General features: G+C 34.7%; 2 protein-coding genes and 2 pseudogenes across 3 annotated transcripts; 3 read left to right on the forward strand and 1 right to left on the reverse strand.

The window, feature by feature from the left end:
* Positions 1 to 23,020: 23,020 nt before the first annotated feature.
* LOC124989195 (heterogeneous nuclear ribonucleoprotein Q-like) lies at positions 23,021 to 25,357 on the forward strand (annotated as a pseudogene).
* Positions 25,358 to 34,615: 9,258 nt separating this feature from the next.
* Positions 34,616 to 36,785, forward strand: LOC124989196 (poly(A) polymerase alpha-like; annotated as a pseudogene).
* Positions 36,786 to 41,296: 4,511 nt separating this feature from the next.
* Positions 41,297 to 64,540, forward strand: Serinc1 (serine incorporator 1). Its single transcript, XM_047557718.1, has 10 exons — positions 41,297 to 41,444; positions 49,486 to 49,647; positions 51,900 to 52,069; positions 55,327 to 55,406; positions 55,636 to 55,773; positions 59,635 to 59,804; positions 59,915 to 60,005; positions 61,313 to 61,457; positions 61,543 to 61,773; positions 62,933 to 64,540. Exons 1-10 carry the CDS (start codon positions 41,406 to 41,408, stop codon positions 63,066 to 63,068), a joined length of 1,362 nt encoding a protein of 453 aa, XP_047413674.1. The 5' UTR covers positions 41,297 to 41,405; the 3' UTR covers positions 63,069 to 64,540.
* Positions 64,541 to 66,832: 2,292 nt separating this feature from the next.
* On the reverse strand, positions 66,833 to 96,497 carry Hsf2 (heat shock transcription factor 2). Of its 2 annotated transcripts, XM_047557716.1 has the most exons (13): positions 96,291 to 96,497; positions 86,289 to 86,397; positions 85,999 to 86,126; positions 85,025 to 85,149; positions 83,048 to 83,123; positions 80,142 to 80,203; positions 78,931 to 79,018; positions 77,214 to 77,362; positions 76,349 to 76,588; positions 75,637 to 75,742; positions 71,099 to 71,152; positions 68,163 to 68,247; positions 66,833 to 67,865 (listed from the first exon to the last, which is right to left on the reverse strand). In XM_047557716.1, the coding sequence occupies exons 1-13, from the start codon at positions 96,381 to 96,383 to the stop codon at positions 67,570 to 67,572; spliced, it is 1,611 nt and encodes a 536-aa protein (XP_047413672.1). In that variant the 5' UTR covers positions 96,384 to 96,497; the 3' UTR covers positions 66,833 to 67,569. The 2 variants fall into 2 exon arrangements, with proteins under 2 accessions (XP_047413672.1, XP_047413673.1); XM_047557717.1 differs by lacking the exon at positions 71,099 to 71,152.
* Between the last annotated feature and the right edge of the window lie 47,682 nt (positions 96,498 to 144,179).

Raw genomic sequence — 144,179 nt, forward strand, 5'->3', positions numbered from 1 at the left:
GCAGGTTACAAGATCAATGCTCATAAATCCAATGCATTTTTATACATAAGTGATGAACCTTCAGAAGAGATAGTTAGGAAATCTACCCCATTCACAATAGCATCGAAAAAAATAAAATACTTGGGAATCAATCTTACAAAAGAGGTGAAAAACCTCTACATTGAGAACTACAGAACCCTAAAGAAAAAAATTAAAAAAAAACCTTAGAAGATGGAAGATCTCCCATGTTCTTGGATAGGCAGAAATTAATATTGTCAAAATGACCATACTACCTAAAGTGCTATACAGATTCAATGCAATTCCAATTAAAATTCAATGATTACCTTACAGAAATAGAGCAAGAAATTATGAAATTCATCTGGAAGAATAAAAAACCCAGAATAGCTAAAGCAATCCTCAACAGAAAGCGCGAATCAGGGGGTATCGCAATACCAGATCTTCAACACTACTACAAAGCAATAGTAACAAAAACAGCATGGTATTGGTACCAAAATAGAAAGGTGGATCAATGGTACAGAATAGAGGACACAGACACAAACCCAAATAAATACAATTTTCTCATACTTGACAAAGGGTCCAAAAATATGCAATGGAGAAAAGATAGCCTCTTCAACAATTGGTGCTGGGAGAATTGGAAATCTGTATGCAACAGAATGAAACTAACCCATATCTCTCACCATGCACGAAACTCAACTCAAAATGGATTAAGGACCTCGGAATCAGACCAGAGACCTTGCATCTTATAGAAGAAAAAGTAGGTCCGAACCTTCAACTTGTTGGCTTAGGATCAGACTTCCTTAACAGGACTCCCCATAGCACAAGAAATAAAAGCAAGAATCAACAACTGGGATAGATTCAAACTAAAAAGCTTTCTCTCAGCAAAGGAACTATCAGTAATATGAAGAGAGAGCCTACAGAGTGGGAGAATATCTTTGCCACTCATACTTCAGATAGAGCACTAATTTCCAGAATCTATAAAGACTCAAAAAACTCTACACCAAGAAGCAAATAATCCAATCAACAAATGGCTAAGGAAATGAACAGACACTTCACCAGAAGAAGATGTACAAGCAATTAACAGATATATGAAAAAATGTTCAACTCTCTAGTAAAAAGAGAAATGCAAATCAAAACTACCCTAAGATTCCATCTCACCCCAATCAGAATGGTGATTATCAAGAACACAAGCAACAATAGGTGTTGGCGAGGATGTGGGGAAAAAGGTTACACTCATACATTGCTTGTGGGGGTTGCAAATTAGTGCAGCCACTCTGGAAAGCAGTATGGGAGATTCCTCAGAAAACTTGGAATGGAACCACCATTTGACCCAGCTATCCCACTCCTTGGCCTATACCCAAAGGACTTAAAATCAGCATACTACAGAGATACAGCCACATCAATGTTCATTGCTGCTCAATTCACCATAGCCAGATTGTGGAACCAACCTAGATGCCCTTCAGTGATGAATGGATAAAGAAACTGTGGCATATATATACAATGGAATATTACTCCGCCATGAAGAATGATAAAATTATGGCATTTGCAGGCAAATGGATGAAATTGGAGAATATCATGCTAAGTGAGATAAGCCTATCTCAAAAACTAAAGGATGAATGATCTCACTGATAAGCAGATGAGGACATGTAATGGGGCGTGGGGAGGGGTTAGCATTAGGGGTTAGGGTTAGGTTTAGTGTTAGGGATAAGGAGGGTGGTAAGAATGGAGGAAGGAAGTACTGTATAGAGGGAAAAGAGGGGTGGGAAGGGTGGGAGGGGTGGGGGGAAGGGAAAAAAATAACAGAATGAATCAAACAACATTACCCTATGTAAATTTATGATTACACAAATGGTATGCCTTGACTCCATGTACAAATAGAGAAATAACATGTATCCCATTTGTTCATAATAAAAAAAAGAAACAGGTAATTGAGGAATTTTCTTCCATTATTCCTAATACCTCATGGCTTAGTCAACTACTAAGGAGTTCATGAGGAAAATAACATTCTCTTGTGGAACAATCTGGGCACTTTCTCAATAAACACACAACAAAACTGACTCATTTGTAGGAGCATAGTTGAAAGGACTAGCTTTGTGTGGTTTTGTTCCTTTGATATAAGGCTTAGTTCCATTATCTTGGTTGTCTCTTATTTCATCCCACTCACCCACTTTCACCACCATCACTGACAAAAGCATTTTAAAAAACTGAAAACTGAGTACAGTGTATACATGAATTCTCTGTATTATCTTTTAAGTTTTTTTTTACATCTAAAACTTCCAAAATTTGTAAAGATTATTTCAAAGAAAACTGAGTGCATGGAAAATGAGCCTTTGAGGCAGACATTTGCAAAACATTTTACCAGCAATTATCGATCAACAGTCCAAGAAACTTAAGACACTGAAAAGGACACAAATGCTAATATAATTATCTTTCTATTATTGAGCACTTTCTTCAGATAAAAACAGATTTTCTTAGAGGCAATTTTCCCATTCTTTTTTAACACATATTCTGAACTATAAAAAACCAAAATATTTTAAGAAAGCTTAATTAAGATTAGTCATTATTTGCCATGTTTCTCAAGGGGCATCACTGGCATTTTGGTTGAGACAATTCTCTTGGAGTATAGCACTAGCCCATATATTGAAGGGTTACTAATATTTGGCCCTTTCAGTTATGTGACAACACAAATATTCTCATATGTTTTCAAACACCTGTTGGGAGGATGTGCCATCTGGTACCACTGGCCCCATCCCCACTTGTAGAAAGAGATGAACAGAAGTCCAAAGAAATCAAATGGCTTAAGTAACATCACAAAACTAACAAAATTCAAACTCAAAGGCAGACTCTGATTATAAATAAATAACTTTAATGCTATACAATTTAAATTTTCAAAATGTCTGGTGTTTGGATTAAATGTGAATTAATAAACCAATTTTTGAAACAAGAAAACTCAAAGACTGTATGGAATTGGCCAAATATAAAGTTGAATTCAATTGGTGATTTTAAGTTACTAAAAGTTCTTTTTTAGTTTTTTTTAATTTTATTCTGTACTAATTTGAGTATATGCATTATTACTTTTAAGGACAACTTAAGAAAAAAATTAAAGATTTTAGAGCAAGTAATAAAACAAGCAGTAGTGATGGGAAAAGATCCCATTTCTTCCAGCAGAGTCACAGTAGATAAATGTCTAGCAAAAACAAGGTGGATGGGAACCACCTGCTCTTGTTATAGATTCAATGGAGAATTTTATACACCTAGAGTGAAGGTACTGAGAAGGCGGCCAAGATAAAGTTGGCAAATGTTGAATTGACCAGACCACCTCTCAGGTAAGGAGGGTTAAGAAAAATAATCTAGGTTAAGGCTAGAAAGAGATATTGAAGGACAAAGGAACGGAAACATAAACCTGGAGACAGAGAAAGGGCAAGTTTCTGACTTGCACACTACTGAAGCAGAAAAACATTTTAGAAAAGTCCTTGGAGTTCTCGGTAAGAGAATACAAAGTAGAATCTCAGACAAAGTTACTACTTAAGAGGCAATGTGAGATTTATGGAACAATGAACATTTAGATGCTGAAAAGCACAGTATCTACATATGTATAACAAAATCTAGTAGGTAATTGCCATTCTAATAGAAGAACATATGTAAGAATAAATGCTGATGAGGACATGGGGGAAAGGAACATTCCATGTATTATTGGTGGACTGCAAATTAGTATGACCACTCTGGAAGGCAGTATGGGGATTCTTCAAAAGACTAGGAATGAAAACACCCTAAGAATCCCCCACTCCTTGGTATTTATCCTAAAGAATTAAAACCAGCATAGAATAGTGATACAGCACATCATATTTATAGGAGCACAATTCACAATAGCCAAGTCATGGAACCAGTCTCGGTGCCCATCGACAGAAGAATGGATAAAGAAAATGTGGTGCACATATATAAATGAGTTTTATTCAACTATAAATAAGAATAAAATTATGACATTTGCTGGTAAATGAATGGAAATGAAAAAAATCATGCTATGTGAAAAAACCAGTCTCAGAAAATCAAGAGTGGAATGTTTTCCTCTCCTATGTAGAAGCAACACCAAAATAGGTGGGGGAAGGAGGGGGCAGTGTTTGTGGGTGCATCCCATGAAAACAGAAGGGAGATCCATTGAGTGGAGGAAGGGGATAGAGGGTGAAGAAAGAAGGATAGGAAAAGGGAGAAGTAGTGGAATTAAATTGACTGAATTACACTATATATATCACAAATATGCCACAATGAATTTTACATTTATGTGTATCTATAAACCATCAATTTAAAAAAGAATTATAAATGAATAGAAGGAAGACCAGTAGAATAGAGGAAGGGAAATAGGTGAAGGGAGGAAGAGAAGTAAAGAGGAAGTACTGGGGAGTGAAGTGGAGTAAATTATCCATGCATGTACAATATGTCAAAATGAACCCCAATATTATGTATAACTTTAATACACTAATAGAAACATTTTAAAAATTCTAATAGAAATGTGAAGTAATTAAGGGGAAAAGCACCCAAATTTTCCACAGAAGACTTTAACACTCTTATGTGCCTTAGTCTGTTCAGGCTGCTGTAGCAAAACACCATCAAATTGGTACCTTATAAATAATAGAAATTTCTTTCTCATACTTCTGGGGACTAAGAATTTCAAGATCCAGGCGACAGCAGATTTAATATCTGAAACTCTGTTTCTGAGGTGATGCCTTCTGTGTCCTCATGTGGTAGAAGGAATGAAGGAGCTTCTTTGGGCCTCTTTATAAGGGCACTGATGCCAGTCATGCAGGTTCTGCTCTTATGACCTAATTACCTCCCCCAAATTCCTACCTCCTAACACCATTTTATTGGGTATTAGGTTTCAACATATTGTATTAAGTTTCTCTAGAGGAACAGAATCAACAGGAAGTATGATTATAAAAAGGGGATTTATTAGATTGGCTTACCACAACCAGAAGTTGGATAGTTCACAATAGCCATCTGCAGCTGGAGAGCTGGAAGAACCAGCAACTGTGCAGTTCAAGACCCACAGTCTACCCTAGTCTGAGACCATGGCTTCTGGAAACTACCTGGAGAATCACTGGAAGAGCGAAGAAGTGAGAATCTGATATCCTCAGATGATCAAAGCAGCAATCAAGAACCCGTTCAAGAAGAGCCAGAAGAGCAGAACTTGAACCTGCATCTGTTTGCTTGTTCTTCCAACTTTTATTCCATCCAAACCACCATCCTATTGGGTGCTGCCCACACTTAAGGAGGGTCTCCATTTCAGTTCACTGTCCCACATTCTGAGATTTCCTAGACAAGCCCTCACTGACACATCCAGAAGTCTCTTAATCTTTGGCATATCTTAATCCAATCAAGTTGACAATTCAGATTAACCATTACACATATGAATTTGGGGCCAGGCATGGAGGCACACATGTATAATCCCAGCTATTTGGAAGTAAGACAGAGTAATAGCAAGTTTGAGGTCAACCTGGAAAACATAGCTAGAGCCTGTCTCAAAATAAAATTAAAAAGGCTGAAAATGTATCTTAGAGGTAGATTCCTTGCCTATCATGTGTGAGGTCCTGGGTTCATTACACACACACACAAATTGCGGGGAGACAATTTGTACAGCTTGCACAACTCTAAAGGATTTGTTAAAATAAAATTAGGAAATTTTGGAAATCCTAAAATAAACCTATTAATCAGATTAGGTTCAGGTTAGATAGACAACAGACACTTATATAAAAAAAATCCTTTTGAAGAATTCATGAAATAAAAACTAATCTATGACATAAATTTCCAAATATAAATGAAATGATAAAACTCATTCTCTGGTTAAAATATAATAAATTATAATTTAATAGTAATGATTTAAACAAAAAGGATCACCTTTGTACAAAATGGAAAGCCTGTCCTAAATATTGGGTTGAGAATAAATAAGTGAGCTAAGAAGAAACTAAAGTTGTCAGTACAGAATATTTAGAAAAAATCTAAAAAATAAAAACTCTTCCTTATAAAATGTAAGTAAGATGCTACAATGCCATATTCAGGCAAGCTCACTCTATCTTATATTTCATTTACCTGACAGAGAAAAAGGGAAAGAACAGACTCAACAAAATCAAACATTAGATGTTTGATAAACAAAAATAATACAAGTCAAACTAAAATCTGAAAGTTCAATTAATAAAAGCAAAAACTGGTTCTTTCAGGGGAAATTTTCTTTGGAAGGATATTGTCTTTTAAGTCCCTTATTCTGGTCTAGGATTAGTGGAAAAGAAATATAAAAAATATTTTTGGAAAAGTTTCTTAATTTATCTTTGGCCCCATATCTTTCCATTAGTATTCAAAGTTAATGCTGACTTGGCGTCTGGAAAGAAGTAACCAGGCATAGATTCTAAGGGCTCACACTCTATGGCAAGCTCATGGTGTCTTTTTAACTTAGATTCCACTTGCTTTCTCTCTATTCAGTTTTTGTGTCATAAGCACTACCCAGGAAAAACTGGTGATTCTCTACAATGTGCTTATAAATGATTCTCCTTAAATTCAAGTTTCCACCTCTGTTTAGTATAAGTAGATAAATGTATTTATCTTGAATCTCCAAGTTTAGAATCAGTATCCTGCATGGCTCTGGTAGCTCTCTGCTGCCCCTTCTTGGTTCTAGGAAGCAATCTCTCAGGCACTAGGACATAACAACTTAAGCCTCACACACAGCTAAAGGAAATTTGTCAAATGTAAAAAGAGCATATTTCCTTTTACCAAGAAGCTTCAGAAATTAACTTCAGTTTAGTGCCTTCTATATTAACTTTGATTTTCTAAACAAACTTAATTAACCCATTAAGTCCCAAGTTTTCAATTCTGTGAATATTTCAACAAATTGACACAGGTGTATTAAATAGGTTGGAGATCATAGTCTAGCACTTATATATCATTTAAATATCATATATATATGAAAAAATATTTTTCAAACATTCTAATCATCTCCTACTTTTTTTCAAAAGAATACTCATAAAAACACTATTATTTCAAAGTTACAATAAGTAGTATATTTGTTGCTTAATTTTTTATAGGTGTTTCACATACAGGATGATAGAACCAAAGGTATAAACTTTCCCAATAATTCAGTGATTCATGACATTTTTGATTCATAAACAGTTCTGAAATCAGATAAGAACTGTAGCTCAGAAGAGCCAATTTTCAGAGGGTATCTACCAGGACACTGATGGCTTCTGTGATTCATTTTTCAAGGAAGGATTTAGTGCTCAGATGAAGGGAGCATTATCTGCAGACAGCCTTCAGCTGTCCACCCTTCAGGAAGCTTTGGCTTGTCTGAAGTCACCATGCCCTTCTGGAGGTCTACATCAATGATGAATCAATGCATGGGTGTGGGGACCTGGCCATCTTAATCCCACTCTGGCAACTTTTAAGGGTCTTTTGAGCTTTCTATGACACTGGCTGAAGCTATAGCTGAGTCCTGCCCCATAGCATAACCTCTCCCTCTGTACTCTCCTGTTTTCTTCCCCTCCCTGCTTCAGGTATTGATCTCAAGAGCACTCCTTTATAAACATCCTTGTGCTAAATTTCATCTTAGAGCCTTCTTCCCTGGGAATTCAACACGAGACAGTTATGAACATGACTACTTTACAAAAGGTTCACACAACATGTCTTTATAGGGACAGTGGAGGAAAAAATAGTGCTGTTATTTTTTCCATTTGTTGCATTTATCAACTACATTTTTATGTATTGTGTATTATGTGTTATATATGTAAGGAAATAAACTGACACCAGAAGTTGCTTGTGGGAAAGGAATTTACTGGGAATTTGAGAGACAAAAGGAGAAGAGAGACTCAATGTTGGTGACCAACAATTACTATCATACAAAAAGACAAAGCAAGATGGAGGGCAAGAGTCCAGAAGTTATAGTGAATCAAACCATGCTGCTCAAGCACACTCATTACTTTATAATAAAGAAGACATCAACAGGTGCAACACTGAATCCTCAGCACTCTTAAACTGTTACCATCCTTCAGGTTATAAACCTGAACTTCATCTTTACTCCAATAGTGACTTTGTTAAACTAGCAACACTTATCAGACTCTATTCTCTTATAACTTTGACTTGGAAGTGTATTGACCACTTTCCTTTGCTATTTAATTTGTTTCTTGTTTGCTGTGTGGGTTTCCTTTGATTCTAATTTCTACATTCCAATAACATACTACTGATTTTTTTTTCCTGATACCTAGTTATTCCAAATAATTCAATGTGTTTATTGCTGATACATCTTTTACCTAGAAAATAAATGCTACTTTGACACATGAGTTTGTTGTCATATTTTAACACAAGTACTCCAAACAAATACTCTATGGGTATATCTGTCCTATTTTTAAAGTGAGATTCTAATTTTCTTCAGGAAATAATTTCAGTATATTTCTGACTTAGCTTTTGTTTTAGTCAACTTTTTCAATGCTATGACCAAAAGACCTGACAAGAACAATTTTAGAGAAAAGATTTATTTGGTACTTAGGGTTTTGGAGATCTTAGCCCAAAGATAGCTGACTAATTCTCAGTGCTCAAGGTGAGGCAGAACATCATGGCAGAAGGGTATGATTGAGGAAAGCAGGTTAGGACATGATACCAGGAAGCAGAGAGAGAGAGAGAGACAGCTCCATTCTCTGGGGACTAAAGATATACCCTGAAGGCACGCCTCCAATGACCCACTTTTTCCAGCCACATCCTCCTGCCTACACTTAGCATGCAGTTAATCCCTATCAGGGGATGAATGCACTGATTATGTTAAGATTCTCATAACCCACTTTCTTGCATTATCTCACACATTAGCTTTGGGGGACACTTAATATCTAAATCATAGAAACCCTCTTATTTATAATCCATGTAACTGATTTCCTATTTGTCTCATTTGTTCTCAATAGAAATATAAACCACCTAGATATAATATTCCAAAAAACCAGAATTTTTAACAGTTTTCCCAAACCATGACCCCACCCATGGGATGTGATATATGTTAGTTGTTTTGATTTGTTTCAAGGGACAGAAAGTCCTGAAGACATACAAATTTTGAGAAACACTGGATTAAACAATGTTAAATAGGTTTATTTGTGGCAAGATTTCTCAAAATCTGTAAACTAGTGTTCCTTATGCATTTCTAATAGGAAAGTATGAATTCTACTTGAAAAAGATCACTTTGGACTGTTTTCCATTAGCCTTTTGTTCTGTTGATTAAATTTTTATTCATTAAATTAAATTATATTTAATTTTAATCAACAATAAAATTTATTGATTAAAAGCCTAAGTGATATTTTGATACATGTTTACCTTGTATAATGTTACATTCCTCATTGACTAGTTCTTGATGGCAAAACATATAAAATTCTTTCTCCTGGTATTTTTTGAAATATACAGAACATTATCATTATTTATAGTTGCCCTTCTGTGCAATAGAAATACCAGAACTTATTTCTCCTATAACTTTCTTAGCCTATTGATCACCTTCCCTGTCACTTCTGTTCCCCAGTTCTCCTCAGCCTCTGGTAACAACTATTCAATTTAATTTCTATGAGATCAACTTTTTAAAATTCCACATGAGTGAGATCACATGGTATCTGCCTTGCTTACTTCACATAACATAATGTTCTCCAACTCCATCTTTACTAAGAATGCTCTGTAAGTCCAAGGGTTTCAACTTTTTTATGGGAACTATCTCTTTTTTGTTTCAGGATTCTCTTTCTTTTAACATGAATACATAATCCTGTTTCCTATAACAGAATATATCTTCCAAAATTAAATCATATTTATTCCTAGTTATTATACTATAAGGGTTAATGGGAATGTAATGTGGGCTCTGCTTTCTAAAAAAAATCCTGCTCTTTAACAAATATACAATTAAATGCAAATTACTTCTTATGGCTTAGTTTGTGTTTATATAGTTTTCTTCATATTAGCTTTTAGATATTTGATACAGGAACTTTTGACTTCAAAAACTATTTTAAAGTGTACAAGGGCTTCCTGCAGGAGCATCATGTGAGAAATATACAAGGCCCCCAAATGCATTAAATCTGTCAATAATTGCTCACTGAGCCCTTCTTGTTGTCAAGAACAAGACTAGGTGATGGGAATAGTAAAACTGTACATATTAATCTGGCCACTGCCCTTATAGACCTCCTGTACAGAAGTGTTCCATTCTAACTGCTGTAGGTGGCAGAAATGACATCCCAAAATGTGCCACTTGACACCAGGATTATTATGAGCTATAGGCAATTGAAAAGAAGCAGGTATAAGAAAAGCTCTCTATCCTCCTCATGTTGTCTACAAGGAGAAAATAAATTTAAAGGTGTTCTCCCTCTTATCTCTACCAGCAAGGAGAAAAATTAACCAACAGAGACAGCTTTAGACCTTTATCATCCCAGAAACAGGACCAAAGGGATCCACATAACAAACTTTCCTAACTAGTCTTCATCTGCTATTAATTTCCCATATATTTGCCTTTCTACCATTTATCATTTCTATACATTCAATCTGTTTCCTTTATCTTCGCATTTTTCTAAAATATTATGGTGCCTTTACTAAGATGCTATGTAAGCCCAAGTTCTATGCAAACCTTTGAATTATTCATTCCATTTCCTTGTGTCACGTGTGCAGTGCATGTTGTTAATAAACTTGTTTTTCTCTTGTTATCTGTCTCTTGTCAGTCCAGTTTACAGAGCCCCAGTCAGAGAACCTAGAAGAGCAAAGCATTTTTTCTGCCCCTAAACCACATACCCAAAATTTATCTGAAGCATTAGCAATTTTGGCAGATAATTACAAAAATGATTTTTCTGTTTTCAGTCACATTAATTCTAACATGTTCAGGGGATGTTTCAACTTATAATTACTTTCCCACAGTTAAAATATTAATATAAAGTAATACATTTACAGTTGTTTAATTACTTTCATTCAATTTTTACCAAGTTTTCTTTAAAATTATTTACGATTGAGATCTGAACATAATCACAATAATTTATAATTAGATAATCACAAATACTATATATTTGAATTTTTCTGTCTGGTTTAATTTCAAAAAGGAGGAAACTACACACTAAAATTAGAATTTACTAGAAACTTAATACTTTAATGAGCACTTTTAAAAGTAATATTTAAGTTCTGATTCATTAAGAAGATTTTTAAAAATTAATTCACCACATTTTCGACACTAGTTAACTCATTAGAATAAGAAGTCAAAGCAATATTGTTAAAATTTTTCTTTTGAATTAATTTTAGACTTTGGGAAATGTCATACAAAGATTTCTGTATACCCTTCATCTTCATTTACCAAATATTAACATCTTATGTGTATTTATGTATATATATACACATGTATATATACATGTTTTATAAACCATTTGAGAACAAATTCCAAACATGATGCCTCTTATTCCTATACACTTCATTGTGTGTTTCTAAAAATACGATACTTTAACATTACATGCTGAAAAACAATCAAAAACAGAAAATCAGCATTGTTGCACTATTTTATAATTCATAGGTTGCATTCAAATTTTGCTGGTTGTGTCAATAATGTCCTTTACAAAAACAGTAATTATTATTATTATTATTCCCACTGCATGATCATGTATTACATTTGTCATGTCTCTTAATTTCCTTTAAACTGGATAATTTTTTGGCCTTTTCTTTCATGTGCTAGATATTTTGAAGAGTGAAGGTCATTTATGCTCCATAATGTCCCTTAATTTGAGTTTGTCTGATGTTTCTTCATAATTCAATTCAGATTAAATATTTTTGGCAGGAATACCACAAAAGTGATAGAATGCCTTCAGTATATTATATCAGGAGGTACATAATATCAACTTGTCTCATTACTGGTGATGTTAAAACTTTATTCTTTTGACTAAGGTGGTGTCTGTTAAGTTTTTTACTATTAAAAAAAAAATTGAGCAATGGTGGCATTTGCCTGTAATCCTAGCAACTCAGGAGGCTGAAGCAGGAGGACAGCAAGTTCAAGTTCAACCTCATGGCAATTTAGCAAGGCCTAAGCAACTTAGTGAGACCCTATCTCAAAATATAAAGTTAAGGGCTGGGATGTAGCTCAATGGTAAAATCCCTGGATTCTTTCCCTAGTACCAAAGCTGGGCGTGGGTGGGGGGACGGGTGGAGGAGAGAAAAAGAAAAGGAAAAAGAAAAAAATACTTCAGTCAAAAAATGTCTTCCTAATTTTGGGGGGGGACTCCTGTGCATTAATATATTTGTTGGCTTGACTAAGGCAAGATTGACTAAGTTCAGATTTGATATTTACTCTATTTGATACTTACTCCATATTATGTTTCTATATTGTTTAAAGTTTTTAAAATGCTAAAACTAATTTCATATGTATGATTTGGTGGTATGTGTAATATCACTTTATAATTAATGTTATTTATATCTATATATAATAAGCACTGAGGTATATTTTAGTATACAAAAATGTAAAGCACATCTATTAACCTTTGCACAGATAATAATTTTTCAAGATTATTCTCTTTGGGTTTTAAATGATAATCTGGATATTAAAAATTCTGCAAATATTACTTAAATATTTTAATCTATAGTTGTTCCTTGTCATAAATGACACTAAAATAATTACATACATTTGTATTTATTATTGAAATATGCATAAATCGGAATTGGGAAACAAAATCTTGCATGCATTGTTAAAATATACTAAGTGTAGGTGAGCATTTTTATTCAAAATTTTGATCATGGTTATAGATACAATCCTAAATATGACTAAGTACATTTATTTTTATAAATGAGGTTTCCTTTTCACTTTTTATTCATGATACAGATAAGCTTCATAACAGTCAAGCATGGAACTGCAGCACAGTATGTAGTCAAAAGAAAGGACCAGTTTTGATAAGCATATCCTCTAAGAAAATGTGTTAAGTCTGCCTGAATATGAAAGAGCTTAAAATTTTTGAATTGCTAGAATATTCAGTCCAGGTTTGAGTATCTCTCATGTTTGTTTGGTTTAGGGACTGCTTGATAAATAACTGTCTACCCAGAAGGATATTTTTAAATAAAGCAAAGGACAAAGAGAAATTGCAGTCTAGTCAATATGTGTGCTTGATTTTAGCATTATATAAAAACGTAGGATAGAGGGAAAAGAAAAGAAGGAGAAATTTGTGATGTCTAAGCACACATGAACAAAATTCATTGTTATTCCTACCTCTGTCTATGATCATGTATTGAAGCTATAGAGATAATATGACTAGAAAGAAAATTCTTGGTCGTAATTTATAGAACTAAAGCATAATCTACATCTTATTTCCTAGGCAACTAAATTAAGGATGAGAAAAACTTGCCCTCCATTATGGATCCTATGTGCCTCAAAACTGTAAGGAGCACAGTACCTTCCTTGGGGCAGGGGAGAGAGGAAGGGCCTTTAAGGTGAAAGCTATCATTAGTGAAAAGGATTCAAGAATTAATAAATAGTAGAATTCTTTTATCCTAAGATATTTATAAAATAAAATCTGGTTAAGTTAAAGACCAAGGTTATCCATTAAGGAGAAAAGAAACACAAAGATAAAGCTGAAAATTGTGCAAAAACAATTCCTAGGAATGACTGGATTTGCATGATCTTCAGTTCTTTTTTTAGTACCCACTGAAGCATGTCCCTTTTGTCTCCATTCCTTTCTCCACAGTTTCCCTAATTTTGTTCCTGATAACATCATTTTGAGTCCCCTATATAAGTCATGGTTGTATAAAACAGAAAGCACTGTAGCTATTTTAAAGAAGCAGGATTTAACACAAGTAATGTAACACTTTCAAAATCACTAAGAAGTCTGGGATGACAGTCCATGAATAGCTCCCAGAGCAGCACCTGAGAACCAGACAGGACAACTGCTATACCTAGAGCAGGCTGAGGAAAGGGGAGAAAGGAAGCCCTTTTCTGCTGTTGTCTTCAGGATGATGCCACCTTATTCCTGACCTGGGATCAGAGAGTTACTGTAGCAAATCTTAGCTGTTATGGGGGATCAAGGAAGTTGCTGCTAGAACTTAGTTCCTGGAACACACAGCCTTAGCTACAAGTGGGGAATGGGAAAGCACCATCAGAACTATTGGTTGCAGGGTTGAACTATTGTTGGATGTGCACCAATAAAGTGGATGCTGGTCAGGTGCAATGATGCATGCCTGTAATCCCCACTGCTCAGGAGGCCAAGGCAGGAGGATCCTGAGTTCAAAGCCAGCCTCAGTAAATTAGGGAGACCCTAAGTAACTCAGAAAGACACTGCCTCTAAAGAAAATACAATGCAGGGATGGGGATGTGATTGAGAGGTTGAGTGTTCCTGTGTTCAATTCACAGTACCAAAAAAAAAAATTAAATTAAATTAAAAATAAAACAAAACAAGAGACCAAAGAAATTAAAGGGATACGAATAGGAAAAGAAGAACTCAAACTATCCCTGTTTGCTGATGATATGATTATATACTTAGAGGAACCAGGAAATTCCACCAGAAAACTTTTAGATCTCATAAGTGAATTCAGTAAAGTAGCGGGATATAAGATCAATGCACATAAATCTAAGGCATTTTTATACATAAGTGATGAATCTTCAGAAACAGAAATTAGGAAAACTACCCCTTTCACAATAGCCTCGAAAAAAATAAAATACTTGGGAATCAATCTCACAAAAGAGGTGAAAAACCTCTACAGTGAGAACTACAGAACACTAAAGAAAGAAATTAAAGAAACCTCAGAAGATGGAAAGATCTCCCATGTTCTTGGATAGGAAGAATTAATATTGTCAAAATGGCCATACTACCAAAAGTGCTATACAGATTCAATGCAATTCCAATTAAAATTCCAATGATGTACCTTACAGAAATAGAGCAAGAAATTATGAAATTCATCTGGAAGAATAAAAACCCAGAATAGCTAAAGCAATCCTTGGCAGAAAGAGTGAAGCAGGGGGTATCGCAATACCAGATCTTCAACTCTACTACAAAGCAATAGTAACAAAAACAGCATGGTATTGGTACCAAAATAGAAAGGTGGATCAATGGTACAGAATAGAGGACACAGACACAAACCCAAATAAATACAATTTTCTCATACTTGACAAAGGGTCCAAAAATATGCAATGGAGAAAAGATAGCCTCTTCAACAAATGGTGCTGGGAGAATTGGAAATCCGTATGCAACAGAATGAAACTAACCCATATCTCTCACCATGCACGAAACTCAACTCAAAATGGATTAAGGACCTCGGAATCAGACCAGAGACCTTGCATCTTATAGAAGAAAAAGTAGGTCCAGAGCTTCAACATGTCGGCTTAGGACCAGACTTCCTCAACAGGACTCCCATAGCACAAGAAATAAAAGCAAGAATCAATAACTGGGATAGATTCAAACTAAAAAGCTTTCTCTCAGCAAAGGAAACTATCAGCAATGCAAAGAAAGAGCCTACAGAGTGGGAGAAAATCTTTGCCAATCATACTTCAGATACAGCACTAATCTCCAGAATCTATAAAGAACTCAAAAAACTCTACACCAAGAATGCAAATAATCCAATCGACAAATGGGCTAAGGAAATGAATAGACACTTCACAGAAGAAGATCTACAAGCAATCAACAAACATATGGAAAAATGTTCAACATCTCTAGTAAAAAGAGAAATGCAAATCAAAACCACCCTAAGATTCCATCTCACCCCAATTAGAATGGCGATTATCAAGAATACAAGCAACAACAGGTGTTGGCGAGGATGTGGGGAGAAAGATACACTCATACATTGCTGGTGGGGCTGCAAATTAGTGCAGCCACTCTGGAAAGCAATGTGGCTTTCCAGATAGTTTCTTAGAAAACTTGGAATGGAACCACCATTTGACCCAGCTATCCCACTCCTTGGCCTATACCCAAAGGACTTAAAATCAGCATATTACAGAGATACAGCCACATCAATGTTCATAGCTGCTGAGTTCACAATAGCCAGATTGTGGAACCAACCTAGATGTCCTTCAATTGATGAATGGATAAAGAAACTGTGGTATATATATACAAGTGAATATTACTCAGCCATAAAGAATGATAAAATTATGGCATTTGCAGGCAAATGGATGAAATTGGAGAATATCATGCTAAGTGAGATAAGCCAATCTCAAAAAACAAAGGACAAATGATATCGCTAATAAGTGGATGATGACACATAATGGGGGGTGGGAGGGGTTAGTGTTAGGGTTAGAGTTAGGGTTAGGGAGGGGGGCAAGAATGGAGGAAGGAAGGACTGTATAGAGGGAAAAGAGGGGTGGGAGGGGTTGGGGGGAAGGGAAAAAATAACGGAATGAATCAAACAGCATTACCCTATGTAAATTTATGATTACACAAATGGTATGCTTTTACGCCATGTACAAACAGAGAAACAACATGTATCCCATTTGTTTACAATAACATAAAAAATAAAAAAAAGAAAATAACAGACCTGCTGTGTTACCAAAAAAAAAAAAAAAAAAAAAAAAAAAAAAAACAAAGTGGATATTTTCTATGTTCTACGTTTCTCCTGAATTCAAGGCTGATGAGTGCATCAGAGTTCAGGTGTGGTTACATATACCTGTAATCCCAGCAGTTCAGGAGGCTAAAGTAGGACGATCCCAATTTCAAAGTCAGCCTCAGCAACTTAGAGATGCCCTAAGCAACTTAGCAGGATTCTATGTCAAAATGAAAACAAAGGCAGGCAGCGGGTATGGGGGCTGAGTATGTGGTTCAATGGTTAAGTGTCCTGGGTTCAATCCCTGGTACAAAAAGAATAAAAAAAAGAAAAAAAAATAAAAAGAATAATAAAGTGTAGAGTGCTACAGAAAGGTAAAACCTAAATCCCTCTTAGAACAGTAGCTTTGAAATCACCTGGGAAACAATTTTTAGTTACCAACCCCTGTAGTAAAGGAAGCCATAATAGAAAGAAATTGGGATATGCATTGTTAGTAATCAATTACCATTATAGTGTATAATAACCTAAAATACTTTTAAAGACTTGGACAATGATATATAATAATTGAAATCATGCTCATCTTTCTTTTTTTCTCTGACCCACATAATTTTTGCTTATAGTTTAGTTTGAACATTTAATTTGACATTTTTTTTCAAATATTCAGTAGTATGGTTACTGTAACCTTCAGCAATATCAGCTATATTAGGAAATAGGTAAGTGATTGACCAAGGTATGCCATGACAGCCTAACTTAAAGAGTTTAAGACAGTGGAATTTTTTAGTAGCAGTTCTCTATTGGTATATTACTTTTTTTTTACAAACTCAAATATCTACAGAGAAAAAAAAAATCACAGAGATATAAAACTATGTGATTTGGTTAAGGTTTACAAAAAATCAACTGTTAAAAATAAAATCAAAATGTGTCTCTTTATAGTATAACAATACAATATATATGTACTACAAATTTATATTTTAACTTTGAAAAGTACAAGTTAAATGATATTAATAATGTACCACATCATGTTTAAAAATTGTTATTCCATGATGTGGAGTACTCATCTCCTACACTCTCTATATAAACATACCAGTGACAGAGTTTCAATTTTTTGCTATAAAATGCAATACAGAATTTAAATATGAATCCTGTTAATTTAAACATGGAAAGATGTTTAGCTTTATAAAAGATAATATGGTTTGCAGATGTAAGTACTTCCATGCATGGATAGAAATCTTACATAGTCATTTTCATATGTGGAATGTTTTGAGACAAAGATTTTTGATAAATTCTGGTATTCCAATGCATCCATACTTAGTTTGTGCTCGTGTACTACATAGAAACTACAAACAAACTTTTGTGTTAGTTTTTCCTAGTATTATCATTAACTGAGAAAGAAAAAATGAACAATGTTCACTTATGTTTAAAAGTTTAACATCTCTGGAATTCAGTCTTCGATTTTACAGTTCTGGAAATTGTTTTAAGAGAAAGTGGACTCGATTATTCATTACAACATAAGTTTTAATAAATAGATATGGAACTACTTGTGAATGCCTTTCCAGGAAAATATTTAAGATATTTTGTTGGGAAGCTAAGAGTAGGTCAAAGAATCAGAATCAGTTGCCAGATTTAGGAAAAAAAAAAAAAAACTTTCAAAACCTTCCTTCATTCTCCATCTGTTTAGTCCTAATATTCTAAGTCAAGATTGATACCTTATGGAATAGAGAATAATTTTAATGCTGTGAACCTTAAAATTAGCTTTTGAGCTATTTCCTTTGGGGGAGGTATTGGGAATTGAACACAGATGCACCTACCACTGAGCTACATTCCCAGTCCATTTTATGTTTTTTTTTTTAAGACAGGGCCTCACTAAGTTGTTGAGGCTAGTCTAGAACTTGCGATCCTTCTGCCTCAGCCTCTTGAGCTGCTGGGATTACAGGTGTGTGCCACTGTGCCCAGCAGTAAGTTACTTCTAAAGGCTAAGAGGAAATGTTAATTACAATTTGTAGCAATCCATATTCTGCTTTTAAAATTAAATTCTGAAGATAAGCCATAGATTCAACTTTTGTTTCCAGAACAATCACTTGTTCTATGCACTTGTTTATAAAACAGGGCAAATATTTTCAGGTATGATTCATTCGACAAAGTGAGGCTTTGTTGAGATACTGCATTATAATATTTAACACATTACTCCTGCTATTGTTTAGAAAAAAATTCAAAATAAAATTTTCTGTGTAAAATACAGGGATGCCGTAGGAGATAGAAAGAAAGCCTTAAGCATCTTCTCAATAGATGTCATGCTTTTTTTAAGAGTTGCTAATGCTACAAAGTTTAGTAATAGATATTCACTTAGGACTATCACATACTTGCATGAGATTTTTTTTTCGTAGAAAATAATAAATAATCTAAGAAAAAATAAACATTATTTCCAGATTTTTATATGTTATTTCTAAGAAAACAACTTTGAAAGATATAAGTTTTGAGATTCCTAAAGAAATATTTTTGTTGCAGAACAAGAAAAGGCAAAAAGGTACCCCAAGTAATAACTCAGTGTCATTCCTCCTGCATTTATTTTCTCCCCACCATCAAGTTCATTCATTCATTCATTCATTCATAAATTTACTGAATGTATGTTAATATGCAAAGGTATGCCCAAACATATATGCTTCTCTGAAAAAGACCTTCAGAAAATAAATCAGAAGCAAATTTGCAAATGACTTAGTTTTTAATAACACCAACATATTTTCTTTAAAAAAATCAAGTTATTCTGCATAGCCAAAATTACAAAAAGATAAAGAAGAACCAAAAATTCATTAAGCTGGGAGTGGTGGCGCATGCCTGTAATACCCATGGTTCAGGAGGCTGAGGCAGAAGGATTGCCAGTTCAAAGCCGGCCTCAGCAATTTAGCAAGACCCTGTCTCTAAATAAAATAAAAATAGGACTGAGGATGTGGCTAGGATGTGGTTAGGTGCCCCCGGGTTCAATCCCTGGTACCAAATAATAATGATGATGATGATGATGATAATTCATTAGCCAAACAATGACAAACTTTGCAATTATTACCAAAAATCATAGCACTTATGGTAGCTTAAATAATGGCTCCTCCAAGGAGTTTACAATCTAATATTCAGAATTTATTAATATGTTACCTTATGAAACAAAAATGACTTTGCAGATGTGATTAAGTGAAGCATCTGGAGATGGGAAAGTAGCATGGATTATCCTGGTGGATTGATGTAATCACAAGATAAAGAGGCAGGCAAGGAGGGTTAGAAAGAGATATGAGAACTGAAGTAGAAGCAAAGGAATCCAGGCAGATAGAAAAAGCAAGAGAATGAGTTCTCTCCAAAATTTCCAGAAAGAATGAATTCCAATCAATGCTTTGATTTTCACCCATGAGACCTATTTTGGACTTCTGGATTTCAGGTAATAAATTTGTATTGGCTTAAGTCACTAGTTTGTGGTAATGTGTTTTATCAATAATGGGAAAATGATATGACGTATTTCTGAATACTTAAATGTGTACCATTATGTACACATTATCTCATTTCATCATCAAAAAGTCCTATGAAGTAGATACTATTACTCTCATTGTTTCATAAATGGAAGAGTGAAGGCAAGCTGTTTTAAAAATTTGCTCAAGAGACTGAACTCTCAACCATCACTAGATGTTTCCATAATCAAGCATATTAATATGAAACAATATCAACCTAGTAGCAATTTTATTATTGAAGAATTCTGCCAAAAATGCTCCTAATTTACCTTGGATTTTATATTGTACATTGATACAAATTTTATAATTTTACATGATTATAGACTTGAAAAATTTCTTGAAACTGCCAACAAATGCAATTACTTTTTTTTTATTTCTGAAGGCTGCATCTCATTTCTGACATTTTCCATTTGTTTTACTTCTGAGAATTTGGTGAGATTTCTGCCATTGTCTTGCCCTTTCTCTGAATTGTACCAAAACCGCCAGCCATTGCTATACACAAATGATTTTAAACAACTTAAGGTTAAATGGTTTATTTAACTAAAACTACTTGGGGAATGGCAAACCTGGTACTGTTTAAAAGTAACAAAGAATTGTTGGAACAGAATATACATATCAATTTTATGTTATAGCAAAACACTTCACTGAGTTCTTTTTTAAAAATTACAACTTTTTCTCAGCATCAAGTATAGAAAAATATTTTTAGCATATAATATTGGCAAGCTCCTGTTTAGACACCAGGTGTACTTAGTCAAACATGAAAAACACTCTACATGTTTACATTGTATTGTCACACAAATGAAGAAAGCACCTGTATGCATATTAGAACATCTTACAATTTTAAGTATCATGCAACAAAATCTACATAATCTTTTATTATTCCTTTCAGTATCTATGTAATTAAATAGTATTGTTATATGTTTTAGTTGATTAAACAAAGATGAGCTCTTCTATATTTACTATGTATAGCATGCCGTCTATTTAGTACTGCCTTTTGCTCAAAACAAAGTAAAAAAAATTACGGTGCCCTTTTTCATGTGCCTTTATTTCTAAAAGGTTTATAGACCATTGAGACACCCAAGTTCAGTGCACTTTTTTGCATGCACAACTAAAAGATATATCTTACATTATATTGTTCTATGGAGTATATTTCTCTGGAGCTTAAAAGTGAAGCACTGCAGTCTTAAACTTGACAGTAAGATATCTGATTCTAGACAATATGAAAGCAACACTTCCTTCTTTATTTTACTAAAAGCTAAATTTTCCAGTTGTTTATTGCCAAAAGAATAATAGCATGATTCTCTAACACTGCAGAATGAGAAATGCCAGCTAAGATCCAATTGTAATGATTGTTACTGGTGAGAATGCAAAAGACAAAAATAGCACTACTTGTTGACAGATTACAGATGGAGCGTGGGTTCCCAGAAGCAACAAAAATCACATTTCAATTTCAACAGCAAACAAACTTGCTATGGAAATCTCTGAGGAATAAAACCATATTAATCTTTATAATCTTATTCATACAAATCTATACTTTCTGAGCTAAACTGCTATTTTTATAGTTATACCTGTATGATTATTTATCAAACTTCCTAAAAAACCTTAAATTCTAAATGAAAATTTTCTTGTTAAGAAATCAGATGTTACAGATTTTTAATTAGTATGCCAATATTTTGATTTTTGTTTTTTAAAAGAAAAAAGACATTTATTTATTCATTCAAGTAATTTTATTGATAGACCATCATAAGCCTTGTATCTTGAGGAATTCAGAAATGCATAAGGTGCACTTCACTGTCCTCAAGAAACTTAGTCTGGTTTGCCAGAAGGAATCACAACAAAGTAACAATACAGTGATGTATGTTCAATAATGTAAAACTGCATAGGTCACAGAGAGTGGGTAAGTGATAAGACTTAGTATTAAAGATGAGCCAAGTAAAAAAGAAGGCAGGTTGTCAGGAAATATTTTTAAAGGAGAAACTGTGCTGAGTTTTATTGGGTGAATAGGTGTCAGATGAAGGGCACAGGGGGAGGGGAAGGAGTGCTGTGAATGTATCAGGTAGAAATACATGAGTAGATATCTCTCCAAGATACTGCACAGTCTCTTTTTCAACAAAATTAGGAGTCAGTCAGCTAGAACCTTGGCAGAATTGGAGAAAAGGCTGACAAAAATTACTGGAGATGAAATAAGGATATATATTCACAAGGAAGGAATAAGAGGGTGCCTTGGCTATAGATCCCAGAAGTAAACAAAAAATCCACTTCTCAAGGGGAAAAGACACACTTTGAGGTAAAACTTAATTCCTTATTCACAGTGGTATAAACCAATACTAACCAATGGTTACAAGGGCTTCTCTGGACTGATCTGGACACGAAAAGTAGAGATATGACTAAGGGAAAGATCATGGAAATAAGTTATAGATGAAGGAAGAAAGCAATGATAGAAGAAAGGAGAAATAAAAGAGAAACTTTGATAGAAGGGTTAAGGGATGTTCTGGGAAAATTTCTACCTGATAAAGAGAAATAAAATAAAAAAGACACCCGAGCTCCTCACTACCCCCAAAAAATCCTAGGTCAGAAGGAAAGTTTCAGATAGGTGGAACATGGTCCTGGCATTCATTTCTCCACATGAATTGTCTTCAATTTTCAAGTTCCGTAGGTGGGTGGAAAATCACTACTTAAAGTATTAAGGAGTACAGAATCTATATGAAAAAATAATGACATAGAACTGATAAAAATAGTTAACCACAGTCTTAATTAAACAAATTAGCTTCCATGAAACAATAGTACAGAACAAAGATAGGTATAAAATCTTAGTGATGAGATGAGGAAATAATAGGAAAAAAGGAAATATGCAATACCAGGAGTCAGGTGCTAAATGGAAGAAAACTCAGCAAAACGAAATGCTTAAAAGAATTAGATAGACAATAACATGTACAAAAGATAGGCAGAAGAGAGTCGACATAAATAATTGAATGTTTGTAAAAAATAATGACTAAAAAGAAAATAAAAATATAATGTAAGATGACAAAAAATAAAACTTGAATCTACCCACATAAGTGTTCACCATGTTCCAGGGTGACTCAGAATCTTCAATACCAAGATACATACTAGTAAGCTTACTGATTTGGAATTAATTAAATTAATTAACTCTTGGGCAGGTTAAAAAAAGTAGATTAATTATAAGGTGAAGAAAATCAGACTAATCTCAACTCTTCTGCAAAAGCATACTACATTTTTTAAAAGATTGGGAAACATATTAAAAACCCAGAAGAAAAGAGAACGTGATCTAATAATGCTATTTCCATTAAAAATAGTGTTCAAAATGTAAAAATTTGAAAAAAAAATTTTTTTAAATAAGCAAGAAGTTAAGGACACTGGCTGGGCATGGTGGCGCATACCTGTGACTTGTGAGACTGAGGTAGGAGGATCACAAGTTCAAAACCAGCCTCAACCTCAGCAACTTAGTGAGGTATTTAGTGACATAGCAAGACCCTGTCTCAACATAAAAAATAAAAAGGACTAGGGATGTGGCTCAGTGGTCAGGCACCCCTGGGTTTAATCCCCAGCACAAAAAAAAAAAAAAAAAAAAAAAAGTAAGAAAGAAAAAAGAAAAGTTAAGGAAACTTATTCTCAAGAGTCATGAATCATTTCTTGAGGATTCTTACAGAAAAAATCTCATCTAACCAAAACATGGCTGAAAAAACTAAAGCGATTTTACAACAGCTCCACTCCGGTTGGACATCGGAGCAGCGAGCACGCGTTCCCACAACCCGATTCCTACGGACAGGATTCCTCCGCCGCAGCCCAGCAGGGAGATCTCTGAAACATGGCTACAGAACATGTTAATGGAAATGGTACTGAAGAGCCCATGGATACTACTTCTGCAGTTATCCATTCAGAAAATTTTCAGACATTGCTTGGTGCTGGTTTACCACAGAAAGTTGCTGAAAAACTAGATGAAATTTACGTTGCAGGGCTAGTTGCACATAGTGATTTAGATGAAAGAGCTATCGAAGCTTTAAAAGAGTTCAATGAAGATGGCGCATTGGCAGTTCTTCAACAGTTTAAAGACAGAGATCTCTCTCATGTTCAGAACAAAAGTGCCTTTTTATGTGGAGTCATGAAGACTTACAGGCAGAGAGAAAAACAGGGGACCAAAGTAGCAGATTCTAGTAAAGGACCAGATGAGGCAAAAATTAAGGCCCTCTTGGAAAGAACAGGCTACACACTTGATGTGACCACTGGACAGAGGAAGTATGGGGGACCGCCTCCAGAATTCGTTTATTCAGGTCAGCAGCCTTCTTTTTTTCTTTCTTTCTTTATTATTATTTTATTGTAAACAAATGGGATACATGTTGTTTCTCTGTTTGTACATGGCGTAAAGGCATACCATTTGTATAATCATAAATTTACATAGAGTAATGCTGTTTGATTCATTTTGTTATTTTTTTCCCTTCCCCCCCACCCCTCCCACCCCTCTTTTCCCTCTATACAGTCCTTCCTTCCTCCATTCTTGCCCCCTCCCTAACCCTAACTCTAACCCTAACACTAACCCCTCCCATCCCCCATTATGTGTCATCATCCACTTATTAGCGATATCATTCGTCCTTTGTTTTTTTTGAGATTGGCTTATCTCACTTAGCATGATATTCTCCAATTTCATCCATTTGCCTGCAAATGCCATAATTTTATCATTCTTTATGGCTGAGTAATATTCACTTGTATATATATATATACCACAGTTTCTTTATCCATTCATCAATTGAAGGGCATCTCCAGACTTTTAAAGAAGAACTAATAACAATACTAATTAAGCTATTCCATAAAATAGAAAAAGTAAGAGCCCTTCCAAACTCATTCAACAAAGTCAGAATAACCCTGCTACCAAAACCTACAAGGACACAACTCAAAAAAGACAACTATAAGCCAATATCCCTGATAAACATAAATGCCAAATTCCTCAAAAAATACTTGAAAAAATTTAACAGCACTTTAGAAAGATCATATATTATAATCAAGTTGGTTTTATTTCAGGATAGGTCAATATACACAAAATGATAAATGTAATACAGCACATAAAAAGATAAAAATCACATGAGCATTTCAACAGATGTACAAAAAGTCTAATAAAATTCAATACCTCTTTGTGATAAAAGTTCTGAATAAATTAAGCAAAGGATTATACTTTAACATAATAAACCCTCTATACAACAAACCCATAGCCAATATCATACTGAATGGGAAAAAGTGAAAGCATTTTCTCCAAAATCAAAATTGGGAAAGAGATAAGGATGCTACTCTCACCTCTCTTATTCAACACAGTACTAGGAATTCTGGCCAGAGTAATCAGGCAAGAGAAAGAACTAAAAGACATACAAATACGACAGGAGGAGGTCAAATGATCCCTCTTGGCAGAGGATATGATTCTATAAATAGAAAATCTGAAAGGCTCACCCAACTCCCAAAAAAAGATTTTTAGAACTGATAAATTCAGGAAAGTAGAAAGATACAAAATCAACATACAAAAATCATGAGTTTTTCTAAATACCAATAATGAGCTCAATGAGAAAGAAATTGTGTAAGCAATCCCACTCACTATAGCCACAAAAATAAAACACCTAGGAATAATTCTACAGTGAAAATTACAAAACATTGAAGAAAGAAATTGAAGAAAACACTAGAAGGTGATAAGACCTCACATGTTCATGGACTGGGAGAATTATTAATATTAAAATGGCCATACTGGGTTGGGGTTATGGCTCAGGGGTAGAGCTCTTGCACCTCACATGTGAGGCACTGGGTTTGATCCTCAGCACCTCATAACAACAACAACAACAAATGAATAAATAAAGATATTGTGTCCATCTACAACTAGAAAAATAAAATAAAAAAAAAATGGTCATACACCCAAATCATGGCAATCCCCATCAAAACACCAATGACTTTCTTCATAGAAGTAAAAAAAAAAAAAAGTCCTAAAATTCATATGGAACTATGGAACCACAAAAAATCCTGACGAGCCAATGCAATCCTGAGCAAAAAGACCAATGCTGAAAGCATCACAATACCTGACTTCAAAACGCACTACAGAGCCATAGTAACAAAAACAGCATGATATTGGGGGAAAAGAGTACAGACATATAGACCAATGGAAGAGAAAAGAAAACCCAGAAATAAAGTCGTTCATCTTCAGTCAACTGATTATCTATAAATGTGCCAAAAACAAACATTGGTAGATAGCCTCTTCAACAAATAATGCTGGGAAAACTAGATAATTACAAGAGAAGATTGAAACTCTTACCCTATACAAAAATCAACTCAAAATGAACCAAAAACCTTAATGTAAGACCTGAAACTGAAACTTCTAGTGGAAAACCTAGTAAACATAAGGGTTAGGCACAGGTAATGATTTCCTGGATAGAACTCCCATAGATCAGCAAACAAAAGCAAGAACTGACAAATGTGATTATAACCCATTTTAAAAATCTATACAGCAAAAGAAACAATTAACAGAGTGAATAATGGGAGAAAATATTTACCAGCTATTCATCTGATAGAGGATTAATAACCAGAATATATAAAAAAACCTCAAAAAAATCTAACAACAAATAATCCAATCAATAAATGGACAAATGATATGAATAGATACTTCTTCAAAGAAATATAAGTGGTCAAAAAATGTATGAAAAAATGCTCAATATTGTTAACTATCAAGGATATGGGAATCAAAACTACATGAGATGCCATCTCACTCCAGCTAGAATGGCTATTATCAATAATAATAATAGAAAATGTAGGTGAGATTGAGGAGAAAAAGAAACACATATACTGTTGGTAGGATTGTTAATTAGTACTGCCACTAAGGAAATCAATTTGGAGATTCCTTAAAAAAATTAAAAATAGAACTATCATATGATCTAGCTATCCCGCTTTGGGATATATATCAGAAGGAAATAAATTCTTCATACAAAAGAGATACATACACAACCATGTTTACTGTGACACTATTCACAATATCCAAGATATGGAATCAGCCTAGGTGTCCATCAACAGATGAGTAAATAAAGAAAATATGGTATGAATACACAATTATTATTTAGCCAAAAAGAAGAATGAAATTCTGCTATTTTCAGGAAAATTTATGGAACTGGAAGAAATCACATTAAGCAAAATAAGCCAGACAGAAAGATAAGTATAGCATATTTCCTCTCATATATGGAAACAAAAAAAAAAGACCTGAAATTAGAGTAGAAACCATGAGAAACTGATAGGGACCAAGAAGTAGAGCAAAGAGACAGTAGAGGGGGGACAGTCAGGAAGAGGATGAACGAAGGGAGGGTGGATATGATCAAAGCATGATATATGTATGGAAATGTACAATTAAAGTGTTAAAAATTATAATAAAAATAAGAAATATCTGTCAAGATAATATTTATCAAAAAGGTAAAAGCAAATCAGTTTTAAAAATTATTTTGATTGACATAGTATTTGTACATATTTACAAGGTACGTTATGTTTTGATTCATATTCAGAAGTGATCAACTCAAGGAAATCAGTTTTTTGAAAAACAATAAGTACTTTCATATCAATATCAACAGAAAATAGAATGCTATTAAGAGAAAAATCTATTGTTTGAAATGTCCTTATTATTAAAATAGAATTATGAAAAGAAATGTGGATTCATATTTTTAAAAAGTAGGGCTGTGGTTGTAGCTGAGGGTAGAGTGCTTGCCCAGTATACATGAGATTCTGGGTTCAATCCCCAGAAATGCAAAATAAGGGAAAAAAGAAAAAAGATATTGAAAATATTCCTGGAAAGAATAAATGATTGAAAAATGAAGAAATGAAAAAAAGAGACTGGAGATATAGATCAATGAGCTACATGACATATTCAATTTCATTTTTAAGCCAGGGACAGAAAATGAAAATGACTTCAGATTAACCTAAATGTTTGAAGCAGTAACACCACGATGGGCACTGTTAAGCCTGTAAAGAAGAGAAAACGCAGAGTCTCACAAAATATTTAATTTGCTGATTTTTCTAAACTCTTTGTGGGCTGTCAGCTTGAGATGGTAAGTGTTAGGCCTTGCAGATTATCTATCATCTCCATAATTCCTCACTTCAGAGTGAGGCTGCCAGGAAGACTACTGAAGAAGGGCCCTATACAATGACAACTTATCTAAAGAGGCACAATCGACATCACTGACAATTTTTATTAATTGGGACACCTTTAATCATATTATAAATTTGATTAATTCTAGTGATGGAAAATTTGCATATTTATTTCCTATCATATTGTATTGAAAGGTTTGGGAAGAAAATGTCTTTTTTAACCGGGTTAGTATGTATTTTCTGATTTCAATTTATGCAAGAGAACTCTTCACAATTACTGAACATCTTTGGCATGACTCCTTTTGAAATGTTACATTATATTTAGCACTAATTTCAAAGAATACCTTTCAAAATATTTAACTTTGCCAACACTTTTGCCAGTAACTTCTTAAAGTTAAAAATTATAAACTAGTTAAGACCTATAGTCACCTTGACTATTATTTGACCCCCATGGTTAGCAACAATTTTTGAGGAAAATAAAAAATTAGAGCAAGTAAACTTTGGCCTTCTCAAAAGATCTCCTAGAAAAGAAAATGAGTAGCTGTTTTATGACAATTTTATTAAATCCTACTGATTTAGGTATGTATTTATTATGATTAAAAATTAAAATTTTCTATTTTTCAGTATTTTTGATTTGTATAATTTAAATAAAATTACATTTTATTATTGAGAAGTAAGCAATAAACTAAATTGTAAAATATGAGGAAGGAGGAGCTTCTAAACTAGAGGTAGCTCAGTAACAGACCAGGATTTGGCTTAGGTATGATCCCAGGCTATGTCCTTCAGAAGAATATGTGAGAGTATTAATGAGAAAACCTATCATGGTCTCCTTCCCCAGGAGATGATTTAAGCAATAACACATAGAATAATTCTGACAGTGATGGCCAGGGGGAGGTAATGTTGTTTCTAGGGCACGTTTTCTTCACTGTGGAAAAAAAAAGATGTTTTTGGGAAAATAACCCCTTTTCTTTCTCTCAAAATTACCATGCTTCAATTAGCTGTCTCAGAAATGCCCTCAGTCCAAGTTAGGTTGGGGTCTACATATTTCCATTCTCACCTCATCTTGAGATGGGGTCCTTGATAAGATTTTCAAAAGAAAAAGAAAAAAAAAACCAATCTCTTAACATACAATGACTGGGAATTGATAAGTTAATACGAACAAGATAAGGGCTTGAGCTATTTTACTTAACGGGACCTGAAGCCCCCATCCTATTTCACTTTCAGAAAACTGGAAATATTGGCCAAGAGCTGGACATAGAGTTAAAAAGATTAAAATCAGTGGGAATCTAAGAACAGGGAGATCAAATAAATAAAATCTCTGTTATGTAGGAATAGTAGTAGTTAATACTCATTGATCATTTATTGTGGGTCAAACATTATCCTATGTACTTTACTTGTTTTCAATTATCCTTCACAGCAACACTGAAGAAGATATTGTTATGTTTTCCATTTTAAAATTGAGGAATTAGAATCACAGAAAATAGAATTTACCTAAGATTACAGTTAATCTGAAGTAGACTTAAAAATGAAGTAATGGCAGCCTCATTCCAGATTTAAGTTATATCTCTAAAATATTCATTTACTTCTATTGACAATCAAATTCTGTATATAAGTCCATTGGGAAAAGTTCATCTTCCGGACTTCATTTCTGTGTGAAAGTTGCTTCCTAAAGGATAATTCCCACATACCATTATGTTAACTAACACTCATGTTTTTTCTGTTTCATGAAATACCAACATTTGTAATTGCTGAACTGTGGTACAGTGTTCAACTCTGCCTGGATCAAAGCACACCATAGAATTGAACCATGGAGTGCCCTTCCATTGTATCTAAACTGCTGGATGAGAATTGATGGGAAGTGGAAATATGCATAGGATTTGTATTAATGGTGTTGGGAATGCTCCCTCCATGGCAAGAAACTAGGTGGAGAGAACTTTGCTTTCAGCTCTACAACCTGAGAGGATTTAAAAAACTGGTTGATTTCCAGAAAGATTAGATTTTGCTACAAAATATAAGTCAGGTCAAATTAGGAAGGAAATTCCCTTTAGGGGATGATAATGGAAGATGGCATTTGGTTGGTTCATACATGAGCTTCACTGAAACTAAATCTTTATTAAAGAAGGTAGGGCTATTTCTGGAGAAGAGGGGCAAATCCATGAGCAATAATAGTGAAACTAGTGAAAACCAGTCCTAGCTATATCAGGACTGTGAATGAAAGATTAGGTAAAATAAAAGAACAAATGACTCAGATGGATGCTATCAAATAACTAAGCCTAGCATTTTTTGCAGGTAATTCAGAATGGGTTATGGAATACAAAGGTGTTAGTGAACACTAGGAAAAACTATGGTGCTTTTTGGAGAAATAAGCCCTTATGAGTTATTTATTGTGTTGGAAAAAACTGGAAGACTATCTATACTTTGATTTTGAAGTTAAAGCAAATCTTTGATGTTTTAGACCTAAAGGTAAAACTGTGAGAAAATTGTACCCAAGGGTCTTGATCACTCAGTATAAAGAGCTTTCTGTATGAATTTGCAGAAGTGTTATATAAGATAATGGAAAACACAGCAGTGAAATGAGGTGTAGAGAACTAGGTGAGAATAAACAATAACTGTCTATGTCCCTTAAGATCAGTTTGTTTAAAATGTTAGGGCCTCTGGGGAGGATTCTTCTGTTGTACATTTAATTCTGGTGGTAAGGAAGCTAAGGCCATAGCAATTCAGGTGAGTTTCACAAAGACTGGAACGAGTTGGTTAAATTAGCATTATAAGATATTTGGATTACTTGAAAATAAAATCAAATTTGGCAAATTTCATACAAATTAAAATAACACTATGACAGCCTGAATAATTGTAAGAACATGATACTCACCCTTATAAATATCTAATATTTGACTTTCATACAAAAAAGTCAGTTAAGATGAAGTAGATTCAGTATCTGAAGCTAATGCAAAGGCTTAAAACCAAACTACCTAATAACTTAGACAAAGAAAAGTATTTGCTTGCATATCATCTGGATTATTGCCTCATTTTTCTCCTTCAGCACTTAGACCTGTGTTATCCAATTTGAAGATTACTGAGAACTTGCAATGTGGTTGGTCCAAATTGAGATGTACTGTTAAGAGTATAATAAACTGGATTTGAAACACTTAGTAAAAAATTATATAAACACATCCTATTAATAATTTTTATATTAATGTTATGTTGAAATGATAATATTTTGGCCAAATTGGTCTAAACTAGACATACTATTAAAATTAATTTACCTGTTCCTCTTCTTTCTTAATGTGGCTACTAGAAAATTTTTAATTACAAACATGGCTCTCATTTAATTTCTAATGGAAAGTGCTAATTTAGACACTGCCTTAATAACATATCTAATAAGGATTTAAAATCTAATGAACACAAAAATAGAAGTAGTTAAGTTCCTTTCTGTTACATAATAACATTTTTGGTGAATTATGTTTTATTTTAATGGAAGCTCTTCAATATAATTCCATTATGTTTTGTAAATTCCTATGTGAGGTCAATAAACCTTATTTTAGCTAACTTCCCCTGAGATGCAAAGTGTTTTAGAAATGCCAATAGCATTCTTCAAGTAGTCACTCCCTTCTCAATGCTTTTAAGATTGCATATTAAATATCAGAAACATGTTTGAATTCTCTACCACTTTGTTATTTACATGGTGAATATATAGTTTTTCCTGAACTTATGTATGTTCTTTCCTAAATAAATATATTTTTATAACATTTACTTCACCAGTATCAATGTCCCTGGTTGTCATGGGAATTACTGGCTTAGACTTTGGTAAAAGAAAAGAATGTGTATGGGAAGAACTTGCTATTTTAAAATCAAGGTAATTAGAAGAGGTTTTTAACTTTGACATAATACCTTAGTTTCTGACTTTTTTTTCAAAAATATCGAAGTCTGAATTCCTTTACAAAAGTTGTCTTTAATCAGGACGTAATCCCTTTCAAATTTAAGTTCATACTGACCCCTATGGGTTATCACATCCCAAACTCTATTATTCTTACAGAAAATTTTGTTAAATATTTAGACATGTTTACATTTAGAACCTAATATTTTAGGATGAAAGTCATAAAATATTTACGTGTCCTCTTTCCTTTTATAATATGAAACAAATTATCCACAAATTTCGTCCATTTGACAATTTATTTTGGGAGGTCAAATATTTAAGTCCTTATTAGTTTTCAGTGTTGATTTACTGAGAACAAGGGAACTATGCAGTATCATTTCTAATTTCCAGAAAAATATTACTTTATTATTTTCCTCAAAATTTGTCCAGCCTCATAATTTTTCATAACCAGTCCACTGAAAAATTAACTTTGAAGTTTATACATAGATTTGTATAAAGGAAAGATGGATTTCAGGATCAAGATTGAATCTGATTCTAGTCAACCCTGGCAGAGAAAATTTGATTCTGTGTTAAGCTGGAAACCTGTGATATGCAAGATTCTAAACCATTTTCTTATAGGTTTAGATAAGGTACTACAGGAGGTCATGAAAAGTTAAGACCTTTATTTTCCTTTATGTTGAAAATATTGTTTTATTGCTATGTAGGCAAATTCTAAGATCAAAGTTATTATTTTTGGTAGATGTTCTCCCAACACTTAAATGATTAATAGCCAACAAGTCTATATTTCAGAGTAACTTGGTTATATAAATGTAAATTTTATACCTAAGTCATGTTGGGGATTACACTGGTCAATACTAATTTTTATGAATTTACTATTGAAATTTTTACTATTATCAGAATAAGCTTAAAATGTCTGATTAACACATAATAATTGTATTTATTTATGAGTTACAGTGTGATATTTTGACACAACTATGCGATGTATAGTGATCAAATCAGAGTAACCCTGTTATACTTTTCTCAGGCCACTCATGCTATAGGTAGGGGCTTCAATTCTTTGTTTGTGCAGTGTGAGACTATCTCCTGAGAAAAATCTTGCCTACAGTATTCCAGAATTCTCTCAGACCACTTCTGTGTGTCTTTATTCTGACATATATCTTCTTCTTACTATTGGATATCCCTAAAAGACTTATTAATTTTATATTCCAAATTTATTATAATGCTGAATTTTATATCTTCTTCTTAATTGGAAATAGAGAATTCATACTCAGATTCTTGACAAATATGTCTGTGAGTTCTCTGACACTGTACTCAGACCAAAAATATCAAAACAGATATTCTAGGAAGATTCCAGAAGGCTATCTATGCAATCCATGCTTCCTTTCATCAGTATTTCTTAAATTAAATTCCACAGGATAGTAATTCTGGAATATATTAATATGTATTTTATTAAAAGGAAAAAAAAGGTTTTCCAAGGTTAAGTAACTTTAGAAAACTTTAGGAGAGGACAAATTCTTAGATACTTCAAAATGCTAATGTAACTATCTATCTCAAGAGAAGAATGTATTATGCAGTACCATACCAACTTCTTTGAAAACTTTTGGAGGGTGGGTTCCTAATAACATTTCAAAAAATTAATATTCTAATTTTTAAAGAAATTATCCATTAGTGATCTTCTTAATCTGATCTCTGAATCAGGCCAGATCATAAGAAAACTGAGTTAATTACACAGTTTTTTTTTTTTTACTTCTAATTTACTTTTACTTATTTGTCTTGGAGAATCATGACCTATGCTACAAGAAGTTACCTAGAATAATTGTGCTCCTATTAGGGGTTAGAACTCAGTGAAAAACTAGGCTTTGGATTGTTTAGGTTCAAATATGAAAAAGGCATCATTCTAATCTTCTTTCACAGGTTGCAAGGAGAAAAAAAAAAGACTGGTGTCTATAATTTCTCTAATAAAAGTCTCCATAATTTATATATTGTGTCCAGTTAGAATTATGTGATAATCACCTAACTGAACAAATTAAAATCCATAAAAATACTGAAGATTCAATGAATATAACCTGTTTTATGTACTTCAAGGCTTAGTGTTACTGAATAGATTGATAAAGACTTTCTTCATTTAATACTAATAAACAGCTAAGGAAAAACATCTATTATGAAGTACAGGAAAGAACTTAACAAATATCTCAGGAATCTTCTTGAATACAGAGACAAAATTTTGCACAAACTTAAACTTTAAGAAACCCTTCCTTCTCTATTAGTGTAATCAATTTACTCTTTATGACCCTAAAGTTATTCACATATAAATATTTTCTATCTCCTTCTTTGGTACCTTGAACATTATAAGTACTTGACATAATAGGATTCTTTTCTTCTATAATTAACAGATTAAGTTTGGCAGAATTAAAATAGTTAGGTTTGTAATTTCCATTTCTTTTTCTTAAACTTACAGATACTTAATTATGACTAATATGCTTCCGGAAGGAGGAAAAGCGATTAAAGGCAGAAGCGCGTGCGGGAGTGAGGTTGCACCCAGGCTTCCCGCCTCAGTGGATTATGCTCAGGGCTGCAGCCCCAACTGGGGAGGGGGTGGCGCAGAAGGTGGTGGGTGGGCAGTGACTGGGCTGTGCCTGTGCTGGACGCAAGAGAGGATGCCTTTTCAGTTACAATGCAGGATCACAACAAACAGCTGCCACAGAAGCACGATGGTATCACTTCTATCAGTTTAGCAGTCTCCAAGGAGACTGACTGCATACTTACACAGAAACTAATTGAGACTCTGAAGCCCTTTTCTTTTTTCCTTTTGAGGAGGAGGAGGGACTGCAGTGTAGGATTTTAATTTTTGGAAAATTAAATAACTTGGGGAAAGAGTGGATACAAAAAATCAGTGAAAGCAAGAATCTTCCATAATCTGTAATTGAAAATGTTGGAGAAAAAATTTTTACATTTGGATCTTAGGAGTACATATGAAAGGTGCTGATACTGATTCATTGTGTGTTGCACCAAGACATGTTGATCGAAGTGACTTTTTCATCTTGTTCTATGATAAATTGAAATTACAAGGAGATTTAAGAGTATGTAAATGTTTGGGGCTGTCAAAGAGGCATTTTTACCAGTTATCAAATTCTGTTTCAGTGGAATAAAGATTGATATTTTGTTTGCAAGATTAGTACTGTGGACTATTCCAGAAAATTTGGACCTATGAGATAACAGTTTGCTTAAAATTTTAGATATAAGATGCATAAGAAATGGTTATGCATTAATGGTTGCAAGGTAACCAATGAAACTTTATACCTAGTACCAAACATGGACATCTCCAGGTTAACTCTGAGAGCTATCAAACTGTGGGCCAAATTCCACAACATCTATTTCAATATATCAGGTTTCCTCAGTGGTGTTTCCTGGGCTATGCTAGTAACAAGAACTTGCCAGCTTCATTCAAATGCAGTAGCATCAACTCTTGTACATAAATTTTCTTGGTATTTTCTAAAAGGGAATGGTATTTTCTAAAACCAGTGCTATTAAAACAGTCTGAAGAACACAATCTTAATTTGCCTGTAAGGGACCCAAGGATAAACCCCAGTGATAGGTACCATTTTATGTCTATAATTAACACGAGCATACCCACAGCAGAACTCCACACACAATGTGTCCATTACATCATGGACAGTCCTTGCTATCACAGATGATATTTTGCTGAGTAAAGGCAGAATGGTCCGAACTTTCTGAAGACCCAAACTTCTTTCAAAAGTCCAATTATTATATTGTATTTCTATCAAGCACACCAAGGGAAAAACAACGCCAGAATGGGTAGCCTTGGTGGAATCAAAAATTCAAATCTTGGTTGGAAGTTTGGAGAAGAATGAATTTATTACACTGGCTCATGTGAATCCCCATTTATTTCCAGCACCACAAAAAAATCCTGACAAGGAAGAATTTTGAACAATGTGGGTGTCTAGGCTAGTGTTAAAAAAAAAAGAAAACTCTGAAAGTCTTAGTGTTGATCTTACCTATGACATTCAGTCTTTCACAGATACAGTTTATAGGCAAGCAATAAACAGTAAGACATTTAGGTGGATATAAAAATTGCTGCAATGCACGTAAAAAGAAAGCAACTCCATTACATTACATCATGTAATCATGTGCTTCCAAAAAAGAAAAAGCATTCAACAGAAGGAATTCAGATTAACAGCTGACTTGTCTATGGACAGTGGTAACAAGTCTGTGCCTTCACCTACTAGTGCTATAAAGACCAGTTCATTGAACAGTTTTGGCAGCTCTCAGGGCAGAAACAGTCCTGCTCCAGCTGTGAGAGTAGCATCTGTGACCAACGTACAGGCTACTGAAGTTTCTATGTCACAAGTAAATTCCAGTGAAAACTTAGGGGGTACATCAAGTGAAAGCATTCCTCAAACTGCTAAGCAACCAGCCATTTCTCCACCACCAAAGCCTATGGTCTCCAGAGTTGTTTCCTTAACATGTCTAGTAAATTCACCACCTACATCTTCAGGAAATGCAACAACAGAAATACTGAACCCTAAAGTAGGAGTCAAGAGGACATTTTCACCTCATAAAAAAGAGAGTCCCAAGAAAATCAAAACAGAAGAGGATGAAACAAGCAAAGATGCTGTCTTGCTTTGAGTGAACATGATAAAATAGAAACAAAGGAACAACTTGATACAGAGACAAGTACAACTCAGTCAGAAACTACTCAGACAGTGGCTTCTCTGTTGGCCTCTCAGAAATCATGAAGTACAGACCTTTCTGATATCCTTGCTCTCCCTGCAAGTCCTATTCTTGTTATCAAGAAGTCAATAAAACTGATACTGAATTGGTAAAAATCACTTCAGGGGTCCATAAACAATATCTGCCAAATCAACCTGATGTTTTCAAATGCTAAAAAAGGAGAATGGAGGGTATAAGACTAACCATGACTGAAAATGGATTTAGGTGTTTTTGGTGACAAAAGTACAAAGTAGGGCTAAATTCACAAAAACCAAAACGCCAGTTCTTTCTTAAGCCATGATGTGAAATCACTGACCCTGTGGCTACATGGTACAGAACACTAAATTTTAGTCCCATGTCTAAAACTTTAGGTTGACTAAAAGTAATGCCTGTGAAACATGATATCTATCTTGGATGGTTGATAAATGCAAAAAGGCATTTTCTTTAAGATTTTAACTGATTTTTATTTTTAACTGGTTTATCAAAATTTATCAGTAAATTTTACATGTGGAAACATTTGGAAAATCATTTCCAGCAAGCACTTGACATCTAGTCAGTCAGCTCTGTACTTTTCATTTTGATTTATTCTATCAAATGATTAACAACTTCCTTCCTTTAAAGAAAATAACTTCTGGGCTGGGGATATAGTTCAGTTGGTGGAGTGTTTACCTCACATGCACAAGGCCCTAGGTTCAATCCCAGCACTGCAAGAAAAAAAAATTGCTAATAATGAGCAGCAGAACATCCATCTTTATAAAGAAGGAGGGATGCTGGATGATGATAAACTTATGGTTTCTTAATCTGGACAGAGCAGTCCTAATAGATTTTTCTGATGGTCATGTTTCATGAATCCTCTATTATGATCCACCCTATCACATGTACATTTTTCAGGTGAAACTACAATTACTTAAACTCTTCCCCTGTCCTTCTAAATTAATTTTCCAAAGTTGGAATGTAGTCTTTGCCTCTTAAGCTATGCATTAATTGAGGCTTTCTTTTCACCATGACTTTATAATGTCTAGTATACAATATTTCTACTTCCCACATTTTTGCTCTGCAGTCACCTTGTCCTTCCTCCCACCACCTAAGGAAAAAAGATCGTCAATTACCAAGGTGTGTGTTTTGTGGAGTTTCAGAGTTAGCCTGATATCGCCAAGCACAGTCTTAGTCTTGTCATTTTGTTTACACATGAGGGAAAAATTTTTAGTTTATTAAACATTTCATGTAACTGCATCCAAGTTTTGCCAGGCTGGAAACCTGGACCTTTACTGTGTAGTGACTTTTTAATTCTAGTTTTCGTAACCTGGAGATCATGTTGCTTTTGCATGATGCACGTAGTGTCTCATGACTGGAGTCTATTTTGTTTTGGTTTTTTTTGTTTGTTTGTTTATTTTGATTTTGGTACTAGGGATTGAACTCAGGGGAATTCAGCCCTACTGTGTATTTTATTTAAAGACAGGGTCTCACTGAGTTGCTTAGCACCTCGCCATTGCTGAGGCTGGCTTTGAACTCGAGATCCTCCTGCATCAACCTCCTAAGCCACTGGGATTACAGGCGTGTGCCACCACACCTGGTTTTGCTTTGTTTTATAGTATCTGTACTCCTTGTATTTTTCAGGAGCTATTTTGTAAAGAGATGATGTATTTCTCCATTGAAAACACAATAAAAATTTTAAAAATCAATAAAAAGAACATTTCCTTCAATTGATTATAAATTGCTGATAATGCATAGAAGGAAACAAGAAATTTAAAAAACAAATAAAGAAATAAATAATATGTTTCCTTCAACTGATTTTAAACTACTGATAATGCAAAGAAGGATGCAAGATTGTCCTTTAGCGTTCATCAAAATAAGTGGGAATAGAAGGTAATTCTGATATTTAGTAAGAAGGATCAAGATGGTAACCAACTTGTCTTGTAAAACATAATCTCACATAATAAAGTATAGTCCAGCCAAAAATACAAATAATATCTTTGATGAGTAACACTCTAATCACAAAAAAGCTAACAGGCAAACTGATGACCTACTTTTAAATTATGAGCAACGTCTTATGATTAGAGTGAGGATATGATTTATTATTCAAATTTGACAACCCAACTCTAAAATATTTATGGAAAAATAAAAGACCAAAGACAGTACAATCAGGTTGAAGAAAAGAACAAAGAAACTTACCTCTCCACATATCAAAACTTATTTGCAAGAAACTATAATTAAAACTACACATGAGAACCATAAGTATAGACAATTCAATCCATAAAACAAAACAGAAATTTCAGAAACAGACAAAAATGATCTTTATGGAAACATCACATATAACAGCAATGGTATTGCAGATGAGAAAGGATATATTATTTTCTAAATTATTCTAGGGCAATTGATTGTGTGAAAAACTAAAATACAATTGGACCTAGCTCAAACCAGTCAATTGCTAAGTATTCAAGAATATCAAATGTACATTATTAAATCATTGGTAGCTTGAAACCAGCAGCGGTAGGGGTATTTGCAAAATGGAAATTAGCAAATGTTACATATCAGGGGTCCCTTGTCTACTCAGAGATAGTTTATCAGCACAACACTAATTGCATTTATACCTTAGATCAGACACAAAATCAGTTTTATGTCGATTAAAATTCTAAGCGTGAGGAAAAAACTTTACGACTTAGAAGAAGATATATAGAGGAAAATATCTTTAAAATATTGGGACTGGAAAGAAGTTCTGAACAACAAACAAAGTAATGTAATTCAAGGAACAAGTATGCTAAATATGACCACATAATAATCCTTAAACTACATTGAGGGGGTCATTAAAGGATACCAATTAAAAAAGTAAAAAAAAATCCTGGGTCAGGATAATTACTACATACAAAACAAAGAATTCATATCCAAAATAAATTAAAACCATCTATAAATCAATAAAGAATATATGGATAACTCAACTGAAAAATTGCAGAAGACGTGAAAACTATATAGAGAAAAGAATATCCTGATGGCCAATAAACAAAGAAAAGTTTTCAATCTTACCAGTTATCAAGGAAATACGAGTTGATAGTATAGACATTTCACTCAAACAGAAACTTCTCCCAAGTTATTTAAAGTGTGACAAACTCAAATATGTAGAGCAATTCACATACTGATGAAGGCGTATTTTGGGAAAACCAATTTGAAGAGCAATTTGTGATGTGCAGTCAGTAAACTGTGAGCATCACAGCACAGATTGTTAATTGGTCCCTAACATGCATTCATTATCATTTCCTGCAGGAGGGGGAGGAGCAAGGCAATCAAGAACATTTGTAATGTTTTATGTCTTCAAGACAATGAAAAGTTTCTGGATATGACATTATTCTCATTACCCTGTTATGCTTTTAAAATATTTCAAATTTGAAAAATATTAATTTTTTGGAGTGATACGTAACTAACTTTTTGATATGGCACACATAAGTGCCCATTAAACATCCAGATGAATCACCTCATGCAAATGAAAATATGGATCTGAAACTCTTTAAAAATTCTCTAGTATATACATACCACTCCTTCTTAATTGTTTTGGCAGATTCTTTTTTGAGATTACATAATTTTAGATTCTCTAAAATTTCTTCCCGGGGCTTGTGATAGGAAAAAAAAAAAAGTGTATAGAAGCAATGACTTTATAATAAGGGTATCACTCTATTATTAAATATGTATATAAAAGTGGTGTCATATAAATTACTGTAAGCCTATAAAGACACGTCTCCCAGATCCAAAGTTGGAACTGAGTAGGTGATCTATATACCATCAATTAAGATTAATTGCTATCTGGGCCTCATCCATAAAAGTACCAGGGATCTGGGAAGGAAACTTCCATGCTATGATTCACAAAATTATACTCTTCTCAAGGATATTGACCAGAAAATGTCAGGGAACCTAGGGAAGTCATCTGAGAAACTGAAGTAGCCCTTTGAATAGAGATTATGTCAACCATAGGTTAACAAGTCACAGAACTTCCACGTTTCAACAGCTAATGACAGTCAATAAAAGTTTGATTTTTAAATAATTAGTATGTTCATCTAGGGATTTTAAAAAATTAATGTGCAAACTTCCTATAACATCTTACTAGGACAAGAAATTAAAATGTGCATCAGTAGCAGACAGAAGTGGTACCAGAGAACTGAAAGCACCAAATGAATATAAATATCTCAATAAAACTTGTTCCAGGAAGTGAGCTGCAGGAGTAAGTTGAGTATGAAAGTGGAAAAACAGATACAGAAGTGGGGGGGGGGGATGAGAAATAAGTGGAGGTGGACGAAAAAACACTGAGAAAGAGGAAGTAAGCTATCGCTAAGCAGAAAAAAAAGGGTGAAAATGGAGGAAGGCAAAACGTCAACCACCACTTCAGTTCTGTGTTCTACTAACGCTCGAAATCAACGAAATGGTAAGTAAAGGGTCTTCTCACATTGTTATCTTAATTTGGCAAACTACGTTCAGCCCTGCACGGCCTGAGGTCTTCAAACGGCGCTGTGCCGGACAGCGCCCTGAAAGACATCGAGAGGGGGCCAGCCCCAGGGGTGCGCACGCCCAGTTTCGGCGCAGTGCTGGCGTCAAACCCCAGCAACGCCTCGCAGGAAGTGACGCGCAGGCCGAGGGGCGGGGTGGGCTCTGCGCAGGAAGTGCCTCTCAGATAGTAAATAAGCCCTGAAAAGCAAGAAAGAGGCTGTCTCCATTTTGTCGGCACCCGCAGTTCTTGCGACGCTGTGAAGATGGGCAGCGTCCTGGGGCTGTGCTCCATGGCGAGCTGGGTGAGTTGGTTTCTTTTCGGCGTTCCGCACGCTAGCGTGAGAAACAGGAGAGAGCTACCAGGGCGGGGCTGGATGAGGCCCAACGGGAACGTGCTACCCCACCCAACAGGGAGTGCCTTCTGTCCCCATTTTTTTCCCATCCCCTCTGGTCACTCTGATTCGGCTTTTACCTTCGGCCTTGCGAAGCACTTGCCTCGGGGGCCGTGAGGTGCAGTGCAGATGGGAAAATGAGCCAGATGGAAGAGGTGGAGCGAGCTGGTGGTCCCCTCCCCCACCCGTTTCATGAAAACTGCCTCCCTTTCTTTCAGGAACCATTAGGTAGCCTTTTGTGTCTGCCTAGGCCTTCTCTTCAAAGGCTTCGGCCTTCCTTCTGCCGGGTGCCCCCTCTCCGGGTGTCATCTCTTCCCGGGCGACCTCAGACTGCGGCACTGTCATCCCTGGAGGCCTCTTTGTTCTGACAGGCAGAGCACGTTTAAGAAGTGTCCGTTATTTATGACAGCCTGGCACTGATGTAGTGATATCGTTTCTGAAATAAACAATCTTCGCTCTGCCACTAGGTCTTTGGCCTTAATGGCATTGAGGAATCACTGTGCTTCTCAAATAATGATTTTACATACCTGGAAAAGATGTCCAGTTTGGTGGACATCTTTTGACATAAAGCATACATGTGCAGTCAGAATTTTGATGTGCGTTTGGGAATGTTTCATTTTCATTAGATAGGGTCGTTATCGTGAAACCATTTTCATTATAGTCGCAAGATATTTTAATCCAGGTGGCGCACATAATCTGTTTTTTAAAGGTAACCTTTCCCTCCTTCCAGGAAAAAAAAAAAAAAAAAAAAAAGACAACATATTGGCAGTACACTTAATAAAGATCTTGGTAACTTTGGGTGAAGTATTTAGATTCAAATGTTATTTGTGATTTTATATTTCATTTCAAACAATTGCTTGTCAGACTTCCCGAGTAATCCCATTATACATTAACCAACACACTGATTATTTTACATACTTCACCTCTTTTCAAAAAGTTTTGTTGTGGGTTGAACTGTAAATGTTAACTTATTTGGAAGTTGTTATTCCAGCCAGTTCTCTTAATTATGCTGTATTCTCGCAGTTGTGCGTGGGAACCTATGTTTATCTCAATAAAATTTTGAGTCTAGTTGAGTCTATTGAGTCTTTTATACAAAAGGGGTGAATTTAGTGTAATAAGAAGTACTGTAGGTAATAAGTGATTATCATGAGATTGTTTTCCTTGATTTTTTTTTGGTAAGATATTATGTAATCTTACTTGAAATGTCAGATGTTTTCCAGTTTTCTTTCTTTGTAGATTGTAGAGATTTAAAAAGAGTGATATGTGTTTTGCATTGTATTTTCATTCTTGTGTTCAGTGATGAGCAACCTTTTTTGTCTCCAGGAAAATTGCTGTTTGTATTTTTTAAAATTTTAAGAAATTTTTTTCTATGTGTATCTTAAGTTGGAAAGAAAATAACTCTGGAGGATACCTTGAGAACAAATATGTACAACTACTTTTGTTGACTAGAAGAATGCCCTTGTTAAAACTGACACTGCCTTTTAGTCACTTAATTAAATATGCTGACAAGGTAGTATCACATAAGCAGTTTTCTTACCTTCTGATAATGAGGTCTCTGAAAAATGGAGAAAAAGCTAGGTGACCAATGTTGCATATCATGCTTCTAAGTCATGGCCAACCTAAGAATTTTTAGTGTATAATTTGAGTCAGTTCTTTGCCCTTTCCTATGTTTCCTATGTGCTTCTGTCTCTTTATTTCTGAATTATGCAAGTTTCATTATTACATATCTGTAATAATGAAATTTGCTTTGTGATACACAAATCCATCTCTTAAACATTCATAACAGTTAACATGTTCATTTACTTACAAGTTTTAATGAAATTAAAATTACTCAAATTTTCAAAACTCACATTCACATCATTAAATGAAATCAGGTAATATAGAACTACAAACGGACCACCCTCTTTTTTTTTAATCGTTTTCTGCAGATTTAATCAAATTTAGTAAAAGTCATTTTCTTATAAGTGTAGAAATGTTCTACATTTCTGAACATTTCTGAACTATGCAAAAAGTATGAAAGAGAAAAATTACTTTACCAGCTACTTTTAATTAGGCACTTACTCCATTATAATTTCAACATTGGTGTTGGTGAATAGTGACTGGGCCTCATATACAACAACTATCATTTTTTTTTTTTTGAAGAAAGAGCTAGTAATTACTGAGTGCCTATTTTGTGCCAGCTTCTGCAAGATTTTTATTTTTTAACCCAGTAACATTTTTTGTAGAAATGACTCATAATTGCTGTGAAAAGCTAAGCAATTCAGAGTACACATAAAATTTAAAAATCACAGAAAATCCCACCACCAGTTTCTTCTGTCAATGCATATACACAATGGATGGATGAATAGATAATTTTTAGTAAATGTAGCATGCTAAACATGTTATGCAAAGCATTAAATTTAGTTTATCTCAATTTAATCAAAGAAAAAGTAATGCTAAAGAATTGCTGAATGATTTTTTTTTTTTAAATCAGGAGAGTTTCTAAATAGATACCTCTAAGGAGGTGATTCTGTAGCAATGGCTTTTAGTAACGCATGATTTTGCCCCTACATCCATCCACCACTGGGACGTCTGGCAATGTCTGCATACATTTTTTACTGAGCTTGAGGTGAGGAGTGCCACTTCCATCTCCTGGGTGGAGGCCAGGAGACTGTATTCTACAGTGTACAAGGCAGCCCCCAACCATGAAGAATCATTCAGTTCAAAATGTCAGTAGTTCCATAGTTGAGAAATCCGAAGTTTGAGGACAAATGATTGTATGAAATGTTGATGTCAGATATATTTTTAAGGACATTTTAGTTTTAAATCCACTGGTACAAGAGGTATAAAAACATAATAGTCACCGATTCTCCTATATCCTAGCTCTTGTTAATGACCTTTTAATTCAGAATTCTATGTGCATATAGTTCTATGTGATTTAGGAAAAAACAATGCACTCACATTTTCACTTTTGAGAGGCAGTGTTTCCTTAAATATTTTATCTAAGTATTTCTAAATAACATTTATATATTATATGCCTAATTTGGAGGGCCTTTTGGTTTGTTTTATTTTAGACATTGTCATCTAACTGGAAGATGAAGACTTACCACCTGTTCCTTGATTTCAGCTGGCCCTCATTCTGAACCCCTACCAAAGTCATACATACATAATCATTATGTCCCCTTGTCTTTCCATAATACTTATAATTTTAGTTAAACATAAATTATGACTATTTAAATTAGTTAATATATGTAAAACTATTGTAAATATTTAAATCTTAGCTTTTATTTTTATTACCTTGTAATGATCTTTGTAGTTCATTCATTTAATAAATATACAATAACTTTTCCTTTCACCTACAACTTTTTGTATTCATTGAAGTTAGATTGCTTTATTTTCTATGTATTTAGTTAACCCCAGACTTTTACCCAGCTATATGCATGTCTAAGTTTAGATTTGTGTAATGGTTGATTTTTCCTTAGAAGTTATGTTTCCCAAAAGGTGGACATGCTTGCTGCCTGAGGTTGTGCTGTTAGTCCCGCCAGGCTTCAACTGCCTTAGGTGTGCAGGCAGCTACTTGGGACCATGGCATCTTGGTGTCACCAGGCTGCTGTACTTGGCCCGACCCCCCACAGGCAGTTCTTGCTCCTGCACCATAGGCTGCATCCCGACCTGTGACCCCTGTACTCTGTAGTGTCACTCATCATTGATCACTCTTCTAGGCCTCTGACGTCCTCCTCTGGTTGGAAAAGGCAACAGGGGCAAACGCTGTTCCACTTCTTCAATTCCAAATCTCTCATCAGGCAGTTTTGATATTGTTGTCATGGCTTGTATTAATCTTTCATTGAAAATTGAAGCATCTGGAAGAAAAAAGGATGTGATTAATGTATTCTACCACCTCTTCCAGTTAAGAGCAGAAAGGACTGTAAGCCCCTGATCCTTGATCAGAAGAACTACATTAACACCAAAAATCAAGTTTCAAGGCAGAAAGGAGGCTGCAAAAGGAGATGGGATTTTGTGTTCATTTCAAGTATACCCATAAGATCATTGTAATCATATTTATAAGTCTTAGAATGTGAAGGTAATTAAATCCTGGTTCATACTGCCTGAAATTATATGAATAACAGTCTTCAAATCAATGAATCCATGTTTTAGTTGGCTTTCAACTGAGATTGTAACATTTGCTAAATGTGAAGACTGTCAAACCAGAGGATACACAGTAGGCTTCCAAAAGCTCTTGAAAGATAGCAAGCCAAGCAGAAATAAGAGAAGTGTAAGTTGATGTAGGTCAAAGACACAATAGTTTTAGAGCACATACTCTTAAGAAGACATTATAATAATAGGTGGAATTGATCTGGAACATAACACCTTGAGATGAAGTAGGTCCTACACTCATGTGAAAAAGCCCTTGAAGACATTATAATCATTAAATCCACGTTTAGGCCAAACATCCCAGAGATGATTTTTAAGAGTTCATATAGACATGTTTACAAAAGAAAAAAGAATCCTAATCTTGGTCTCAGAACAAGTCTAAGGATCCCTTAGATACTACCAAGAAACAGGTATGAAAGGGGACATCATAGGAATTTATTTGCCATCATTATGTCTACTTTTGGTTAGGTATCTGTTTAAATGTTTTGTACATTTTTTTAATGGTTTGTTACTGAGTTTTGAGAGTTCGTTTTAAATTCTGGATGAAAATGATTTGTCATATACCTGATTTGCAAATATGAAGTATATAGCCTTTTATCTTCTTCATACTATCTTAAATTTTAATGAGGCACACATTATCAGTTTTTTTATTTTGTAGGTGGTTTTGTTATAATTAGAAAATCTTACGTGAATTTTCATAGAGGGTTGATAATAACTTAAAGTACACTTTTTAAAAATATATGGATACCCAGTTATTTCAGCACCATTTATTAAGATATTATCCTTTCCAAATTGATTTGCTTTGGCATCTTTTTCAAAAATCCTTTGACCAAAGTTGCAAAAGTCTATTTCTGAACTGTTTGTTCTTTATGTGTTTGTTTCATCTATACAACTCTGTACTGATTTCTGTGCTTTAAAGTTAGTCTTAAAATCAAGAAGTGTGAATTTTTCAAATTTTATACTTTTTTAAAAACAGTTTTATATATTATAGATCCTTTGCCTGTCTGTATACATTTTTAAAGTAGCTAGTTTATTTCTATAAAACTGCTGTTGGAATTGTCATTGGACTTGGTTTGAAACTGTTGATCAATTTGCAAAGAATTGTTATTTTCAAAATATTGAATCTTCCATGAACACAATATATTTTGCCATTTATTTAAGTCTTTGATGTCTTTCACCAATATTTTATGATATTCATAACTTGCATATTGTACATATTTTGATAGATTTATACTAAAGTATTGCTTTTATTTGCTTAATTTCAATTTCTAATTGTAACTAGCATATAAAAATGTTTGATATGTGTATGTTAACTTTGTATCCTGTGACCTTACTAAGCTTGCTTATTAGTAATAGTTGCGTTTTTATAGTTTCTTTGGGATTTTCTGTGTAGTCAATTGTATTTAAATATGAATAGGGCAGTTTTATGTCTTTCATTATGATTTGTGTGTCTTTTTTTTTTTTTCCTTCCCTCATTGTGCTGGCTAGGATGCTCAGTGTGAAGTTCAGTAAAGTGGCAAAAGCAAATGCCTTTGTCTTGTTTCAGATCTTATAGGGAAGGCACTTACACTTAAAGCATTAAATTTAAGTGAGAGCAACAGATACTTAGAAATATCCCTTATCAAGTTGAGGATTTTCTTTTCTAGTCCTTGTTTGCCTAGATTTGATCAAAAATGGACATTAAATTTTGCCAAATATTTTTTAAATTCATTGAGATCAACATAGTGATTTTTCTTTCATATTAATCTGATGAATTTCATTGGTTGATTTTCCAAAGTTGAAGCAGCATGATTTTCCCAGACTAAACCTGTACTTTTGGCTTGAAGTGTTCATTTGAAGTATGATTTCTTTCTGTTTCTTTGTGTAAAATGTGTCTTTATTTCTCATTTGTCATTGTCTTTAAGCAGTTGATTGTGATGTTATTGGTATAGTTTCATCATACTTATTTTGCTAGGGCTTTACTGAATTTAGATCTGTTAGTTTCTAATTTTTGTTAAATTGGGAAAGTTTAACAGTTTCTTCTGAACTTCAGAGACTAATTTCACTTATCAAGCAGTTTAGTTTTCTGGCAATGGTGTGATGCTTTTTATCAGATTTTCATTTTGAATCTTTTCTGTTGCTGTATCTTCAGATCCCCTAATCTTTTCTGCTATGTCTTATAAGTATTTGGGTTAAGATATTTTATTTTACATTACTGATGTTGGTATGGTTCTTTTAAATTATCTTTCATGTTCTTCTTCAGCTTGTTTTTCTCTAATTCCTTGAGCATGTGATGTATAGTTATAATAATATTACAAGGCCCTCTTTTTTTAGTTAACTCAGTATCTTTTATTTCCAGGTTGGTTTTGACTAATTGAATCTCTTTATGGATTGTATTTTCCTACTTCCTTGCATGCCTGCCAGTTTTTTAAATAGGTGTCCCAGAAATTTTAGCTTACTGAGGGCTAGATATACTTACATATTTAAAAAAATAAATTATTGGACTTTGTTTTGGACATAGGTGAGTTATTGGGAAAGAATTTGATCTTTTTGTTGTTTGCTTTTAAACTTTGCTAAATGAAACAAGTACAACCTTAAATCAAATGGCAGATTTTTTTTTTTTTTTTTCTCACCAGTATCATTTCTCTATGCAGTGTTTCAAGGATTACAAGATTTTTTTTTCAGTCTGGGTGATAGAACTCTTAAGTACCAGCTACCACTACCCCCTTGAGTAATTTTTTCAAATGCACATGTCAACCAGTGCTCAGCTAGAGCTTGCTCTCTATGTAGCTTTTTCTTTTCCAGGATTCTGCCCTAGGAATTCATTGTCTTCACTTCTCTGAATTCCCAACTGTCTCCTTACATCATGTAGACCATTGGTCTCAGTCTGTATCTCCCTTCCTACATTGGCATTCTCCCCAAGAAGAGAAATGGGTCAATCATAGGGCTCAAGATACCTCCTCTCAGAAATTACTGCCCTGCATTTATTGTTACTGTCTGAAATATTGTTGTTACGTTTTTTTTTTCCTTTGTTAAGGCAGGAGGTTGGTCTGAATTTAGGTACTTGTCCAGTCTTATTTTCCTTGAGTTTTGTCTTTTTGTTCCTTAGCACCAAAGTTATTCTTTATTTTTCCACTTCTCATTTCTTAGCTGTGTGATTCCCCTTTCCATCTTCTGTTATTACCTCATTTCATTTTTGAGATTTCCCTTTTTAATTTTAAGCCTTTCCCCTTTTCCCTATAACTCAAATGAAGTATTGATAGGGAATTTTCTTACTGACTTGGTATTTAAAGACCTTTTTTCTTTCTCTTTATCTGAAGGGAGCTGTTTATTTTTTAATTTTTGGTAAGAGTAGGCTTATAGTTGCTGTGACATTTATTTCTGTCCTCTAGAAGCTTATAGACAACAGCTCTATTCCTCTGTTTTATTAGTTATAATGGGTCTGTTTTGTATAGTACTTCCTGTGGTATGTGTGTATCATTATGATACCTGAGGACTAAAGGACAGAGTCTCTAAGTGGGCATAGCATCTATGCTACTCATGAATAATCTATTTTGTAGCTAAATTTTATTTCTTGATGGTTATTTCGTTCCTTGTGTTATTTTAAGTAATTTTATTCATTTTGCTTGGTATAGAGATCAAGAGCTTTTTATGCTTGACTTTGCTCTTTCTTTACACAAAAGTTATTAAGTTTTTTAGTTTGTAGATAATATATATGAACCAAATACTTTTTGTCCAGTGGTAATTAGTTTCAATTCCCCCTCCTTTGAACAGGTAAAATATAAAATTTCACTAAATAATTTTAAACTGTACTTATTTTTAATAATTTTCTTTTTCCTAGATACCATGTCTGTGTGGTAGTGCCCCATGTTTGCTCTGCCGATGCTGTCCTAGTGGAAACAACTCCACAGTAACCAGATTGATCTATGCACTTTTTTTGCTTGTTGGAGTATGTGTAGCTTGTGTAATGTTGATACCAGGAATGGAAGAACAACTAAATAAGGTTAGTCTTTTTTCTTATTGACTGATTAAGTGAAACTATAGAATATGTATAAAACTGATATTTGGGGTTTAAAAAGAGTATAATGTAAAAATAGATAATGTGTAATCACAATTTTAGTAGTTCGTAACTTTTAGGAAAGAGACAATATAAGGTAGCTCATTAAGTTCTGTGATGGTGGTAGAGAAAAGTGCTCTGACAATCCAAGGAAAGAAGTAATTTTAAACAGATAACTGAATTTCAGTGAGTGTCATGGAAAAGAAGCCATTCTTTTGCTTCCTCCCACCCCTACCTGCCCTGAAAAGGGAACATTCTAAAAATGAGTAGGTATTTTGTTTGCAGAGATAAAAAATTAGGAAGTATAATTACTAAAGGTTTTAAGCAGAGTATCTCTTCTTTAGGAAGATTAATCTGATAATTAGGAAGGATAGAAGTCAAGCAGTTGAATATGGAGGCTATTGTTTTTATTAGCAATATTGTATAGAATATTGATTAGCATTTATATTTTAATCAATTAGATTACAATATGACTGAAATGTTATTAGTGTTTTTTGAGATTCTAAGTTAAAATAAAATTGATTAGAATATTGATTAGCATTATTATATAGAAGTCTTAAACTAGTTTTTAATGAGTATAGAACTGACTGAATCTGGCTGGTATTTAAATATTAGTAGTGATAGAATCATAAATAACAGTCAGGTTCTGAACCTAGAAAATTGGCAGGAAGGTGTTACTGTAAACCAGAAAGAAATATAAAGGTATTTTATTTTTTTGTTTGGTTTTCATTTTTTTTAGGGAGTCAGATTGTGGAAGGAGATGGGGAAAATATAATAAATTTAGTTTCTAGCATGTTAATATGGAGATTCTGCATCACACATGTGTATATTTATATAACTAAGATATATAAATATAACAAGAATTATAACAAGCTAATATAACAAGAATACTATAGACTTAACAGGAATTTGTCGTGCCAGCATGGTTGAATTTTGGTGAAGGTGAAGCAGACTTTCTCCTATCTCTTCTTGTAAAGTTGCTAATCTCATCATGAGGGCTCGATCCTCATGATCTAATTAACCTCCCAAAGACCCCACTTCATAATACTGTTCCATTGAGGATTAGGGTTTCAGCATAGGAATTTTAGGCATACATCTATGTGGAATACATAACATCTAGCAGGAAGTAGAAAACACGTTGTATAACTCAAAGAGAAATCAGAGCTAGTAGTTGTCTTGGAGTTAAAGATACAAGTTGAAACCATGGCAGCATGTGCTGAACAAGACCATTCAGAGTGAGCAGTGCTACTAGAACTTTGCCGAAAGTTCTTAAAGGAGTTGATAGAGAAAGGAGAACCTCTGAAGGAGCAATAAGAACTGAAGAACCAAGAGATGAACAGACTTTAGGAAAAGTTTTAATAATAATAGGACAATGTCTATATATAGAAAAGATTAAGGAATGTGAGAACTAAGAAGTAGACCTTGGACTTGAGAACTACTACATGACTAGTGTCATAAATCTTTAGAATGCTGGGAGTGAAAGGAGCAGTAAGAAATAATTCATTCTCCAGATATATGAATAATGTAATTCTGGATAATACTCTTCAGTTATTTCACATAAAAAATCATTCTTGTACTCTGATTGTAGTGTGACTTTTCTTTTTGGTGGTGCTGGTAATCAGACCCAAGGCCTTACACATTATGCAAGCTCTGTACTAATGAGTCACATCCCAAGCTCCTTGCAGTATGACTTTATAAAATGGTTATCAGTCTTTTTCAAGATTCTAAGTTAACATATAAAACTACTGCTAACTCTTGTTAAATCAAATCCATTCATGGTCAGAAATAGCACTTGTAAAATGAGGAACCAAAATTCAAAAAGAACTTAAGTATTCCTGATTCTTTTTAGTTCTTAGGAACAGACTTATTCTGATTCTTTAAAACTTTGATTGACTTTATTTGTTCTCTTATATATATCACAATAGAATACGAGTTGTAAAAATTTAGAATAAATCTCCAACTCAAACATCCAGTTTAGGATTAACATTGGTGTTTTATCATTTGATCACATAGAAGTTTACCTCTTTTTTAATTTTTATCTGATTAAAATATACCAGACTTAATCTTGATTACATATTCATCATAAACTATAAAGAAAACTTATATTTTTCAAACTTTTATATAACTATTTGATTACACAGAACTTTCACTGCTCTTAATGAAAAATATGAATCACAAATTCATTTTTGTTTTTCTAGATTCCTGGATTTTGTGAGAATGAGAAAGGTGTTGTTCCCTGTAATATTTTGGTTGGCTATAAAGCTGTATATCGTTTGTGCTTTGGCTTGGCTATGTTTTATCTTCTCCTTTCTTTGCTCATGATCAAAGTGAAGAGCAGCAGTGATCCTAGAGCTGCAATACACAATGGGTGAGTTTTGAATAAACTTCAACATAAAATTCTGGATAGTTTCTTCTCATTAATTTTGAATCTGTCTAAAGAAATTTCAAAGTAGTTGGGCATGGTGGTGCATGCTCATAATCCCAGCGGCTCAGGAGACTGAAGCAGGAGAAACGTGAGTTAAAACCAGCATCAGCAACTTACTGAGGCCCTGAGCAACTCAGTGAGACCCTATCTCTAAATTAAAAAGGGCTGGGGATGTGGCACAGCAGTTAGGTACCCTCTGGTTCAATGCCTGGTACAAAAAATAAAAAGTAAAAAAATCAAAAAATTAAAGCAAATAAATATAATTTACAAAATTATTTTGTCTATTTATGAATAAGGTAAGAAAACTTTTGCTTCTACTAGAATACGTCAGATTTGGGTGATAAGTAACAGCTTTGGGTTATTTGTTGGTATAACCTGTTATTTATAATGTTTTATAAACATTATATATTCTCTTTAAAAAGAGAATATGTACATATTTGACTATTAAGGAAGAGCTGTTCCTTCTCCTTTTAGCCTTTTGTGGATCTCTACTCTTACAAAGAACTCAGTTTCCTAGACTTTCAATGTAGACAAAATGCAAAACTTTATCCCTAAAACAAGGTATTGATTGGTTGTACTGGACGACCAGAAAGAAACTTCTATGTCTTCATTTTTTTAATGTCTTTTAATATAGATGACCACATATAGCACTTTAATGTTTTGTTTTGATTTGAATGATTTGAATTTTGTCTCCCTCCCCCCTGCATTAATGTTCTAAAAAATATTGCTTTTGCTTTTCTGGTAACATCTAGGAATAAACATGGAATATTCATACTAATGAAAAATATGATTTGATAGTTTTATATTGTTTCATTCTGTCCTTTTACTCCTTGTTTAAAATTATTGTTTTAGATGGAGGCATTTATAATATCTTTATTAAAACTATTCATTTTTTATAGTTGTACATAGTGGTTGGGTTCATACCAACAAATTCATACATGCATGGAAACCAATTTCAGTTCATGATCCTCCCCCTCTCCTTCCCCCTTTTCCATTCTGTCCTCTCTCCCCTCTCCCATTCTCCTTTCTCTACTAGACTCTTCACTAATAAATCTATTAATTTATATTTGAATAGTTCTTTATATTATCCTATCCTTTCCCCTTTCTTTTATTTTACTATAGCTTCTAGATATGAGAGAAAACATTGGACCTTTGCATTTCTGAGTTTGTCTTCTTTTACTTAGCATTTCCATCCATTTACCGGCAAATATCATAATTTCATTCTTTTTAATGATTGAGTAGAACTCCATTGTATACATACATACCACAGTTTATTAATCCATTCACATGTTAATGGGCATCTATCTGGGTTGATTCCATAATTTAGCTATTGTGAATTGTCTGCTATAACATTGAAGTGACTGTCACAGTAGTATGCCAATTTTAAATCTTTTGGGAAAAAAGAGTAGGATAGCAGGGTCATATGGTGGTTTCATTCCTCGTTTTTTGAGGACTCTCTACACTCCTTTGCAGAGTGGCTGATTTGCAGTCCCACCAGCAGTCTATCAGTGTACCTTTTTCCCACATCCTCCCCAACATTTATTATTATTTGTGTTCTTGACAATTGCCTTTCTGACTGGAGTAAGATGAAATCTTAGTGTAGTTTTGATTTGCATATCCCTGATTGCTAAGGATGTTGAACATATTTTTTAGATATTTGTTGGCCATTTGCGTTTCTTCTTTTGAAAATTTCTGTTTAGTTTTGCCCATTTATTGATTAGGTTATTATTGTAAAGGTTCTGGTCTAATTCCTAAGTCTTTGACCATTTTGATTTCAATTTTGTGTAGGGTGAGAGATGGAGACCTAGTTTCATTTTTCTACAGAGAGCTGTCCAGTTTTCCCAGCACCATTTGTTAAAAAGACTGTCTTTTCACCAAGATTTATTTTTGGTGCCTTTGTCAAATATCAGACAGCTATAGGTATATGAATTTGTCTCTGTGTCTTCTATTATGTTCATTAGTCTTCATGTCTATTTTGATGCCAATACCATACTGTTTTTGTTACTACAGCTCTGAATTATAATTTCAGATCAGGTATTGTGATGCTTCCTGCCTCACTTTTCTTGCTTAGTATTTCTTTGGCTATTCTTCCAAATAAGTTTAAGAATTGTTTTGTCTAATTCTGTGAAGAACGTCACTGGCATTTTGAGGGGGATTGCATTTAATCTGTATATTGCTTTTGGTAGTATGGCCATTTTGATAATATTGATTCTGCCTATCCTGGAACATGGGATGTCTTTCCATCTTCTAAGGTCTTCAGTTTCTTTCTTCAGTGTTCTATAATTTTCATTGTAGAGCTCTTTTACCTCCTTGCCTCCTTGGTTAGATTAATTCCCGAGGTTTTGTTTTTGTTTTTGTTTTGAGGTTATTGTGAATGGCATGATTTTCCTGATTTCTTCCTCATCTAAATCACTGTTGGAGTATAGGAAAATTGATTTTGAGGTGTTGATCTTGTATCTTGTTTTTGCTAAACTCATTTATAAACTCTAGAAGTCTTCTGGTAAAGTTTTTTGGGGTCTTCTAGATATAGACTCATGTTGTCAGCAAACAGATAGTTGGGCCTTCTTTTCCTATTTATATGCCTTTGATGTCCTTCTCTTGCCTGATTGTTCTGGCTAATGTTTTAAGGACTATGTGGAATAAGAGTGGTGAGAATGAACAGCCTTGTCTTTTTCCTGATGTTAGAAGAGATGCCTTTAGTTTTTTCCACTTAATATAATATTGGCTTTGGGTTTGTCATAAATGGCCTTTGTAATGTTCAGGTAAATTCCTTGGATCCCTAGCTTCTCCAGCATTTTTAACATGAATGGGTGTTGGACTTTAAAGACCTTTTCTATATTTCTTGAGATGATCATGGATTTTTGTCTTTAATTCTGTTTAAGTGGTGAATTACTTTTATTAATTGGTATATGTTGAACCAAATTATTCATTTTTTCAGTGTGCTTTATACTTTGACATAGCACCTCCCACTTCTAATGTCATATAAACCAATATTCTCATGAGTTAATGACAAATATACCTTTTTAAAAACTATCTTAAATGCAGTTTTTGTAAGTCTTTTATGATTTTCAGGGTATCCTCAGAAAAAATTTAACAGTTTTATAAAGTGTGAAGTATAGCTGTTTTCTAAGATTCCCTTACAAGATTTCATATATGAAATTATTTGTTAGATGTTTATTAATATTATATTTTTGTTCTAGATTTTGGTTCTTTAAATTTGCAGCAGCAATTGCAATTATTATTGGGGCATTCTTCATTCCAGAAGGAACTTTTACAACTGGTAAGAATTTGTTTTTTAATTGTTTGGTTTGGTGCTGATGTTTTCTGAAGGAAACCAAAATAATAATTGTTACATGGAGCTATATAACTCTTTTTTTTTTTTATTTCTTTTTTCCCCAGTTGCATATTCAAGAAATCTGTATTCTATTTTCCCTTTTGTGTACTGAGATTGTGAAAAGGAAATAATAATAACTAAATTCACTTGTATGTATGCTATTTTTTTCTTTCAGTGTGGTTTTATGTAGGCATGGCAGGGGCCTTTTGTTTCATCCTCATACAGCTAGTCTTACTTATTGATTTTGCCCATTCATGGAACGAATCATGGGTTGAAAAAATGGAAGAAGGGAACTCAAGATGTTGGTATGCAGGTAAGCTTTTATCTCATAGAACATCTTTGATGTAGTTGAACTTTTGTGAAAACAGGCATGAGACTATAGGGAAATCAGTTAGAATTTTTATGGTCTAATTTCTTTTGAAGAGAGTTTTCATTTTAAGTTTATGAGTGGCATTGTGTTGTATTGTATCAGCAATTTAATTTGCTGAAGAATCTTTTGACAGATTACCTGGGAATATACCTAAGAATCTAGAAAGACCCAAAGAGCCTGAATAGGAATAATAAGTATTTCAAAGCCAATTGCTTATATTATGTACATTTTTAAGCCTAACTTCCTGACCTATAACAGGTTAAAAGTAAAATTTTAAAGGAAAGAGGACTGCTAGAAATAAACATATGGTGATAGAATTTATAAACAACAGCAAACAGAAAAAGTGCAAAAACTTTGGCAAATTCTATAAACATAAGTGTATAGGATTTGTGTAAAGGATTCCATTATGTGCATCAGATAACTAAGGGGGTAGTGAAATTAAAGTTTATTTATAATAATGAGCTTGAATCTTATGTTTACACTCTGAAAACTTGGGTCAAAATTCAAATGCTTACAAGGATCAAATAAGTAACAGAAATGAAGAGAAGAGAGTTCAAGTGTCTGATAAAGTTTAAGTGTCTCAATTTTTGGGCAAATAGTAGGGACTGTGATGAATAAGAGAGTATGACTGTCCCAGCTAAAGTGCACAGTTACTGCTTAGCTCCATGTATTAATTGTCTTCAGGGAACATGAATTCATCATTGCTTGATTCATTCTTTCTTTCTTTTTTTTTTTTTTTTGTTGTTTTTTGGATTTTTTTTGTTTTAAGAAGCCATAAATTTGAGTTTTTAGGTAAAATAATCTGGGTTTTAGCTAACAAAAAATTTAAAACAGTATAAGCCAAATCCAGTGAAATCTTATGACCTAATTTTTCTCTCACACTAGTTTATGATGTTTGTCTTTTAGTCATTCAGAAACTTCACTTACATACCCTCATTCTTCAGTGACAATTCCAAAGGTTTGTGTCTGTCTGTTCTTTACAGTTTCCCCAGGGCCTGGAATATTGAATGGATGCCCTGTCAGTGAGGGAAATCTAAACAAATTCTTAAACATCGAGCACATATTCACACAAAGACAAATGCCTGTTTTGTTAATTGAAATTTTAGTAGAAGCAGCTTAGGTTGTCTTACTGAGTAATAATGACTTACCCTTGCATACATATATTTTTTTTAAGATTTAAGTTGGTAAGGAAAAGCATCATTGTTTTGTAGGGTAAACATTAACAGTGAAAATATTTTTTGTTTTTTCGTGCCCTGGTTTATAACCAAATAATTATGGTTCTTTTAAACCCTTGAGTAGTATTCCTGTTCTAGTTACCTCTATTCTTAAAATAATGCCTAACGTACATGAACATAGTTGGTAAACTGTTATATTAAAAAGCATGTTACTTATTGTCCTTGAAAATATGTGTAGACTATAGAATTACTCAGTGATAGAATTCAGAATGAATTTTCTTCCTTGCTTTTGTAGCCTGCATTTAGTGACTTAAAATATAATTTTTTTTTTTATTGTAAACAAATGGGATACATGTTGTTTCTCTGTTTGTACATGGCGTAAAGGCATATACCATTTGTGTAATCATAAATTTACATAGGGTAATGTTGTTTGATTCATTGTTATTTTTTCCCTTCCCTCCCACCCCTCCCACCCCTCTTTTCCCTCTATACAGTCCTTCCTTCCTCCATTCTTGTCCCCCTCCCTAACCCTAACTCTAACCCTAACACTAACACTAACCCCTCCCACTCCCCATTATGTGTCATCATCCACTTATTAGCGATATCATTCGTCCTTTGGTTTTTTGAGATTGGCTTATCTCACTTAGCATGATATTCTCCAATTTCATCCATTTGCCTGCAAATGCCATAATTTTATCATTCTTTATGGCTGAATAATATTCCATTGTATATATATACCACAGTTTCTTTATCCATTCATCAATTGAAGGACATCTAGGTTGGTTCCACAATCTGGCTATTGTGAACTGAGCAGCTATGAACATTGATGTGGCTGTATCTCTGTAATATGCTGATTTTAAGTCCTTTGGGTATAGGCCAAGGAGTGGGATAGCTGGGTCAAATGGTGGTTCCATTCCAAGTTTTCTAAGGAGTCTCCACACTGCTTTCCACAGTGGTTGCACTAGTTTGCAGCCCCACCAGCAATGTATGAGTGTACCTTTTTCCCCACATCCTCGCCAACACCTGTTATTGCTTGTATTCTTGATAATCGCCATTCTAACTGGGGTGAGATGGAATCTTAGGGTGGTTTTGATTTGCATTTCTCTTATTGCTAGAGATGTTGAACATTTTTCCATATGTTTGTTGATTGCTTGTACATCTTCTTCTGTGAAATGTCTATTCATTTCCTTAGCCCATTTGTCGATTGGATTATTTGTATTCTTGGTGTAGAGTTTTTTGAGTTCTTTATAGATTCTGGAGATTAGTGCAGTATCTGAAGTATGATTGGCAAAGATTTTCTCCCACTCTGTAGGCTCTTTCTTTGCATTGCTGATAGTTTCCTTTGCTGAGAAAAAGCTTTTTAGTTTGAATCTATCCCAGGTATTAATTCTTGCTTTTATTTCTTGTGCTATGGGAGTCCTGTTGAGGAAGTCTGGTCCTAAGCCGACATGTTGAAGCTCTGGACCTACTTTTTCTTCTATAAGATGCAAGGTCTCTGGTCTGATTCCGAGGTCCTTAATCCATTTTGAGTTGAGTTTCGTGCATGGTGAGAGATATGGGTTTAGTTTCATTCTGTTGCATATGGATTTCCAATTCTCCCAGCACCATTTGTTGAAGAGGCTATCTTTTCTCCATTGCATATTTTTGGCCCCTTTGTCTAGTATGAGAAAATTGTATTTATTGGGTTTGTGTCTGTGTCCTCTATTCTGTACCATTGATCCACCTTTCTATTTTGGTACCAATACCATGCTGTTTTTGTTACTATTGCTTTGTAGTAGAGTTGAAGATCTGGTATTGCGATACCCCCTGCTTCACTCTTTCTGCCAAGGATTGCTTTAGCTATTCTGGGTTTTTTATTCTTCCAGATGAATTTCATAATTGCTTGCTCTATTTCTGTAAGGTACATCATTGGGATTTTAATTGGAATTGCATTGAATCTGTATAGCACTTTTGGTAGTATGGCCATTTTGACAATATTAATTCTTCCTATCCAAGAACATGGGAGATCTTTCCATCTTCTGAGGTTTTCTTTAATTTCTTTCTTTAGTGTTCTGTAGTTCTCATTGTAGAGGTCTTTCACCTCTTTTGTGAGATTGATTCCCAAGTATTTTATTTTTTTCCATGCTATTGTGAATGGGGTAGTTTTCCTAATTTCTCTTTCTGAAGATTCATCACTTATGTATAAAAATGCCTTAGATTTATGTGCATTGATCTTATATCCCGCTACTTTACTGAATTCACTTATGAGATCTAAAAGTTTTCTGGTGGAATTTCCTGGTTCCTCTAAGTATATAATCATATCATCAGCAAATAGGGATAGTTTGAGTTCTTCTTTTCCTATTCGTATCCCTTTAATTTCTTTGGTCTGTCTAATTGCTCTGGTTAGAGTTTCAAGGACGATATTGAAAAGAAGTGATGAAAGAGGGCATCCCTGCCTTGTTCCAGTTTTTAGGGGGAATGCTTTCAGTTTTTCACCATTTAGAATATTAGCCATGGGCTTAGCATAGATGGCCTTTACAATGTTAAAATATAATTTCTTGAAAAAGTGATAGTTTAAAAAAAAAACAAGTGCCATGCCTAATTCCTAATATTTGTGATAAAATCTTATTTAATTGTATTTTTTTCATAGCCTTATTATCAGCTACAGCTCTGAATTATCTGCTATCTTTGGTTGCCATCGTTTTGTTCTTTGTCTACTATACTCATCCAGCCAGTTGTTCAGAAAATAAGGCATTCATCAGTGTCAATATGCTCCTCTGCATTGGTGCTTCTATAATGTCTATTCTGCCAAAAATTCAGGTATGCTTTTCATACTATTAGTTTTTATGAAACTTATACATTTCTGATTCTTCATAAATCTTGAATGATGTCAGAATATTTATCTGTATGGCTTAATATTTTGTTTGTAGGAATCACAACCAAGATCCGGTTTGTTACAGTCTTCAGTAATTACAATCTATACAATGTATTTGACTTGGTCTGCTATGACCAATGAGCCAGGTATGTTTTGTTTTTATTTATTTAATTTTAATGAGTTCTGCAGTATTTCTTTTTATTCAGAGGTGGTCATTTGGGGAGGTTAAGATACTTAAAAATGAGGCTCTCAGAAGATATTATATCCACAACATCATTTCATCTTTGAGGTATTTACAATTTTTTTTCACTAAATTCTCTTCCTTCAACAAAAAAAATTATAAGGAAGTTAGGAAAAATAAGTTATATGTGGGAAGAAATAAAATCTCTAAATGTTTTTGACTTGATTATAGGGTAATTTTTTTCACATTATTCTTTTTCTCTGACTCCCTTGCAATTGAATATAATTGGGTTTTATAACAAAACTTTTTATTGACTAGTTGTATTGCATGCATTCCATAGGATAGCAATCAACATTGTTATTTTCGGAGAGAGAAATTAGTTTTAGAAAAGAAAATGTTCTTTGCCTAAAATAAATAGCTATGTGTGTATGGACATATATACACGTATGTGTGTATATATACACATGCACACACAAACGCATAAAAAGAAAATATGTTCCCTGAATCAAATTGAATTTACAGAACTTTAAATGCTTTATTACTTGTTAGAGATTCTTAATTTTTTTCCAAGTAAGTGGTTATAGAAAATTATTAGTCATTTGTGTCAGAGAGTAACCTCTCATTTTTAGTAAGAAGATGAAGACTGACAGATCTGACTTTGTGGGAAAAAAAAATAAATATATTTTGGACACTTTAAAAAACTTTGCCAGTCCTTTATCTTTTACAAGAGCTAGCTAAATAAATAAATAAATATTAGGTTGTTATGTCTCCTCTGTCATTTCTACAAATAACTTGCTTTTTGTTTTTATTTGTAACTTAACTGTCTTGGCTTTTATAATGATGTACTTTGACAAATTGATAAACTTTATGAAATCAGTATTGTAGTTCCACAACACATGGTAGAAAAGCCATTGCATTATGATTTAAAACATTTTATTCCTAACTCTAGAATTTTACTAACATTAGGTCATCTGAATTTATCCATTTCCTGTATATAAACACATTGTATCTTTCAGCTCTCAAAAAAGGTTGAAAATAAAATGAATGAACTTTCCCCAGCACTTGTATAAAATGAGCAGTAGGAAGCAAAACAAACTCTTTTAAGGTCTTGTTAATAAATACAAATTATCTTCAAGTATTTTATTGTTATACTTGTGCCTTTTCAAGCAAAACTATTTGAAATTGCAATGGTAGATAAACAACAGATGAACAACTTTGTTCCTTAAAAAAAGTTGTTATTCTTAACATTTTGACTTTTCATTTACTTTACAGAAACAGACTGCAACCCTAGTCTACTAAGCATAATTGGCTTTAATATCACAAGCTCTATCCCAAAGGAAGGGCAGTCTGTCCAGTGGTGGCATGCTCAAGGAATTATAGGACTAATCCTCTTTTTATTGTGTGTGTTTTATTCAAGGTAAGAAAAACTGATTTAAAAAAAAAATAGGAAGTCTAGCTGTTGATTAAGAAATCATTTACTTTTTCTGATCTCTTTCATGCAGCATCCGTACCTCAAACAATAGTCAGGTTAATAAACTGACTCTAACAAGTGATGAATCAACATTAATAGAAGATGGTGGAGCCAGAAGTGATGGATCACTGGAGGATGGTGATGATGTTCACCGAGCTGTAGATAATGAAAGGGATGGTGTTACCTACAGTTATTCCTTCTTTCACTTCATGCTTTTCCTGGCTTCTCTTTATATCATGATGACTCTTACCAACTGGTACAGGTATTTATATTTTATAAAAACTTTGGATATGAGAATTCTGATTTTTTTTCTTATAATTCTTTTGTAAAACATGATTGGATACAAAGTACTTTTTATCCTCTAATGTATTTCAAAATTTACAGCTAAGTGAATAGTGAGAGCAGTACTAGAAATGCAGGCTTAACTTCCTTGCTTTAGCAATAATGGAAACATTGAAATAGTTCCAAAGTTTGAAGTGATATAATAAGAGAATTTCATTAAAAAACTTTTTTTTTTCCTTAACAAAGAAGCATATTAAGTTGATGTAGCCCAACATAAAAGATACCTTATTTGTTTTGTTGGTGTGAATACAGTAATGTAGATGGATTTAGAATTCTTTAAAACTATATGCTTTTTAACATTTTAAAACTAATTCATAAATCGAATTCTGATGAAAGTTGCAATTCATAGTGTTTCATTTTTTTTTTTAAGTATGATTTTGTCCAAATGATTAGTTAAAGATTCTGTTTAAGATTAAAATTGAACTGTATGGCTTGGGCAGTTCTGTTTAAGATATTTTTTAATGCATAATACCCTTAGATAATTTGTAAGATTACCTTCAGTGTCACCTAAAGATGAAGAAAAAAGATTATTCTTTGCATTTGTTTAAGATCAGCTTTTATTGATATTTAGTACTAAAATATATTTTTAAAAATTTCTATACCATATCATATTAAGCTGCAAGAATCCAAGTAGTTCTCAATAATTGTTTGGCTGTTAGATAATAATAAATGTTAAGACTTTCAGATCAAAGTTTTTTTTGTATATTTTAGTAACCTAAAAATCAGCTCAATTTGGGATATATTTCTTTCCCAGTCTATAAATATAAGAAGCAAGGGAAGTGGAAATCGGTTGGATGGGGTAATTCTGAACAATCTTCATGTGTAATATGTTTATCCAGAGGTCACATTCGGTTTCTTTTGTGAGAAATACATGAAGTACCTCAGAATATCATACAAAAGAACTACTTAAAAGGGTTATGTTCTTTACTTCATTAAAGGAAATTATATCATTAAATCTGTGGAAAGCCAAGCAGCAGATTGCTGTATCTAAGGAATGTTTCTGAATAAAGTTAGTACCTTTATGGCTGATGATCCAACACCCTTTCCCCCTGCCCTTTTTGTTTTTCCTCAAATTTTAGGTATGAGCCCTCTCGTGAGATGAAGAGTCAGTGGACAGCTGTCTGGGTGAAAATATCATCCAGTTGGATTGGCATCGTGCTATATGTTTGGACACTAGTGGCACCACTTGTTCTTACAAATCGTGATTTTGATTGAATGGACTTTTGGCATGAAAGTCCTACTTTGGTCATCATTTATTTGAAATTAACAGTATTCCCAACTTTTGTAAATTGTATATGTGTGTGCTTCCTGTGTAACTTCTCTGGTGTTGTTCTGGCATGAATTAGATTTTATTGCTTGCCATTCTGTTCATATTTTTGCCAAGTGCATTGATCATGTGAATTAGTATGAGTTGCAAAGGGTGAGTTTTATGAATAATGGTGGTGAGTTAATAAAGTCAATATTGGTAGGCTTATTCTCTGCTCTAAGTATGAAATTAAAAGTAAAAACAAAACATTGTCGGTTTGCTTTTAAAAAATTGCTAGACCTTCCTTAAGCTGTTTTAGAAAACATATAAGTAAATGTGTATGGCTGCCTTCTGAAATATTTTGTGTTGCCTTATGGGAGACTGGAGACTATGAAGAACATAGCTATTCTAAAATTGTATAAACAAGTTACTTACATGCTAGTTGTCTGAAAAATACAGGTCACTCAAATTCATTTAAGATTTACCCTTAATAGGAAAGCAGAGAACTTACCACAAGTAGGGAATGTTCAGTGGACAGTGGTGTAGGTTATGGATGGAGATTGAGGCACAGAGCCTTCAAAGAAAGTCAGAAGGTTGGTGGTGATATTGAATACTTAATGAGATTGTAATCTTCCTTGGGTAGATATTACGGCCTTCTCTAACAAAATGAACTATTTGGTCATTATAAACCCAAATGAAGTATGGGTTTAAATTGGAATGTTAAAGGATTTAGACTGTTTAAAAACACTGGATTAGAAGGAAGTTGTTGAAACTTGTAAAGTTTTGAAATTCAAATGGGAAACCTGATAGGTAGGGCAGAAACTGCAAAATACTAAGTTTCAGAAGGTACACAGATAAAAAATCTAGTTCAGTTCTCATTTGAAAATTGAAGAAACTGAAAGATTGAAATAGCTCAAATTAATAATGACAAAGCTGAGAAATTCTAAGTCTACCAAAATAGCTTAGCATCCTGACATTAAAAAAATAATTTAAAATACATGCATAATTGATTTTACACCACATTAATGTTGGATAATTTATATAATATGTATTGCTGCTGTCCAGCATGCTTTCTATCCATAAACTAAGGCCAGAATGATGGACTATTATAGATTAAACTCCTGCTTACAGTATGTACTACACAGCTCAACAGATGTTTAAAAATGCTTTTGTATCTACTGCCATGCAATTGAGATAGATATTATTATAATCTTTCAACTTGAAAATCAAGCAATGTGAGTTTAGATTAAAAACTTAGAAATTTGTGTGATTTAACAAAGCTTTTAAAAATCTACTTTTGCTTCTATGAAAATATTTATTAATGCAACTGGAGCATTAATTAATTAATTAATTCAGTTTAATTCCCCGACTTTATTCTGTGTTAATATTGTATTCCACAATTTTGAATGGCTGTGTTCTCCTAAATAAATTGAATTCAAGAGAAAGTGTGAATGTGTAAATTCTTTAGCAATTCAAATTTAGGGAACTGTAATACGCAGATCTTCCTTTTTTCTGTGTAAAAAAGGAACCTGGCACTGGAGAATTAACTGCTCATTTTCTGGCCTGACAGCTGAATTGTTTTCAAGGTGATTTTTACCCCTTTGGTTGTCTGTAAATGAGTCCTTCTAAAGTAACCTTGACTGTAGCAAACATACTTAGCACCCTTTTTTTTTTTTTTTTTTTTTTTCTTCTTACACTTAAGGTTTTAAAATCCTGCATATACCATCTGTTAGGAATATATACCAGAAAGTTTAGCTGTCAGTCGGTCACCAGCTCTCTGTCTTGATATCCTCCTAAGGCAAAAGAAAGCTGGAGGAGGGATGAAGGCACTAGTACCCCCTAAACTAACTATCTGCACACTCTCCTCCCCCAGGTAGTAGAGAGACTTATTCTCAAACACAAGTCTGATTATTTTTGAATAAATCCTATTAATCCTCCATCTTCTCTAAAATTATCTGTGTGGAAAAAATGTATCAGAATTATAATTAACAGTTATTCTTTCCATACTTAAAGATACACCTCTTACTTGTTCTAAATCTTACCAAGGCACTTTGGGGAAAATCTCTATAGACTTTTTAATGTCCAAAACTGAGTTAAAAAAAAAAATTTTTTTCCTTTTAACAAAATTGAGTCTCCAGGTTATGAAACATAAAAAACAGTGAATTCTGATGGGAGTCCAAAGAATTGAAAGGTTTGTTGCTTTCTCATCTGAAGTCTAAAATGGATTTCAAGAACTAATGGATGACTCTTAAAAACAATGGTTCAGGAAGCCAAGTTTCTTTCTTTTTGAATGTATATTTGGAAGCTATGTCCTCCGTAAGCCAGTGGGGAGAGAAGGGATGTGAAGGAGCATGGGGGAGGTCATCACAACAGACTTGGAAGTACTACACATCATTTCTCTTGTTTTATTTATTGGAACTTATTTACATGACTACTCCATTGCAAAGGTGGAAAAAAATGTAGCTTCATGACCGAGAAAATCGTTTGGCAATCAGGTAATAGTCTACCAAATACACTATTTTGATAAGTTTGTAAAACTGGAAATAGACTTTTTAAATGTCTAGAAATCTTAAAACAATTTCTTAGCTGCAGAGAAGTGTTAATGGGATCATCAATGTATAACTTTCACACAATAAAAATGGTATTAAATTCTTTGGGGGGAAATAAAATTATGAATTTTGAGAGGTAAAATCACTAGTATTCTGATTCCACTAAGAAGCATGTAACTGCTGTTATTTTTAAAACAAAAATCCCAAATTCCTTCCAACTATTTAAACTTAAGGTGAAAAATCTTAAATGTCAACTTAAAAAAAGACCAAAGTAATAATATTTTTCAGTTTTTTTAGAGTGATTTGATGGGGAGACTCCAAAATGCCCCCAAAGACATTGATCATATCCCACAGAGAGAAAGGGAAAGAGAAATTCTCTTTAAGTTTCTCTCCTCTGTTCCTAAAATCTTCACTTTAAGAAGCTTTAGAAAAGTGAACTCTAGTTCATGCTGAAAACTGTTGCAGGGTTTTGAATCACCAAGATCCATCCCACTGTTAGCCAATTATTCCAGGATCTAAAAAGGGAAGGGTTTTCCTATTCCTCTGTGCTAATCCTTGTTTTTGTTTTGTTTTGAGATGGGATGAAACCCAGGGCCTTTTGCTCACTAGGGTAAGCCTCACTTTCAATCTTAAAAGAAAAATTCTAAGAGATTGAGAGAGATAATATTGTCAATGGAAAAAGGTCTTCTTCGGAATTTCTCATTGAATAGCCCTATATAAAATTCAGGTAGTAACTGTACTGCTTCCAGCACACTGCCTAAAGGCAGAACTCTTCAAGTGATAAAGTGCCCTGGCCTTAAATCTCTCAAGTTCTTGTAAGCACCTGTTTGAAAGAGGAAGTGATCTCATTATTTCTCCTATCTTCTCTCAGAGCAAAAATTATAGGCCTTTAGTGTCATCCATTGATAATATTCTTACCTTAGCTACAATAAGAAAAGGCATATAAGATCTCTCAGTTCTTTATTTGAAACACGGAAAGCAAGTCGGTATTACTTTAAACAAAGCAAAACTTTAAAACATTAAATTTAGATACACTATATTCCTTTGTTACTGCAATATACAACCTACTTCATCAGAGGAGGCAAAAATCTTGGTGTCATTCACATTCGATAATAATGGACAACAGACACAGTTGTTTCATATGGTTGTTACCTCCAAAGAAGACACGCAACAAGTACCAGTACTCAACATTCATTATATTTATTTTACTAAATAGTATGGTTCAAAAAAAAAAAAAAACAAAACACGAAACCAGAAAACTTTTACTTAAACTAATCCAACTAAGTGGATGGGACAATCCCAACTCATCCCCACATTCTTTCTATGTATATGGAGCTAGAACCATAACAGACTGAGCATTTGTGTACACTTTGCCCTTCCTGTTGAACATGAATGAACTTCAAACATAAATGAACTTCTTTGAACCAAGAGAGACAAATGAAGTTTTACAAGATACAGGCACTTTATGTTCCCAGTTTTAAAAATAAGCCAAGTGAAAAATATTTAATAAAAATAATTGGAACAGAGAAAGCTTTAGAAGTTCTATCATTAGTTCTAGTGACTTACACTCAAACGCAGACAGACACCATCAAACAAGTAAAATGAAAGTAACTGGGGTTAATGGTCATCTGTAAAAATGAAATCCAAATTACTACAATTGGAGAAAAATGGCATCTGAATTCAACCTAAAGATATGCCAATAATGTGCACTGAATTTTGTGTATATCTAGGCAGCTGAATAACATTTGAAAGCTTTGCAAGAGTGTATGGTTAGTGAGAAAAGCAAAAGGTGCTTTTATTCCACGGTATCTGATTAAACAAAACGATGCAATTTACAAAAGAAAAGTACCAAATGATACTTTAAAATAAATAGTTCATCATTTTGATGAATATATACATGTTGAGTCCACTTCTTAGGGATTTAACTATCTAAAAGTGGCATGTCACTATCCAGAGGTGCAGGAGCAAGTTCACATAAATAAAACAGCGTAGCTTCACTAGCTTCAGCTTCAGTCAATGGTTCCAGGCGAACAAGCTTACTTTGGGTTGGTTCTGGGTCCAGGCTGCTATCCAGAAGCTCATCAACTTCTATGGGTTTATCTACAGAGGACATAACTTCTGATGATGCTGTTGTACTCCCCTGTTCAACAGCAGAAGCAGGATTTCCATCGAGGAATGCAAGAAGTGGAAAGGCAGTGTACTGGATAAGTTGCTTATCTATAAAGATTTAAAAAAACACTCTATAGCTAAACAACATATGACATGATACTTTGTGTAAATTTTGAAATATGCAAGTCAGAAAAGTTAGTCTTATTCAATAATTAAGAAATGAAGTTCTTTCAGGTCTCCTAAAGTTAAAGAAAAAAAAAAAAAAAAGGCTTAATCTTTAAGAACTGTTATGTGCTAGCATCTTCCAGTGTGTTCAATTGTTAAGTACAACAAGACTTCATGGCTAGCATTAGTTTCTACCAGGACTCTTAAAAATACCTACAAACTAAGTATCTCTATACCTACCTGGTTTAGTCTTAGATTTTCTTCCTTCTTCTGAAACTGGCTGAACTATATTGTTCTTGGTAGCTTCTAATCCTTTATTCTCAGACTAAAAGAAAAAAAGGTAAAAATACTTGTTTTGCATGTTCCTGAAAAGCATCAAATAATAAAATTGATAGAATATGTAAACACCAATATATTATCTGCAATATATGGAAAAGGAGAACATGAGAAAACTAAACTAGAGAGAGAGGGAAAGGGGAAAGATCTGAGTAGAAGTAGCAAGACTGGTTAAGAAACCTCCTGTCATCAACAAGGGGATAAAAAAGAAAAAAAACCCTGAACTATGATGATAGTTAAGTATAAAAAAGGGGACATTTCAAAAGCATGACAGAATTTGTCAAGTATAAAAGATGGGAATGAATCAAAGACAAGTGGATTCAAATGCTAGTTGAAAGAACTCCTTAAGCAATTAAATTCATTTTAAATGACTGATTAAAATATATCACATTTCTCTTGACTTATAAACAACACTTAGCACAAATAAACATATTTGGAGCAGTTCATGATGACATTGTGACATCTTTAAAACTATCCCTATACTTGGAAGCCTCAAAGTTGAGATGGTGTTTTTTCTTGTCCTTTTTGTGCCTTAAGTCTTTAAGTTCTTTTCTGTCATTTCAATCACTTCTTTCAACCACACTGTGTTCTCTTCTTACATATGATTATGATAGAGAATTAAATCCTTAATGTTGTCAAGTTCTTCAGAGATCTTTTCAATGATGTTCAAACTCAGGTGCAGAAGTTTGTAATTTTTTTGTGAGTAGCTGCAAATCTCAGTTATCAGCAAGTCCCAGATTTTTGCATGCTGGCTAATTATATATGGTGTAACAAACATCTGTACAATAATTCCTATAATTTGCCTGATATTCATCATAAAATAAGGCAGAACAAGTTTTCAGGATTCAAAAAAGATAATGATTTCAAGATAAAAACTACTAAGCTCTTCCAAGATTTTACATAAAAATATTTCATCAGCATTCACAATACATAAAACATTAACGCAGTAATACATTTTATGCCCTCTAAAATAGGTATTTTTCCAAGGATGTCACTGTTATTCTAAAACATGAGAACCAGGATGATGAATGGGTTTCATGTCCCATGCAAATTCTTACTCATTATAGTATGTGCCACTTAGATTGCCAAAGTGAAAAGTACAAGCTATTCTGATTAAGAAAATGTTATAATCCATGTCATGTAACCCCTATCATAACCAGGGCAATGACAAATGATGTTTATTATTTGAAAACAATCTGAATTCAGAAACAAAAGTTACTCTCAAATTTAATATTTTATAGTATTATAAAACAATAGGCAATTTGCTGTTTAATGCTATTTCTGAAAACTGTATTCAAGTTATTGGCTTTTGGAATGAAGAGGATGATCAAGAAGAATAACAACTCAAATGTCTAGAAATAAACAGTAAACACACTGACAAACAATATATAATATGGGTACATTTAACTTAAGGTCTATGACTTAGTCACATTCAATATAATGATCATATTTACTGAAACAGCTGACCTGGTCAACAGAATATCATACCCATAAGCCCAGGCAAATGATGGGCCAAATGCCAAATTCAGCATGATGCCTATTTATAAAGTTTTCCTGGAACATAGTCACATGTCCTTTTAAATATTGTGTTTATCTGCTTTTACACTACAACTACAGTACAGAGTAGTTGTGACAAACAACTTATAGCTTGCAGAAGTCAAAATATTTACTAGGTGGCCTTTTAAGAAGTATACCAATCCCTGATACAAATCATCTGAACACTGAATGTATACTCAACTATCTAATTCACAAATTCATAATTCTTCAAGCTCCAAATTAAGCAGGTTATAACTCTGAAAATATTAAAAATCCAATCAGCTACATTCTCACAAGGTAATGGAAAAACTCAACCCAATCACCCTAACCACTAATATTCAAGATGTGCTAATCTTTAGACCTCAAAGAACAAAAATCAAAATGAAATTCTGCCTTATCTAATTTAAATTTTGAATCTGATTTACCTTTTATTCAATTAAAAGTAAGGATTAAGATAACAATTTGGTATAAATATAAGATAAAGGAACTATATACCTAGTCAAAACAATAACCTGTACCAAGTAACAGAATTTGTGAACATCTTCTCTGACAACTTCAAATTGTCCTTACTATTCATTAAAAACCAGTTCTAAAGACTTTCTTTTCAACAATTGCTAAGCCCAACTAAAATTCCTATTTGTTTTCAAAAAACACAGAATCCTGCCAGCTGTGGTGATGCAGAACTATAATCCCAGCTGCTTCAAGAGACTGAGGCAGGATCACTCAAAATTCAAGTCAGTTTCAAAAAAAAAAAAAAAAAGGGGGGGGGGGTGGGTCTTGCATACTTCCCTGTTTCAATTTGCCTTTCCTCCAATTAGTTCAAAATTAGTGCAAATCCCTGAGTTTTTAATGTATGCTAATAAAATGAAGGAAGAATTTTAGATACCAATATAGAATATAGAAAGAATATAGGTACCAATAAGTTTTCAATAAAAACCTGATAAATTGTTTATAGAAGGAATAAGGATAGGAAATGCAGCTCATAAAATATGAAGAAAACATCTATTAATCACTCTGTCAATGATACACCTGAACAGGCCAAGGTCAGATTATTTCTCAGTATCAAAGGAGGTTGATTTCATAAAGAAGGTTAATCCCACATGTGCCAGTAGAACTAAGCAATGATCCACCCCACAATCAAAAGTTCATCTTTTATCTAGAATTTTACTATCTTGATCACACATATTTGGTTAGATTTTAAAGTGTTTTTCTTTGTAACTGGGAATGATATTGCTCTCTACTTAGGACTTTTATTTTTCGATTTTTATAGCTATGGGTCCTGAGCAACGTGAATTAAAACTTACTTTTGTATTATTGATGTAATCTGTGGGATTCATCTGCACAGAACTAGTGAAAAGCTGAAAGACCAAACAAGAAAGATGATAAGTTTAAAAAATATTAAAAAAGAATTGTGTGTTCAAAATTTTTATACATCCATGTTGAGTGAAGAGATGTAACACCTGAACTAGGAAGTTTCTATACAGTAAACTTAAGTTTGGAAGAGAACAGCAAAAAAGCAGGAAAAAAAAAAAAAAAAAAAAAACCAAAACCCACAAAGAAACAAAAGCAAAGCAAGCTAGCCAAGGCATTAAATGGAAACTCATGTTGTAAGAATTTATTAACACAGTGAGGTAAATCACTTGAGACAAATGATGGTTTTCCTAATTCTCCTCTCCTTCACTATTCTCCATTTACATTCATTTTTTTCTTCCTAAAGGCCTTTGGCCTTATGTGGTACTCAGGGATGAGTCTTTTGCCCTGACACTAAGCCTTCACTGAATACCTGTTAATTAGGTAAGAAATTCATAGAATCTGCTCTATGACAGTGGCACTTAAACTACACAAAGTGGAGCACTCTGACAACGTGGCATACCTACTTCTTGATTTTTTTTTCACCTCGCTTAGCAAGGAAAGTTATTAAGTATTGAGACCACTATCTATTGCACTCCTTAGTCCAACCAGTATATGGATATAATTTTTGTTTAAGCCATCAGCTTCAAAGTCAATCATGCCACAGGGATTTACTAAACATCTAAGAAATGACTGAAATCAAGAATACAAGATAAAGACATCATTCCTGCTCCTAGGAGCTTACAATCTAAAACACAAGAGCAACACTGAATAGCCAAACATACGTTCAGATACAATCAGTATTGTAACAAAGGATGGTGAGTCTCAAAAGTACTAAGGAGAAAATGAGAAGGGAGGAAAACACACCCAGAGAAACATATGATACAACAAAAAAAGGCCTTGATAAAGCTATGTGATACATGTCAGTCCCTAGAGAACAGCTAGGATGAAAAAGAATGAAGTTAGATAAGTACATAGGTATAGTGTTAACAACCACAATGATAGAGTACATTTGAGAAATGGATAAGAACAGTACAAGTAACACTGAAGTTTTGACCTAAACAGTATTTATATACATAGGTTCAAAAAGTAAAGCCAGTCAATTGATGAGGTTGCATCCTATCAGCAACAGAACTTTGGGAGTAGCATGAGTGATGAAATACAGACATTAAGTTAGCCATTTATGAGACTAAGCATAGCGAATGGTTGACAGAATAAAACGAATGCAGAGAAGTCATAGGAATGTCCTTTCTCCATTCTCTCCAGACTTGATTTCTCTCCTTAAAGTTCCATACAGTTCATGATAACCCTAAAAATATCCCTGGCTCTTTCTTACTTCTTCCTTCTCTTTTCATGTCACCTATTGAGTCCCTGAAGAGAAAAAGAGCTCAGATCCTTGAGAATAGATAGTAAAAACCTGTCACTACCACAGAAGCCCAATTACATTTCACTTCTGCTGATTGTGGCATCCAACAGGGTCAGCAATATAAGCTCCTATCTTTTCCTCACTGCCCCATGCTCCCTACTCACTGACTCAGGGATCTCTTATACATATTCCCAGCAGATACATGGGATAAAGCATTAAAACAAAACACAACAAAACAAAACAAAAGCCCACTATGATCACATATGAGAAACTGACACAGCTGATAAAAGTCTGAGGTCAAGCCCTTCCTGCTGACTCTGGGTCACCCAGTACTAAACACTGGAGAGAAGCCAAGAACTCTACAGTACATATGTTGACTATCTTTGCCACCTCAGAAAACAAGGCAATCATAAGTGGACTTTTTATTTATGATAATACAGCTCCATTCAAGGATAAAATAATACAGGTCTTGGGTGAGATATATTAGAGGGGAAATATAAAGCTGGAATGGCTTGTAAATACTGCTTTGGAAAATAGGACTTAATGAATGATGTGATTAAGAAAAGGAAATCAAGGCCAAGAATTGTGGTACATGCCTATAATCCAGTGGCTTGGGAGGCATGAGGATCCCAAGTTCAAAGTCAGCCTCTGAAACTTAGTGAGACACCGTCTCAAAATAAAAAATAAAAACGGGCTGGGACTGTAGCTCAGTGGCTAAGTACCTATAGGTTCAACCCCTGACATGAGAAAGAAAAAAGGAAATCAAGGTAATTCTGTGACAACTTTCTTGGTTGACTGAATAAAAGTCTGATACTACTACAGGATACAAGAAAGCTGTAAAAGGTTGCTAGTTTAGGGAAGAAAGAAAAGTTTGGTGTTAAACACAAATAATCTGAGTCAAGATATGATGACTCCAAAAGCATAAAATTATAATTTAAGCCAAGTTTACTTTTAAAAATGTTAAGCACCAGATATACATACTTCAAAGCAATCCTACAAACTAAAACCTTTCCATGTACAAAAAGAAGGGAGGTAGAAAAAAATAAAAGGATAAAATATTAGATGTCTTGGGGGAATCCTCATAAGTAGAAGACAGCAGGATCTTCCACTAGCCTAATGAAAAGACTGAAAAGTAAAAAGAAAAAAGAAAAAAGCACAAACCTATATAGTATAGAAAAACCAAGACAACACCAGGCAGTAGAGTAAATAAATAAGACAATAAAGGGTTTCAAAAAAGATTAAGAAGGAGGTAAGAAATGTAGCTCTTTTCTAAAGTTTTATAGTAAAGAAGAAAGAAAAGCAGAAAAGTAAATGAGGAGAGCAAGATGTCAACATGCTTGTTTTTTAAGATGGGGAAGATCTATACCTACTGAAGGCAGATAAGAAAGATCAAGAATAGAGATTGGGGGAAAAAAACAGAGGCAGAGGACAGGAATACAAATTGGCCTTAAAGAGAAAGTACCTAGTCTAAGAAAAATAGGGTAGGAAACTTAGTCACAGATTATGAGAGAACCAGGACACAGTGAATTATTCTCTGTGAATAGGGGGAGTTGACAACGAACAATACAGTAATGTTCAAAGCAGAATTAAAGTGACTTAATGAACAGTGCAAGGATGTATAGGAGGTCAGAATTATGGAATTTTATTTTATTCTTGGTGATCTAAGGGACAAATATTCTGAAAGATCCCTGGATTTGCAGAGTGGTGACAATAGCTGAAAGAATCAAAAAGGGCTGTCAGGTTACTTTTAACAAGAAGTAGGTCATCAACATAGAAGCTTAATTCACTTAAAAGGACAACAGCAGTTATCATGGAAAGGAAATATTCAAAGAAAGTGAAATACATCCTGTGTGGTAATGACAATTTGGAAAGGGTGCTAAAGCCTTTAAAAAGTGACAAAATTTTAGGGCTGGGGATATAGCTCAGTTGGTAGAGTGTGTGCCTTGCAAGTACAAGGCCCTGGGTGCGATTCCCAGCACTGCAAAAAAAAAAAAAAAAAAAAAAAAATGTAAGTGACAAAATTCAATGAGAAGTAGAGATGTAAGGTGGTAAATCAATAAACTGGAAATAAGACTGAAGAGTAAGAAAGAACCGATTCCTTTTAGCCTCAATAAGAAAGTCTTAGGTAAAACTGTAGAATCTTTTGATATGGAAAGAAAGCTATACTTTTAGCAGGAAACACACACACACACACACACACACACACACACACGAGAAAAAGAATGTAATAAGATTTTTGTAAGGAAGGAAAGAATGCACAAAAGAAAAATGGAACTAGAAAACAAGATTCATTTGAACAGGAGTAGGCCAGAACATATAGAAAGCTTTGGCCAGGCATGCTGATACACTCCTGTAATCCCAATAGCTTGGGAGGCTGAGGCAGGAGAACTGCGAGTTCAGTCAGCCTCAACAAAACAAGGTGCTAAGCAACTCACTGAGACCCTGTCTCTAAATAAAATACGAAATAGGGTTGGGGATGTGGCTCAGCAGTCAAGTGCCCCTGAGTTCAAACCCTGGTACAGCCCCATCCTCCAAAGAAAGCTTTGGATAAAGAAGCAGGAGTAGCATGAAATAAGAGGGAAGGAGATGAGAAAGGTGATTAGTGCCAGAAATGGTTGATAGTACTCACAATCCAGACAACATTGAAGTCAAGTTTGGAGATGGTGATAGGAATTAGAGCAGGAAAAGCTGGGGACTTAAGACTTAAAAATCAGCAAATAAAATAAATTAGAGTGGAATATGTTAATTCCCAAAGTATTAAGAAATGTCTCCAAGCTGTCTCCTAGCCAGATACTATTACTAATTTCCACAGATCTCTATTCAGTAACAATTTACTCCATAGTAAAACAACAGGGCAACAAGTCCAGACAAGACCTGGATTTAATAGTACTGTTGAACAGAACTGATTTATTGTTAAAGGGGATTAACTGAACTGCCACTCAAGCAAGTACTGATCATTTTCCTTCAATGTCCCAAATCCATCTGCTCATCCTGTCTCATAAAATCACTCATTTTAAAAAAGAAAAAGCAGAAACTGTACAGAACACAAAAATATATATAGACATTTAAATAATATACCCAAATACACAAATTACCAGTACAACAAAGATTATTCAAAGTACCTACATCAACCAGGAGATCTGGGTCTATGCTAAACTGTCTCCCTGACAGCATAGCTTGGAAGTCCTCTAAACTGCAATCAATACTGTCAAGATAATCCAACAGTTCAACCCTAGGAAAGAAAAGAAAAATAAAACGGTTTTAAAAAGTTAAATAAAGTTTTCCTTGTTCTTACATTTAAAATTACCAAAGAAACCTGGCTAGGCAAAATACCTCGAGAAACTGCTGAGTCTTTACTGGTTCTTAAACTTAAGAGATGCTATTCAAGGTTTAGGATCCTAAAAATTTGATTAACTGAGACATAGCCTTTACACAAAACTTCAGTTTGTACTGAAAGGAAGTTCTGCAACAACAGTCTGATTTACCTTCTTCTTCAATACTATTACAAAATGTTTAATCTCATTACTACTAGTTACTAATGTTCTTTATGCCATAAGTACGTTAACAGAAACTGTATTAATCCATTGTCATGGTATGAATACATAATACACAAAATCACAAACACCTTACAGATGCTCAAAACAAGTATTAAAGAAATTATGAGGAAATGCACAGGAATATTCCAACATCACTCTTAAGACAAATCCCTTTCATTAGGAACTACATTTTGACCCACAGAAAAGTAGACTAGTGGGTTTATCATTTAAAATGAAGATCACTCAAAAACTGAATGTGAAGAAAGCAATTAACTTTAGATAACATGTAGACGAGCACTCACTTTCCCAAAAGATTAATGTTATCATTCAAAATGGAATCCATCATGGTCACAGGATCTTCTGTGGTAAGATTGGATGAACTGTTTAGCTGGACGGCACTAGACATGAGAGGGTTGATGCCATCACTGCCTGAACTTAGGGATTCTCTGGCTGGTTCACTCTGATCTCCACTCTGAATGACAGGTGCATACTCATCTTCGTTGTCATCTTCAACGATGACAATATCGGGGTACTGGCTACAGCTAGATCAGCAATATAAAAAGAGAACCAATTACATTTGCAGACAAATTTAATAAAATTACTCTATCCATTCATTCTCCATAGAAACTCTTCCCAAACCACATATCAAAAGGCTTAAGTATCTTGGGTATGTAGCTTAATCGCAAATATTGACAATGTATAGAACACGAGACCCACAAATAATCAATGGAATGTACTGAAGTCTAAAACTAAGGTGGAAAAAAAAAAAATCAAGGCGTCAGGTAGGTAGCACATGTCTGTAATCTCAGCAACTCAGAAGGCTGAGGCAGGAAGATCAGAAGTTTGAGTCCGACCTTAGCAATTTAGCAAGACCCTCAGTAATTCAGCAAGAGTTTAAGGGCTGGGTGTGTAGTTCAGTGGTAAAGCTCTCTTGGATTCAACCAAGAAAAAAAAGAAAAACACAATGGATTCTCATTACTTCTTTCTTCACTTATTAGGAGGGAAGCAGAGGCTTTATTTGGTTAAATAATCTGGTTTAATTATTCAGCTGAGTGTTCCAAATATGAGACAGATGTCAATTCATCAAAGAACAGTGAATTTTTTTAATTTTAGCAATTTAATAATGTTACCAATATTTTCATAAATTTTATCTCAGAAACTCCTTACTTGGAGGGATCAGATATAACATCCTCATTAGTTTCTGGAATAACTGGGATATTTTCTTCATCTGCATTATCATCAGTAACATCATAAATAATGATGTCATCTGAAATCCGCTCTCTTGGCTTTAAACCTTCAGTCCTACTGTGTGGAACCTAAAAAGTCAGGGAAATAATATATAAAAATATTAAAATCACATTGACTAATAGGATATCACTTAAAAACAACTGGAAGCATATTATTTACTAAATACTGGGGATACAGTGATAAGCAAAATAGCTATGTTCCCTACCCTTACGTATCTTATGTACTAACTGGCTTTAATAACACCACCTCTTCAAGGTGTGACTTTATAGAGGCATGTATCTATTCAGAAAGGTATATTGTCTGCATTCTACTTAACTACTACTTTTACTTAAAAGACCCTGAAGATGGCATGCCCAAGAATGTATCTATGAGAAGACATCAAATTTTAAACGTTTGTATATCTAAGAGGAATAAAGTCTCAGGACTTCATAAATTTCAAGCATAACCAGATGGCCACTGTGTTGATAGGGATTATGTCATTTCAAGCTGCTCTGTTTGACACATTTTATTATTACCCATTAAATGGCTTCACTAAAAGTAAAACAGCACTTCAACTATTCCACAGTTAAATGTCAACTTGGATTTTAAGCAACAATTTTTCATTAAGTCACAGATACATTCAGACCATACTAATGTTAATTTTAAAAATTAACCCATTCTTTAAAGCAAACTAAAATCATTACTACAATGCAACAATCCATAAATTTCAACACTGGATAACAGGTAAAAGATGTGAAATACTTTATAATATACAAATCCACTTTAATTAAAAAAAAAGTCTTCATCTACTTCAGTCCTATGAACAAAACAACTGGGAATGTTGATTTTTATACAGTAGGAAGAGGAGGAATCAGATCTGAAATTAACTGATTCGTCCCAGGAAAAAACAAAGCCCTGTTAGCTCCATTGTAAATCTGAAGCAATAGCCTAACAAAAAAAGCCCTCAGGGTTTAATCCCTAGCACATCCCAAAAGAAAAAAAAAAAATTGACAGTGATAATAAAATCACATTGAAAGTCTGGATTCTGGACTAGTCTGATGATAAGACTATCTGCAATGCATATAAGTTAAATAATCCATATAACTTGTAGCAAAAATGAAGGTAAACAAAAATATTTTGAAAATCACAACAGAAAAAGCAGTCTTGTCAGTGTACATTTATAAGAAAAGTTAAACTCAAAATAACCAACAGAAAAATGATAGTCGCATTACACTATCATAAGTGTATTATCACAATGTTCAATTTATATTACTGAAACTGTTTTATAAATCTCAAAAGTAATAGCAAGTTAAAAAAGCAACACAGCAAAGTAATATGTATGGAATATCATTTGTACAAAGTTTAAATATATGCAAAATAATATGAAATACTGTTCCTGAAGTTAAATATAAAATGGTCATGAAAATGATTCAAGATAGGAGAGAAAAACTTGAAAACAAAACTGAGACAACTATATTTGTAATGATTTATTTCTTAAAATAATCTAAAGTAAATAATGAAAAATGTCAAGACTTAATAAGGCTGGGAAATGAGCACTTGACATTTTTATTCACTAAGCTTCTTGTACTGAATGAAACACTACCATAAAAAATTTTAGTTTGAGACATTCAATAAACACAAAATATACATGAGTTACTTTATGATGATGATTATCAGCTGGTTCTTTGACTATGTGCTGAAACAAATTCTTCTTTTGGGCTCCATTAGTATTTAGAAGTAGAGGCCTGGAAATCAGAAAAATATTCATGCAGTTCCATGAGGCAATAATACAGGGAATTTAAAATGTTTTAAGAACTTCTGTAAAAAAACAAGGAACTCTTAAATACATTTTATGAAAAGAAACTGGGAGATAAGAATATCTAGAACTTATAGTTCTCCCTTCTTTGATGCTACTTTTGCTATAGTAAGTATAACAGACAGTTACTATCTCCAGATAGACTTCACTGCTTACTGAATTATACAAATGCTTACAAACTGTCCATACGTAAGAAAAAATAATAGTATAAGAACAAGAGTTAGCCTTACAGATAATGTTTTTCTCCTTCCAATTATTCCTTTTGTCAATTATTCTTTGATTGATCTGTAACAATGATAGCTACTGACATTAACAAGTATCATAAACTATGGCTAAAATACAGGTTTAAAAAGACTGAAAAATTTTAATTTTTTTTTCAATGAATTGCCTCTTTTTAAGAATTTCTCATGCCTCCTACATGTTCCTTTAAACTGTTAAGTAAATGAAAAAGAGATCTTTATTAACAATATGTATGCCTATGCCTGTAAAGTGACCACTTAGGCTGTCCTCATCTCTCAACACCAGAAGGAAGTTGAATCACTATTCAAAAAATCCAAAATCCAAAACTTCTATGTACCAATATGATGCCAAAGGTGAAAATTCCATGCTGACCTCATGTGACAGGTTATAGTCAAACTCAGGCATTCAACACTCAGTTGACCAGTGTCCAAAAGATAAAAGACCCTCCCAGCCCCCTTCAGCTACTTGATACATAAACTTTGTTTCATGCACAAAATTATTTTAAAACATTAAATTACCTTCAGATTATATTAATAAGTTATAAATGAACATAAATCTTTCACATTCAGACTTAGATCCCATCAGAGAGATATCTCATATTCTGAAATCTGAAAAATATCTGAAATCTGAAACGCTTCTGATCCCAAACATTCCAGGTAAGGGATACTCAACCTATCAGATCAATTTTGAGATGTTAAGAACTTATAAAGGGAGGACTATTCTTTGGTTCATTAGGAATATACATGGATCATTCATGGTTAAAAACTAAAATGTCTATTTATGGTTTGAAATGTTTTATCATAAAAACTTACCTTTTACGTTTTAAACTCACAAGTTGGTTATTCTGAACCAATGTAACAATAAACTGGACAATCTGAAAACATGAATAAAAATGTTTCTATCAGACAAATTTTTAGTCCATATTACTAAGTCTTAGAAAACTCAATCAGAAGATAAATGTCCTCCACCTAAGTCACATAATTTTCTCACATATTATTTGAAATTTAGATGTATCTTACAACTGATATATAAACACAACACACCTGCTTTCAGGCAGATATTTCAATCAAGACGCACTGACTTATCTTTGACATGTGATTAAATTTAAAGGGAACACTTAAAACACATCAAAACATGAGAACAAGCTTTCAAATATATTGGCAGTATGGTTCAGTCCAGCAGCACTGGCAATTGGAACTGGTTAGACATGTAAATGATCAGCCCCATTACAGAATTGATGAATCTGAAATTCCGAAGAGTCCCAGTAATATGTGTGGTTAGTAAGCTCTCCAAGTGATATTGATGCATGGGAAAGATTGATTCAGGGTATGCCTTGAAATAACACTGTCAACTTCCTACCTAAAGGTGGTTAAAAAAAGTAAGGATCATAAACTGAACTACAAAAAGCAGTATATCAAAGAGAGCTAGGAATAAGAGCCAGAAGTTTTCATAGAACTACTTAAATTCTGCATTAGACTCGCTTACAAGCTTTATGAAATAATTACATGATTAAAATAGAGTATTATTAATTAAAAAATGCCTATGCAGCAGCTTTAACACTGCACATCACCCTCCAAATGAGGCTACTAAATGGTCTGCTTTACAATCAACTTTTCAATGGACAAAAATAAAAAACATTTTAACTGAAGAGTTAAGACAACACTGGAGTATATGACAAAGTCACTAAATAGTTTATTCAAAAGAAAATGCTAACAGCCAGTGAAAATACAACACTGAAAGTTAAAGATATCTATGGAACAATCCAACTTCAATTTTTTAAATTCACAAAATAAATGTTATGAGAAATTTCTAAAAACATTAGTGACTGAATTTCAGAAAAAATAAATCACTAGCCAGGCATGGTGAGGAATGCCTGTAATCCAGTGTCTCAGGAAGTTGAGGCAGGAGAACACTGAGTTCAAAGTGAGCCTCAGCAACTTAAAGAGGCCCTAAGCAATTAGCAAGACTTGTCTCAAAATAAAAAATAAGAAGGGCTGGTGATGTGGCTGAGTGACTGAACACCTTTGGGTTCAATCTCTGGTACCAAAAATTAAAAAAATAAACCACTATCTAAAATTTATTCTACACATCTCAGTTTCTCAGTTTTCTTGACACTTTGCATCATGTTGTGCAGGGCTTGTTCTCTGAAGGAGATAAGGCACCTAACTTTTTTGTTGTTGTTGTTGTTGAAGTGGTACTGTGGATTGAATCCCTGAATTACCTTCTCGGTCCTTTCTTTAATTTTGAGACAAGGGTCTCCCCTAAGTTGCTCAGACTGGCTGCAAACTTTGGGATCCTCTTGCCTCAGCCTCCTGAGTAGCTGGGATTACAGGCATCCACCATCTTGCCCAGCATCTAACATTCTTATCATTTAACTTCAGTACTTGACAACTCATACACAATTACTCTCAGTTAATCAAAAGTCAACATTAAACAGCAAAGTTAAGAACCAATTCCAGGAATACAGTAAAAATTAGTGTTTGTTGTCATAAATTATGTAAACTCCACTCACCAATACACATACATTTAAATACAAATTTGAGGAGATAATATTAGTGTTTATGAAAAACTGAAATGCAATGTAACTATTGTACTGATTCTTCCTTAAAAAAAAAAAAAAAAACTACAGAAGAAGGTGTATTGTAAGTTAACATTTAGTCAAAATTTTGTTTTCTGAAAACTATCAGATTTTTTCCATAATGTACAGATTAAAATATATGTATTGTTTTAAATCAAATATTCTTAACAAGAATTATACATTAGAGATCCCTAAACATCTATTTAAATAAACACTTAGATTTGAATTCTACTATATTCAACCTTCATTTGCATACAGATATTTTTAAAAAGTATATCTATTTTGACTACAGGCCAAAGGCTGCAATTACTACTTATTTCTGCTCTAAGCGTGCTCCACTAGACCCAGATCCTGTCAGTCATAGCCCTATTTTTAGTTCAAGGGCCTTCCAAGTAGGAACAAGCTGAAGTTTTTCTCCACCTTCCCATTAAAAAAACCCTGCAGCTTAGAATCCATTTACTCATAAGCAAAAAATAGCTGCCTTAATTACTTTTATGTTTCAACTCTTATTAACAAATGAAAGCTGATATGCAAACATTAAATCAAAAGAACACAATGCCGTACAGGCATTCTGATTTCTCCACTAATTTTCAGTTCAGATATAAAATCTAGGATTCATTTTATAACATTATATTAATGATTTTATTTTATTATAGTAATCATTATACTATGATTTTATGCATAGGTTAATAATGGCATACACTGAAAAATCACTTTTGAATTTCTAACTTGGTCAAATTATTTTAAAACTATCTATGCCTAGTATAGTAAAAAGTAAGGGGAAATACCCCACAAAACACAGTATGATTGTTTCATAATAAAAAATTGATAGCAAATCAGTTAGTATATTAATTAAGCTCCCAAGAATAAAGTATCTCAAAATTGTTATGCCAGGCAAAAGTTACTGAGATTATATGAGAGTACAGAACAAACATCATTAGCTAATGAGAAATGTTTCTGTTATTGTTAAAAAGGGTACAAAACACTTGGCTGAATTTGTCTTCAAAATTTTACTTCTGTGTATCCAATACATAAAAAACTAAGAGCATTTACTAACTGCTCTACAGAGGTTTTTTGGGGTTACACTCATTACTCACTAAACAAATTCAGATTATAATCAGACAAAAAAGAGCTTCTTACCTTTCGAATAACTTGTTGCTGCTGTGCATGCTTTGCCCTTAATTCAGACACCTCCTTCCAAAGGGACTCATTCTCACTTTTATAATTTATTAAAAAACAAAACAAAAAAGATTTAGTCAGAAAACTAAACCTCAATATCTTTAAGAATACTAGAGAACTTAAAAACAAAACAAAAAAAAACCTGGAGAACTTAACTATCCATTTTTTTTTTTTTTTTAGAAACTATGCTATGTATTTTTATGAGACCAGGAAGCTGGTTCAGTTACACAGGAATGACAAGTATCTCAACACAACTCCAGAATCATTCCTTCTTATTGTATTATCTGCTATTCATGGCAATATATACACAAAAACTTAAAAGGCACTCCCATATCCATGTAGTAGCAAGCAATTTACTCCTTTTGACAATCTGGTTAATTTTATTTTTCCTTCAACAATAAGCTAACCTTTAAACTGTGACAAACAAGTGAGATCCGACCTTGTGAATCACCTTAGGAAACAAAGAAAAATGACATTTACCTAGCACTTGATATGCTCCACGCACTATGCTAAACATTTCAATTAAGCATTTAAACTTCCCTAAAACCATCAAGAAAGGAATAATTATCTTTAAAGATGAGGACACTGAGGTACAGAGAACTATGGGAATCTGACTAGTGCCATACAGATAATTCTATAATGGTTAAAGTCAAACTAAAATATCAGACTCTAAGACTATCTTAGCAACTGTCTCAAACACAAACATACACAAACCACTGTTTTATTTTTTAAAAAAAAGCATATTCAAAAATATGTCAAACCAATAACTTGCCCAATACTGTTACTTTCCATTATTGTTTTTTAATTGAAACTGCACAGTAATTAGCAGAGTGATAATGGTGAGAGGATATAAAAGATAATCTACTGATTAAATAAATTTCAATTTTTGTTAATCCCCATAAAAGTTATTTTTCTCAGTCTGAATTATTTCAAAAAGGAATGTCGATTTAAATACAGAGGTATAACTGCTATATTTTTTCAGATTTATCTTTAAAGATGCCGTTATCTGCCTACTGAAGTAGGAGATCATTGCCTCTAAGACTTAAAGGATGATTTGGGGATCTATTTCCTTAAGGGCTAAACTAAAATCCAAAGAATTAGGTCAAAGGGCAGCTAGCAGACACATCAAAAGTGATTAAATAAAATACACAAAATGGGAAAGTTGATATTTATTCAAAAAAGGAACCAAAGTCCAAGGTTACTCTTAATATAGCGTTAGGAATATCCAAATTAGTATCCGTATCTGAAATGGGTGAAAGAACACATAAAGTAACCATTCTCAAGCCCCTAGAAACTATTGAGGGAAAAAACTCAGCTACTTACTAAGAATAGTAAAATACATCTCTCTCCATGTATAAAGTTATTACTGTGTAAGTTAAGAAAATCCTACCAAGTAACGTCATAAAACAAAACACGGTATCTTTTTGAAGAAAAAGGTTTAAATAACATTTCCCCACACCTATGCAGAACAAGTATCAAGTAGGGCAACTCTCTTGGGTTCTTTTTTTCCTACTTTTTGTGTCCTACTTTTTCCTAAGAGGTAGACCACAAGGAAGAATTTTAAAGAAAGAAAAATAAATAAATAAAAGAAAGGACGGGTAAGATTTTTTATGTGGGCCCTCTTTTGTTTTGTGTGTGAACACTTAAGTAGAACTGTATTTCTACACTAAAGACCTATTGTTTCTTCAATAAGATTTGTGCATCAAATTGTTTTGATGGTCTCAAGTTCATATATTATTCTGACCACCATAATTAAAACATATTAAGTCTGTGACTACAAATCAAAAATAAAAAGAACCAACACTTGCGGGAAAACATTTAGCCTTTGATCTTGGCTTCAACAGAGTGACTACTTAAAATAAAACACCCTACAACTTCCAACCCCCAACACACACATCCAACACCAATATTAGTATTATATTTGGAATAATGGCTTACCTTTTTAATTCTGAAAGTCTGGACTCAATTGTTTCCTGTTTTATTTGAACCTTCTGAGCACTACTTATAATTTTTGTTAAATCTTCCTGACGAATTTTATTTTCTTCTGGTTTTGAAGATGAAACCTTCCAAAAAGCAAATTTAGAAAAATCAAATAATTTTTCACACCCATGATTATAATTCAAAGCTTCCCTAAATGTAAGAATTTTTTCAGATCTCTTCAGAAGTGAGATTTTGTTCTAAAAGCCCAGGATGGAATTCTAGGAAAAGAACATACTTCACAGCTCATTAGGAGAGGAAGCAAGAAATAATCATTAAAAAAAATTTTTTTTTAAGTTTCCATGGGCAGGAATATCTTAGGGTTTTTTAAAAAATTTTCTTTCTGCCAAACTCCCTGTAATTTCCTCAAGCCTCTTTATTACCACATTCCACTTTTAATTATATTTATGCAGTAGTGGCTACATGGCAGGTCATTTTCTTTCAAGGTTTAAAGCCCTTTCATGGATTTAGTAAATATCTTATTTCAGCAAAAGACATTCATTCAAAAATGTAGTAATTAATGCATACCATGTACAAGGACTTATTCTGGACAATGGATATAAAACAGCAAACTACCAAAAAAAAAAAAAAAAGTTCTAGAGTGAGGCAGTATTCTAGCAAAAGCTTAGTTTTTTTCTTTCAGTCAACACAGAAGTGAACCTTCCTATTAAAATAGATGACACTTCACTCTCAATCCAGAACGTTGTAAACATTTTCCTTTCATAAAGAAAATGAAGAATGAGCCCTCACTACAGATGAGCACAGGGAAAGAAGGTGGGGGATAGAATAATTAATGAAAGCTTTATTAGCATGATTCATTCCAACAAAGAACACCTGTGTATTTTTTGTACATTCTTCATTTCAATAGCTAAAGTAGCTCACTAGGCAATCATACAAATTAATACCCTAGCTAATTAATGTTAACAATAACTCACCTTCCTTTTAATGTTCTCCAACAAGTCATCCTGGCCTTGCTTGAAGTAAGGATGCTGAAATTCAACAGGACCATCTCTTTCCTGCTTTACTATTCCAGAGTCAATATGTACTACTTTACGGAAACCATCTGAAAAAAAATTGAAAATTTACACACTCAGAATTAGAAAATAGTCAAAAAAAAAAAAAAATCACAATGCTTGTATGGAATTTTCCTTTATCATCCTAATGAGAAAAAATGGTTTAATTAGTAGTTGATAGGCAGAACAAATAAACTGCTATCCATACTTACACATATTCAGTTGTCTCACAAAGCTTGCCATGTTATTGTGCTTGAAGTATTTGGGAAGAATTTCTTTTGCAAATCTTTGTTCATCCAACACCAGAAAGCTTTGACCATTCTGAAGAAAACCAGAAAAGGTCCATTAGTTAAGTTGTCTGTCACAGTCATATATATGAACCCGAAACCTGTCCTGACCAGTCCTTCCACGACAACTTCAAATCAAAATTCTATTCCTGAAAATGGCAACAAAAAACTTAAAAGATTTTTGGCAAATTGCAATTAAGATTTTTGATGTCAATCTGAAACCCAAAACTGCATATTATAGGTGAAATATTAAAGAATTTCCATTAAATAAGAAAAAGTGAAAGTTTCTGCTATCTTGTATAATGATAAATTTTGAAAGGAAACATATTTTATCATTACCTGAAGTAGACACCATACTAAGATGCACTAATTGCAATCAACTGCAAAACTCTAATAGATGTTTACTACATTAATTAATATTAAAAGTGAATAGTAGGGCTGGGGAGATAGCTCAGTTGGTAGAGTGCTTGCCTTGAAGCACAAGGCTCTGGGTTCCATCCTCAGCACCACCAAAAAAAAAAAAAAAAAAAGTGAATAGTGGCCAGGTGCATGCCTGAAATTCCAGTGAGGCTGAAGTAGGAGGACTTTAAGTTCAAAGCCAGCCTCAGTAAAAGAGAGGCACTGAGCAACTCAGTGAGACCCTGTCTCCTAAATAAAATATAAAATAGGGCTGGGGAAGTGGCTAGGTGGTTGAGTGCCCCTGAGTTCAATCCTGGTACCAAAATATTTTTAAAAAGTCAATATTTTCCTATGCAAAAAATAAAAAATGATTAGAAACTTACTACAAAAATACAATAATCAAAACAGTATGGAACTAGTACAAAGACAGGCAAACAGACTGATGGGGGGGCAGAAATTAAGACTAACAAAGACCTTTTAAGAGGGTCAAAACTATTCAATTCAATGGAAAAAGGACAGTCTTTTAGTAAATGGTGCTAGAAAATTGGATATAAATATGCAAAAGACTAAAGCTGGACCCTTACCTGATACCATACACAGAAATTAACTCAAAATGGATCAAAGATCTAAATCTAAGAGCTAAAATTATAAAAAATTTGGAGGAAAAACTTCATGATATTGGATTTGAAAATGATTTTTCAGACATGACATAAAATATCAGCAATAAAAGCAAAAATAGACAAACAGGACTTTATCAAATTTTAAAACTTTTGTGCAGGATTGGGGGTGTGGCTCAGTGAAAAAAGGATTTGCTTAGCATGCAGGAGGCCCTGGGTTCAATCCCCAGCACCACAAAAAATAAAATCTTCTTTGCAAAAATCACTATCAATAGTGTTGAAAAGGCAACCCAAAGAATGGAAGAAAAGATTTGTGAATATCTAATAAATACCCATAATACATACAGAACTACAATTCAACAACAAAAACCAAGCAACCTGATTAAAAACAAGCAAAAAAGGACTTGAGAAGACCTTTCCCTTTCTCCAAAAAACATATACAAATATAGTGAATAAGCACATGAAAAGGTGCTAAATAACATTAATCATTAGGGAAATACAAATCAAAACCACAATGAGAGATACCTACCACTTCACAGCCATTAAGATAGTTATTAACAAAAAACACAAAAAATAAGTATTAATATGTGGAGAAATTTGCGGTGAATTGCCAAGGGAACATAAAACAGTGTGACTGCTGTGGAAACAATATAGTAGTTCCCTAAAAATTAAGACAATCACCATATTATCCAGCAATTCCTCTTATAGATATATGTATTCCAAAAAAAAAAAAAGGAAAGAAAGAAAAAAGAAAGTGGGCACTTTGAACAGTATTTGTACCCCAAGCTCACAAGCATTATTCACAATAAGCAAAAAGGTAGAAGCAACCAAATGTCCAACAGATTAACAGATAAATAAAATGTAGTATATAAAATGAAATAATCAGTCTTAAGGAAGTCATGAAACATGCTGCAACATGGATGAACCTTGAAGACATTATGCTAAATGAAATAAAATGGTTACAAAAGTATAAATGCTGCACAATTACACTTAAATGAAACAGTCAATTTCATAAAAACAAAGTGGAATGGTGGTTGGGAGGGGCAAAAAGAGTTGGACTTTACTATCTTATGGGCATGAAGTTTTAGTGCAGAAAGATGAAAAATATTCTGGAGATAGATGGCAATAAAGGCTACCTAACAATGTGAATGCATTTAATGCCACTGAACTGTATATTTAAAAATGGCAAAAATAGTTAATTTTATGCCATATTTATTTTACTACTATTAAAAAAAAATACAAGTGACAACATAGATGATTTGGAAATCAAAGACTGAGCTTTTCAATAAGGTGCTGGATAACTGAAAATATAAGAAATAGTGAAACCAAATCTCTCAAACCACACACAAAAATTATTTCCACCTGGATTCAAAACATGAAATGTAAACCTTTAAAACTTTCTCTTTTCATATGAAGTACAAACCCTTAAAACAACCTGCAACTGCAATAGAATAAAAAATCCCATTAACAACAGAACAATGCTAAGTATCTAAAAATAAATTTTACAAAGATACAGTACCTAAAAAACAACAAATAAAAAACCTTTAATATTAAAATGAGGACAAATGTGTTGTAAAGTTGTTTATTCTCCCTAAATTAACCAACACATTTAATTCAATTTAAAAAGATTTTTAAAGATGAAGCAGTGCTATCACAAGCACATTTTAAGTACTTAATTTGTAAAAAGAAACAATAAGCATGAACAACAAAAAGATTGATAAATTACACTAAAATTAAGGACTGTTACTCATCAGAAAAGGTACATAAGCCACAAACTGGGAAAAAAAAAATAAAATAAAGGCAACAAAAAGAACCAAAACATGAATATAAAGTATAAGAAATTCCTACAAATAATAAAATTAAAGACAAATAGAAAACTGAACAAAACAAACATGTCACAGAAAACATATGGCTAACTAAACATAAAAAGATTTTAGAACTTATTAGTAATCAAGAAAATATAAAAATCACATCAAGAATACATTTTTAAATCCACTGGATTGGTAAAAATTAAGAATTATAATATCCAGTTTTGAAGAAATAAATTAATTGAAAAACTCAAGCACAGCTAACAGGAGAGTAAACAGGTTTGGTGTCTTTGGGAAATAATGCACTATCTTAGAGTAAAAATATTCATGTTCTAACTCCCAGTAATTCATATACAGCCATATATCACAGATATCTGATATAAAAATATCTGTAACAGCATGTGACACAGTAGATCATTTGTTTTCCTAAACCATTTTCTTTCATTAACTTCTATGACCTTACTCCCACATGGTCCTCCTTTTTCACTATTTGTTCTCAGACTTCTGTGCTGGCTTTTCCTTGTCTTTATAGTCTCTAATGTTAGAATACCCAATCTTTCAGTACCTTTTGTCTTGTCTTCCCAGATTTCATTCAGACCCATCACTTTACCACTCACAAGCTCCAAACTCTGCCCTGAATGCCAAACTCATACCCAATGACCTGGCTCAACATTTCCACCTGGACATCTTAGCGTATGGAAATCCATCAAGCTGTTCAGATATTCCTGTTCTTCCTGCATTGCATTTCACCCACCTTTTGTGGGGTGGAGAGGTACCAGGGATTGAACTCAGGGGCACTCAACCACTGAGCCACAGCCCCAGTCCTCTCTTTTGCTGAGGCTGGCTTTTGTGTTCCTCCTGCCTCAGCCTCCGGAGCTCTTGGGATTAGAGGTGGAACCCTTCGACTGGCCCCCCACCTTTTGATTAGGTATGGTCATATGACTGAATGTGTCAATCAAATGCAAGCACGATGAAACAATTTTCAATTACAGGTTAGTATCCATTATCCAATTTTTTTCCCCAATTTTAAAATATCTGAATAGATTATAGGCTAAGCAGCACTATTTCCAAAGTCCATAAAAGTTTCAGATCTAGAGCATTTCAGGTTTCAGATCGTGGACATTCATCTATACTACCAGTGATTGACTCTTTTTTAATGTTGGGGGGGGTACTGGGGATGGAACCATGGGCATTTTAGCCACATCCCCAGCCCCAGTTTCCTTTCTGAATTTTATTTAAGACAGTCTCGCTAAATTGCTTAGGGCCTTGCTAAGTTGCTGAGGCCGGTTTTGAATCTCCCTCAGCCTCCAGAGCCACTGGGATTACAGGCGTGCACCAGTGCCCTGCGTCCAGGGATTCACTTTTAATCTCAAATTTAAAAACCATTAACTTCAACCAACATTTCTGCTCAGGCCAAATCTGAGTCACTGCTGATTCTCCTTTGTTCCTTCTCTAACTACAGTCAATTTGCCAGCAAGCCTTGAAGCTCAACCTTTAAAGTAGAAATCAAATCTGGCCTCTTCTCACCACTTCTACTACAACTAGTCTAGTTTCAGCCACCATTTTCAATACCATACTAGAAAACTGAGTCTTCTGACTGGTTGCCTTGCATCCTATATCCCTATTACAACCCTAAGGCCCTATGCCATCTGCTTCTGTCTACTTTTCAGACCTCACTCTCCTAGTCTCTAAAGATATAACAAAATGGAGCTTTTTACTTTCTTGATCATTCCATATTCAAGAACTTTCCATCTGCTATTCTCCTTTTCTCTGGTCTGCCCTTTCTAATCACTTAAGCTTGTGCTCCAATGCCATCTCTCCAGTATAGCTTTCCTCCTCATTCTTCCCAATATCCACAAATTTCACTCAGATTATGTACCAATTATCTATTGCTCCAAACATATTCTTTATTGTCTGTTCTGCAAACAAGGAGCAGGGTCCTTTAAATTCCAATTGCCACAATTAACTGTTTTGTGATTGGGGATATTTGAGAACCTGCAAACAGGTTCTCCAAGCACTGAGCTATTGTAAAGCATGAAGATAAGAGGGATACAAAGGACAGCAACTTTCCCTGTCACCCATCTTGGTCTTACCTTACCCTTAGGCAGTTTCAAAAGAGTGTCTCTAGTAAGACCTCTCCCCCAAGAACAACTTTACTCTAAAGCAGGGGCTGAACTTTTTCTTAAAGGGCCAGATAAATATTTTCTGCTTGTTGATAAGGTCATGACTTTCTCTTTGTAACAACAAAAAAAGCAACTATAGGCAATAGGTAAATAAGATCGATCAGGTCATGATTAACAGACTTCCAGTAGGTTTCACCAGTCCAACACCAAGGAACTCTCTGCCATTCAGTGAAATATGGCCATACTTTCTCCAAATGAGGCAGGATCTTAGCCCTGAGGCACTTACTTTGGCACTATCATAGCTATACCAATATTGATTGCTCCTTCAAACTATTCCTATATTCTTTAGAGTTTTCTTTACTCCAATTCCTATGACACAGTAACTCTATTAAACTTCCCCTATTGAAAAACTCTGTGGATTCTGTCTTCTGACTGGATCATAATGGACAGACTGCTACCCTGTTTACTTTATGGTACTTATCCCTGCTCAATTATTCATATATATTAGCTTACTTTATCAATACCTTCCACTAGAATGTTAGCTCCACCAAGGAAAGCACTTTGGTTCACTACTGAATAGATTCCTAATACCTAGCACACTGGGCATTAACAGGTACACAGTAAGTATTTATGATTAACTTACTAAATGAATCTTTAGTTCAATGGACTCAATCTTATCTGTAGAATCTCAACTCTGGATAATATCAAATAAAGATGAAAGTCTCTTATTTAAATCTGCTTTGTCCCTCATTCTTTCCTATCATTTTGTCTACTTATGGTATTCCTTCAATCTCTAATCTAAGATTAGTAAATTACCTCTGAGTGTGCCAAAATTCTGTCTTATTGCCATTAACCCATTAGGCTCAAGCAATTCAACAGTGAACTCTCCCTTCTCCCTAAACATTTTGTGAGGATCAGAAAGACATTATTGAGTGGAACAGAAGAGATTGGTACCTTCTCCATAAACCTTACCAATAAATGTTGGCAAACTTAACTTTGAGTAGTTAGCAGTTGCTACTGCCTAAATAAAACTTTTGGCACTCTTAGAATGCTCAAAATGTTCTTACAAATAATCTAAACTTTAGCCCAGTGAAAACACTGTTCAGAATATAAATGTGCAACTTAACAAGTCTATAACTTTTTTATGTAAACTGACCATTTCTTCTTAAGTCTTTAGTTCATTCTCTCTTTTACACCTACAAATAAGAAGAATTTGCAAATGAGTCTTCCAACTTTTCTGCAGGCCCATCTAAGTTGGATTTTACCCTTATTCTGCCATGTTTGTATTTTCACTTTGGAATACCAAAACAATGCAATGGTTGCTGGGATATTCAAAACAACTACTAGTACACTGGGAACAGACCATCTTACTGCTCAAATTCATTCAAAACAGCTAGAAAACAGTGCAAATTTTCTGGTTTTGCTCCCTCCCCCTCCAAATTCCTTATTCATCTGTGCTGATAAGTGAGTAGTAGAGAATTACCGAAGGGCACAAAAAAGTGGAACAAACAGGTATGAGGTCACTAGTGGAAATCATTTAGTCTTCTCTCAAGAAATCTGAGGAAGAGACAAAGGTAAGAACATTGACAAAGTAACAACCTTCCAGTACTTTCCTTCTTTAATGCTACTTCAATATATACCAATTATCAACTTTCAACAACAGTAAAAGCTGTTCTTCACTATCAATGGCAAGAACTTTAATTTAACCTCAATAACCTCTTGTCTCCAAATATCAAGTTTCCCCAGTTGCTTCCAAGCTAAACATGTGCCCTCCTCTTTAGGACATAATACATTTAAAAACATACTTTAAGTTGTCTGAAAGTACTACCTCTGCCCTTGATTGTGGAAACAGACTGTTTATTAGAGCAAAGAACTGCTATATGTAGTTTTGAAGTTATGGGAAATGTTTAAAAAAAGACACACACACACAAGAGAGAAAAAAAGACTTTTTGTTTTGGAGGCAATAAAGGACAAACTGAAATATGTACAGTGTGTTTTTCTTAAAGGCCCTGGATCTAATAACCTATTATTTTGAGTCAGTAACAAATTTAGTATAATTTTGATCATTCAGAATATTATATTTTCCTAATGAAGAGGGTATTATTTCACTTTCCAATTTTGTCATAAAACAAATTTCAAGGAAAACTAAAGTTATGTAGTCTTTAGGAGTGTTAAGCCAAACTTTCCAAAATTCAGCTGGTGAGTTTTCTCTCCTTCCCTTACACTCAAATTAGAGGAGATTACTTTCCACCAGTGTGTGTGTGGGGGGGGGGGGGGGTGCCTTAAAGATTGCTTGGTTCCCAAAACATCTGCTTCTTCTAAAAGACCTTAATGTGATATTCTCTCAGATAGTATAAATGCTAAATTACCTCAACAGAACTTCAGTACAATTATGAAAAAAAAAAAAGTCAGAAACAACTATAAATAGCAACTTTTAAAAGATGTGAGTAACTTATTTTGGTTTTTCCATCTAACATCATTGTTTAAAGTTTTACCTTTCAGTATTAGCACTGCTTTTAGAAAAATCTGAGAGAGAGAACAAGAGTGAAGATGGGCAGCTGCATTAAACGACTAGGTTAGTACTAGATAACATTTACCCAGAATTGTCCTCTGACTTATGAAGGACACCATTTTGGTATAAAAAATTAAATATGGGGCTAATCTCTATATTCAATTTAGTACAGTCAGTGAAATACTGATCTTGGAGCTCAGAAATCTGTTAGAAGATTGACCTTGGAGTTCAGAAATCTGTGTTAGGAGGCTGATTTCCAATCTTGACTAATTGTGTAACTACGGCTAAGTAACCTAACCTGTCTAAGCCTAGAATCCTCAATTATGGTGGGTGGGATTGGAGCTAAACTAGATGATCTCTAAAATTCTTTTCAAATGTAATTCTGTCTTTATCACTCCTACCACTAGCACTAAATTTTACAGGGATTTCACACGTTCATCAAACATTAAACACTTACTGTGTCTCTGGCACACACACCTGAGTTCACTTTCATTTTCCTTATGGTATATTAGAAAATGAGTAGTTAAAATATAAGCTAAACTGGACAGAGTAGCGCACACCTGTAATCCCAGCAGCTCAGGAGGTTAAGGCAGGAGGATTTCAGTTAGCCTCAGCAAATTTTGAGACCCTGTCTCAAATAAAAAATAAAAAAGGCTGTGGAGATATGGCTTAGCAGTTAAACACCTGTGGGTTCAATACCTGGTACAGAAAGAAAAAACAAAGGCTAAGAGTTAATGACAGAATGAACAAAAATTAATAAGTGTCTTGTCTATTGGCCTTTAAATTCATAAAACTAAGCATTTGTGGATTAATATGAAACTCCACATTTGATACTGCACATAAAATGTTATTAAATATTGGGGCTAATGAGAATTATTGGACCTGCCACTGACATAATATACTTTTATTAAAACCAATTACCAATACATTTAGGTATCATTTCTAAATAGTAAAAGCAAGGCTTTTCCAAGTCTAAAAAGTATGATAAAGTCAGCTCAGGCAGGAAGAGTACCTCATCCAATTTCTAACACGAATACATAGATGAGTAACAGTCTGTGCTGATCCATCCTTGTCAACCTTTAATCCTTCTGACTGATGAAAAGCATGAGACATCTGTTTATTTTAAGTACATCCTAGTGGCTGGCTTTCTTTTCACCTTTCTTTGTACAACTGTACAGAATTCATCAAATGCTTAATACACACAGCTTCATCCAGGAGGGTTTAAAAAGATAACTCATTTGACAGTATAAGAAAATTAAATGCTAAAAAGCTCAAAAATAAATAAATGACACTGATACAAGGTAAAATACAGTCTTGGAATAGTCAAAATTTCATATACTTGATATGGTGCTGTTAAAATAAAATTGAAAATTATTAAAATAGGAAAGAAACAGAAGAAAAGGGAATCAGAGAGATAACATTTATTTAGTATAACAGGTGGCCAGGCATTATGATGGTAGTTTTGACTTGTTCTCAAAATTCCATACATGAAAATACTCCCGAATAAGTGATCATCTACAATAAGATAAACGCCAAACCCCTCATACATTGATTCCAATAATCCAAGTGTCTACTAAAAGCAAAAGTACCGTTGATGCGGATCATTCAGTGCTGAATCTGTTTGGAACTAGAAGGGGTCTTGGGTCATAGGGGCAAACCCATCCATCTTGTGCACAGAGAAACTTAGACCAGACTGGATAAGGGGCTTGAGTGGGGTCATCCTTGTTTGGACGCGGAGTCATGATCAAATAATCTAAGTACCCATATACCACTTTGCTGGCAACTGTTTAGTGAAATTTATCACTTCATCCTTAGCTCCTCACCAAGTTACTGAACACGATCTATTAGCACTTTCATTATCATAATTATAAAACGCCCGATTACACAAATAGCCCAGTCACCAAAGGATACTTTGCTATTTTCTGTGTAATGTTTTAAAATGCCTTTGATAAACAGTAGCCTGCGTTTGGACATCTGCCTACTCTCCCGACCGCTCTCCTCATAAAAGATCCCAGATGCAAAGCGAGGGGTGTGTGCGTGTGGTCAGGTCGCTAGGGTACAGATTTCCCCAGCAAACCCCCGCGCGGAAGATCCCGGCCTGTGTCTCCGAGCTCCTATCCCTACCCGAGCCGGACGGAGGATGAGTGTGCAATAACGTGGCTCCCGCGCCCTGGGCACGTCTACTGCCCAGGCTGCGCGGGGCCGGTTCCGAACGCCGACCCGGCCGGACCGTTACGGGCCGCCCCTCCCCCAACGCGGCCCGCGGCGAGCGGTGCGGCCGAGCCCGGCTCCCCGCCTGAACAATACCAGGGGTCCCCGAGAGGCTGCGCGCAGAGGCCGCGCGCCGCGCCTCACAGCCACCGCGCGCTGCGGGCCTGGCAGGGAGTGTCGAGCCGCAGGCCGCGAAGGACAACCCGCGGGAGGGAGTGGGAGGAGGCGGTTCGGAGGCCGCGGTGCCCCGGCCGTACCTGGCTCCAGGTGATGAATTCGTTGGTGTGGGTTTCCTCCACAAGCGTCCACAGCTTGCTGAGGAAAGCCGGCACGTTCGAACTCTGCTTCATTGTTAACCAGACGCACGGATTCAGAATTCTACACCCGAACGCAGCGGCTGTGGTGGTGGTGGTGCTGGCGATGTCGTCGTCGGCGGCGGCGGCGGCGGCAGCTGCTCCCGGAGAACGCCCACCACGCAGGCGCAGCAGTTCTCGGGCCCCGCCCCCCACCCAGCCCCGCCAGGCGCGCAGCTAGGCTGGGAGGTCCGGCGGCCGCACGTGACGGACAAGTCTCTGTACACCGCCCATGCGCACTGGACTCGCGCCCGTCCTCTTCGGAGCCAGTCCCTGGCGTCGGCCGCACCACCGAGAAAAGTGATTGGATGCTGCCAGCGTTCTGGGCGGGAGTTGAAGGGGGCGCTGCCTTCTCATTCGCCTTTTATACAGGCGGTCTCTCTGTAGCGGACCTTTGGCTTAGGAGAAGGTGCTTACTTGTTTTCACGTGGAAGAGGTACTGAGTTCTCGGTCTGTGCCTGAAAAGGTTACAAAAAGCCGTGAGGGGGCTTTGAGTCATAAATTTAGCAGGCAAAGTGTAATTTGTGCCCATCTAGTTGAAGGGATAAATCACGTGGGACTGAGGGCAGCTTTCAAACGGGATGTGCTAGGCCCCAAATAGAAACTTAAAATAACATTATTCCTAAATTTTCATTAGAGGAAAGCGACTACTTTATAATATTTATCTAAAAGAGGAATTTAAGCAATAACTATTTTCTAAGTACATGTTACTATAAACCAGGCACTGTAATAGGCAGCTTACAAGCTGTCTTTAATTCTGTAGACATTGAGTGCCTACTCAATGGCAGCCTAAAAAGAATTAGTCTAAAGAGGAGAGAGGATTAACGGATTAAACCCAGGACGCTTAACCACGGAACCCCATCCTCAACCCTTCTTTTCATTTTGAGACAGGGTTTCCCTAAGTTGCTTAGAGCCCCTCTAAATTGCTAAGGCTAGGTTTAAACTTGGGATCCTCTTGTCTCAGCTTCCCAAGCTGGTGGGATTATAGGCATGTGCCACCAGGCCCAACTTGCAGAATAATTCTTTACCTTATTTTAGCCAAATTATTGTTCCTGCAGTTACATTATAGATACATGTTTTTTATTTGCCTGAAATAGTTTGGCATATGGAAAAAAATGTTGGGCAAGGAGAAAGTAGATCTGAGTTTGGGTTCAGTTTCGTGGACTCGAATGTTTGTTAAATTACTGTCTTTTGAAATAGTTCTTTAATATATCTGCAATTTTTTTTCCATTTCTTCCTTGGAGATAAGAATATATTTTCACCCATAGTACCTTTAATAATATAGCTGTAAAAATTCTTTGAAACTGTGAGGAATTGTACAAAATTAAACTTAGTTTTTACAGAAGTCAACAAGAAATAAGATTTGCAAACAAAGATAACACTAAAAAAATTCACCATAGAATTCATTTACTTCCTAGGTATATGTAAAATAATCTATTTTTAAAAATATGCACAATATTCAGTGAGCATCTATTTATTGAATACTGACTTTGTGTTCAGCACTGGCTTATTTGATGAAACAAAATCAGATATATGAAGAGATACAAGTAATAAGGAAATGCTATTTCATGAGCTCTTATATATGATGGCTTTACATATCTTATTGAATTCCCACAACCATCCAGGGATGAAGCTTTAAAGTATCTGATTCAGATTCTGAATCAATTGAGCAAAAAAGCTGGAATCAACAGTGTAACCAGACTTAGCAAATAATAATTATTTTCAAAGATAGGAAGACTGAATCCAAACATGAACTACAGAGGTTTCTACCTATATTCCTTCCTGGACAATGTGTTGATTTTCCTCCATTTTGGAATGAGATTTATCAGACCTCTTACATAAAATGTGAGTGAAAATACCTGCTATACTTATTTCACAGAGTGAAGCTCAAAGAAATGGCTTCTTTCTCCAGTTCACCTCCACAATCTTATAGATACCTATCTAAACACAAATCTGAGAAGATTACTGTTTGAAACCATTCAGTGGCTTCCCTTTACTTCCAGAATTATGTCTCAATTTTTAAGATGGCATAAAAGACTGTCAGTGCTCTGATATTATATACTATTCCAGTCATGGTCTACCACTCTTCACATCTTAGTCTTAGCCACCCGATTGCTTCACTGTTGTTAATTTTACAAGTCACATTTTTTTCACACCTGTTTATTTCCACCACTGTTACCTTTCCTAGAGAGCCCTTCCCTTCCCCATTGTCCCCTAAGTTCCTCCTTAACCTTCAAGGTCAGTTTCATGTGGACCTCATCTCTTTGGTGAAATCTTCCTTGGTGATCTTTATTGCAGCATTTATTACATCCTATTGAAATGTATGTGCCTTTTTATACTGGACTAGGAAAACTTCCTTAATATAAAGATTATATCATATTTACATCCATTCATCTACAAAGCTATCACAGTGTTTTGTATGCACTAACCTCAATATATATTATTTGAATAAATCAATGAATACACAGATATGCGCTAACCATCCATTTAGTCTTCCGTGACCCCCATATAAATATCAGTTGTTTCTTCCATCTGCTCCCATGACTTGTGGGACTTGACCTTCCTAGTAGTTATCACTTTGCAGTTATTCATTTCCCCTCAGTTAACCCTCATTAGGCTCTCAGACTGAGCTTACTTGGTTTACCTTTGTATTCTTAGCCTTAAACACAGTGCTAATAACATAAAACTGCTTTATAAATATTCATTGAATGAATAATTTCATCTTTTAAAAATCTTTTGAATAAAATGTACTCCATGTTATAATAAGGAAATCCCTTTCAATTTATTAAGCCTGAGTCAGTATAAACCTTTTGTTTACCAAAGAAGAAATTGAAAAGGAGAGCTTAAGGAACTCTCAACTGAGAGACATATACCTGAGGAACTGTTAATACTGAGCAAAATATCAGAATCCTAGAAATGTCAGATGGTAATGGAGTGTCTTTAGAGACCCAGGTTTGAGGGTCATTTTTGCCTTCCAAACTAATGACAGTCACAAAATGTTTAAGTCCCCTTGGGTAGGCTTTCAAGTAAGTAGAGAGCTGGTTAGAAAACTGAAAGTTAATTTCTTAAGTCATTCAAAAAAGTTGAAGAAGAACCTTCCTTTTTCTAAGACAACAAGTTGCAAGCAACAGGCACTGGCCAGAGGAGCTTATGTGGGAAATGTGTTAGTACCACTTGTACCAGGCCTGGGCTGGAACTGTACTACATTAAACCTTGATTCTGGGTCAGATTTGCTAGAATTCAACTAGTCAACCAATTAGGGTGATGAACTAAAACTCAGGGTTAGAAAATGTAAAGGCAAAAAAGAAAAAAAAAAAAAAAAAGAAAAAGAAAAAAATATGTAAAGGACCTGGAAGCATTAGAAAAATGTAGTGGATTAGTGAAATGGCCTGTAATAGAAGACTTCTGTTATTTCCACTAAAATAGAATCATATTAAGGGTCCAGTTTCCATTTCCCTGGGACTGATTTTTGTTCCAAGTGAAATAGGTAGTCAAGACAGAAGATCTTTGTAGTTCATCTTTGTCAATGATAGGGTTTAAGTTATCTTTTTTATTCAAATCATTTGGTAATAGAGATTTTTGCACCACTTCAAAAATTGCATGAGCTGAGCCTATCTTGAATATTAGATTAAACTGGAGAAATTAGCTTCAAGAAAAGGGTATTCACTGTCACAGATAGATGTGTGCTATGATCTCAAAGATGTGTAGGGACACAGGGACAGGTGTCCATGATAGGAACACTTCTAACTTCTTTAAAGTTTGCCAAGTACTATGAACAGCATCCAAGTATCAGCTACAGAGATGTCCTTCCTGGTCTGTATGCTCTCACTGTGATGTGGTACAGTTGAGATCAAAAGACTCAAGCTGTCTTTTCCTTGAGAAGAAAGGATAGAACTGAATGACTTCTGACCTTCTAGATCAAAGGGCTTGCTAGACACATTAAAAACTTGCTAATTAATGACAGAACTCTTGCTTTATAAAGCCTATATATGTGGTGCTTGTTACATTTGCTGTAATTTACTCTAAAATACTCCTACTTAAACAGTAATATGTAGTGTGACCCTTAATTGCAATTTGCCCCCTAGGGATCGTTAATAGTTGAAATACCCTAATTAAGAATGAATACTCCAGAGGCAGTTAGTTAGCATTTGAAAGACATATTGAATGCCTACTTTTTGAAAGCATTATATTTTATTTTATTTTCTTTTTTTAAATCAGCATCAAAGTTTTGTTAATTAGAATAATGGATGTGAAATGAATTTTTGTGTGTGCATGAAATGAGTAAAGCTCAGGATACATGTGTTGGCTAAAAATAGTGTACACTTCCACTTTTGACTAACCTGAGAATCATGGTACCTTGAGAAATAACACCCTTCTTCTGAAGGTGCCCGTGTCTCTGACTTTAGGGTTCTTATTCTCTTATTCAAAGGATTTGGGTGACCTGGGTGACTCTGAAACAGCCTGTCTCTGACTTGTACAAACAACCTAAAAACCTCATATTTCAAAGGCATAGGAGGTGGAGGGGTGTTGAGAACTGCAGGATGCCAACAATGAATTCTAGGTCCCATCTAATAGAGGTACCCATTTCTTCCTTAATAAGCATATGTTCTTGTGTGTGTTATGATATTCAAGACCCTCAAAAGTCCTGGGCTCTAGGCAGAGACCTGTTCTAGTCTGAAGATAATATATCTAGATTTTGCCAACTGTCCTGAAAGTTTGCTGAGACCTGATGTTGGAACACCATAATGTCATGTCCTTAATCAGGTTTATAGAACAAGGGGACTAGCTTTTTGTACCATTTGGTAACATATCTTTGTAACTGTGGCAGAATTCCAACTGATTCTTAGTTCTTCGACCTGGTGTTAAGGTTGTGGAAGGCAAACAACTGAACTTCTACTAATTCTGACTCTTTGGGACTGCAAAAGTAATCCAATCACTGGAATAGTGAGATTGGCTTAGATTAGTTGTCAAGAGTAAATCTGACAAAATTCTCCAGACCAATGCAACAAAACAGATCCTTACATTGAACTATGAATTCAGTTAGATGGAAAACTAAGTCTTAATGCTAGGTTTTAGATTTTATTGCATGGTACCTTTCAGATTTTAGTGGTTAAGGATATGTTCAAGATATATTACCAGCCACTTATGGCTGATAAAGACCTCTTAACATCACAGGGTGAAGAACTCCCATTTCCTCCATATAGGTTCTATACCATTTATTTTGTTGATCTTCTTGAACAACCTACCAAATACTTATACAAATTAACTCATTTGACACGTCGTGGCATCCTTTCAAATTTTGGCATAATTGGTAATCTAATACCAGATTATACATGTATTCACATACATGTAGAGGGTTTTTTGGGATTTTTTTATATACAGCTATTTAAAAAAAAATTTCTGAGGTAGAGTCTTACTATGTTGCCTAGGCTGGTCTAAGTGATCTTCCTGCCTTAGCCTCCAGAGTAGCTAGGACCACAGATGTGTATCACTGCATCTGGTAAAAAAATTTAAATTTACCCTTTTTTTTTTTTTTTTTTTTTTTTTTTTGTACCAGGGATTGAACTCAGGTACTTGACCACTGAGCCACATTCACAGTCCTATTTTGTATTTTATTTAGAGACAGGGTCTCAGTGAGTTGCTTAGCACCTCACTGTTGCTGAGGCTGGCTTTGAACTCGAGATCCTCCTGCCCCAACATCCCAAGCTGCTGGGATTACAAAGGTGTGCCACTGCACCCGGCTAAATTTACTTTTAATTGTGATAAAATATATATTGTATAAAATTCTCTATGCTAACTTTTTTTTGGTACTGTGGGTTGAACCCAGAGGTGCTTAACCACTGAGCCACATTCCCAGCTCTTTTTATTGTTTTTTATTTGAGAGAGGGTCTTAAGTTGCTTAGGACCTCACTAAATTGCTGGGCCTGGCCTTAAATTTATGATCATCCTGCCTCAGCCTTCCAAATCACTGGAATTACAGACTTGAGCCACCAGGCCTGAGTCACTGGGATTATAGGCATGGGCCACCATGCCAGCTCCTTTATTTTTTGTTTTGAAACAGTGTCTTGCCTCAGCCTCTGGATCTGCTAGGATTATAGGTGTACACCACTATACCCAGGCTTTTATTTACACTTAAAGATCCTGGAGAAAGAGGAAGAGGGGAGGAGAGGGGAGGGAGGGGAGAGGAGAGCAGGGCGAATGAGAGAAGACAGGAGAGGAAAGGAGATAAGAGGATAGGGAAAGAAAGAAAGAGGGAAATCTTAAGCTTAAATCCTTAAATATTGGTGCTTTTATTGCTTTGGATTAGTGAATTCAGATTTTCATGTATGATTTACATAGCAAATCCATTTTTACCAGCATACAAAAAGAAAGTAATACTGATTAAAAAAAAAAAAAAAACTCCTATATTTGAGCCAAAAGAAAGCTATTGTATATGCATCGAAGGCTATGACACTCCTAGCAACCAGAAATGTCAACATCATGCTTCTATGGCAATAGCAAATATTTAAGCTTGACAAAAGAATCTAATAATTTGGTGCTCAGGGGAGATTTCACCATTGGATAGAAATGAAGGAAATACCTTTACTCTTTGGTATTTTCATAACCATCAATTCAACATCAGGAAACGAAATCTTACTTGTGACTTTTTGGGCATTGGTGGCTAAAGATATATTCTATGTCTGTTTTGGACCAATTTATTTCTGTTTTATTTTTTACTAGATTAATTTAATAATTGAGATAGAAACTGTCTCCTCTAGTTTTACTCAGCTACAAGAAGAGAAAAGGAGCTGATATTTATGAAGATATTTATGGACATTGAGACCCAAACAATTTTGATCACATTCTCACAGGTTCACAAATCAGTATGTTTACAAAGAGATATATGTATGTACATATGAGAGGATACTGGGAGTGCTCAGACTTTTCCACTTTGAAGCCTATGCCTTTCCCCTGTGTTGTTTAGGATTTATCCTATGATGGACCTATCCTATTGTGGATGAAACCTTGTGGCCCAAGTTTCCTGTATCTGATGTACATGGAGTAAGTGCTTGCCATCCTCAGTCCAAAGTGGTAGCCTTCCCTTTACTACTTTCAATCCTAAAACTGGGCTGCAGTTTTCTTATTTGCACTCTAATTCCCATGCTAGGTGCAGAGTTGGGCCCCCAGTGACTACCACTTGGCTGGGCTGCTCTCTTAGCACTTACACATGGTTTGCCACAGACAAAGACTAAGACTTTAGGAGCCAGTTGAAAATTAAGACTATTGTTATAAATGCAGAAAAGTACAACAAAATGTTGCTTTTTCCAGGAAAACTGTTTTGAAGTTTTTTAAATTATCAAAATCTGTAATAACAAATATGCTACTCCCACACACAAACAAAAACATGTTTTGGGTCTCCTGCTTTACCTAGAGCTTAGTTAGGCAACTGAGTATTCCAGCCTCGAGTCTTGTTTCAACCAGATAAATCATTTAGATCTTGATGAAAGGGATTATGGGCTGATTCACTCCCATGAAAATTCCTATGTTGAAATCTTAACCCCCTGGCACTTCAGAATGTAACCATACTTGAGACAAGGTCCTTTAAGATATAATCATGTAAAATGAGGACATGTGGATGAATTGAATCCAGTGTGACTGGTGTCCTTATAAGAAGAGCACACAGTACAGATGACACACAGACCAAGGGGTGATTATGTGAGGACATGGGGAGAAGGCAGCTAGTTGTGAGCCAAGAAGAGATGCCTCAGAGGAAACCAGACTTGCCAACACCTTGATCTTGGATTTTAATCTCTAAAACTGTGAGAACATAAATTTCTGTTGTTTAATCCACCTATTTTGTGGTAATTCTAGCACACTAATGTAGTAGATGAACAAAATAGTAGCCTGTTTGGCTTCCCTGCCTTGGGTTATCAGTGGTGGCCTAGGTAGAGAAGTTCACCATACCCACTGAACACCATATCCACTGATTGAATCTTCCAGCATCCACTCCTATCTGATCTGAAGCCAGTTTCAACCCTGGTTCTTCCTGTTTTCTTTCTCTACCTTGCACATTATCATTACTGGAAACTTCTGCAGTTAAGATTGCTCATGTATGCTCTGTAGGAGGTTCATGATTTCAAAACTATACCAAATCCCCCAGTCATCCCAAAAGCCAACTATTCTGCATATTAGAACAAGTTTAACCAAAATATTTTTTAAATAAAATTTTATTTATTTATATTCATTAACTTTTTTTGACTGATAAATTTTTTAAAAAAATTCTTTTCATGCATGTATATAGAGTAATAGTGTCTGTCTCACAATCCTTTCCCTTCCCACCCACTCTACCCCTCCCCTCACTCCCCTCTGTACAATCCATAGTTCCTTCATTCTTCCCTACCTGCCCCCTACTATGGATCAGCATCTGCTTATCAGAGAACACATTCATCCTTTGATTTTTTTGGGATTGGCTTATTTTACATAGCATGATGGCTCCATTTCCATTCATTTACCTGCAAATGCCATAATTTCATTCTTCTTTAAGGCTGAGTTAATATTCCATTGTGGATATGTATATTTTCTTTATCCATTCATTTGTTGAAGGGCATCTAGGTTGGTTCCATAGTTTTGCTATTATAAATTGAGCTGCTATAAACATAGATGTGGCTGCGTCACTGTAGTATGCTGATTTGAAGTCCTTTGGTATAAACCCAGGATTGGAAGGACTGGGTCAAATGGTAGGTCTATTCCAAGTATTCTGAGAAGTCTCCATACTGCTTTCCAAAGTGGTTTCATTAATCTGTAATCCCACCAAAAACGTATGAATGTACCTTTATCTCCACATCCTTATACAACACTTATTATTGCAAGTATTTTTGCTCGTATTCTTTTTTTTTTATTATTGTAAACAAATGGGATAGATGTTGTTTCTCTGTTTGTACATGGCGTAAAGGCATACCATTTGTGTAATCATAAATTTACATAGGGTAATGTTGTTTGATTCATTCTGTTATTTTTTCCCCTTCCCCCCCACCCCTCCCACCACTCTTTTCCCTCTATACAGTCCTTCCTTCCTCCATTCTTGCCCCCCTCCCTAACCCTAACTCTAACCCTAACACTAACGCCTCCCACCCCCCATTATGTGTCATCATCCACTTATTAGCGATATCATTCATCCTTTGGTTTTTTTGAGATTGGCTTATCTCACTTAGCATGATATTCTCCAATTTCATCCATTTGCCTGCAAATGCCATAATTTTATCATTCTTTATGGCTGAGTAATATTCCATTGTATATATATACCACAGTTTCTTTATCCATTCATCAGTTGAAGGACATCTAGGTTGGTTCCACAATCTGGCTATTGTGAACTGAGCAGCTATGAACATTGATGTAGCTGTATCTCTGTAATATGCTGATTTTAAGTCCTTTGGGTATAGGCCAAGGAGTGGTATAGCTGGGTCAAATGGTGGTTCCATTCCAAGTTTTCTAAGGAATCTCCACACTGCTTTCCAGAGTGGCTGCACTAATTTGCAGCCCCACCAGCAATGTATGAGTGTACCTTTCTCCCCACATCCTCGCCAACACCTGTTGTTGCTTGTATTCTTGATAATCGCCATTCTAATTGGGGTGAGATGGAATCTTAGGGTGGTTTTGATTTGCATTGCTCTTATTACTAGAGATGTTGAACATTTTTCCATATATTTGTTGATTGCTTGTATATCTTCTTCTGTGAAGTGTCTATTCATTTCTTTAGCCCATTTGTCAATTGGATTACTTACATTCTTGGTGTAGAGTTTTTTGAGTTCTTTATAGACTCTGGAGATTAGTGCTCTATCTGAAGTATGATTGGCAAAGATTTTCTCCCACTCTGTAGGCTCTTTCTTCACATTGCTGATAATTTCCTTTGCTGAGAGAAAACTTTTTAGTTTGAATCTATCCCAGTTATTAATTCTTGCTTTTATTTCTTGTACTATGGGAGTCCTGTTGAGGAAGTCTGGTCCTAAGCCGACATATTGAAGCTCTGGACCTACTTTTTCTTCTATAAGATGCAAGGTCTCTGGTCTGATTCCGAGGTCCTTAATCCATTTTGAGTTTAGTTTCGTGCATGGTGAGAGATATGGGTTTAGTTTCATTCTGTTGCATACGGATTTCCAATTCTCCCAGCACCATTTGTTGAAGAGGCTATCTTTTCTCCATTGCATATTTTTGGCCCCTTTGTCTAGTATGAGAAAATTGTATTTATTTGGGTTTGTGTCCGTGTCCTCTATTCTGTACCATTGATCCACCTTTCTATTTTGTTACCAATACCTTGCCGTTTTTGTTACTATTGCTTTGTAATAGAGTTGAAGATCTGGTATTGCGATACCCCCTGCTTCACTCTTTCTGCCAAGGATTGCTTTAGCTATTCTGGGTTTTTTATTCTTCCAGATGAATTTCATAATTGCTTGCTCTACTTCTGTAAGGTACATCATTGGGATTTTAATTGGAATTGCATTGAATCTGTATAGCACTTTTGGTAGTATGGCCATTTTGACAATATTAATTCTTCCTATCCAAGAACATGGGAGATCTTTCCATCTTCTAAGGTTTTCTTTAATTTTTTTCTTTAGTGTTCTGTAGTTCTCATTGTAGAGGTCTTTCACCTCTTTTGTGAGATTGATTCCCAAGTATTTTATTTTTTTCGAAGCTTTTGTGAATGGGGTAGTTTTCCTGATTTCTCTTTCTGAAGATTCATCACTTATGTATAAAAATGCCTTAGATTTATGTGCATTGATCTTATATCCCGCTACTTTACTGAATTCACTTATGAGATCTAAAAGTTTTCTGGTGGAATTTCCTGGTTCCTCTAAGTATACAATCATATCATCAGCAAATAGGGATAGTTTGAGTTCTTCTTTTCCTATTCATATCCCTTTAATTTCTTTGGTCTGTCTAATTGCTCTGGCTAGAGTTTCAAGGACGATATTGAATAGAAGTGGTGAAAGAGGGCATCCCTGCCTTGTTCCAGTTTTTAGAGGGAATGCTTTCAGTTTTTCACCATTTAGAATAATATTAGCCATGGGCTTAGCGTAGATGGCCTTTACAATGTTAAGGAATGTTCCCACTATCCCTATTTTTTCTAGTGTTTTGAGCATGAAGGGATGCTGTATTTTATCAAATGCTTTTTCTGCATCTATCGAAATAATCATGTGATTCTTGACTTTAAATCTATTGATATGGTGAATGACATTTATTGATTTCCTGATGTTGAATCAACCTTGCATCCCTGGGATGAAACCCACTTGATCATGGTGCACTATCTTTTAATATGTTTTTGTATGCGATTTGCTAAAATTTTGTTGAGAATTTTTGCGTCGATGTTCATTAAGGATATTGGTCTGAAATTTTCTTTCCTCGATGTGTCTCTGTCTGGGTTAGTTATCAGGGTGATATTGGCTTCATAGAATGAGTTTGGGAGGGTTCCCTCCTCTTCTATTTCATGGAATACTTTGAAGAGTATTGGATGAGCTCTTCTTTAAAGGTTTTGTAGAACTCGGCTGAGAACCCATCTGGTCCCAGACTTTTCTTTGTTGGTAGGCTTTTGATGACTTCTTCTATTTCATTACTTGAAATTGGTCTATTTAAATTGAATATGTCCTCCTCGTTCAGTTTAGGCAATTCATATGTCTCTAGAAACCTGTTGATGTCTTCAAAATTTTCTATTTTGTTGGAGTATAGATTTTCAAAATAGCTTCTAATTATGTTTTGTATTTCAGTCGTGTCTGTTGTGATATTTCCTTGTTCATTCCGAATTTTAGTGATTTGGGTTTTCTCTCGTCTTCTCCTTGTTAGTGTGGCTAAAGGTTTATCAATTTTGTTTATGTTTTCGAAGAACCAACTATTTATTTTGTCAATTTTTTGTATTGTTTCTTTTGTTTCAATTTCGTTGATTCAGCTCTGAGTTTAACTATTTCCTGTCTTCTACTACTTTTGGTGTTGGTCTGTTCTTCTTTTTCTAGGGCTTTGAGCTGTAGTGTTAGGTCATTTATTTGTTGAGTTTTACTTCTTTTATTAAATGCACTCCATGAAATAAATTTTCCTCTAAGTACTGCTTTCATAGTGTCCCAGAGATTTTGATATGATGTTTCTTTGTTCTCGTTTACTTCTAAGAATTTTTTAATTTCCTTCCTAATATCTTCTGTTATCCATTCATCATATAATAGCATATTGTTTACTCTCCAGGTGTTGGAGTAGTTTCTGTTTTTTAATCTTTCATTTATTTCTAACTTCAATCCATTATGATCTGATAGAATACAAGGTAGCGTCTCTATCTTCTTGTATTTGCTGACATTAGCTTTGTGGCATAATATATGGTCTATTTTAGAGAAGGATCCATGTGCTGCTGAGAAGAAAGTGTATTCGCTCTTGGTTGGATGGTATATTCTATAAATGCCTGTTAAGTCTAAATTATTGATTGTGTTATTGAGATCTATGGTTTCTTTGTTCAATTTTGTTTGGAAGATCTGTTCTGTGGTGAGAGAGGTGTGTTAAAATCACCTAGTATTATTGTGTTATGGTCTATTTGGTTTCTAAAATTGAGAAGGATTTGTTTAACATACATGGATGAGCCACTCTTTGGGGCATAGATGTTTATGATTGTTATATCTTGCTGATTTATGGTTCCCTTAAGCAGTATGAAATGTCCTTCTTTATCCCTTCTGACTAACATTGGCTTGAAGTCCACATTATCTGAAATGAGGATGGATACTCCAGCTTTTTTGCTGAGTCCATGTGCATGGTATGTTTTTCCCCATCCTTTCACCTTTAGTCTATGGGTATCTCTCTCTATGAGGTGAGTCTCTTGCAGGCAACATATTGTTGGATCTTTCTTTTTAATCCAATCTGCCAGTCTATGTCTTTTGATTGATGAATTCAGGCCATTAACATTCAGGGTTATTATTGAGATATGATTTGTATTCCCGGTCATTTGGTTCATATTTAAAATTTTATTTATTTATTTTTTGACACATCTTGGTTCCTCCTTTATTTGACAGTTCCTTTATGGTAATTCCTCCCTTTGCTGGTATGCTTCTTTGTTTTTTATCTCTTCTTCATGAAATATTTTGCTCAGAATGTTCTGTAATGCTGGCTTTCTTTTTGTAAATTCTTTTAGTTTTTGTTTATCATGGAATGATTTTATGTCATCGTCAAATTTGAAGGTAAGCTTTGCTGGGTATAAGATTCTTGGTTGGCATCCATTTTCTTTCAGAGCTTGAAAAATGTTGTTCCAGGCCCTTCTTGCTTTTAAGGTCTGGATTGAAAAATCTGCTGATATCCGTATTGGTTTCCCCCTGAATGTAATTTGGTTCTTTTCTCTCACAGCCTTTAAAATTCTGTCTTTATTTTGTATGTTAGGTATTTTCATTATAATGTGCCTTGGTGTGGGTCTGTTGTAATTTTGTGTATTTGGAGTCCTATAAGCCTCTTGGACTTGATTTTCCATTTCATTCTTCAGATTTGGGAAATTTTCTGATATTATTTCATTGAATAGATTATTCATTCCTTTGGTTTGTTTCTCTAAGCCTTCCTCAATCCCAATAATTCTCAAATTTGGCCTTTTCATGATATCCCATAGTTCTTGCAGATTCTGTTCATGATTTCTTACCATCTTCTCTGTTTGTTCAACTTTGCTTTTGAGATTAAATATTTTGTCTTCAATATCTGAAGTTCTGTCTTCCAGGTGTTCTATCCTATTGGTTATGCTTTCTATGGAGTTCTTAATTTGGTTTATTATTTCCTTCATTTCAAGGATTTCTGTTTGGTTTTTTTTTCAATATCTCTAACTCTTTATTGAAATGATCTTTTGCTTCCTGTATTTGCTCTTTAACTGTCGATTGGTGCTATCATTCAATGCCTGCATTTGCTCTTTCATCTCATCATTCAATGCCTGCATTTGCTCTTTCATCTCATCGTTTGCTTCCCTAATCATTTTAATTATGTACATTGTGAACTCCCTTTCTGTCATTTCTTCTGCCATGCTGTCGTTGGATTTTATTGATGTAACATCTAGATTTGTTTGGGGCATTTTCTTCCCTTTTTTTCTCATATTGTTCAGGAATCAGTGGGTCATTAAGATATTGCAGATTTCCTCTACTGACTTATAATGTCCCTGAAGATTGCTAGTATATCCCCTCTTATCCTTCAGTAGCCTGAAGTCTTGGAGGAAGTTGATAATGTGGAGCTCCATGAAGAGCTGCCTCTCTAGGGGTGGTGACTCTCAGGTGGCGTATATTCCCTGGTAGTGGGCAGAGGTGCCTCCACTTGTTGACCAATGGTCATCCAACGGGGAACTAGGCTGCGGGCTGAGGCAAGTCCTGTTTGTGCCTGTGTCTCTGGTTTTACTGTCCCTGTGGGAAAACCTCACCCAGCAGGGAAGACTCACTCGGTGGGGACGTCTTGCTGATCAGTTGCCCTCCTAGAGGTTCCCCTCAATCTATAACTACTGCCTGGGCTGGGCTGTCTTCCTCTGCAACGTTCCCAGGGGCCCGGACCTACTTCCTGGGCCTGGGAGCCTCACCCTTTGCAGGCGAGTCTCCTTAGGCTGCCTCTCCCAGAGACTCTGCCCGCAGTCCTGGAAACTTCACTCCGCCCCTAGGTGTGTCTCTGTGCGGCTCTTCCAGCAAGAAGCCACCTAGCTCCTGGGACCCTGCTCTGCACCTAATCGCCTGGCTATGCGGCCCCTCCTCTGAGCCGCCACCTGGAGCCCCATACAATAGCTCCGATACCCAGAGACCCACCACACACCTCCTCCTCCGGACAGCGGCCGGGTTTCCGACGCAGTCACTAGGAGCCCTAGCAATTCACTTTGCGTCTCCTCCTCCCGCCAACCGCCCGTAGCCCTAGGCAGTCACTCCAAGTCCAAGTGACCCGCCCTGTTCCTCCTCCTCCTCCTTGGGGTAGCCCCCCGGGTGTTCAGGAGCAGTGGCTCCGAGACCAAGTGACCCACCACGCTCCTCCTCCAGGCAGGCCACTGGTGTTCAGGAGTGGTTGCTTTTTGTCCAATCAACTCACCACTCACCTCCTCCTCTGGCAACCGCCTGTGGCTCTGATGCAGTCACTCCTAGGTCAAGCAACCCGCCGCGCTCCTCCTCTTCCTCCGGGCAACCCCCCGGTGTTCAGGAGCGCTCGCTCTGAGTTCAAACAGCTCACCACGCAGCTCCTCCTCTGGCAACCACCTGTGGCTCTGATGCAGTCACTCCTAGACCAAGCGTCCCACCGCTCTCCTCCTCCAGGTAGGCCACTGGTGTTCTGGAGCAGTCGTTCTGAGTTCAAACAGCTCGCCACGCAGCTCCTCCTCTGGCAAGCGCCTGTGGCTCTGATGCAGTCACTCCTAGACCAAGCGACCTGCCACACTTCTCCTCTTCCTCCGGGCAACACCCCCGGTGTTCAGAAGCAGTTGTTCTGGGTCTAAACAGCTCGCCACGCAGCTCCTCCTCAGGCAGCTGCCCGGAGCCCCAGTGGTTGCTCCGAGTCCAAGCACTGTGCTGAGCCGCCTCCTCTACGATGATCCCAGTTGTCCGTTTTTACCGCTCCAGCGGGGGGAGGGGTGTCTCGCCGGGCAACTCTACTTCACAAAGTTCCCTGTGTTCCGGGGCTACCGCCCCATCCGGGATGCCTCCCCAATGGGAGAGACTCACCCAGCGACTTTGAGTTGGTCCCAAGTCTCTCACTATCTCCTCTTTTGAATCTTGCGTCCTGGAGCAACGTGAAATGCAGCCGCCCCCTAGTCTGCCATCTTGAAACTCCCCCTCGTATTCTTGATAATTGCCATTCTGACTGGAGTGAGATGAAATCTTAGAGCAGTTTTGATTTGCATCTCTCCAATTGCAAGAGATGATGAACATTTTTTCATGTTTGTTGATTGATTGTATTCACCTTCTGTGAAGTGTCCAGTTCCTTAGCTTATTTATTGATTGGGTTTTTTTTTTTTTTGCTGTTGAGTTTTTTGAATTCTTTATACATCTTGAAGATTAGTTCTCTATCTGAGGTGTGTGTAGTAAAGATTTTTTCCCATTCTGTAGGCTCTCTCTTCACATTATTGATTATTTCCTTTGCTGAGAAGAAGCTTTCTAGTTTGAATTCATCCCATTTATTGATTCTTAATTTTCCTTCTTGTGCTTTAGGAGTCTTGTTAAGGAAGTCAAGTCCTAAGCCCACATGATGATGATTTGGGCCTACTTTTCTTCTATTAGGTGAGGGCCTCTGTTTTAGTGCTACTTTGAGTTGATTGTTGTGCAGGATAGAGATAGAGGTTGAATTTCATTTTGTTACATATGGATTTTCCGTTTTCCCAGCACCATTTGTTGAATAAGCTTTTTCTCCAATGTATATTTTTGGCACCTTTGGTATGAGATAACTGTATTTATGTGGGTTTGTCTCTGTGTCTTCTATTTTGTACCATTGGGCTACATGTCTAGTTTTAACCAAAATATTTTACTATTATAGTTGATTAATAATGACTGGATAAATTCATACATTTTTAATTGATTATCAATATTTTTATTTCATAACCAAAAATTAATGATTAGACACTAACGCATTATTCTTAACCTAGGTGAGCCAAGAATTATTTCCTATATTAAAATTAGAATAATCTGTGTGATATTTGCCGTTAATTACAAAAGAGGTTAATGAATACACAATATGTCCTTGATACCTAAGAAAAATAAATTAACCTGGATGTTTTGGAAGTTAAACCAATATTTCCTCTTTGCTTACTTCCTGCTTTTGAATTATTCTTTAATAAATAATTGCATGACTTTATGCTATTTATTTTTAACTTCTGACATCAGAAGATGTCATTCCTATGCTAACTCTGCAAAGGGTCCTCATCTGCCTCCAAGCAAGAGCCAAAGTCCTTTAATGCCTATAAGAGCCTACCTGTTTTGTTTCCCCATGACCTGCACTCTCGCCCCCTCCAACTTTTCTCTCACTATTCTCATTTCTGTTCAGATATAGTAGACTTCTTATGGTTCCTTAAACATGTCAGGAGCACGTTTCCATGGAAATTTTTTAATGACAGCTTCCTCTGCCTGTAATACTGTTTGCTTAGATTTCCTTAAAGATAAAAATCTCCTTAGACTTTGCTCAAATGTAGTATTTTCCATAAGGCCTATGTTGACCAACCTATTCAAGACTGCAACTATCTCAATATCCTCCTACCCCACATACTGCTAATCCCTTTTTATTTATTTATTTTTTTAAGGAAAGGGATCTTTCATTTTTTTCACAGATGTAGTCCCAAATTCTAGAAGTGTGCTTGGAACAGTTTTAGGTGTTCAATATACATTTGTTGGAAAATGAATAAAGAAGAAGAGCAGATTTTTATATAATACTCTTCACTATCTTAATAACAAGAGCTGGCTAAAGGATTTGGCATAAAGGTAGGCTTCATTCATTTATTTAACTCCAAGTTAGCAAAGAAATGACTCATTCATAAGGAACAAGAAAGGATGTAGGCTTATGCTTAAAAACGTGAACTAAAAATCAGATACCTTGTTGCTATTAGGAACTTTGATTCTCTTAATAATAAACATGCATCCAAATTTCCATACCACCAGTAATTTGTTTCACCAATAGAAAATGTCAACGTCAATATTAATATAGTGTTGGGACTTTCAACCAATCTGGAGAATTCTAACCTTTTAAATCAATTAATTTTGGGGGGGTGTTTTTTAAGAAGCTAAGGACTGGGTGCATGCCTATAATCCCAGAAGCTTCTAAACCTGAGGTAGGAGGAACACAAGTTGAAAGCCAGTCTCAGAAGTAAGCAAGGCACTAAACAAGTTGACTAGACCCTGTTGCTCAGTGGTTAAGCGCCTCTGGGTTCAATCCCTGGTACAGAAATATAAATATATAAATAAATAAATAATAAAAATACAAACACAAACAAGAAGTTAAGAATTTATTAACGCCAAGGGTCTCACATATGCTGGGTAATTTCTCTACCACTTAGCCACATCCCCAGCCCTAAATCCAGCTCTTGCTAGATTTCCATGACTAACTCTGAAAGTATACATTTTTAAATTTATCAACTCATATTAATTGTATAAATTAATGGGTTTCACTGTGACATTTCCATAAATGCATATACATGTTTTGATCATATCTACCCTTCCTACTTCATTTTTATTTTTCTTGTTTTTATTTGTTCACTCTATAATTATATACCAGCTTAGTCCAAAAAATGAAAATTATTTCTCTAATTTATTTATATCAGTGGAAGATGTAATAGAAAAAAGAGTACATAGTTGAAGTTCAGTAAACAGATTTAAATCTTAGCTCTCACTATTAACAAAAATGTACTCTATGAACCCCACTTATTTACAAATCCCTGTAAGATGTTGTAAAATTCTAAATGGCAAGTTTATTGTGAGTAAATATGTATGAAATTGTAGATGTTAAATAAATGTTCCCTTAAACTACTGAATAATGTTGAAGTAGTAAAATACTGTGTTATTTGAGCATGTTTGCTTAGATGTTTTCTGAGCTTATTTATAATTTTCACTTTCCATTAGCTAATGGGCAGGTTTACCTCTCATGCTATTCACATCTTCCTTTCTAAGATATGAACTACATGATTAGTTTAGTTAACATTCTGAGTGTCCATTAGATGACCTCAATCATATTAGTTCCACAGGCATGTCAAATGAGTATACAGTATTGATGGTCCCTACCTAGAGAAATACAGCTAATGAAGATACAAAATGAAGACATACAAAATAATTAGAGAAAAATTAAATATTATCTAGGTAACATTGAATAGAAGTACAGTGAAATAAAAGATGGGAGTGAATTGGAGATTAGAAAACTCTTCATGGAAAGAACACAGAGTATTTGAATTCATATCAAATAACCAACAGTAGCATCAAAAACAAGAAGCATCTTTACAGCATATAATATGCTCTAAGAACTGTTTTAAATTCTTTGCCTTTATTAACTTGCTTAATTTTCATTATATCTCTATGAATTAGTACTATTTTTAATGTTTTATTTTTAATGAATGAGGAAAGAAGTGAAGAGTGAAGATTGGTAATTGCAATATTCCATCTTTCCCATCAATCTACAGAAGGATAAAAGAGGTTTACCAAAAGACAGAGTCTGTTATGAATATTGTAGGGAAGGAATCTTTATCATCTAACAATGTACACAATCCCAGATAGTCTTTCACATGTAACTCTCGCTTCATTGCAATTCTTTCTGCCTTAGTGTTATTCATCTTGACCTCTCTGTTTATACTTACTGATACACACACACACACACACACACGTGTGTGTGTGTGTGTGTGTGTGTGTGTGTGTATATATACTGATAATATTACTTACCCATCCTCTAAGATCCCTCACAAAGCTTGCCTCCTTATAAACATTTTTCATGCCATATCCCAAGGAAAAACTTGCATTTTTCTTATGGTACTCATATTATAATACATTTATGAATATTTATTCTTATTTCTTATTATATTGTGAACTATAGAAAAAATAACATCTTTTTTATTTTGATCTTCCTCATTCATTTCTTGTAACTACACCCCAGCCATGGTTGCTGACATTTACTGGCTGACCTGTGCCTCTGGCTCCCTCTAGTGTTCATGCTTTGTTACTTCTGTGACCTGTAAATACCTGAAGAAAAAGACCACCTCTAAGACAAATGTCTACTAGAAACCTGAATCTGATTTTCAGAAGCCCCAAATGGCATTTAATGTGATTAAGTTCCTTGTTTCCACTTTCTCTAGGCCCCTTGTGGCATTTAATATGATTCATTTCCTAATTTCCATTAGAATTTCTCATTATTAGAAAAACTATGTTATTGACTGTACTTTAGAGTGTTGTTGTATTTCCTAAGATCAGATTTTCTTCCCTTCTTTAATATTAATTTTTTTTAAAATTATGGATAATGAAATTTACCAAATAATGTTAAGTTCAGGTATGAATACATCACAATGAATTCCACTATTATTTATAATTATAATAAGCTCATAAAACTTTTTAAAAAGAAACTGTGATATATCCTTACAAAGAATATTATTCTACAATAAAACTGGAATGAAATACTAAAAAAATGATGAAATATGAATGCAGAGCAAGTGCTTCTCTTGACAGTTATGGTTTTACAAAAAAGTATATAGATGATGTTAAAGGCGAATGATTTGTACTATTGATTTAAATGATTCATTAGGATAGTGGAAGTTCAGAATATTTCTATATTATGGTTTGCATATCATTAAATACTTTTAAAAGTTATTCTCTTAAAAAGGTGGTCACTTCTGAGATCTTAGGAAATAAGTACAGCACATTATAATGTAATATTTAATGTTTTATTTACATTAATTACTGTTATAGAAATCAATAAAATGTCTGAAATTCTATTTCATAGTCATCAATCCATTGAGTATTAAATGTACACTGATAGGCAAAAATACTTTAAGGCAGACCACTAACATACTAAAACTTAGGTAGAGCAAGCAGTATAGAGTGAAGGAAGACATTGAAAGAGAAAAAGGGACAGGAGGAGAATAAAAGAAAGTGAAGGAGACAAAGGAGCATGATTAAGAAGAGTGGAGGACCCAGAGTTTTTTTGCCTGGAAGATCATAAATGTATAAGGATTTGTAAACATCATCACTGATGACTTGTTAACTGCAAAGACTCTGCTATAATGACATGATGAGATGAAACATTCTTTTCATTATGTATAAACCTAGTCTAATCATGAGAGAAACATTGGACAAAACAAATTTCAAAGACTCCCTAGAAATGATAAGATCAGTCTGCCCCAAACCTGCCAAGATCAAGAAAAAAACTAAGGGAAACAGAAAAGGAGAAACTGGCACATAGTGAAGGAGACTGGAGAAACAAGGTTAATATCTATAGTGTGATATTCTGACTTGGATCGTAGAGTAGAATAAGTCCTATTGAAGTCAGAACACATAAAATGTGAATGAAGGCTATAGTTTATTTAATAGTAATGAACAAATGTTGGTCTTTTGGTATTGACAAATATATCTTGGCACTGTAAAAAGTTAAAATAAGGGGAAATAGGGTGAAGAATATTTAGGAACACTTTTTGTTATCTTTGGAACTCTAGCAAATGAAATTTTATTCCAAAATAAAAATGTGTATTAAAAGTTGCAAGTTCAATTAAATTTAACAATTTAGTTGAAGAAATTTATGATTTAAATTAAAATTTTTGGTTTAATAGCACTCATGTTTAATGCTTTAATTCAATTTGACTTTATGTAGATTTTTAAATTAGTTCTATAGCAGAGCTTAAAAACTCATGGGAAGGGGCTGGGGATGTAGCTCCGTGGTAGAGTACTTCCCCAGTAGCGTGATGTGTAAGGACCTGGGTGAGGCTGGGAAACAGCAAAAAGAAAAATGTGTGGGTAAATGTAAATTCGGCATATCTAGGTTTTGGAATTGACTGATTTTAAAATTTATTTTAGATAAATATTTTTTGTTTTTTGCAATCAAAGCAACATATCTCTTGTTAGAACAAAAAATAATAAGAAATATGAATTATGAAAATTAAGAGCCCTGTAACTGCTTTTCCACCATATCACTCATCAAGAGACATCAATATATATTTATATTTATTATTTGCATACGGTACTCATAATGTACTAGGTAACATTACAAGTGACTTTCATTTATTGACTTACTTAATGTTCCCAACAAACACCATGAAGCATGTACTACTATTGTTCTCATTTTACAGATGAAGTACATGATACACAGTGGGTTTATTTTAGCTGTCACACAACTAGTGCTAAGATATTTCCAAAATGTTCTTATCTATGTATTACTAGATTTACCAATTGTGAGTGTTCTTTATTGGCTTCTTGCAATGATAGATGAAGATTTAGCTCATTTTTACCAATCTCTCCTATATTCCCAACTTGTAATACATTTTAATAAAAAACTCTGTCTTCTATAGAATACCTTTAGTACCTGCCATTTTAAGTTTTATGCTCTTGACTTCTCATTTCTCCAACTGTGGAGAGTGTCTTTTGATTCCATTCTGTACCACAGGAGCAGCCTCCCTGCTTATCCGTTCAGTTCTACTTTCCCTTCTTTCCCTTCCTTCCCTTCCACCTCCAGACAACAAAGCCACATCCCCAAGTCTTCTTCACCTTTCACTTTTAATGAGGTCAACACCACTTGCATTCTTCTCCAGAGCCACAGACTTTCATACTTTCTCCATGAGTTGATTCTAAAATACAAAATTCAATGTTAACACTATTACAATCATAGAAGTATTGTTCAAACCTAATGCAAGGAGTGCATTTTATTTGTTTTTCCTTTCTTTTATATCTGTTTCTTTCTTGTAGTTTCTAATTTTTTCTCTTGCATCACCTATCTTTCATGGATTTTAAATTTTGTTAGAACTTTCTGTCATAAGTCCTTGGTATTGTGGGCCTTTTTGCCACTTAGTTACTGCTTTAACTTGTGATCCAATTTCCTGGTCTACCCTGCTGTCATCCTGGGACTCACCTTCACTGCTCTTGTGAAGAGGACTAATTCTTTTCTTGAACTTTCATCTTTCTTAGTTTATTCCTCCTTTTGATGTAACATATTTGAGAGGAATTTCATCAGCTTGCACTATAATAGCTGAACTTTCTGATTACTTACATATCAGAAGATATTGCTTTTTTTCAGCTCTCATATTTGGTGAATGACTTTGCTGACTAGAGATTTCTGGGTGAAAAATCATTTTCCCTTAAAATTTTGAAAACATCCTTTCATGGTTTTCCCTCATCTAGTACTGCTGGTAATTCTGATGATAGTCTGTTTGTTTCTTTTATAGGGAATTTATTTTTATCTCCACATTGGACAATTTATAAAACATATTTATATTTTTATATTTACTGTTTTGACATTTTATAATGATATATCTCAGCATATCTTTCTTTTATTAATTGAGCCAGACACATCAAGGATGCTTTCAATCTGCAGACTTCATGGAAAAAGCATTTCAGCTGTGGGAGATTTCTTCTATTGTTATTTATTATTATCATCTTTTTCTGTTTATTCTGTGCTCTCTAATGTTTGACATCTGGGAGTAATCCATGTCTCATTTTCTTATATTTTCTATTGCATATTTAATTCTATTATTCTGGAAGATTTTTAAATATTCATAATACTTTTTTGTGGGAGTACTAGGACTTGAACCCAGGGATGTTTCACACCTGAGTTACATCCTGAGCCCTTTTTATTTTGAGATAAGTCTCCCTAAGTTTCTGATTGAGGCTGACCTTCAACTTGTGATCCTCCTGCCTCAACCCTCTGAGTCGCTGTGATTACAGGCCTGTGCCAGTAAGCATGACTTTCTTATTTCTAATTTCTAATAGCATCTTGTACTTATTTTTGTTTGTTTTGTAGATAAGAAAGATATTTTCCCAAATATCTTTGAAGGTACAACCAGAAGACTTTCCTTCCCTCCCTCCCTTCCTTCCTGTCTTACTTTCTTCCTTTCTTTCTTTTCTTCTTTTCCCTGTGTTGATGAATTATCTATTTTTCCTGAAGTCACTTTTGCTTATTTTGAGTTTTCTCATTCATGTTGCATTTTTTCCCTCCACATTTTTGGCGGTTCTTGCTGTCCGTTTGCACTATAAAAGCAGTAACAGAAAAACCAACTGAGTTTCTGTCAGGTACAGTTATTGCACTGGCAAGCTTTGTTCTAAAATACATGGGTGGGAGCTAAATATTATAATTTTGGACTCCTGATTGTCAGAGTTCCAACACCCACACAAGCTGTCCTACTTCTTCCAAAGAACCATGTTAGATTATATAGAGAATGACAGGTTTTACTCCTTCCTTCCTTCTTCCTTTTTCTTTTCTTCCTATTTCTCTCTCTCTCTTTCTCTCTCTCTCTCTCTCTCTCTCTCTCTCTCTCTCTCTCTCTCTCTCTCTTTCTCTCTCTCTCTCTCTCTCTCTCTCTCTCTTTCTTTCTCTCTGGTTTTGATGGGGTAAATCTGAGGCAGCAGCTGAACCATCTGAGAAAGAATTTGGGTGAGGGAGGTGGGTGTTGGGGAAGGTGACCTGTTTTGTTTGAAATCTTTCAATTAATCTCTCCATTTTTAGCCTATGCCTCAGTTCTATTGTTCTATTCTCCAAGCTGATCAGTGCTTAAAGTCATCAGTTCCCTGGATTCTGTGGGGGCAGAACATCTTGCTACTTTTGCCCTTTCTGTGTGAGTACTTGATAGCACTTTTCCATTGCCTTATTTATCAGGCATTGGTTTATTGTGTGCTTTCATTCTTCCCAATATTTCTTTTTTCCCCCCAATATTTTCTTAAAATTACTTCTCAAATGCCCTGTTTTCCATTTTCTTTCTCGTTGCTGGCCTAAACCATTTTTTGTGTATACCTTTACTACCATTTTTGTTGGTTTGTGGCAAAGACAGAAGATAACTTAGGTACTTGGTCCTTCATCTTTCTTTTTTTTTCCTGGAATGAAGAAAAAAATTACCATTCTTATTCATGCATTTGTTTGTTTATTAGGAAAATATTTGTTAAGTGCTTACTATCTCTATGTCTTCTACCCAGAATTAATGATGAGCCATACCAGAGTTTTTACACTCATGGCAACACCAAAGGGAGCAGATAAGAGAAAGTTCCTGACCCCATCTCAGAGTGGGTTCCAAGATATAGTGAATTTATATTGACATATAAAGGATAACGAAAGTGTGATAATTATATTAAAATGGGATGAGAGAAAGAGTGTTTCAACAAAAATCAATAGCATTTACCAGGTCCATGGCTTGGAAAAAAGAATGGTGCTTCGAAGAAATGAGTTAATTCTGGTGGCTACAGAATGGAGCAAAAAGGGAAGAGCAATATGCCATGAGGCCATTAGAGAAGGCACTGGACAGATGGCGCAGGGGCTCCTGGGACAGATTGAGGACTGGGCTCTTGGTCCCTAGGAGCCACTGAAGGATTATAAAAAGCAATGTCAGGGGTGGAAGCAATGTGAAGAGAAGAGTTTGACTGCTGTGTGGTATACTGGGTATGGGCAATGGTATTGAAGGGAGGTGAATTTGGAAGTTAAGGCAATTGCTTGGGTCAGGAGTGTTAATAATTTGTGCTAGATTTGCAAAAGTGTAGATGGAATGGAATGACTAGATTAGGGGATGACTTTAAAGTAAAACTGGTGATCTGGATGATGGATTAAATAAGGAAATAGAGTTTTCCAAGGATGATTTCAATAATGTCACAGAATAAAGAGGAGCTACAGTTGAAGTTTAGAGGACAGAACATAATGACCTTAAACATATTGAGTTGAAATGCCTTTCAGACATTCACAAAAAAATTCTGAGTTGTAATTTGGATAATTCAGAGGTGAGATCTATGTTATAGATATTAATTTGGAATCATTGGAATATGACTGAAATTTTAAATGAGATTTATTAGGGAGAGGGCAATACTGAGAACAAATGAAGACATGGATTTAGTCCTGATTAAGTGCTTTCATTATAGTATGATAACACAATACTTCCTCATTTAAAAACATGTTCATAATAAATATTATTAGAAAAGAATACTGCCACAAGTACAGAGTTTCATATTAAAAATGTTTACTCATAGGAGGTAGTTCAACCATAAAGTAACTCACTTTGTTACAGGGATGCTATGAGGCCTAGAAAGATAATTTCTAAAAACATTTTGTGACAAATCCAGTTCTGCTTTTTATTTTTTTATAACAAAATGTTCAGATTTGGAAGTTTTTCTAATCTATGCTTCAGTTTCTTTGTTTAGATAGAAAAAAAGGAAATATAGGTTTTTCCTTGTGTAAACTATTTATTGATAGCACAAATATACATTTAATTAAAAATAATAGACTTGAATGTTAGAGGAAAATCTAGTTGTGGAATCTCCTATTTACTAAGGGAAAGTAGAATTTTAAGTATATTTGAGTAATAAGTTTAAGTAATTGCAAATATTAAGCTAGATTCTAATTGATATGTGACTTCATGTATATGATATTGGAAGTCATATTCCAGCAGGACTATATGAAAATCATCTAAAGCAGATGACATTGTTTCTATTTTAAAAATCTCATGATATTATTCTATTTGTTTCTACAACCCACACAAGCTTTTATGTTCAGTACAAGTTTTACATATTTCCTGTAGATGGTGCACAAGGCACAGTTATGCTGGAAAATCACTAGACCATTCCTAAGACCTTTCTATATTTTATTCTGAATCTGAATAAAACCAAATCCCTTTCTCTCTATCCATTAAATTTAGTAACTGAGATGATATTATGTCATATATTTGAGATTTTGGAGTGTATACAATAATTTTTTGTAGTTGATTGCAGGTATAATATTTTCTTGATATTATAAAATTAATTCTTTGTTTTTGATAAAGAAGAATCTGATATGCATTAGATCCATTTCTTTCAGTTCTGTCAAGTGAATGACAAATATCTAAAAATCAAGACCACCATAACTAAACAGCTATCAGTGCAGAATGGAAGATAGATCTGAGTACAAGTACTTCAGATGAGTTCTTCAAAGTACAACTACTTTGTCTTCATATACATTAAACAATCCTTATCTTTTCCCTGACACTAATGATAGGTACGGGAAGTCTGAATACATGGCGTATGCTTTTTGGATTATCTTCCCTTTACTATAAACACTGTTGAGGATGTTTGCTGCATAGGACAGAAACCACCATAAAAGTGCAGGGCAGCTCTTTGTATCACATGATACAGCAGTGTATTAATGCGCATTGGACTAGATGTTTGGACAGAGTCCATTTTTAAGTATTAATATGAAAAGTTTAATAATTAAAAAAGTATCCTGTTTTTATAGCTATGTTGCATTAATATTATCGTTATGAACATTTCTTAAGAATCTACTATTTTAAGGTATAGAATCAGGAAAGACTCTCCTAAATTCCAAATACATATTGTTAAACAACAAGTCAAATACCTCTAATGTTCAGAGTTCTGTTGAGATCTCACACAGGAAGTCATCAAACAGGTCTTGAAGAATTATGATGGGCAAAGGTTCAGAGGAGAATTTCCTTTTCCTTTCATTTATTTTCCCTTTCAGTTTCTTCCTCCTCATTTTCCTGATCAATTTTAAATTACTAAAGAAATATATACCTATACAAACTAAAGTTAAATAGTACAGAAATGTATAATGTAAAAAATAAAATTTCACACTCCTTGTTCCTAGTTCTCCCTGTCACATTCCCTAGAAGTAAACATTAATAAGTAGGAGTGCACATATTCCTTGCTATTTTAATCCATAATTTTTTACATGTTTAAAATGAAATATAATTATACATCTATTCTACAACTGTTCTTTTTATTCTCACATATTTATGAGAAGAATTAAGAGGTTATAAAATTATGCCAACATGTATTAACACTTCTAACCTATATATGATACCCTTACCCTCTTCAAGTATTATCAATATTCAGCTTCTATTCTAGTAAGAACTTCACTAAAATATGGCCTTTGTTGTAAACACAGAGAGAGTTCCTTATGCATTTCTAAAAGTGCCTTTATTTTGAAATAATCATATGTTCATAGGAAATGGCAAAGATATGTATAGGGAGGTCCCATGCACTGTTTATCTATTCTCTCCCATCTATGGTACAGTATCAAAACCAGAAAATTGGCATTGATATAATCTATAGAGTTTGAGTTTATTCAGATTTTACCAACTATATATGCACCCGCTTTTTAATGTGTGTATATATACTTCAATGCAAATTTATCTTGTATGTAGCTTCCTGTGATTACCGCCACAATTGAGATAGGGAAACCCATCATTGCTCAAACTCCCTTTTAGCTACCAATCCCTCACTCCTGGCAGTCACAAATTTGTTCTTCATTTCCATAGTTTTGTTATTTTATGAATGTTCTATAAGTGGAGTTATATAATATAAAACTATTTTTGAGGTTGTCTTTTTTTCTAACTTGGTATAATTTTCTTGCAAATTCATTGATTTTGCTGAGGGATACTCATAAGTACTTTCCATCAGCACATAAAGACCAAATATATATATGTGTATTAATAATATATATATATATATATAATACATGTATATATTTTGCACTTATATGCTTTTTAAAACAAAGTGAAGTATGCACCATAATTTGTTTCACTGGTTGCTTATTTCTTTTCTTTTTCTTTTTTTGTAATTCTGAGGATTGAACCACATGCCTGCTAGGTAAGCACTTTACCACTGAGCTACATTTCCAGTCCTGCTTATTTCTTACTTGGCATGTGATTTGTTTCCTAGGTGGTAGTTTTTTAATTGACATGTAGAAGTCATTAATATTTATTGGTTAACATAAAATGTTTTGATATATGTAGATACATACATTCCTTCATTATCATTTCTGGTGAAAACATTCAAAATGATTTCATATCACTTTTTTTAACTTATAACTTTTTTTTTACACAGTAAATTATTGTGATCTATAGTCATCCTACTTGCTATAGAACAGAACTAGGTAGTATTTTTCATAGCATATTATTTAATAAATAAGTTTGAATTTATTTTTAATTGTTTAAAATATCTATAGAACAAATCCTTAGAGTTACAGGTTTGCCTTTTTGATAGAAATACTGCTCTCCAAATGCTAAAGTAATTTTTGTTGCCAATAAGAATGCCTCTTTTCTTATATTCTTAACATTGAATGTTATATATATCTTTTAGCTTTATCTTTGCCTATCTTACTGAATTAAAAATTATAATTCATGGTATTAGTTAATACATCTTTAATTATAAATATAATTAGTAAGTGAAAATGAGCTCATTTTTATATATTATTTGTTCACATTTCACTAAGGAAATATAAATATATATTCAGGGGAGAATGAGTAAGGTAGTTAGAAACTGAATGTTTGATTAGGGAGTTGGAGTTTAGAGATGCAGGGGCCAGATTGTGACCAAAGAACTTGGACTGAAGTCTAAAGACAATGGATTCATTGAAGAGTTTGTATAAAGGTAATATATAGTTTGTCAAATCTATTGTGATTTAGAAACTAGATGAAACCTTAGGCTATGTATGGTAGTAGTCATGTAATGAAAAGATTTATTGTAGGAACTATCCCAAAGAAGAATTAACAAGAGATCTGAGTGAACAGACTGTGTAAAAAACAGTAGATTCTAAGGTGATGTGGTTTTGGCTGAGGGTAGTGGTAGATGATATTCTTAACAAGAGCATGAAAACTTAGAGCAACTGATTTGGAGGATAAAGCTGGATGGAGGTACACAATTCTGTTTTAGGTATTATAAATCTAATGAGTGACTATTACTTGAGTGACAATGTATTGGCACCATGTGCATGCTTTTATAAATCATGATGTTCTAAGTGCTTTACAATTCCTGATCTGTAGTATAAGAAAAGGTTGAAATAATTGGTGTCCTTTTTTTGGAGGGTGATAAGAAGAAAGGGGCAAATATGTTGTCATGTACTAAAAACAATGGAAAGAATTTAAGGACTTTTAGGTCAGGTACACACAGTTCTAGTTCTAGTTTTATTTCCTTTTAATGTGGCCTTGGATAATGTTTGACCCCTAAATCTCAGTTCCTTTTCATCTACAATAGAAACAATAACACTTATTATCCCAAAGAACTATTATAACAATGGAATAATGGAATCGTCTATGGAAGAATGCTCACTATAGGTCCTTGCACACAGTAAACATTCAAGATTTTAATTATTGTTTTTATTAGTAAACTGTGATTGGGCAAAATTGTTTAAACATTTTCTGTTCTCCCCTCTAGTTTCCCCTGAAAAGGATTCTGACTCTGCTCACTTGACTTCATTCCTTCACTACCTTACAAAGGGTTCTGACATTTCCAGAAAGCATTTTAGGTGGTTTGTGATGCCAAGTCAGGAGACCAAGTACAGATATGAACAGAATCAGGCCAGTGGGTTAGTTTTATATAGGAAATCTATGGATGTTAAGATGGCATCTCTTGGGAAGGTATGATCTACGGGAAGGCTTGGAAGTATCAGACACAGAAATGAAAAGTGAGGAAGAACCAGGAGGAAGAGGAAGAGTTTAAAAAGAAACCACAAACTCTGGGTTGAGAAATTGGGACTAAGTGTTTTTAGAGATATGAAGGGAGAAAGAGAATCACATATAAAGTTATTCTGCTATGTCATGGACTGTGCATTTGGATTTCCTTTTCATGAGTTTTTTTTTTTTTTGGTACTGGAACTTGAACCCAAGGATGCTTAACCAATGAGCCACATCCCCAGTTATTTTTAATATTTTATTTAGAGACAGGGTTTTGCTGAGTTGTTGTGAGCCTTGCTAAATTGCTGAGGATGGCTTGGAACTTGAGATCCTCCTGCTTCAGCCTCCTGAGCAGCTGGGATTATAGGCATGCTTCACCTTGCCCAGGCTTTTCATGGTCTTGGATGAATGTAAAGTAAAGGATATGATTCATGGAGCTTGTATTTTATTGTGTGTTGTGTGTTCCTGTTCTTGCTGCTGGTATAGCCTGGCAGGAGCAATGGTAATTGGCAAGGTACCCTTTTGATCTTCTTTTGTCTGTATACCATTAACTAACAACCCAGTGCCCAGCACATGGCATATATCAAGTAGATGTCTGTAAAACTGAAAGAGGAGTGATACCAGGTTGAGCTCTGTTTTCTCTTCTTATTTCTCTTAATGGCAGCACCATCATTTTTCCGATTCCTCCCCTGTGCTCCAAAATGAAACATTTGGTGTCATCTGTGACCCAGTAATACTGTACTAATATATCCATCCAGGCTTATTTAGTAAACTTTTCTTCACTCCCACTGTGATTCTCTGGATCAAGGGCCACTTTCAGAAGTTGCTTGGGTAGGTAGCAGGGCTCTCTGCTGTGGGGCTATGGGATGTGGTTGACTTTGAGAACTGGGGAGATCTAGGGTTTGAAGAGGACAGTATATAATATCCCTCTAAACTCCTTGTCTTAATTCTGCTTAAATTGAGATGGACAAGGAAGTTGTCTAGCTGGGGAGGATCTTAATGTTAGTATTCTTTTTTTTTAACTGCTGGAGCTGTTGGGACGCTTGTCTGGGTGTGTGGTAAAGATATCAAACCTTATAAATCCGGAACCCATAAACAGGTCAGTTTTCCCACCCACATGCCTGTCTGGACTATGGCAGGTCACTTACCAAAAGACATAGTTGTAAAATTTTAGTTGTGTTAAGAATAGAGAATAATGTGTGCTCCTTAGGTGGATTGCTCCCAAAAGAGGAAGAAGGGAAATGGAGGGATCTCAACTTAGCTTTAAGAAAATATATTCAAAGAGTTAGTAGAACAAAATATTATCAATCCTACATTCATGCAATTTGCAAAATTGGGCCAGTTCCCATCTCCTAGAGTAGTTATCCCAAGAAGTGTATTCCCAGACCCCTAAATTTGGTGTTGCTAAGGTGTTAATAGTATTTTTAGAGAAGGAAGTTAGATGGAAATTCTTCTTCTTCTTCTTCTTCTTCTTCTTATTGGTTCACACTTGCAGTGATTCCCAGACATAATTTTAGTTCTTTCAAATCCGTGACTAATGCTCTGGTTTGGATCTGAAGTGTTCCCTGTAGGTCCATGTATTAAAGATTTGTTTCCAGCCTATGGGAGATGGGTGGAATCCTTAAAAAATGAGGCCTAGTGGGAGAAACTTAGGTCACTGGGGGTGTGTACTCAAAGGGACTATTGAAACTCCCACCCCTGCCTGTCTCTCTGCTTCCTGAGTGCTGTGATGTGGGCACTTTCCTCTACCACATGCTTCCACCATGATGTGCTACCTCACCACAGGCCCCAAAACAAAGGCCAACTAAGCATGAACTGAAAGCTCCAAAACTGTGAGCCAAAATGAACCTTTCCTCCTTTTCAGTTGATTATCTTAGGTATTTTGTTATCATAACACACAGCTCAATGAACTTGAAAAGTCTGCAATATATTCTAGAAGGAGTTCATTTTGGCATTATCTCATGATCAAAATTAGGGATCCAGGTCTTTTGAACCTTTTTCCAAATTTAGAAATTATAATGGTGGTGACTTTGTCCCATGGGTCCCATTACAGATGCTTTCTCTTCCTTTTGCATATTTAAACCTTTTTAATTTCTATTTCCCCTTTGAATCTTGTACATCTAGCACCCTATATCTTAGTGATGATGATTCTACCTATAGATACAGAGTTCCAATATCTTTTGAGCAGGCATTTTCTCATCTTGTATCTTTTCATTCCTATTTGATATAAATTATATGAGCCCAGAAACCTGCTAAGAGGGAAGTTTTCCACTGGCACCTATTTCAGAATTACTCTTAATAGATTTCAGAACTGAACTTCCTTTTGATTATTCTGAAAGCTCTGCCCCTTAGGGGCCTGCACTTTGAAACATTATACTTAGTTTTTTAAAAAATTTATTTCTTATGCTCAGTTTTCAAATGTTCCGGGTCTTGAGTAACAATATTTTCTCCCACATCTTGTTCTGTACCTGTAGGGTGTTTGTCTCTAGTTTCATCTCCCTTTCTTGTAGTCCACCTTCAGAGGGCCCCTGTTGAATTTTTAAATTTTAACTCCATCATAAATTATTTTCTTTCATTTTCTGACACTGTCTCATGTAATTAGCTTTTTCATTGAGATTATTTTTGTTGAATAATCCAGATTTTTCCTTCAGAGTTTTGTAGATGCTGATAGTGATATCATCTGGACTTGTCAAAAAATCTGCTTGTTATATAAATATTGTTCAAGTTAATCTCTTTGATAATCCTGCCCAGGAGATATTCTCCCATCACACCAACATCTAATGCCGACTCCTGCTTTTTCCTGGCTCTGCTTCCATATGCCCCACCTTGCTTTGACATCCTTCTGAATCCTAAGTCCACTCATGTCTCTGGCTTGTGTTTTCATGGCACTCTGAAACTCACCTAATAATTCTTGGAATAATTCATTGTGATGATGTAGAATTTTTGCCCTCCAAGCTATGCAGATTTTTATTTTCTTTAGCAACTTAATATTTCTATCCTGACTCTAAGGGGTTATTCCCCAATTACTTTTGCAAAAAGTTCTGTATTTACAAAAACTACATATTAAGAAGTCACTTCTTTTTTACCACATCCTGGTCAACATTTACTGTTGCTTGTATTCTTGATAATTGCCATTCTGAATGGAGTGAGATGAAATATGGTATAGTTTTAATTTGCGTTTCTTTAAATGCTAGAGATGTTGAACATCTTTTCATATATTTGTTGACCAGTTGTATTTCTTCTTCTACAAATTGTCTGTTCAGTTTCTTTGCCCATTTATTTGTCTTTTTGGTGTTAAGATTTTTGAGTTCTTTATATATACTGGAGATTAATGCTCTATTTGTGTGTGGGTGACAAAGATTTTCTCCCATTCTGTAGGTCCTCTCTTCACATTCTTGATTGTTGCCTTTGCTGTGAAGCTTTTTAGTTTGATTCCATTCCATTTATTGATTCTTGATTTTATTTCATGCACTTTAGTATTCTTGTTAAGGAAGTTAGTTCCTAACCTGACATGACACAGATTTGGTCCTACTTTTTCTTCTGTTAGGCACAGGGTCTCTGTTCTAATGCTTAAGTGCTTGAATCACTTAGAGTTGAGTTTTGTGCAGGGTGAGAAATAGGGTTTTAATTTCATTTTACTATTTATGGATTTCCAGTTTTTCCCAGCACCACTTGTTGAAGAGGCTGTCTTTTCTCCAATGTATGTTTCTGCATTGTTCTCTAGTATGAGATAACCGTATTTACGTGGGCTTGTCTCTGTGTTTTCTATTCTGTACCATTGGTCTACTTGTCTGTTTTGGTGCCAATACCATGCCATTTTTGTTACTATAGCTCTGTAGTATAGTTTAAGGTCTGGTATTGTGATGCCTCCTGCTTCATATCTTTTGCTAGGGAAGGTATACTCATACATTGTTGGACAGCAAGTTGGTACAAACACTATGAAAAGCAGTATGGAGATTCTTCAGAAAATTGGAATGGAACCACCATTTGATCCAGTTATCCCACTCCTCAGTTTATACCCAAGGGACTTGAAATCATGTACTACAGTAATGCAACCACATCAATGTCTATAACAACTCAATTCACAATAGCTAACCTATGGAACCAACCTAAGTGCTCTTCAATGATGAATAGATGAAGAAAATGTGGTATATATACACATAATGGAATATTAATCAACCATAAAGAAGAACGAGATTATGGCATTTTCTGGTAAATGGATGGAACTGGAGGATATCATACTAAGTGAAATAAGTCAATCACAAAAAAACAAAGACTGAATGTTTTCTCTGATATGTGATGCTAATTCACAGTAGAGGGGATGATTAGGAAATAATAGATGTACTTTGGATTAGACAAAGGGGAATGAAGGGAAGGGAGGGGAAATAGGAATAGGAAAAATAGTAGAATGAATGAGACATTACTATGTGCATATATGATTACAGGATCAGTGTAATAATACATCATGTACAACCAAAAGAATGAGAAGTAACACTCCATATTTGTATAGTATGTCAAAAAACATTTTACTCTTTTGTTAAATAATTAGAACAAATTTAAAAAGAAGCCACCTCTTAATAGTTTCTAAGATCCTGGACTTCTTAGGGAAATCATTTTTTTTTTCTGTACTCTGAGATTGTACCTCTCTTCCTTTATTAGTTATCTTTGCATCCTAGTAGCCTTCAAATATTTCTTCTTTTTTTGGGTCCTTGTTTAATAGCCAACAGTTCTGGTGCATTTCTTCTTTCATTTTATATCTTTCTATCTTTCTATTCTGGTCTTCAGAATATATCTGAGTGTGTGTGTGTGTGTGTGTGTGTGTGTGTGTGTCTCCCCCTCTTTTTGCATTTTACCTGTCTATTCTGTCTTCTGTATTTCATTTGTCTTTTGTGAACATGTCTCTTCTTCTCTCTTAGTTGGTCTTTTTCTTCATTTCTTTGCATTTTCCTACCTGGATGAATTTGAAAAAAAACAACTTCAAGTAAGAGTTTAGAGGGCTTTCAATGTAAACTCTATCTTGTGGATTGCTTTGTTGTGTCTGCACATTAGATTCATCTGGTATCTTTAAAAATGCCTAACACTCATTTTCAGAGACTCAGAGTTATTTGATATGGATGAAATTGGACATTTGTGTCTTAAAATGTCCATCTAGGTGATTGTAATTCTCAAGCACTAAGAAGCATCTGAAATTTTAGCCTATTTTCTAGCCAAAAAAATTACTGTGCTACAGTTTCAAGGACTCTGGTATAAAACTTGAAACTCCTGAGTAAGAGATGAACAATTCATTATAGGAATGCTGGTGACCAAAGATCAGCATATTTTGGGAGGGTGTGGTTTCCCCTAGTCCTAATTCCTTTATGGTGACAACTGCACACACAGTAAGTCTTATTATAGGAAAGAAACCTTAAGTTTAGGGGTCCTGAATATTTTATCATAGAAAGTAACATGAATAGCCTCTATTTCAGAGAGAGGCAGTACTTTATTTGACCAAAGCTTTAAGCAAACTGGACATTTGCTCTGAAAAGACAGCCTGTTTCAATCTTTTTAAATAAGCATCCTCAAATAGGCAATCTGAAACAAAGGGCAGTTTCACAAGAGGAGTGAAATGGGAGAGACCTATAGAAAACTGATTCCTAATAGTTGAGACTGTTGTGCAGAAAAAGAGGAATTTAAAAATTGTTCTTGGCAAATGAACAAAAAAAATAGTATACTTTAAATAACAGATTTTATCAAGAAAGAAAGAAAGCAGAGTAACAACTTAAAAGCTATTGTACTAACCGTGGCAAAACTTAAAAAAAAAGGCTTTGGTCAAGTGTGGTTGAAGGTGGGGGAAGTTTTAAACAAATGGATAGGTATGAGTTATTGATTAGATATGAATGGAGAAGACAGTGATGTCTAGGCTAGAAATTTTTCTTTAAATACTGCTTTAGATACATCATGCAAATTTCAATGTGTTACATTTTCATTTTTGTTTAATTAAAATACTTTAAAGTTTCTTTTTTTGTTATTTTTTTTTTTTGGCCCATGGGTTACTTTGAAATGTATTATTTAGTTGCTAAATATTTGGCAGAGCTTCTGGATATTTTTCTATCATTGGTTTTTAATTTTATTCTATTCTGCTCTAAAAGCATATTTTGTGTGATTTGAAATGCTAAAAAAATTATTGAGATTTGCATTATGACCCAGAATATATTCTGTTGCAGTAAATTCTGTGTTTAGAGGAAAAGAACAAAATTCAGCTATTATTGATCTTAGTATTCTATAAATGTTATTTATTCAAATTGATTGAAAGTGAGTTTTAAATATCCTTCTGATATGTATAATTTTTGCAGTATTGGGTATCAAACCCAGTACCTTTCACATGCTAGACAATCACTATACCACCTTGCTACCTCCTCAGGCCTTTTTAAAATTTTTATTATGATAAAGGGTCTCACTAAGTTACTAGGTTATCCTTGAACTTGTGATCCCCCTGGATCAATTTTCTGAGGGGCTGGGATTACAGGCACTTTATGGACTTAGAAGTGATTATATGCTTGATTACTGATTTTCTGTACACTTGTCCTATCGAGAGAGTGAGGCTGAAATCTCTAAATATAATTGTGAATTTTCTATTTCTTCCTATAGGACTTTCAGTTTTTGCTCTATTTAATTTGATATACTCATGTATTAGTTGCATAAAAAACTTAGAATTTTATATTTGCTTAATGAGTTTATCCCTGTCATTGTGAAATGAATCTTTGAATTGTTGGTAATGTACTTTTCTTTGAAAACTACTGCATTATTTAGTGTTTTATAACTATAATGAAGTGTCAGAGGCAGCTAATTTATAAAGAGAAAAAGTTTATCTTAGAATTTTAGATGTAAGGATCCAAGATTGCCTGGACTCCATTGGTTTGGCCTCTAGTGAAGGCAGTAGATGGGGGTGCATTCCAGTGGGAGCCTGTGTAGGAACAAGTATAACATCTTAAATAGGAGCAGAAAGAAAGAGGATAGAGGGATCAGACTTACTTCTTTTATGACATCCGTCTATGGAGAACTCAAAGGGTCAATGAGAACTACTGAGTGATCACGCATAAACTACTTCATGCCCTCAGTGATCTCAGGAGATCTCACTGGGTTCTATCTCCCAAATATTCCACCACCTTCCAATAGGACCACCCCGAGAACCAAGCATTTAATTACAGTAGGACTTCGGGGGGCCCAAGTTATATTCAAACCATAACATCTACTTCATCTAATATTAATAAAGACTTACCAGCTTTCTTTTGACTACCATCATCATGATATATATTTTTTGCATCACTTACTTTTAACCTATTTGATTCTTTTTTTTTATTATTGTAAACAAATGGGATACATGTTGTTTCTCTATTTGTACATGGAGTCAAGGCATACCATTTTGTGTAATCATAAATTTACATAGGGTAGTGCTGTTTGATTCATACTGTTATTTTTTTCCCTTCCCCCCCACCACTCCCACCCCTCTTTTCCCTCTATACAGTCTTTCTTTCCTTCATTCTTACCACCCTCCTTATCCCTAACCCTAAACCTAACCCTAACCCTAATGCTAACCCCTACACCCCCCATTATATGTCCTCATCCGCTTATCAGCGAGATCATTCGTCCTTTACCTTTTTGAGATTGGTTTATCTTACTTAGCATGATATTCTCCAATTTCATCCATTTGCCTGCAAATGCCATAATTTTATTATTCTTTATGGCTGAGTAATATTCCATTGTATATATATGCCACAGTTTCTTTATCCATTCATCAACTGAAGGGCATCTAGGTTGGTTCCACAATCTGGCTATTGTGAATTGAGCAGCAATGAACACTGATGTGGCTGCATCTCTGTAGTATGTTGATTTTAAGGGGGGTATAGGCCAAGGAGTGGGATAGCTGGGTCAAATGGTGGTTCCATTCCAAACTTTCTGAGGAATCTCCATACTGCTTTCCAGAGTGGCTGCACTAATTTGTAACCCCACCAGCAATGTATGAGTGTACCTTTTTCCCCACATCCTCGCCAACACCTATTGTTGCTTGTGTTCTTGATAATCACCATTCTCATTGGAGTGAGATGGAATCTTAGGGTAGTTTTGATTTGCATTTCTCTTATTACTAGAGATGTTGAACATTTTTGCATATATCTGTTGATTGCTTGTACATCTTCTGTGAAGTGTCTGTTTATTTCCTTAGCCCATTTGTCGATTGGATTATTTGCATTCTTGGTGTAGAGTTTTTTGAGTTCTTTATAGATTCTGGAAATTAGTGCTCTATGTGAAGTATGATTCGCAAAGATTTTCTCCCACTCTGTAAGCTCTCTCTTCACATTACTGATAGTTTCCTTTGCTGAGAGAAAGCCTTTTAGTTTGAATCTATCCCAGTTGTTGATTCTTGCTTTTATTTCTTGTGCTATGGGAGTCCTGTTAAGGAAGTCTGATCCTAAGCCAACAAGTTGAAGGTTTGGACCTACTTTTTCTTCTATAAGATGCAGGGTCTCTGGTCTGATTCTGAAGTCCTTGATCCATTTTGAGTTGAGTTTTGTGCAGGGTGAGAGATATGGGTTTAGTTTCATTTGTTGCATATGGATTTCCAATTTTCCCAGCACCATTTGTTGAAGAGGCTATCTTTTCTCCATTGCATATTTTTGGCCCCTTTTTCTAGTATGAGAAAATTGTATTTATTTGGGTTTGTGTCCATGTCCTCTATTCTGTACCATTGATCTACCTGTCTATTTTGGTACCAATACCATGCTGTTTTTGTTACTATTGCTTTGTAATAGAGTTGAAGATCTGGTATTGTGATACCCCCTGCTTTACTCTTTCTACTAAGGATTGCTTTAGCTATTCTGGGTTTTTTATTCTTCCAGATGAATTTCATAATTTCTTGCTCTATTTCTGTAAGGTACATCATTGGGATTTTAATTGGAATTGCATTGAATCTGTATAGCACTTTAGGTAGTATGGCCATTTTGACAATATTAATTCTGCCTATCCAGGAACATGGGAGATTTTCCATCTTCTAAGGTTTTCTTTAATTTCTTTCTTTAGTGTTCTGTAGTTCTCATTGTAGAGGTCTTTCACCTCTTTTGTGAGATTGATTCCCAAGTATTTTATTTTTTCCATGCTATTGTGAATGGGGTAGTTTTCCTGATTTCTCTTTCTGAAGATTCATCACTTATGTATAAAAATGCATTGGATTTATGAGCATTGATCTTGTAACCTGCTACTTTACTGAATTCACTTATGAGTTCTAAAAGTTTTCTGGTGGAATTTCCAGGTTCCTCTAAATATATAATCATGTCATCAGCAAACAGGGATAGTTTGAGTTCTTCTTTCCAATTAGTATCCCTTTAATTTCTTTGGTTTGTCTAATTGCTCTGGCTAGAGTCTCAAGAACGATGTTGAATAGAAGTGGTGAAAGAGGGCATCCCTGCCTTGTTCCAGTTTCTAGGGGGAATGCTTTCAGTTTTTCACCATTGAGAATGATATTAGCCATGGGCTTAGCGTAGATGGCCTTTACAATGTTAAGGAATGTTCCCACTACCCCAATTTTTTCTAGTGTTTTGAGCATGAAGGGATGCTGTATTTTATCAAATGCTTTTTCTGCATCTATTGAAATAATCATGTGATTCTTAACATTAAGTCTGTTGATATGGTGAATGACATTTATTGATTTCCGGAAGTTGAACCAACCTTGCATCCCTGGGAAAAAGCCCACTTGATCGTGGTGCACTATCTTTTTAATATGTTTTTGTATGCGATTTGCTAAAATTTTGTTGAGAATTTTTGCGTCGATGTTCATTAAGGATATTGGTCTGAAATTTTCTTTCCTCGATGTGTCTCTGTGTGGGTTAGGTATCAGGGTGATATTGGCTTCATAGAATGAGTTTGGGAGGGTTCCCTCCTCTTCTATTTCATGGAATACTTTGAAGAGTATTGGATGAGCTCTTCTTTAAAGGTTTTGTAGAACTCGGCTGAGAACCCATCTGGTCCTGGACTTTTCTTTGTTGGTAGACTTTTGATGACCTCTTCTATTTCATTGCTTGAAATTGATTTAAGTTGTGTATATCCTCCTCCTTCAGTTTAGGTAATTCATAAGTCTCTAGAAACTTGTTCATGTCTTCGAGGTTTTCTGTTTTGTTGGAGTATAGATTTTCAAAATAGCTTCTAATTATGTTTTGTATTTCACTCGTGTCTGTTGTGATATTTCCTTGTTCATTCCGAATTTTAGTAATTTGAGTTTTCTCCCTCTTTCTCTTTGTTAGTGTGGCTAAGGGCTTATAAATTTTGTTTATTTTTTCAATGAATCAACTATTTATTTTGTTAATTTTTCTGATTGTTTCTTCTGTTTCAATTTCGTTGATTTCGGCTCTGATTTTAACTATTTCCTGTCTTCTACTACTTTTGGTGTTGGTCTGCTCTTCTTTTTCTAGGGCTTTGAGCTGTAGTGTTAAGTTGTTTATTTGTTGATGTCTACTTCTTTTGTTGAATGCACCCCATGACATAAATTTTCCTCTAAATACTTCTTTCATAGTGTCCCAGAGATTTTGATATGATGTGTCTTTGTTCTCGTTTACATCTAAGAATTTTTTATTTCCCTCCTGATGTCTTCTGTTATCCATTCATCATATAATAGTGTCTTATTTAATCTCCAGGTATTGGAGAAGTTTCTGTTTTTTATTCTGTCATTTATTTCTAATTTCAATCCATTATGATCTGATAGAGTACAAGGTAGTATCTCTATCTTCTTGTATTTGCTAACAGTAGCTTTGTGGCATAAAATATGGTCTATTTTAGAGAAGGATCCATGTGCTGCTGTGAAGAAAGTGTATTTGTTCTTTGTTGGATGGTACATTATATATATGTCAGTTAAGTCTAAATTGTTGATTGTGTTATTGAGATCTATGGTTCCTTTATTCAATTTTTGTTTGGAAGATCTATCCAGTGGTGAGAGAGGTGTGTTAAAATCACCTAGTATTATTGTGTTGTGGTCTATTTGATTTCTGGAATTGAGAAGGATTTGTTTGACGTACATGGATGAGCCAATGTTTGGGGCATAGATATTTATGATTGTTATGTCTTGCTGATTTATGCTTCCCTTAAGCAGTATATAATGTCCTTTATCCCTTCTGACTAGTTTTGGGTTGAAGTCCACATTATCTGAAATGAGGATGGATACTCCATCTGTTTTGCTGTGTCCGTGTGCATGGTATGTTTTTTCCCATCCTTTCACCTTTAGTCTATGTGTATCTCTTTCAATGAGATGAGTCTCTTGCAGGCAGCATATTGTTGGATTTTTCTTTTTAATCCAATCTGCCAGTCTATGTCTTTTGACTGATGAGTTCAGGCCATTAACATTCAGGGTTATTATTGAGATATGATTTGTATTCCCAGTCATTTGACTCATTTTTGTTTTTTGACCTGATTTGGTTTCTCCTTTATTTGGCTATTCCATTAGGCTAGTTCCTCCCGTTGTTGATTTGCATTGTTGTTTTTCATCTCTTCCTCATGGAATATTTTGCTGAGAATGTTCTGTAATACCGGCTTTCTTTTTGTAAATTCCTTTAGCTTTTGTTTATCATGGAAGGATCTTATTTCGTCGTCAAATCTGAAAGTAAGTTTTGCTGGGTATAAGATTCTTGGTTGGCATCTGTTTTCTTTCAGGGCTTGGTAAATGTTGTTCCAGGCCCTTCTAGCTTTTAGGGTCTGGATTGAAAAATCTGCTGATATTCTTATTGATTTCCCCCCAAATGTAATTTGATTCTTTTCTCTTGTGGCCTTTAAAATTCTGTCTTTATTTTGTATGTTAGGTATTTTCATTATAATGTGCCTTGGTGTGGGTCTGTTGTAATTTTGTGTATTTGGAGTCCTATAAGCCTCTTGTACTTGGTTTTCCATTTCATTCTTCAGATTTGGGAAATTTTCTGATATTATTTCATTGAATAGATTGTTCATTCCTTTGGTTTATTTCTCTAAGCCTTCCTCAATCCTAATAATTCTTAAATTTGAGCTTTTCATGATATCCCATAATTCTTGTAGATTCTGTTCATGATTTCTTACCATCTTCTCTGTTTGCTCAACTTTGTTTTCAACATTAAATATTTTGTCTTCAATGTCTGAGGTTCTGTCTTCCAGGTGTTCTATCCTATTGGTTATGCTTTCTATAGAGTTTTTAACTTGGTTTATTGTTTCCTTTATTTCAAGGATTTCTGTTTTTTTTTTTTCAGTATCTCTAACTCTTTATTGAAATGATTTCTTGCTTCTGTATTTGCTCTTTTAACTGTTGATTGGTGCAATCATTTAATGCCTGCATTTGCTCTTTCAACTCCTCATTTGCTTCCCCGAGTGGTTTTTTTTTTTTTCTTTTAATAAAACCTTTTATTGTTAAATCTTTAACTATACACAAAAGTAAAATATAATGAACACTCATGAACTCATACCCAGCTTCAGTGATTTTTAACATTTTGCTAATCTTACCTCACCTATTCCTCCCAAACTTTTGTTTTATTTATTATTATTATTATTTATTTATTTATTTTTTCCCCTTCCCCCACCCCTCCCATCCCGCTTTTCCATCTATACAGTCCTTCCTTCCCCCATTCTTGCCCCCCTCCCTAACCCTCACTCTAACCCTGAAACTAACCCCTCCCATGCCCCATTATGTATCATCATCCATTTATCAGCGAGATCATTTGTCCTTTGGTTTTTTGAGATTGGCTTATCTCACTTAGCATGATATTCTCCAATTTCATCCATTTGCCTGCAAATGCCATAATTTTATCATTCTTTATGGCTCAGTAATATTCCATTGTATATATATGCCACAGTTTCTTTATCCATTCATCAACTGAAGGGCATCTAGTTTGGTTCCACAATCTGGTTATGGTGAATTGAGCAGCAATGAACATTGATGTGGCTGTATCTCTGTAGTATGCTGATTGTAAGTCCTTTGGGTGTAGGCCAAGGAGTGGGATAGCTGGGTCAAATGGTAGTTCCATTCCAAGTTTTCTAAGGAATCTCCATACTGCCTTCCAGAGTGGCTGCACTAATTTGCAAGCCCACCAGCAATGTATGAGTGTACCTTTTTCCCCACATCCTCGCCAACACCTATTGTTGCTTGTATTCATGATAATCACCATTCTGATTGGGGTGAGATGGAATCTTAGGGTGGTTTTGATTTGCATTTCTCTTATTACTAGAGATGTTGAACATTGTTCCATATGTTTGTTGATTGTTTGTAGGTCTTCTTCTGTGAAGTGTCTGTTCATTTCCTTAGACCATTTGTCGATTGGGTTATTTGTAGTCTTGGTGTTGAGTTTTTTGAGTTCTTTATAGATTCTGGAGATTAGTGCTCTATCTGAAGTATGATTCGCAAAGATTTTCTCCCACTCAGTAAGCTCTCTCTTCACATTACTGATAGTTTCCTTTGCTGAGAGAAAGCCTTTTAGTTTGAATCTATCCCAGTTGTTGATTCTTGCTTTTATTTCTTGTGCTATGGGAGTCCTGTTAAGGAAGTCTGGTCCTAAGCCGACATGTTGAAGATCTGGACCTACTTTTTCTTCTATAAGATGCAGGGTCTCTGGTCTGATTCTGAGGTCCTTAATCCATTTTGAGTTTAGTTTCGTGCACGGTGAGAGATATGGGTTTAGTTTCATTTTGTTGCATATGGATTTCCAATTTTCCCAGCACCATTTGTTGAAGAGGCTATCTTTTCTCCATTGCATATTTTTGACCCCTTTTTCTAGTATGAGGAAATTATATTTATTTGGGTTTGTGTCCATGTTCTCTATTCTGTACCATTGATCTATCTGTCTATTTTGGTACCAATACCATGCCGTTTTTGTTACTATTGCTTTGTAGTACAATTGAAGTTCAGGTATTGCAATACCCCCTGCTTCATTTTTCCTGCGAAGGATTGCTTTAGCAATTCTGGGTTTCTTATTCTTCCAGATGAATTTCATGATTGCTTGTTCTACTTCTGTAATGTACATCGTTGGGATTTTAATTGGAATTATATTGAATCTGTATAGCACTTTTGGTAGTATGGCCATTTTGACAATATTAATTCTGCCTATCCAGGAACATGGGAGATCTTTCCATCTTCTAAGGTTTTCTTTAATTTCTTTCTTTAGTGTTCTGTAGTTCTCATTGTAGAGGTCTTTCACCTCTTTTGTGAGATTGATTCCCAAGTATTTTATTTTTTTCGAAGCTTTTGTGAATGGGGTAGTTTTCCTGATTTCTCTTTCTGAAGATTCATCACTTATGTATAAAAATGCCTTAGATTTATGTGCATTGATCTTGTATCCTGCTACTTTACTGAATTCACTTATGAGTTCTAAGAGTTTTCTGGTGGAATTTCCTGGTTCCTCTAAGTATATAATCATATCATCAGCAAATAGGTATAGTTTGAGTTCTTCTTTTCCTATTCGTATCCCTTTAATTTCTTTGGTCTGTCTAATTGCTCTGGCTAGAGTTTCAAGGACGATATTGAATAGGAGTGGTGAGAGAGGGCATCCCTGCCTTGTTCCAGTTTCTAGGGGGAATGCTTTCAGTTTTTCACCATTGAGAATGATATTAGCCATGGGCTTAGCATAGATGACCTTTACAATGTTAAGGAATGTTCCCACTATCCCTATTTTTTCTAGTGTTTTGAGCATGAAGGGATGCTGTATTTTATCAAATGCTTTTTCTGCATCTATTGAAATAATCATGTGATTCTTGCCTTTAAGTCTGTTGATATGGTGAATTACATTTATTGATTTCCTGATGTTGAACCAACCTTGCATCCCTGGGATGAAACCCACTTGATCATGGTGCACTATCTTTTTAATGTGTTTTTGTATGCGATTTGCTAAAATTTGTTGAGAATTTTTGCGTCGATGTTCATTAAGGATATTGGTCTGAAATTTTCTTTCCTCGATGTGTCTCTGTCTAGTTTAGGTATCAGGGTGATATTGGCTTCGTAGAATGAGTTTGGGAGGGTTCCCTCCTCTTCTATTTCATGGAATACTTTGAAGAGTATTGGAATGAACTCTTCTTTAAAGGTTTTGTAGAACTCTGCGGGGGCATCCGGAATTCCATCCAGTGCTTGACAAAGATCCTCTGGAGGATGATTGCAAAGGCTCATCCTAAAAGGAATTGCCGGATGTTTTGCTCTGGAGCATGGTGTTTTCTCTGCTGTGTTTTTCTGATAATATATTACTCATTTCAGTCTGAACGGATTGCTTAAGGGGATGAAGGGAATACAACAAAAATTCTAGAAAATATTACCTACAATCTGAAAAACAATGGGTCTTTACCATTAACAAAATTAAAAATAATTTTGCAACCGTGCAATGAGTCCCTGAAAGCCTCTGGAGAAAATAGTTATAAATCTGCCTTTTCTCCAACAGGCTGGTTAAATTTTAACAATGGTTTTGTTTATGTGTGGTAGTGAGGTAAGAGAATAAGGTTCCAAAACATTCCTTCCTTCCTACAAAGAATATGTCACCCCTATAATAAATGTTGGCACACAATATCCATTGGCACCGCTGCCCTCCTGTAACCCTTAACTCAGCAATTTAGATATTAACCAGAGAGACCTAATAGAAATGGTCACATGAGATTACTTGTCTATCACTTTAACCGCGAGAATAATAAGAATAGTCTTAGGTCACATAGAGTTTAGATATTAAGGAAATAAACATTGTATTAGCTCATCAATGTAGTTAGATATTCTTAAAACAATTGTGATTAGGTAAGGATGATCTGTAAGGTTGTTGTTTTCTGCCTATGCTTTGAAAACTTTTTTAATATTAACCACAAGACTGCCATTATAGCCTGAAGAAAACTGTATATAAACTTAGCCTTCCCCAGAATAAAGTGGGATTGATTGCACCAGAACTAGAGTCTGTGTCTTTCATTCTCCATCCATCGCCGACGCTGTCTCCCCGCGCCCCGTTTACCAGTGTGGAACCCATGGACTCCTGCTAGGGCTGGACCCCGGCAGAACTCGGCTGAGAAACCATCAGGTCCCAGACTTTTCTTTGTTGGTAGGCTTTTGATGACTTCTTCTATTTCATTACTTGAAATTGGTCTATTTAAATTGTGTATGTCCTCCTCGTTTAGTTTAGGCAATTCATAGGTCTCTAGAAACTTGTTGATATCTTCGAAATTTTCTATTTTGTTGGAGTATAGATTTTCAAAATAGCTTCTAATTATGTTTTGTATTTCAGTCGTGTCTGTTGTGATATTTCCTTGTTCATTCCGAATTTTAGTGATTTGGGTTTTCTCTCGTCTTTTCTTTGTTAGTGTGGCTAAAGGTTTATCAATTTTGTTTATTTTTCGAAGAACCAACTATTTATTTTGTCAATCTTTTGTATTGTTTCTTTTGTTTCAATTTCGTTGATTTCAGCTCTGAGTTTAACTATTTCCTGTCTTCTACTACTTTTGGTGTTGGTCTGTTCTTCTTTTTTTAGGGCTTTGAGCTGTAGTGTTAGGTTGTTTATTTGTTGAGTTTTGCTTCTTTTATTGAATGCGCTCCATGAAATAAATTTTCCTCTAAGTACTGCTTTCATAGTGTCCCAGAGATTTTGATATGATGTTTCTTTGTTCTCATTTACCTCTAAGAATTTTTTAATTTCCTTCCTAATATCTTCTGTTATCCATTCCTCATATAATAGCATATTGTTTAATCTCCAGGTGTTGGAGTAATTTCTGTTTTTTACTCTTTCATTTATTTCTAGTTTCAATCCATTATGATCTGATAAAATACAAGGAAGTGTCTCTACTTGCATTTCCTAACATTAGCTTTGTGGCATAATCTATGGTCTATTTTAGATAAGGATTCATGTGCTGCTGAGAAGAAAGTGTATTCACTCTTCATTGGATGGTATATTCTATAAATGTCTGTTAAGTCTAAATTATTGATTGTGTTATTGAGATCTATGGTTTCTTTGTTCGATTTTTGTTTGGAAGATCTGTCCAGTGGTGAGAGAGGCGTGTTAAAATCACCTAGTATTATTGTATTGTGGTCTATTTGGTTTCTGAGATTGAGAAGGATTTGTTTGACATACATGGGTGAGCCACTGTTTGGGGCATAGATATTTATGATTGTTATGTCTTGCTGATTTATGCTTCCCTTAAGCAGTACGAAATGTCCTTCTTTATCCCTTCTGATTAACTTTGGCTTGAAGTCCACTTTATCTGAAATGAGGATGGATACCCCAGCTTTTTTGCTGGGTCCATGTGCATGGTAAGTTTTTTCCCATCCTTTCACCTTTAGTCTTTAGGTATCTCTTTCTAAGAGATGAGTCTCTTGCAGGCAACATATTGTTGGATCTTTCTTTTTTATCCAATCTGCCAGTCTATGTCTTTTGATTGATGAATTCAAGCCATTAATATTCAGGGTTATTATTGAGATATGATTTGTATTCCTGGTCATTTGACTCATTTTATTCATTTATTTGTTTATTTTTGACATGACTTGGTTCCTCTTTATTTGAGAGTTCCTTTAGGATAGCTCCTCCCTTTGCTGATTTGCTTCTTTGTTTTTCATCTCTTCTTCATGGAATATTTTGCTGAGAATGTTCTGTAATGCTGGCTTTCTTTTTGTATATTCTTTTAACTTTTGTTTATCATGGAAGGATTTCATTTCGTCATCAAATCTGAAGGTAAGTTTTGCTGGGTATAAGATTCTTGGTTGGCATCCATTTTCTTTTAGGGCTTGAAAAATGTTATTCCAGGCCCTTCTAGCTTTTAAGGTCTGGATTGAAAAATCTGCTGATATC

This window comes from Sciurus carolinensis, chromosome 7 (genome assembly GCF_902686445.1).
Source record: "Sciurus carolinensis chromosome 7, mSciCar1.2, whole genome shotgun sequence".
Lineage (NCBI taxonomy): Eukaryota > Metazoa > Chordata > Mammalia > Rodentia > Sciuridae > Sciurus > Sciurus carolinensis.

Coding starts and splice junctions, on each gene's coding strand:
- Serinc1 (XM_047557718.1), top strand. CDS start 41,406: ATGGGCAGCGTCCTGGGGCTGTGCTCCATGGCGAGCTGG. Junction 52,070..55,326: donor AGAGCTGCAATACACAATGG/GTGAGTTTTGAA, acceptor TTTTTGTTCTAG/ATTTTGGTTCTTTAAATTTG. Junction 60,006..61,312: donor TGCTATGACCAATGAGCCAG/GTATGTTTTGTT, acceptor TTTACTTTACAG/AAACAGACTGCAACCCTAGT.
- Hsf2 (XM_047557716.1), bottom strand. CDS start 96,383: ATGAAGCAGAGTTCGAACGTGCCGGCTTTCCTCAGCAAGCTGTGGACG. Junction 77,363..78,930: donor CTGATAATCATCATCATAAA/GTAACTCATGTA, acceptor CTGACTTTTTAG/GTTCCACACAGTAGGACTGA. Junction 71,153..75,636: donor ACCCAGATCTCCTGGTTGAT/GTAGGTACTTTG, acceptor TTGGTCTTTCAG/CTTTTCACTAGTTCTGTGCA.